This window comes from Agelaius phoeniceus, chromosome 22 (assembly GCF_051311805.1).
Source record: "Agelaius phoeniceus isolate bAgePho1 chromosome 22, bAgePho1.hap1, whole genome shotgun sequence".
In the NCBI taxonomy this organism is placed as follows: domain Eukaryota; kingdom Metazoa; phylum Chordata; class Aves; order Passeriformes; family Icteridae; genus Agelaius; species Agelaius phoeniceus.
Window position 1 is genome coordinate 1234542 of NC_135286.1, and position 103687 is coordinate 1338228.

Here is a 103687-nt window from a genome sequence, read left to right on the forward strand (position 1 = left end):
AACCAAACCAAACCAAACACACGCTGTGGTTTTCCAGCAGGAAATTCACAGAATGCTGCAGGTCTGCAAGGATCAGAGGCTGTGCCTGCAAACTGGAGCATGGAACGTGCAAGACACTTCAGGTTTATTTCTAAACCAAGGCAGAGATCCTCCATTACTCATTTCAAACCTGTTACTAAAGGATTGTTGGAGATACCACACACTAAAAGCACAATGACCTTATTTAGAACTTCAACTCAGGCCAAGTAATTCTAATGGCTAAAATTCTAAAAAAATAAAAGAACACTTCACCTGGCTTTCTTCACAACTGCAATGACTTCATTTTTCCAGCAATGGTGCCAATCTTTCCCATCCTTCTGGCAATGTCCTTCTGCCACAGGGCACCCCAGACTTGGGTGGAATATTCAGTGCAGGTCCTTATGTGAAGCAGTCAAAACCTGAAGGATTTTGATCAGACTGAGATCTGTGTCCCATGGCCCAAAGGAATGAACATTCCTCAATGGCAGAACAGCCTGGGATGGCAGCTCTGGATTCACTATTCCACAAAAACAATTTTTCTGTGCATTTTTCTGTGAAGGACTCCACTGGAGTATTTATAATTGAACTTGGATCTTGTTCAAAGTTTTGATTCCCAATCTGACAAGCTCTGACAAGGTAATCCTGGCAGCATGGATTCCTATCCATCAAAGTCCACTCTCTGGTAAATTAATTGTTTTCAGAATGTCTGTAAATTTTTTTTTTCTTTTTTGCTCTGTGCCAAGCACTCCCACCACAACTCCAGTCTCTGATGTGCGCTCTTGGCTTGATTTTTAGGTTCTTTTAATGATTTGTGTGAGCAGATCTGTGTTTATATTGCACAAGGTAACAACTCGACCTGCTGCTTGCATACAGAAAATGCTAACTGTAAATATTTAATGCAAAAAACGTGGTCAGAGATCCTCATCCCTTCTCTGTTGAGTCCTGCACACAGACCATGAACATACAAGCACATAAATTCCTTGTTTTGGAGGTGTATATGTCTGCACATCTCCTGTGTTAGTGACTGAACTTCACCTGCCATTCAAACTTGAATCATCTGTCATTCAAAACCTGTAAAAATCAGGCACTTCTTAATGTGAGATTGCCAAGATATGAACAGCAATGTCCACCCACCAGTTTTCATTCATGAATATTAAAAATAAAGATGAAAATACACTGGTGGCAGACACCAGGGCTGCATCAGCTCCAAGTCTTTCTGTCCCTGCAGGAGTTTGCTGAAAATCCCTCACATGAAAATGAAAATACTTTTCACTGAACTCTTCACCAAACCCTGTGACTGTGGGGTCAGATGTGCCTTTTATCCACCTTTATGTAAGTCACACATGAGCGTGGTGAGAAACAATCTCTCCACCCAGCAACTGGATTGTTTTCATCACACAAACAACTTAAATGGAAAGGGCTGGTCCTGTGCAAACAGCCTGGTGAAAACTCCTGGGGCTCAGCAGGGCAGTGGGTAACGGTGTTCTCCACAAAAATTGCATTAATTACTCCGTGTGCAACAATAGTTACACACTCCAGAGAGACACTGGTCATTTATTTCAGTGTTGCACAGTTGGGGACCTGTGGGATTCCACAAATCGAGCTCACCGATGATCAAAATTTATTACTATTTACACATTTCAGCAAACAAAGGAACTAGTGTGCCTTGGCTACAGGTCACATAGTTCTGAAATAGTATTCTATCTTCTGTTGGTTAATTATTCTGTGGCTTCTCATGCTAATTAGTCCCGTTCTCTCCTTTTGGGCCAGTGGTCTGTGGGTTGATGGTCATGACCTGCCCCTGCAGATGTAAAATTACATTTTACCCAGCTGGAGATCATTTCAGCACGGTTGCTGAGTTGGGTTTATTAGTTTCTTCCTTATCTTCAGAGTTCTTGCCAGATGGCCCATAAATTCTGTATTCTTTGTGTCCTCTATCAGCGGGCATCCTTTTTTCTCCAGCTTTGTTAACCTCCCCCTAGGTCTGAGATCATCGAAGCATGTCCAGCCCTCAACTTTAACAAGGCAGTTCTACCAATCTGTTATTCTAACACAGGCACATCGCTTAGAGCTCGTTGCCTGCCGTTTCACGGGTTACATCTGCCTTCTTGTTGATTAGGCTAGAAGGCATGAAAACCTCAAACATCAAAGAACACCTTTTCTTAACAGAACTTATACATACTCCACATTTTGCAACAGCAATGCCACAGGACAGCGATCCCTTGAGCCTCAGAAAGGGCGTTAGAGCCCGAGGCGGTGTCAGCTGGCTGCACAGGAGGGAGCCACGGCGCCGTGAGGCGGCCGCACAAGGCCGGGCCGCGCTCTCCCCTCACGACGGGGGCGCCGCCGCCATCTTGCCCCGCGCGCGCTCCCCCTTCCCGCTCTTTCGGCGGGAAAAGCGAGAGGGGAGGGAGGGGGGGAGCAGCGCGCATGCGCGGCGCGCGCCGGCGGACCCGCGAGCTCCCGCGCGGGGCCGGAGCGCATGCGCGCTGCCGGAGCGGGGCAGGATTTTGGCGCCGCGTTTCGCTCTCGCCGGAAGCCCCCCCGGGAAGTCTCGCGAGAGGCGGCGCGCGGGCGGGCGGTGCAGCTCCCCCAGGGTCGCCTCAGCCGCTCCCGCCGCGCCCGGGCCGCGCTCGCTCCTTCCCTCCCTCCTTCCTTCCTTCCCTCCTCTCCTTCCTGCCGTCCGCCCCGGCGCTGCCGACATGTCCCGCTACCTGCGGCCCCCCAACACCTCGCTCTTCGTGCGAAACGTGGCCGACGACACCCGGTGAGTGGGGGCGGAGCGGGGGCTCGCGCAGGCTTTGGCGGGCTCGCTAGGCCGCGGGCGCGGGGGTCCCCCCGCAGCCGGGGGAGGGGAAGGAAGGGGGCGAGCCCGGCCCGCTCCTTTCCTCCGCTTTGCCTTCTCCCTTCTCCCTGCCCTGCCTTCCATTTTCCTCGCGATGCTGCTGCTCGCTCCCCGCCTCTCCACGCGGGTTCGTTTCCAAACAGCGTCCAGACAGAACAAAGCTGGGCCGCAACAAAGTGAAACTCCCCGCAGCCCTTGGAGTGTGTCCAGCGGGATGTGGCACTGGGGCCATGCCGGACAGCGATGCACTTTGGGATGCTCCTCTGGAATTACAGTATCGCTGCTAGATGGGAGGAAATAGAGCGTTTGTGCCCAAAATTCTGGCGTGGCCGGTCCCGTTAGTGCGGGGCTGCTGCCGGTGCTGTTCTGCCGTGCTTGTTGTGTACCGGGGCCTCTCGGGACCCTCAGTCCGGACTCGAGGGAAGCGATGCTTGGTCTCCGTTATAATCGTGTGGTTCCGAGAGCCCGTAAGGACTAAACGTGTGCAGTGAAAGAACTTCTCGTAGGGAGTTGAAACAACAAAAACAGAGCGTTGCACAGGTTCTTATTTATTCCTTATATGCTTTTAGTGAGCTGCTGGTTTTCTTCATTTCACTTGGACAGTTCAGTGACCAAAACCACCTTTGGTGTTTGTTATTGTTTGTGGAACATTCACACATCGTCCTGTGGGCACGATGGAATGGAGTGAAAGTAAAATTTTTACTTTTTTTTTCCCCTTGAATTTGTTCATTTTTCCAGTAGTTTATTTTACTTTAAGAACAGCTGAGGATGATCACTTCCAAATTCTCTACAATATTGTGGATCCTGTTGAGGATTCACCTTAAGCACTGAGTTCTTGGAGGTGTTTTCATTGTGAGATCTCCATGCTGGTGGCAGTTCCCTTCTGCCAGCACTGACTGTGGGGATTTGTTTCCCAACTGGTGCAAGAGAAAGGAAAAAATACTAAAACCAGTAGTAACTCTCACATACCACCTAAATATGGTATTGCATCAATCTTCTCGTGCAGGTTTTTGTCCTCAAATTAAATGTGAGGAGCTGATGTGAATAAGAAGCCTCTGTTGAGGAGAGGCTGTTGCAGGGCTGGCTCAGCTGAGCAGTTTTGTCTCAGCTCTCTAAAGCCAACTCTTTGGAAAAGCTATCCCGAGGGCATGAGTGGCTGCTCACTGAGATCTGTTCTGTTTGATGTGGTTGTGAGTATTGATTATTCTATGGAAATGAGTTTGGGTGACTGGTTTGGTCTCACAGTGTTTATTTGGATCTCGTAATTGATGTTTGTGTGTTGCAAAATCACTGTTGAGGTGCTTGAATAATAATAACGATAATTTAACAATCCTTTCTTCCACTTTCTGCCAACCTTGCATTGAATGAAGTGGTGTGCATCGCTTCTCAGTTGACATTTTTGTTTTAGGTTGTGCTGAAGGCTGGTTTCAAACTGCCAGGGTGTACTTGAGCATCCCGAGCGTTTCAGAAAAGCTCCGTGTGCTCCCAGCACTGCCCAAACGCTTCTTCCCCCAAAAACGCCACTTTCATCCTCCACCAAATGCTTCCAAAAACCAAGGATGCTGATATCAACTGTCCATTTGATTTTTTGCCGTTCAGTCTGATTCTGGTGGGTGTTTTGTGGCACTCGGGCAGTGCCAAAGCCATATCAGGTGTTTGTGGTGTTGCAGGTCCGAAGACTTGCGCCGGGAGTTTGGGCGTTATGGGCCTATAGTTGATGTTTACGTTCCCCTTGACTTCTACACTCGTCGTCCCCGAGGATTTGCCTATGTTCAATATCCTTTCTTCAGATGGCTCATTAGTGAGGGGTGTTGAAGTTTGAAATTCAAGTTTGTGTAAGAGGTAACCAATCTCCATGAAAAAGCAGTTTACTTTTGTGTTGTATCTAATAAGTGTCTTACTTATGTCGTGATGTTTCGTTATTTTTGAAGATTTAACTTCTCTCAATTGTTCTTTGCCTTTTTTGCAAAACTTAAATCCAGTAATATAAAAGCTTGCTTATGCCACTGAAATTAATACTATATGATTTAAATGAAAATTTATCACTGACTCAAAATTGTCTAGCACGTTTTTATTATCACTGGTGTGTAAGTAAAGTTGTGCTTAGCAAAATGTGGCTGCTATTCATTGTTAATTTAACAAATGGAAACTGGAATCACTTGATCAAAATCAGATTGTATAAAAAATGAGGTGAACTTCTTTCTTTAATATTGTCCCCTAATTTGCTGTCCTCTGTTGTTGCCTCAGAATGTAAAGCTGTACAGTAATGGCGACCCCAAAGAGAAAGCATGAAAGAACCTTTAGAGTAGAGTTCAACAATTAAGGCAAGTAGACAAGCCAAAGACCTCTTAAGGATCAGGCTTGAAGAGAAGGGAGAGTTTGGGAAAAGAAAAAATAAAGAAAAGCTGGAAGAAGGACAAGCCATAATGGGAGACAAAGCTGCGCTTTATCTACAAAAGGGGGAAAAGGTTGTTTTTCAAAGTTAAAGATAAAGCCATCTGTCATTTTTGGCCAAGCATCTCATGACAAGTCCTTCTGACAAGCACTTAAAGAGTTAAAGGTCAAGATGAAGTTGAATGGTGGCCAAGATTAAAGGAGTCATACCTGATGTATCCTACAGAATAACAGTTTTTCTTCTGTCTGTCATGTAAGCAGTAATTTGATGAATTATTCTGGTTTAGTCCATTGACAAAACCTGTAATATTTCTCTTGTGAGTGCTACTGTAACTGTGGTCTGAATGAAATGGAAGTTTCTCTCCTGCAGAGATGATGCTGCTGAGACATGAGTGGCCTGGAGGGGAAAGGCAGCTCATTGTTTTGGGTCCCACCAGCTGGAATTAGGGGTGTAAATTGCAGCATTAAAACAAATGTGTGTCACTGTACCTTGGCCCTGAGAGGCAGTGCAGGGCTCTCCTCTCACACTGGGGAGGCTGTCTCTGCACACAGGGCTGTGACATAGCATCAGTTAAACCTAAAATCAGTTGTTTAAAACAAAAAGAAAAGCTTTATTCCAATTCCAAAGTCAATAGTTAATATTTACTGCTGGTATGTCCAACACAATTTAAGAACTAGGGCTTAATTTTAATAAACTAAATACAGTGGAGAGAACTAAATGACCATTAAAAGTGTGTTTTGAAAGGATACCTTTGTTTTCTTTGCATAAGTACAAGTGGGAGAAGAAAAAAAATTAAGAGTACCACATAGCAAGTGCTTGCTGATGGATAAATTCATGGTCATATTACAAGATTTTAATTTTATAACAGGAGTTCTCAGCTAGCTGGTGTTAATTAAAGAAAACATTAGTGTGTAGAGTAGCATGACTAAAAAACTTAAACCATGGCTGTAAAATGAGAAAATAACTTGCAAATTTTTATTTTAAATACCAAATGTGTTAAACTGCTCAAATTGCCAAGTACCTTAACACTGGCCACATTTGAAGATGTCCGTGATGCAGAAGATGCTCTCCATAACCTGGATCGGAAGTGGATTTGTGGTCGGCAAATAGAAATCCAGTTTGCACAGGGGGACCGCAAGAGTGAGTGCCTGCATTTCCTCATCTCCTGCATTTCCTCATGTCCCTGCATTTCCTCATGTCCCTGCATTTCCTCATGTCCCTGCATTTCCTCATGTCCCTGCATCTCCTCATGTCCCTGCATCTCCTCATGTCCCTGCATCTCCTCATGTCCCTGCATCTCCTCATGTCCCTGCATTTCCTCATGTCCCTGCATTTCCTCATGTCCCTGCATCTCCTCATGTCCCTGCATCTCCTCATGTCCCTGCATCTCCTCATGTCCCTGCATCTCCTCATGTCCCTGCATCTCCTCATGTCCCTGCATCTCCTCATGTCCCTGCATCTCCTCATGTCCCTGCATCTCCTCATGTCCCTGCATCTCCTCATGTCCCTGCATCTCCTCATGTCCCTGCATCTCCTCATGTCCCTGCATCTCCTCATGTCCCTGCATCTCCTCATGTCCCTGCATCTCCTCATGTCCCTGCATCTCCTCATGTCCCTGCATCTCCTCATGTCCCTGCATCTCCTCATGTCCCTGCATCTCCTCATGTCCCTGCATCTCCTCATGTCCCTGCATCTCCTCATGTCCCTGCATCTCCTCATGTCCCTGCATCTCCTCATGTCCCTGCATCTCCTCATGTCCCTGCATCTCCTCATGTCCCTGCATCTCCTCATGTCCCTGCATCTCCTCATGTCCCTGCATCTCCTCATGTCCCTGCATCTCCTCATGTCCCTGCATCTCCTCATGTCCCTGCATCTCCTCATGTCCCTGCATCTCCTCATGTCCCTGCATCTCCTCATGTCCCTGCATCTCCTCATGTCCCTGCATCTCCTCATGTCCCTGCATCTCCTCATGTCCCTGCATCTCCTCATGTCCCTGCATCTCCTCATGTCCCTGCATCTCCTCATGTCCCTGCATCTCCTCATGTCCCTGCATCTCCTCATGTCCCTGCATCTCCTCATGTCCCTGCATCTCCTCATGTCCCTGCATCTCCTCATGTCCCTGCATCTCCTCATGTCCCTGCATCTCCTCATGTCCCTGCATCTCCTCATGTCCCTGCATCTCCTCATGTCCCTGCATCTCCTCATGTCCCTGCATCTCCTCATGTCCCTGCATCTCCTCATGTCCCTGCATCTCCTCATGTCCCTGCATCTCCTCATGTCCCTGCATCTCCTCATGTCCCTGCATCTCCTCATGTCCCTGCATCTCCTCATGTCCCTGCATCTCCTCATGTCCCTGCATCTCCTCATGTCCCTGCATCTCCTCATGTCCCTGCATCTCCTCATGTCCCTGCATCTCCTCATGTCCCTGCATCTCCTCATGTCCCTGCATCTCCTCATGTCCCTGCATCTCCTCATGTCCCTGCATCTCCTCATGTCCCTGCATCTCCTCATGTCCCTGCATCTCCTCATGTCCCTGCATCTCCTCATGTCCCTGCATCTCCTCATGTCCCTGCATCTCCTCATGTCCCTGCATCTCCTCATGTCCCTGCATCTCCTCATGTCCCTGCATCTCCTCATGTCCCTGCATCTCCTCATGTCCCTGCATCTCCTCATGTCCCTGCATCTCCTCATGTCCCTGCATCTCCTCATGTCCCTGCATCTCCTCATGTCCCTGCATCTCCTCATGTCCCTGCATCTCCTCATGTCCCTGCATCTCCTCATGTCCCTGCATCTCCTCATGTCCCTGCATCTCCTCATGTCCCTGCATCTCCTCATGTCCCTGCATCTCCTCATGTCCCTGCATCTCCTCATGTCCCTGCATCTCCTCATGTCCCTGCATCTCCTCATGTCCCTGCATCTCCTCATGTCCCTGCATCTCCTCATGTCCCTGCATCTCCTCATGTCCCTGCATCTCCTCATGTCCCTGCATCTCCTCATGTCCCTGCATCTCCTCATGTCCCTGCATCTCCTCATGTCCCTGCATCTCCTCATGTCCCTGCATCTCCTCATGTCCCTGCATCTCCTCATGTCCCTGCATCTCCTCATGTCCCTGCATCTCCTCATGTCCCTGCATCTCCTCATGTCCCTGCATCTCCTCATGTCCCTGCATCTCCTCATCTCCCTGCATCTCCTCATCTCCCTGCATCTCCTCATCTCCCTGCATCTCCTCATCTCCCTGCATTTCATCTCCCTGATTTCAGCACCCAACCCTGCACGTGCTGCTCATTGTTGTGATGTGTTCTTGTTGTATATAAATAGCACATGGATGTTCTGCCTTTCATCCAGTGACTGTTAATGACTCGTTTAATTATGAATGGCTAACTAAGTACAGCAGTCACCACAGTCATTCTTCAGAGCTTTCTGTGCAGCTCTGTGTGATTTCCAGGATTGAGGTAATGTCTTCATTTTCATTTGGCTTCAGGATAAAAGTCAGTTTCAAGTTATCTCAATTCAAGGTGGAGCAGAACTTGTATTTTCTGAACAGATAAATGCAAAGAGAATTTGGGTCTTTTAAATCTGTTGTTTGTGTGCATAGTCTTAATTTGCAGGGAGATACAGATTTGTAAAACCTGGCTCAGCCCTGTTGGAATAAAGCAGGACTGTAATACTCATGTGATGCCTGGAAATAAAGAGACCTTAAAGAGCTTTAGTTACAGCTCTCAGAGGAACAACCTGACTGTCCAGTTCTCCCTCAGGTCCTCACAATTAACTTTAATGGAGTCAGTAGAAATTCTACACTCCAAAGGACAACTTTCTGCCCTGTGTATAAACATGGGGATTTCTAACAAGTTTCTGAGCAAAATTAACTAAATCCACCTTAGTGTGTTGCAAGCAGCACTAAAAACTTAAAATTTGAAGCTGTTTAGTACAGAGGATGTTTGTTCCAGCATGTTTAAATACTTAGAGCATGAATTTCATACAAAGGAAGGATAGCTGTGCTGCTGAGAGGAAATACAGTGGAAGACTAATAGGTTCATTCATTCTTAATTACTTTAATAACTAAGCTGCAGAGTGAAAGTGAATTGTTTTATTGGGGGCTCCTTTTGGAATCAGACTTCCCTTTGTGTGGCATCCACCAAAGCCTTTGTATAAGCTGGGCCTTTAATCATCACAGACAGCTGTGGATCAGGTGTGATGATGGTGCTGTGCAGCCAGGAGAAAGTGTTTAATTGGCTTTCACTCACTGGGTAAATTCAGGAATGTCAGAATGTGTCAGTCATGGCTCTGACCTGCTGTACCAGTTTCCAGCTGGCCTGAGATCACCTTGGCCAGCTCTGTGTTCTGGTTTTATGGAGCATTAGTCCTTTCTGACTGGTTTTGAGGGTTTTTTTGTTTGTTTTGCTTTCTAGATTTACAGTGCCCCCAAGGCTGCATTAATTTGTGTCCAGTGGCTCAAGTGGCACAGAGCAGCCTCTCACCTGTCCCTTCATAAGCATCAAATCACAAATGAACCTTTCTGCTCAACACCAAATACATGGCTTAAACCTTGAGGGGGGAAAAAGTAGGGCATCATCTTCACCTGCAAATATTGCTATTTTTACAGCACCAAACCAAATGAAAGCCAAGGAAGGGAGAAACCTGTACAGCTCCTCTCGTTACGATGACTATGACAGATACAGGCGGTCTCGGAGTCGCAGCTACGAGCGCAGACGGTCGAGGAGTCGCTCCTTTGATTACAGCTACAGAAGATCCTATAGTCCCAGAAAGTAAGTGTAGTGTGTGGGGCTGGCCTCAGCTCACAGCACAGACACAGCACGCTCACTATTTCATTGTCACACTTTGCAAGAATGTTTTTTTTCTTTCGTGGGAGTTGCGTACCTTGCATGCTGCATCTGATCAGGAATAATGAATGAAACCTTTCTGTGCTGCATTGGAGAGTAGCTAAAAGCAAATGCACAGCTTGAAACTAGAATGTGTAAAGTATTTGTACGTTTACCTAGGTATTTGTCACCGTTTACTTTTTCTGATGTGCCTTTTTAGCAGTAGACCTACTGGAAGACCTCGTCGTAGCAGAAGCCATTCGGACAATGATAGGTAAAAACCACTTTTTACACCCTTTAAATTGCAAGCTAGATCACTGTATTCCTTTAACTATAGGTTTAAAAAAAAAAGTTTCTCCTGCAAAAACGGTAAACAATTTTTAATGTACTAGATGTCTAAGAATAGTGTTTTTACATTCAAATCTCCTCTCTCCCCTTTATTCTGCTAGGTTCAAACACCGCAATCGATCTTTTTCAAGATCTAAGTCCAATTCAAGATCACGATCCAAGTCACAGCCCAAGAAAGAAATGAAGGCTAAATCACGGTCTAGGTCTGCATCTCACACCAAATCTAGAGGCACCTCTAAAACAGATTCTAAAACACACTATAAGTCCAGCTCAAGATATGAGAAGGAGTCGAGAAAAAAAGAACCAGCTAGATCCAAATCACAGTCAAGATCACATTCTAGATCTAGGTCAAAATCCAGATCGAGGTCTTGGACTAGTCCCAAGTCCAGTGGCCACTAACAGTGTATCCATGTTGGTTTAGGCATGTAAGATTCATTTACACACAGTTCAGTTTACTTAAATTATCAGGAATATGATGTTGCAACAGTGCTAAAAAATATTTTCTTTGTCAGTTTTCCCTGTAGCCGACAATGGTTGAAATTAAAACAGTGTTGAGAAGCCACAGAGAGAGAGAGAGAGAGGGAGAGGGAGAGAGATTGTCCACTTGGTTAAATGTCACGGGCAGCTACTGATTTGGTTGTGGTGTCTCTATGTATATTTTTGTAAAGATTTGCATTTTTAATGCTTAGATATTTGGTGATGACTTGATTGATCGTAACTTGCAACATTGTCCTTTTACAAATGTCACACCCATAGAGAAATTGGTACCAGTTTGTGCTGGGCAGTTAAACCAGCTGTTGAACTGGTTCTTCAACTCTCTAAACTTTGTGAGGAAAAGGAAAACTGGACAGCTGTAGTGCAACACTGGCTGCTGGGAAATCAGCCTGGCAGAGTTTGTTTCCATGGCTCCAGGGCAGGTTTCCGTGTTCTCCGTGCCCACCAGCCCCAGCAGGTTGGCACATGGAGCTCTGTGGAGGGAGATTTGGGAGATTTCTCTTTAGCCTGCTGTCTGGAGAGATGGTACTAACCTTGCATGTTCCACATGGGCAGAGAGAGCTGCTCTTGGAGCTCGCTCAGAGCCCCGGGATAGAGGAGAGGCTTCACTGCCTCTGCCCTGGCTGCTGGTGCTGAAAAGTGAGGGAAAAACCCACCTTGAAATGGAAAATCTAAATTCAGATTTCAGCAAACGGCAGAGCAACTAAATATTAGGTTGTGTGTACATTTTATGCAGTTTTTTGTATCTATTCTCAGTTTTAGTGAGCAGTTAACCATAAAGTTGCTTAGTTTTCCTGCTGTTAGATACAAGTAGATCGTTTCGAGTTGTGTGTGTACAGTATATAAGAACTAAACTTTTATGCCAATGACTCCTGTGGTTAGTTGGTGTATTCATAGGTATCAAACTGTAGCCATCTCCCTGGGTTACCAGACTTGCTTGCTTTTTACACAGCAAAAAAAGCAGTTGGTCAAGCAAGCCTGAATCACTCCTTCCTCAGAATGGATAGTGGTTTGGTTAAAAGATTTCATTTTCCTTCAGAACAAATGTTTGAAGTTGGATATGAACAAGAGCTGCATCTCTAGTTATGTAGTTTATCACTAATACAGTATATTTAGAAAATTGAACGTGAAAAATAACAAACCCAGTGTGTAATCTTACCAGTATTTCTCTAGGAGGCAAGATCCTTTGTTATGGAAATGGCTTTTGGCATTGTTTTATTTTTTTCTCTTTACCTTCAAAAGCCACCATCAAACACTTAATGTTCCTCGCTGTCTGATGTCTGTAGCATATAAAGACATTGATTTCCAAAAGTTCTTTTTTAGAGAAATGTTTTAGGGTTTGGGTTTAGTGTTTCAGCAGGGCCTTTCAAGAAGCGCAGATGGCTTTGGGGTCTCGTCAGCGGAACGTGCTTAGGGGTTGATCCTAGAACCTTTGTACATTTAATAGTATTTCTAACTTTTTCTTTACTGTTTGCAGTTTAATGTTCATGTTCTGCTATGCAATCATTTATATGCACGTTCCTTTAATTTTGTAGACTTTCCTGGATGTATAGTTTAAAAACAGCAAAAAGTCTATTTAAAACTGTAGCAGTTAGCGTGCAGCTCTAGCAGAGGAAAGTTGTGGGATTAAACTTTGTATTTCCTTTCTTATAGAGGCTTCTAAAAAGGTATTTTTATATGTTCTTTTTAACAAATATTGTGTACTACCTTTAAAACATCGATGTTTTGATCAAAATAACTAAAGACCCAGCTTATTTTCTGCTTGCTGTAAATTTAGCAAACATGCTGTAATAAAAAAATGAAGGAAATACTGATCCACTGGAATTATTGTAGCATTAGAATTTGACTCCAGAGCATGGTTAGGAGTAGAGCTATGCATCCCTTATGGAGTAAAATCCTTACTATGGTATTTCAGTAAGGGCAGGAATTTTTCATTTAGTGTCTGAATAAATAATGTCACTTCACATTTTTGAAGGGGTACAAGACAAACTGAGAACACTAAGCATAAGTTGTACTCTAATATATTGAATTTTCTTTGCCATTAACTTTCATTATTGCTGGATGGACTTGCCCCATAGGTTATAATTCAGATATTATTAGCCAGGTTATGAAACTACTTAAAAGCAATGACTAAAGGTTCATACAGAATCAAAATGATGGTATCACCATAACAATTTATAATTGCCATATCCAAACTGATGCCAGCAGTGGTTCTGTGGGAGGTGGCAGCAGGGCTGGAGCTGCCTCCTGGCACTGGTGTGTGCCCAGCTGAAGGTTCTGCCCTGCAAGACAAAAATCCTCTGTAAAGCACTGAATTGCTTTCATAAAGCCACTGTCACCCTTTCTAAGTTGAGCTGTGATTATTTCTGCTTCTAGCAGCAGAAACCCCCACTCTTTTCAGCTTTATAGAGTTATATATATAAATATAATATAGTCTTCATGGCCAGCTGCTGCTTGAGAGGGGTCCTGGTGCCTGCGTGGTGGGGAGAGCGTGGCTGTGTCTGCCAGGCCCTGCAGGGATTGCTGTGCTTGGTGCTGCTGCTGCTCCAGCTGCACTTGGAGCTGCAAGGGTGGGAGGAGGGAGGAGAAATCTCCATGTCCAGGCAGAGTAACAGTAACTATTCCTTAACTGTTGTGTCAGCATGTCCTTATATTGTGTGCCTCAGCATTTATGTATAGCACAGTTTAATTTTTGTTTTGAAAAGCCAGATCATTGCAAGTATAATGTAGTGTCTGCCAGTTCTGATGGTTCTTTCTTTCTCTCCCAGAGGTAGGACTAAACTTTGACTTGACTTGTGTATATGAACAAGCCAGAAAAGCCGAACACAAACCCACGATGTTTCAAGAGTGCATGAATAAAGATGTTGTCCTAGTTCTTGCTCCCATGGAAAAATTGTGAAGAAGCTGTTCTGTGGGCCTTTCAGTTGGGGACGAGTTAGCAGGATGTGGCCAAAAGGGCAGGGAATGTTTATGCATTCATGCAAATCAAGCCACAGCCCATCTAGATAACATCTCCCTTCCTTGATGCAGGTATCCCAGTCCTGCCCTAAAAAAAGCAGGAGCCTGTCTTGTGCAAGCTTCCTGCAGGTTATGCACAGCTGGAATGCAAGAACTTTGCAGGCTACAAAAGATCATGTCTAGATATCTTTCTTTTGGAGTCTCAAGAACGGTGGGAATTACGTTTTTCTGTGGTAAATCTAGATTTTGTCATTCCTGCAAAATTTGTAGAATTGAAGTAGTGTGTAAAAAAAACCTCTGCTGAAATTAATGGCTGTGCTCAAAATATCTGCAGCGAATCGATTGGTGTCAGCAGTCATAGAAGGCTCTATTGGAACTTCTTTTTCACCTAAAGTCCATGCACCCAACTGGTAATTAAAAATCTTCAATTTAGTGGTTAAGTAGCTGGGTGTTTAATTAGGGACTCTGATAGACTGGTCTCTGAAAGCTCAATGTTATCCTTTCTATGTCTTCTCAAGATGTTTAATGTACAGTATCATGGTTTTACTCAAAGTGGAATCTTTTGGTTTCAATGTTGTTTGGAGCTCTCTGCTTGGACAGAGCTTTTTTTCCTGCCTGTTGGGTCTGGTGCCAGCTGGGGTGTGCTCAGAGCAGGGCAGTGCAGCCTCACCCAGCACTGCTGCTCGGGCCTTGCCAGGCAAGTACTAAGGGATACAATTGACACATTTTTAGGACATAATCACCCATTAAGAATTGCTGGTTTTCTCCATTTATCTTGTAACTTGCTTAAAAAAGTCTGTAGTCCATTGCTATAATTAATATTTGTCTAAAGATGCTCTTGCTGCTGAGACTATTGTAGGAAGGGAAGACTCTGTACCCTGTAGTGTGTTTGATCGGAGATGCTGATGTTTTATTCACCCACATCCTTTCTTCTTGAGTTTTGTGTTCCATCTGTGCAAATAACCCTGTGAATTGGGAATAAAATGTACAAGTTTTGACTATAACTTGAGAGCACCTTCTGACTTAATTAATCCAGCTGTAGTGTGTGGGAGAGGGAGCCCCAAGCTTTTGGTTTTGTCAGGAACGTTAATTAGTGTTAATTCTCCAGCCCTGTGTTCCCTAACCACTGCAAAGGCATCAAGAGAAGGCTGCAGTTAAGGAAACCTCCCTTGAGAAGGGAACTGCCAAAATGAGGTCATCCCACTTTTCCATTTCCATCTGAAAACAAAGGAATGCTTTTAGGGGGTAAAAAAAAAAGTTTATTTATGTTTTGTTTCCAATTTGTACAAACATCATCAGTAATTGACAATTTGAAGTAGAGAATAGATAATTAACTGGGATACAGCTCAGACTCTGGTGAAGGTCCAGGTCACAACACAAGTTTAGAGACTGCCAATTCTGTGTGATTTGGAGCAAGAATTTTCAATAATTTTGTAAACATTCAGCTCAGCTGCCACTGCATTTGGAATGTACAGAAAGACACCTCCAAACATTTCACAATCTGCAAAAGGCCCGTTCAAATTAAAGCACTTTGGTTTTTTTAGTAAATCCTTGTTTTTTGAAAGAAGCCTGGTTGCTCCTGAGCTGTCACCCTCAGCTGATCCTGCTGGAGGTGACAGCTCAGGAGCCACCTGCCCTGCCCCTCTGCCGAGGGACTGCAGCAGATTGGGACAAAAGGTTGTTTTACAGAGCATTGATGCATTTCAGAAACACAGAATGATTCCAATCCTTCAGTTTTATCCAGCACCTGAACCCAGGCATTTGCATTTCTTGTGAAACACTTGATTTGAACACTTCAGTGGTTTTTTCATCACTGAACACACTCCTCTCCTACACATTCACAACAGGAGGATCTGGGATCTGAAACTCCAGCAGCTTTTTTTTTTTTAAGTTTTTTTTTTTCTTTAATTAAAAAAAAAATCTAAATAAGCATTTTTTGCACTGATTTTACTTAAAAAAAAAAAGAGATCAGAACCAAATACAATGTGCATATTCATTGCATGTGAAGTGCAAGGGCACAGCCACAAATGTCTTTTTTTTTTTGTTAATTTTTTTTTTTAAACAAAATATCATTTTTTTAAACCAGGCCACGTACTCAACATGGTCATCTTACATTCAGCAGTTTTGTACTAAAAATACTTCTGTGCAGGAAAGCCCAGCAGAAATTTACATATGCTACAATGTTTTACATGTATTTACATGGCTCTGTCTTCCCTGTGAGAACATCTAACACCTGCCCCAAACTATTCATTGTTACAGGGGAACCAATTTAACACCAAACTATGGAACTACTCCACCTTTTTTATAAAAACTAATAGAAAAATGTGGTTTGGAACTCCTCAGTGCAGTGGGCACACAAAGGATCTGGGGGAGCTTTCTTGGCAGTCACCTGGGGCAATGCAAGGTCTTGAGTTGGCACTCGTGGAGATTCCTGGGAAGCACAGCTGGGTCTGCCCGGGGAGTTCTTCCACACCCTTCCAGAACATTCCAGATGGGAGTCGGGGCTGGAAACGCTCACCCACCACTGCAGGAGTGCCACTAAAGCTCCCAGGGCAGGGCAGGGATCAGCTGTGCCTCCCCGGGTGCCCAGGTGGAGGTTTCTGCTCTGCAGAGTGTTTAGCAAATCTCACACCAGCCTGAAAAGGAGCAAATCACCTGACTAAAGTTTTCAGTGCGTTTTTATTTTCAGTTCATGCTGCATTAAGTTAGGTAAAAGGTGGTTTTCTAACAATTCAAAGCCACAATTCCAATTTTGGCACACAGTCCCATTTATTCTTAAATACATTAAATGGTGACTGCTCAGGATTTGATTGATTTACAAGAAAATATCTATTTCACAGTGAGGTGAACACAGCACTGAACTTTTGAGGTAAAAGATGAGGGGAATGTAAACTTTCACCCCTCTCCAAGTGACTAACTACATGCAGCAAGAACACCTGGTCCTGGCACACCTGGAGTTTGGAATAACAATGCTCAAATCTGAAACCCTGACAGTTGAAATCACTTCTGAAAATCACACAAGTTACACCTCAGGCCTGGACTTTCAGTAAGGTTTTGAGCTGAAATGTCATTATTTCCTTATCAGAAGGTTTAAAAGAAACAGGTACCCAGTGGCTTGGTGGCTTAGGCAGAACACTTGGGGAGGGTGGCTCGCTGAACTTGGCTCCAGCATAGTTCTGGTTGCTCTGAGGGGTGAACAACAGGTTGTGATTGGACAGAGCAGCATTCCAGTTGGGATTCTTGGGGAAGTGAACGTTGTTCTTCCCCCCTTTCTGCATGGCCTGCCATGCACCAGGAGAGGAGCTGCAGCCGTGGCCTCTTTCCTTCTTCGCGTAGGTTTTCATCTGAGAATTGGGGTCTTTGCTCTTCTGCCTGTTTTTAAGTTGCTGATGGTTCTTGGTGGTGTTTCTGGACTGGGGAACGGGAATGTTGTATCTTTCTCCACCGCCCATCTTCAACTTAAATGTCACCTGGAAAAACAAGAGGAGTCAGGATAAGTCTTTATTACTCTTTCATTTAAAACAAAGTATAACAGAGAATGTTCAGATTTCAAGCAAAGGGATAAAAAACAACCTAACCAAAACTGGCTCTAAACACACCACGCCTCTCCTCAGAAAAGGTCTAACTGGAGGAATGGGACTGGCAAAACCTTGGTCAGAAAAGGCAGAGCCAGATTTTATCAGTCAATATTGAGTGCTGGAGACATTTAAATTCAGCCTGTTAGCACCTTAAGACTGGGCAAAGTTTGCACTGATAAGGCCACTGCCCAAACTCCTGGTAAGTGTAAATTGCTCTGATAAACTCAAAATGAACCGAAAAGCACCTCAAGTGGAGCAGATTTCATGCAATTCCCAAAGCCCATGTCCAGCCTTCAGCACTTCCCTGCTGGCTCTCCTGCAACGTTTATTTCCCCTCTCCCACCTCCATTTACCTCTCAGTGGTCTTCTCCGATTCCACACTCTCCAACTCTTGTCCCCTTTCTTGCTTCCAAGCCTGAAAGAAGAGGTGCTGCCTTGTGCTGGACTCCTTCCTTTGGCTGGGAATAGAAGTTCTCATGGGCTGATCTGCTGTCTTCAGCCAGGGAGCCGAGCCCAACATCGGATTCTCGGCACAGAAGCTCCAAGGGAGAAGTCCTGCTGCAGAAACGAGAAAAAAATTTCAATCCAGATTATGGAAACAGTTGTTTCAGTTCGGGGTGGAAAGAAGGGCAAGCGGAAATAATTCAGACTCTGCTGTTCTGTTTATATGTTAAAGACGACAACATCCTACAAACAAAACCCCAAAACCCCACCCAAAAAAGACACAGCTTTGTCTTTCTCTACTTACATAAAGTTCACGACCATATTTAGCATATCCCAAGTAACATTTTGCTCGTGCTCTGTCTTACAAAGCATTTTAACAGACAAACAAGAACTTTACTTTTTCCCTACTAAAACGAAAGGGATAAAGTACAATTTAAAATACTTTGGGAACTGGGACAATACAGGAACTGCCCACACAGTGCCCAAACCTTCCCCAGCCATTACAGAGCTCCATTTGTCTCTGTCAGCTGTTTCTTTAATCTTCGTTAGCCAAGTAATTCCTTAATAACTCTTACACTAATTTCCTGTTTTACTCATGGCTGGTCTTTCCTGGGATCTCTGAGATTTTAATCTTGACGCACTGTAGTCTGTTCAGCTCCTGTCGCTCCCCAAACTCAGCAGCCCCCTGCCCATCCCTCCCAGAGCTCCAGAGGAGCCGCCCATCTCCATTTCCAGCTTCCGCCTTGTTTGGACTGAAACCAAGAGCCGAGATAACGTCACCGGCCCCGGCCCAGCTGCCCTCTGCTCCCGCTGACCGGAGCTTCTTCGCCTCCGAACTTTCTCCCTTTTCTCACCGACACCTGGGGGGAGCCGGGACCCCTCGTTCCCCCTTCCCCAACAACGGAGCACAACATGGCGGCGGCCGCGCCCGGCCCTTCCCGCACTGCTCCGCCCTTACCGACTTCTGTCCGCTCCGCTCTCCCACAAGCACGGACACACACACGGCCCTCCGGGAACCGACCCCGCGCTGCTCCGCCGTCACCGTCCGACCCCCGCCCCCAGAGCTCGCTCGGCTCCGCTCCGCGCCTCCCCTCACTCTCCCTCACAAAATGGCGGCCGCGTCCTGCGCCGTTTAACACCCTCTCCCTCCTCCCTCCTCCGCGGGGCCGCGGGGCCGCAGCCAATGGGAGCTCGCCCCTTGCGCGCTCCGCCAATGGGAGCCAAGCCCCGCCTGTTGCCAGGCGGGCCCGGGGCAGAGGGGCCGTGGCGCGCGGGCGGGCGGGGCCGCCATTTGAATCCCCTCACGGAGGGCAGCGCGGGAGCGGCCGCCGCTCTTTGTCCCGCCCGGGCCGGCCCCGCCGCCCGGCACCGCCCGCGGGCCCCTCCGACCCCTCGCCACAGCCCCCGGCCCCGCTGCCAGCCCCGCCCTGCCCGCGAATTAGCACAACAAACATCGCGGGGAACGCCCGCGCCAGCTGCCGCTGGGGGCTTCAAAGAGGTGAAATAATTAACAACAACAAAAAAGAGAAACGCACAAAAAACACCCGGCTGTGCGAGCGAGGGGCGTCGAGAGAAGGGATTCAGCGAACAAAGAGTAAAATCCGGCCCCCTGGAGATGGCCGCAGCGCTCTGGTGTTAAATGGACGGTGTCGGGTGTGTTGTACCCGTTCCCCAGCCTGCATTTTGTTAAACTATTTAATGTTTAAATTTAAAGTATTGAAAATGATGTAGAGCGATATTTCAGGTCAAAAGACAGGGAAAAGATTTCCCAGGTTTAAAACAGAGCTGTGGGTATGCGGAGCCCCTGCCAGTGGCTGCAGTTTGTGTTTATATCCACATTCTCTTACTGTGCCTCAAAGGATCGTTTCAAAGAAAAAACCTACACTTTGCCATGTGTAGAATGATTAAAAATTAGGTATACATAAGAAATTCACACATGTGAGACTGTTCCCTGCCCACCACTGTGAGGCCAGTCTAGCACTGTGCACCACATTAAAGGCTGAAAAAAAGAAGTTTCAAAGAAAGTGGAAAAGAACGAGTTCAGTTCCAACCCCACCAAGTCAGGGCAGTACTTAAAACCAACAGATGAACATTCAGAGTTTTTATTTTGAAGTAAACACCCTGGTTTAATTGAGTAACCCTGCATTCTTAACTACAGAAGGAAAAAAATCCTGTTTTATCCCTAAAACAAAACTGTTTCCTTACTGACCTGGTGTTACAGGGCTCTGACCCAACCCAGGACAAGGGAAAGACTCTAACAGAAGTTTGTATTCATCCTGAAGTTCTTTAAAAAGCCAGCATATTTTTTAATACACAAGATGTGTTGACATACCTAAGCCCAGACCTTTGTTCCTGTTCTTTATTGTACGTTAGAACAAAGCCAGCTGAAATTAATTTGTTTTTCTCCCTTTGCTTTGGATTTCTTGGCACAATGTAATAGCTGAGGTCCTTATAGCAGCTTTTTTTGCCTTTACATGGAAGACAACAATATCTGCTGTAAGCCTGGAAATTCCACTCATTAATTAACAGCTCTCCTCCAATGCACATCGGCAGATTTTTGCTTTGTTTCTATCTCTGGTGTGTTTATTTCTGCTAAAGCACGATCTCACCCCAGCGTGTGGAGGTTCTCAAGCCAGGACGTGTCAGTGGGATTGAGAAACAGCATTTTGCAGGCTGCAAATGTTCTGCTCTTGTCTGGGCAGCACAACAGCGTGTACTTTTCAGTTCAGAACAAGGATGACACAAGGTCTGGCTGTTTGTCCTCACTATCTCTGAGATAATTAAAGAAACATCTTGTCTTTCAGAGCTGGTTTCGGGGTCAGGCTGACACATTCAGCCTGGGGGAGCAGGAAATGTCAGTGATAAGCCGTTCCTGTATTTGTGCAGGAACTGTTCCACTGAAACAAATGGAGTCATTTGGAGGCCGAGCAGGAACACGAGGGTATTTTTTAAATCAAAGGGACAAATACCCCAAACACCACAAAGTCCAGCTTCCAAAGTTCTGATTCACCCTTCAGCTGTTAGAGCCCTGGGCTGATTTCCTCCCCTGCAGTGGAAGGAAAGGAGATGTTCCTGGGGCTGTGGAAATCACAACACAGAGAGAAGCACTCGAGTTCTGCTGCATCCTAAAGACTCAGCACAGACTGAACCCTGAGGTTCTGTCTCAATCCTTTATCATCACCACCCGAGATTCCTTCAACAGGAGCGACTTCACTCCTTCAAATGCTGATTTTTAAACCCCCTTCCTTTTCAAAGGTCTCGATGTAACATCTGTGACTCCTAGGCATGTGACACTACATCGACCTCAGGTACTCATGGGCAGGCTGGGATGCTGTAGCTGCCTCCAGGATCGTGCTGTGCTCACCCTGATGTCCTGCAGCCCTGCAGGTGCTGCAGACCCAGTTCCAGAGGCAGAACCCTCAAACGCTGCTGGAACAGGACAGTGCTTCCAAACCCACCCTGCTGTGACACGTGGTGCCACAGACTCAGTGACCTCCACTGCATCCTCTGGTAACCTGCACACAGCACAGGCAGGAGTTTTCTATTGTGCAAGTGTCTGCCCTGTCTGGATGATTCCACTCCCTCCAGGCAGTCCAAAGATGGCTGCAATAAATCCCAGCTTCCCTCGTGTTCCCAGGGAGATTTGTTACCCAAATCCTCCTCAGCTCCCCACCACGCTCCTGCTGCCACAGTGACAGCACCTCAAGGAATTCCCCAGCCACTTTTATTTTTCACTCAGCACCTCCACTCCCTCTCAGAGCAAACATTAATCCAGCTCAGGGATGCAGCTCCATCTGTGCTGGCACTACCCCAACCAGCAAGTCCCAGTGAAGACAAAGCCTCCAGAGCTTCATTAGCCCCAAATTAAGATGCTCCCAGCTGTGGCTGAGCTGGATCTCAGCACACACACACACTCTGGCCGAGTGTTTCAGTGGAGCTGCTGAGCGTGGATGCTGCAGGAAGTCTGCAGCATGGATGACTCATTTGTTAAATCAATAGTGAAGCATTGCCCCAGTTTTATTTCACAGTGACGAGTTTCCGGCAGTGGGTGACTTTCAGTAAACCCAAGATGTTTACATTTTGTGGCTCCAAGAGCCCCATGACACACTTGAAACTCGTTAGACGTTTCCACCTGAGCCAAACATTAACCAGATTGTTAATCTAAGTTTCCTTATGAGGGAAACGTGTGAGCTTGTGTTTTCTTTAAAATCTGCATGGAAGCACTGGGTGTACAGTAATGTTTAGAATATCCTTTATTCTGCCTGGCAGAGGACCTGTGTTCATTAAATGAAGCTCAGGATATTCACAGCAGTGAGCTACAGGAACTGAGCACACATTTGAACCTCTGCAGGGTAAATAGAGAAGAGGCTCAAGAACCCAAACAGTGTGATAAAACTACACATTTTTATTGTTTAAATCTCATTATAAGTATATTGATATACGCTTTAGACGTGAATTAAGGTGGTGTCCACCAGCACCTGAGTTAGATCAGCTCCAGAACACGAGTTCCATCCTCTGCCCTGCTGGATCTCGTGAGTGTGAGATCACATCCAGCCCTGCACTGTGCGTTGGTGTGTGGGGTGTGCACAGCACCAGCAAACAGCAGCAGGAGTGAAACCCCCCTGGACACCGACAGAGCTCTCAGCCAAAGCCCGAGCCCGGGGGGTGTAAAGGGCTTGTGCTGAAGCAGCTTTGTCACAGCTGACAGCTTTTCCCACTCTGGAAAACAAACACATCCAGGCACGACTGCCCAGTCACGCCCTGTTTTCTGCCTCAACAGCTCCTCGTTCAGAACCCACACCGGCTCTGAGTCACAGAGCCCTGCAGGAACCTTCAGCCCATGTAAATCAATTTGCCTGGTTCACGTCCTGTCAGCAGGGAAAACAGTTCTACCTGAACCCTCCTCCCTCCACGAGAGCAGCAGAGGTGTTTGTGCACAGGAGAATCCCCCAGCCAAGCCCCAAACTCCTGTTTGCTCTCAGGAGCTGTGCTAGACACGGCAGTAAAGATGGGTTGGGTTTTTTCTGAGCATTTTCCCTATGAGTGCAGTAGAGTCACTCACCATGGCTCTCTGAGTCACACCTTATCAAGGTGAGCAGTGCCCGACCCTCAGCCCTATCTGCACCACCCAGTTTTTAAATTCAGCCCAGCAAACACAACAGTCAGAGGAAGAGGAGCAATCCCTGTCCTCCCACAGAGCACGGACACCCTTCCAGCAGGGGCTGGTGTCTGAGTGTCCCAGCACAGCCCCAGGGCTCTTCACTCTGCTCTGGGGACAGAAACTCCTGCACTCCTGAACGATACCAGGCTCACAGTCCCTTTCCTTGAAGCATTGCTTCAACCCCGAGCATGGGGCTGTTCCCACAGCAGGGTTATTCCAGCAAAAACCCTTTACATTACAACAATCAGCTCTGACGGTTTTCCTTTAGTCTGGCAGGACAATTTTTGCTATAAATCAGAGTCAATTCAAAAGCTTCTAACTATGCTGCCATAATAATATATCTTTCCTGTGACACAACAGTTCTCCCTGCAGACAGAGGAAACTTGGGTGCATGTTTCACAGGATGCTGCTGGATGTGAAGCTGTGTTAGAGCAGGGAATAATTTGGAGCTAGGTGCTGCTGTTGGAACTCAGGACCAGCATAAATAATCTTTCTGTTTCTCACCTGCTCTTTACAATCTTGCACCGGCTCCTGCAAAATTTCTCAGTTCCTGGAAACAAGAATGGAAGAATTATTTTTTAGGACAGAGCTGACAAGCCATCATCTCCTGTGCTTCCATCCCAGCCCGTGATGCCTCTCATGGTTATTGTGGTTTCCAGACCCCCTCCCAGCCCGGAAGGCTCGGGCAGTTCCTGCAGAGCCGGGGAAAAGGGAACCCCCTTTTCCCGGCCGGGGGCCAGGAGGAAGCGCCGAGTTCCCGGTTCTGCCTCCTCCTCAAGCTTTCCCCGGGCGCTGTCCGGGTTTCCCTGGAGAGGGCAGCCGAGCACCGCTGAGCTCCGGCGGCCGCTGCCGAACCCCGGAGCCGCACGCGGTGCTCGAGGGCGAGGAGGCAAAGCGGGGTTTGGAGAGGACGGGGTGTAACCGCTGGTGATGCCACCGAGTGAGGGAACTGCGATCCCAGCAGGAGGGAAAGTCGAGTTCCCAGCTGGGGAACCGCGCTGCTGGGGCTGGGATGGGGCTGTGGGGTGGCTCTGAGGGTGGCAGAGCCAGGTAAGGAGCAGCCAAGGGTTAAGGATCACGTCCTTGCTTCGCCTGTCCCCCCTGACCGGTGATACTGTCCCAGGTGTCACCCAGCAGGGAAAGCTGTCCCTGCTTTCCAGCGGCACCAGCACAGCCCAGCCCAGCCGAGGGGGAAGTGGTCACTGGAGGAAGGATGGATGGATGGATGGATGGATGGATGGATGGATGGATGGATGGATGGATGGATGGATGGATGGATGGATGGATGGATGGATGGATGGATGAGAGCAGGTACAGCAGCACCACAGCCTCTGCAGCCCCAGGTCCTTCCTGACCATACAGATTGTGGAGCTGAAGACCTTGATTTTCCTGCCACTTGAAGAGAGAAAATCACCTCGTTCTTCTGGCATGAGTGGACTGTGTACAGAGAAATTCAGGGGCACAGGTGAGGTTTGTGCTGCTCGTGGAGCTGCAGGCACAGACAGCAGATTTCTGATCCTGCCCTTAGACCTGCACACAGCCAGGTACATCCAGATTCTTCCACATCTGCCTCCTTGCTTTTTTTCCCCCCCGTACTTTTCCATGTTCCCAGAGAAATCAGAAGGAGGACCTGAATGTCTCTTGCCTCAAAGTCTACAGTTACAAGGAGAAATGAGAGGGACTGGGAGGACAATTTCAGCAAGCCAGAGGGTTTGGGTGGTTGTAGATGTGGCACGAGCAGGCAGCAGAACACAACACCCAGAGGAGAAGGGAGGAAGGAAAGAAAACCCGACACACATTCTCCAAAAGAATGTGACAGAGAGCAAGGAAGCAGAGGAAGGATTCACACTGATGGATTTCCAACCCAGGGGAATAAACCAGAATGGTTCAAGAAACACAGAGGAAACCAGAAGTGCCGTGAGAGGAGAGGGAAGCAGGCGCTGTCCGCAGCTGCAGCAGCTGCCCTGAGAGCCCGAGGCATGGGAAGCCCCAGAGCATCGGTGGGGAGGTGAGTGGTTTGTGTTTGCTGACCCACAGCATCCTGCAGCCCTGGGCCCTTTTTCATATCGCCCCTGAGAGCCCTCGGTGCTGCCGTGCACAAGGCAGGCTGGGGAGACTCGGCTGCACGGGAGATTCCTGGGATTCTCTATCAGCTCTTTGGGATAGACTGCAAGGCAATGTGTAACAGAGGCTGGGAAACTGGTTTGTAGGATGGATCCTTTCTTAAGGAGATGAAAGGTAAGGGCTTCATAGCAGGCTGTGGGTTAGCTCTTTGCAGCTGATTTTGGGAATTGTTAATGTTGGAACTGGAGTGACAGGACAAGGGGGAATGGGTTCCAAGAAATTCTTCCCTGTGAGGGTGGGGAGGCCCTGGCACAGGGTGCCCAGAGCGGCTGTGGCTGCCCCTGGATCCCTGGAAGTGTCCAGGGCCAGGCTGGATGGGGTTTGAAGCAACATGGGATGGTGGAAGGATGGCACTAGACAGGCTTTAAGGTCCCTTCCAGCCCACAGCATTCCCTGATTCTCTGGCAGAGGTATTTCCAAATGTCTCACAGGGATGTGACGCTGAGTTCAGTGTTTGTGATGGTTTTGGTGCAGTGAGAGCAGCCCTGGTTTGCCCTGCTTTGTACCCAAAGTGGCACTTGCAGCTGCTCTGCACCCACCCATCCTGGGTTTCACTGTCCCTCAGGCAGTCACAATGGGCAGAGCTGATAAAGAATCAAATAATCTTCAGTGTGGCATTTGAGGCAGACAGGTCTTACATCAGGGAGGGAATTCCACTCGGTGTCATTTAATGTGGTCAGGACAAACCAGGGGGAACAGCTGATTCCAAAATAATGGAAAAACTTCTGCAACTAAACCAGGAAATCACATATAAACTAAAATGTTTGTAAAGCAAAAGATACTTTGTTTCTTCAGCAAGTGAAATTTGCAAGCATTAGTGACAATTTTTTGCATAAATCGCTGCACATGTTCGTAGTAGGTGATCATTTAGGACATTTTATTTTATTGTAAAGCTCAAAACTCTCAGATATTCTGAACATGAAATATTCAAGAGCACTTTCAGAGTGCTGCAGGCACAATGCACTGGCTGATTGCACCAGGAAAATTTAATTTTACATTATCTAAGCAACTGGTACATAACTTTTTAATCAGCAGGATGCTGTGGTGGCTCTGAGAGGGCAGAGCCATCCCAAGTGGAGCAGGATTGGTGCTGCTGTGTGCAGGGCACTGCCAGCCCCACAGCTGGAATCAGTCACAGCGAGGCACTGAGAGGGAAAAGGACTCCTTCATTTGGAAATTGAATTTCCCCCAAAGCCATTTGGAGCTGTTAGGCTGGAGTGAGTGGGCTTGCAGCAGATCTGATGGGAGGGGAGGTTTCACTCTGCAGTCATTGGGGTGCATCAGGAATATGTTGCATTCCCAAGTATCTGATCTGGGCTCTGTTCCTGATAACTCACTCCTTGTTCATTCCCTGCTGTTTGCTGGGGCTCTGATCTTGTTGCCAAGGGGGCTCCCTATTGCAAGGCCACGTTGTTTTGGCAATTATTCCCTACCCTGGGCCTTCCTGCTGGCAGGAGATGCTGTGCTGTGATCAGAGAGTTCATCCTGTGCAGAAGCCCAGGGAATCTCAGCTCCTCTGTGCCACAGCCCCTGGAGCTAAGGGCCAGACTTGGCTCTTTCTTGTGGAGCTGAGCTCTCAGCCCATGGGGCTGGGACTCCCTGGGCTTGCCAGGCTGGATGATGCACAGCCATGCCTGGGGCTGGAATTGCTGAGGAAGTGGGGATCTGCTCTTGGAAAGGGGTTTCCACCCTGGAAGTGGGACTTGGCCCATGGAGGATGCTGCAGGTCAGCTCTCCCCTAGGAACCAGATATGGGCTGGCACTTTCCCCAGGAGCTAAGGCAGGCAGGGGGCAGAGGCCACGGTCAAACAAACCCAGGGGCCCATCTGACAAGAGGAAAATGTCCCCTGGGCAGGGAAAAGCAGCTTTGTGGCCAAAAAAGCAAAAAAAAGGAGGGACAGGCAGTGCAAGGAGAGGAGCTCTTGGCACTGCCTGTGTTTTCATGCTTGTGCAGAGGAGACCTTTTGCTGGAACAAGCTCTGTGCTTCCCTCATGGACACAGGAGCTGCAAGGAGGGTCTGGGGAGCAGAGATCTGTCCTTGTCATTCAGCCTGAGACAGAACAGATGTGGAAGAGGAAGATCAGGGCTGGCTGATTGCTGTGAGCCCAGCACACGACTTTGAACTGAGCCTTATCTGAGTTTTTTCAGCGTAGTGGAGAGAGCTGGGCCAGGACAGGCAGCACAGAAGTTATTTTAACATTATAATCAGGTTCTCTCCCCTAGCAGCATACATCAGGGATGGCATTTTGCTGCCTTCACTCCCTTGCCTGGTGTTCAGTGGTTTCCAGGCTCCTAAGGATGTTAGTTGGATATTGCACAACAGCAGGTTTGAGGATTTATGGTGGTCCTGGGAATGCTGGCTGCAGGTAATGGATGCCAAGGTGATGCTGGAGGCTGCTTAATGAAGAAATGTCTTGGTTTGGATGCTGGGGTTTGGTTGGGGAGGTTTGGAAACTCGAGGCAGTTGGTCCCTGGTGAGCCCTGCTGTATGAGAAGTCCATCTGTCTGCTAAATCCATCTCCCTCCAGAGGGAGGGGTTTTGTCAGGTTTAATAACAGCAGTTGGTAATTCCTGCTGCCTGGGAGCTGTTCCTGAGAAGGGCTGCAGGAAACAGCAGCACTGAGATCCGAGGGCAACATCCGCTCCTGTGTTGTTACCCCATGCAGGAGCCTGATGTAAGAGGAGGGCAGCTTGCTGCAACACTCAGCCCAAAGTCCAGCACTCCTCCAGCCTGGAACACCAAGAAATCCCAACCAGGAAATCAGGATTGCCCTGCTGTGCCTGAAACCTGCACTGAACTCCCTGCAGCCACCACTGTCCCAGCCCTGACAGGCAGCAGGAGTCAAATGTGGGGCTGGGGCTCTTCTCTGTCACCTCCTGGGCAGCCTCTCGAGTCATTGGGGTATTTTGCAACTCCTGAAACACAGGATGAGAGATGAGTGTTGGGGGAATCAGTGGGGAAGGAAGTCCCCAGGCTAGTTAAAACACCCATGTTTTATAAACCCATCTCTGCTGAGATGTCACGGACTGAGGTTTGCTGGGCAGTGCTGGCTGCTGTCACCTCCAGCAGCAGCTGAATTTCACAGAGCAGGCAGGAGAGGGGCACAGGAGGCTGGAACCCACAGCCCTCCCTTGCTCTGTGGCTGTCACACATCCTGGCCGTGCCTCGGGTGTTTGGGACATTTCCTCTTTCACAAGAGAGCCCAGGGCAGCGAGGGACAGTGAATTGTTTGTTCTGGGGGAAAGGGAACGCTGTCAGCTCAGTGCTCTCCTCCAGCAGAGGGAACTCACGATCCCATTGCCTGCATGAGGGATCCTGGAAGCTTTTGGGAAGGGGGGTCCTGTTCCATGGGCTTGGGCACAGCATTTTGCTGTAATCCAGGCAGGTTTGGGGTACCCCACAGCTGCCTCTTCGCCTGCTTGTTGTAGTGTGTTTTTACACAAGTGTGTTTTTACACAAGTCTACGATGACCTTGTTCCCTGAAATCCAAGGCTGCACAACTTGCTTTAAACACCTTTCTGTGCAATCCACAGAAAGAATGGGAGAAAATAACACCTCAAGGAGAGGTTATGAAGATGAAGGGGGTTAAATTGAGCTGCAGAACTGTAGAGAAAAACCCAGCTCTTGCTGCAGAGTGCACAGAGTAGCTCAGCATCTTCCCTGTGTAAAATCAGGCACTTCCTTCCATCACACCTCTGCTGAAGCTAAAAGTATTGATGAAATTACCCTAATTCTGGGTGTGGACAGGGGTTTTTAGGCTCAGGTGGTCTCAGTCCTGCATGTCCCCATTTCTATGTCCAACCTGTACTCCAATATCGATCTCTAATTAACCTCTAATAATATCTATTAATCACTCTGACCACCCTAACCCTAACCCTAGGCAGGAAGAGCAGCCTGGCCTGGGGCTGCTAGCAATGAAAAAGCCGTGTTGTGGCAGTTTTGCACTCCCCTTGGGAAGCCTTTCACAGCTCTGGTGTCCCCTGAGCCATCCCTTCCAGCGCTGCTGGCCCTGAGCAGTGAGTCCTGGAGGAGTGGGAGGATCTGGCTCAGGATTTGTACAATTCTCAGGGGTGCTGCTTCCCTCTTGTGGTGTCCCACCGAGGTGGTACAGCCAGGGTTCCCTGGGCTGTAGGAAATGGGTCTCAGCCAAACAAACAGCTGGGAAAAGCATGGAAGTTGGCTCCAGTGGTTGGGCAGCGGACCTGAAAGCAGCTCTCTGTGGGCTGATTTCATTTTCCTTACTTGCCTCTACAGGGAAGAAAGTATCTTGGGTAAATGTATTGCTTGTTAAGTCCTCTTCACCTCCACCTTTTCCAGAGCACCTGAAGAAGTGCAGAGGGAAGCAGCAGGCGCTCTGTGAGCTCCCAGCTGCAGGTAACCACCATGGATTCTTGCAGGATACCTGCAAACGCCTCCAAGTGCAGCGGGAACACCATGGAGTGCTTCATGGTGCTCAGCACGCAGGCACAGAAAATAAGCATTGGTATCCTGTGTGGCCTCTTTGGGACAATGTGTGTTTTTGAGAACTCCCTGGTGCTCTACCTGATCTTCTCATCCCCTGGGATCAGGAAGAAGCCTTCCTACCTCTTCATTGGCAGCCTGGCCCTGGCTGACATCCTGGCCAGCGTCATCTTTGTCTGCAGCTTCGTGAACTTCCACGTGTTCAACGAGGCCGGTTTCTCCAAGGAGGTGTTCCTGCTGCAGCTGGGAGGGGTGAACACGTCCTTCTCTGCCTCCCTCAGCAGCCTGCTGCTCACAGCCCTGGACCGCTACCTCTCCATCAGCCGGCCCTCGGAGTACAAGCTCCTGATGACCAGGAAAAGGGCCTGGACAGCCCTGGCCGTGCTCTGGCTGACCTGTGCCATCATTGCTGGCCTGCCCCTGCTGGGCTGGAACTGCTGCACGTTGGATTCTGCCTGCTCTGAGCTGTTCCCCTTTGTGGATGACAATTACCTGTCGGGCTGGATCTGCTTCGTCGTGGTGCTGCTGGGCTGCATCGTCTGCGCCTACGCCCACGTGCTCTGGAGGGCTCGCCAGCACGTGGCCTACATGGAGAAGCACCAGGCACAGGCAGAGAGGCAAACCAGCAGGATGAGGATGGACGTGATGCTGGCCAAGACCCTGGCCATGGTGCTGGCTGTCCTCATGCTCTGCTGGTCCCCCGTGCTCGTGCTGATGATCTACAGCATCTTCGGCAGGCTGAGCGACCGCCTGCGCAAGGTGTTCGCCTTCTGCAGCACCCTCTGCCTGCTCAACTCCATGGTCAACCCCATCATCTACGCCCTGAGGAGCAAGGAGCTCTTCTCCTCCCTGAGGAGGGTGTTGTCCCACTTCAGGAGGCAGCTGAAGGCCCCTGAGGAGAGCCCAGAAGCAGAGAGCACCCACAAGTCCTCGGTGATAGAGACCGTCTGCGAGGACACTCATGCCATGTAGGGAGGCACCGGGGGAGATCCACTCACTCAGCCTGGAAGGAACAGTCTGGATCACTTTTCTTTTTATTTTCTCTTCTGATGGGAGTTGAGGGAAGCTGTGATGGGGAGACAGCTCCTGCTGATGTCACCCTTCAACACTGGGGCATGAAGTGCACAGACTTTACTCTCAGGCACAGGTTGGGATTGTTGGGGTGTCCTGTGCAGGGCCAGAACTGGATGGTCCTTGGGGTGTCCCTTCCAGCTCAGGATATTCCATGATCCCATGATAATCTCTCCCCAGGGGAGGTTCAGGTTGGACATCAGCAGGAATTTCTTCATGGAAAAGCTTTGGAAGGAGGTGCCCAGGGAGGTTTGGAGTCCCCATCCCTGCAGGTGTCACCTGGACATGGCACTCAGTGCTCTGGGCTTAAGGACTTGGCCAGAGCTGGGGCAGACAGGACCTTGCAGGCAGCACATTTCTTCCAGCAGATTTCAGGAGAACTGACTGAAGCACACAGGTGTTTGTGGGATGTTATGTGATTAAACATACAAGCCATTTTCCAGGGTTTTCTTCCTTTTCTTTCCTGGTGTACAAAGTTCTCCAGGTGACAAGTTTAAGCCCAAACTGGGGCAGATACTTTGAGCATGAGGAACTCGTTTGGGGTTGTTTTTCTGCAAATTACGCAAAAGCAGCACTTTTAGCTGACGGACAATGAAGTGGGACAGGGCCCTTCAGCGGTGACCTGGAGCAGCTGGGCTTCTGCCAGCTCCAAAATGCCTCCAACAGGGATGAGCCTGGCTGGGGCACGGCCTCGAGGCCCTTGCACTCTGCCCTGTGTCCCAGGGGATGCACTGCCCAGGCTCCCCAGGGAACGGGCACAGGCCCGAGGCTGCCAGAGCCCCAGGAGTGTTTGGGCATCGCTCCAGGGATGCACAGGGTGGATTGTTGGGGTTATCCCTGATGTTCCTCCATCCCTTCCCAGGATATTCCTCAATTATTGGGGTTATCCCTCCATCCCTTCCCAGGATATTCCCCAATTGTTGGGGTTATCCTCGAGGTCTCTAGAGACCTCGAGGTCTCTACATCCCTCCCTGGAATATTCCCCGATGGTTGGGGTTGTCCATGATGTCTCTCCATCCCTCTCAATTGGGTATTGTCTCTCCCTCTCAATTGGGTATTCCCCAATTATTGGGTTATCCCCGGTGTCCCTCCATCCCTTCCCGAGATATTCCCCGACTTTTGGGTTATCCCTCCATCCCTCCCCGGGACATTGCCCGATTTTTGGGCCATCCCTGGTGTCCCTCCATCCCTCCCCGGGACATTGCCCGATTTTTGGGCCATCCCCGCTGTCCCTCCATCCCTCCCCGGGACATTGCCCGATTTTTGGGCCATCCCCGGTGTCCCTCCATCCCTCCCCGGGACATTCCCCGCCGTGCCCGCGGTCGGGCCGCAGCCTCGAACCCGCGGCCCCGGGGAGCCGCGGCGCTGGTGACGTCACGGGGCCATGGCGGCGCTGGCCCTGCTCGGTGTGGCGGCCGCGCTGGGCCCGGGCCTGGCCGCGCCCCGCTACCGCCCGGACTGGGCCAGCCTGGACGCGCGGCCGCTGCCGGCCTGGTTCGACCGGGCCAAGGTGGGGGTGTTCGTGCACTGGGGGGTGTTCTCCGTGCCGGCCTGGGGCTCCGAGTGGTTCTGGTGGCACTGGCAGGGCCAGCACGATGCCGCCTACGAGAGCTTCGTGCGCCGCCGCTTCCCGCCCGGCACCACCTACGCGGAGTTCGCGCCTCATTTCACCGCCCACGACTTCCAGCCCCGACAGTGGGCACAGCTCTTCCAGCGGGCCGGGGCCAGGTCAGCGCCGGGATGGCCGGAGCTGGGGTCCCTGAGGGGATAGGGGTCCCTGAGGGGCTGAGTGCCATGGCCGGGGGTCCCTGAGGGGATGGGGGATCCCTGAGGGGATGGGTGCCATAGATGGGGGTCCCTGAGGGGATGGATGATGGGTCTGGGGGTCCCTGAGGGGATGGAAAAGCTTGGGAAGCATATGGGGCTGTTCCCAAGAGGATGCAGGGGTCTCTGAGGGGATGGAAGGGGCAAATCTGGGGATTCCTGAGGGATTGGGGGTCCCTGAACAGTGCTGGGCGTCCCTGAGTGGTCGTGCCCGGGGTGCTGAGGAGATGACAGGTCTTGGTCCTTGCTAAGTACTTACTGTTCATTCTTTCCCAGCATTAAAATCCACTAAAAGCCTCTCTTATTCTTGTATTTGCTTCTAAATCCAGGGGATAGTGTCAGAGGGCTCCTCGCAGCGTGGTTATCCAGTGCCTTGCTGTTTTAGTGACTGGCTTTGCAGTGGGGCTGGGAAATGCCTCATTTGCTCCTTTGCCATCCCAACCAAGTCCTTTTCTCCTCTCAGATACGTGGTCCTGACCACCAAGCACCACGAGGGCTTCACCAACTGGGGGTCACCAGTGTCCTGGAACTGGAATTCTGTGGATACAGGGCCCCACCGGGACCTGGTGGGAGAGCTGGGAGAGGCCCTCAGGGAGAGGTAAGGCCCTGCCAGGGAGCTCTGCTCTGAGAGCAGTGAAGCCTCCTGGCTCTGCCTGACAAACAGCAGGAAACCCTGTGAAAAATGGAGTGCTTGCAAATGATGAAAAATAATAATGCCAGTAATTTAATTTCCACTGCTTCTCAATCCCCACTGAAGCCTCACTCTTCCCTCTGTGTTTTGTCCTTCAGCAACCTCCGTTATGGGCTGTATCACTCCCTGATGGAGTGGTTTAATCCTCTCTACCTCGCTGACAAACAAAATGACTTCAAGACCCAGAGCTTCGTTTCAAAGAAGACGATGCCAGAACTTTATGACCTTGTCTTAAAGTAAGAGCCACATCCAGTTCAGAATCACCAGGATTTCCTGGTTTCAGTTCTCTAGAGAAAGGTGCAAAGTGGGTGCAAAGAAGAGAAATGTTGATTTTTGATGAGGCAAATTCTCTTTGCTAAGCAGTAATGATTTGTGGTAATTAGAAAAGGGGTTCACTTTTAACCTGTGGAAGGTCTAATCTGTAGAATAAGGCAGGGACAAATTTTTCCTGCAAAAGCAATTCCTTTTGATCCTGCCTTTGTGCAGAGGGGCTGGAAGTGGAACAAACTGTTCAGTATTTAGTAGACTAGAAAAGTGATTTCACTGGGAATTTACATCCTTGCCTTGCTTCCCCTTGCTGACAAAAATAAAAGGCTTGGGCTTGTGAGTCGTTGTCCCAGCTCAAGAATGTGCACTTTGAGGTGCCAGATTCTGGATTTTTTTGGGAGAACTGCACTCTGTTTTGAGCTGTGCATCAACACCTTGTTCTTTGCTGCTGCAAGAACCTCCCTTAGAGCTTTGTGTGAAGCAGAAAATGAAGCAAAAACCTCCTGGTGCATGCCAGGCAGTGGGAAGGGGAAGAAACAGAGTGTGGCAGGAGCAGATGAGCCTTTATGAAACAACATCTGTCTCCCTTAGATACAAACCAGACCTGATCTGGTCGGATGGGGACTGGGAAGCTCCAGATTCCTACTGGAATTCCACCTCTTTCCTTGCCTGGCTCTACAATGACAGCCCTGTCAAGGTACCAGTGCCTGCTGCCCCTCCTGGCGTTGGGTGGGTGTGGAAGGGCAGGAAGCTGTGGGGTGTGTGATCAAACCAGAAACCTCCCTGACTTTTGCCAAATGTGTTTTATTCTCTGACAAAAAGAGAACCTTGGCTGTGCTGCTGGGACAGCTCCACCGACCTTTGATGGATGCTCAGCTTTGCTGCCTCAGCTCCTGCCTGAGCAGAGGGAGGGATTCAGCCTTCTCAGGAGGGTTTCCATTACACAGGGCATTTTTAGGGGCTTCCTCAGGGGCGTGGCTGCCAGCTGGACAGCCCAAGAACAAAGGCATCTGTGCCCTGAGCTGTTTTCCTTCCCTCAGGACATCGTGGTCGTCAACGATCGCTGGGGTCGGGGCTGCTCCTGCCGCCACGGGGGTTTCTACAACTGTGCTGACAAGTACAGGCCAGGCACCCTGCCAGAGCACAAGTGGGAGATGTGCTCCTCCCTGGACAGGCTCTCCTGGGGCTACCGCAGCAACATGAGCCTGCCTGAGGTGATGGATGAGATGAGCGTGATTGAGGTGAGAAACCTGACATCAAAACAGCCTGGGGGAGGATTGCTGGGAGTGAGGGGCTTCTGGAGCAGCTGATGAGGGTAAAACTGCTCAGTTTCTGTGTTGTCTGAGGTGAAGGTAATGTTATCTTGCTTCATCTGCCACAGGAGCTGGTGCAGACTGTGAGTCTGGGTGGCAACTACCTCCTCAATGTGGGACCTACAAAAGAAGGGGTGATTGTCCCCATCTTCCAAGAGAGACTCCTGGCCCTTGGGAGGTGGCTGGACACCAATGGGGAGGCGATTTATGAATCCCAGCCTTGGAGGGTGCAGGTGGAGAACACCACAGACACAGTCTGGTAAGGGCTCTGCTGCTCAGACAGCTGAGCTGATGTTTATTTCTCCTCTTTTCCTAAATTTGGAGCTGGGGGCAGTGGGTGACCCCTGTGTGGTGACAGAGGGCACAGTTGTGTTCTTGTGCTGCCTGGAAAGGTGAGGTTTGTGTCTGGTGCCCTTCACCTGCTGAACTCCTGCTCTCCCAGGTACACCTCCAAGGGACCAGTGGTCTTTGCCATCTTCCTGCTCTGGCCTCGGGACAATGTCCTGCACCTGTCCTCACCCATTCCATCCCCAGGCACACAGGTAAGGGACTGAACACACACTGAGAGCACATCTGGGGGTGTTTGTGGGTGGGAAGGGCCAGCCTGGATTTGTTCAGGAGCTGGGGGAGTGGGGAGGTGTGGTGGTGTTCACAGGGGCCTTAAGATGAGGGAGGAGAATCTTGACTCCATGTTTCAGAAGGTTTGATTTATTATTTTATGATCTATATTATATTAAAACTATACTAAAAGAAGAGAAGACAGGATTTCATCAGAAGGCTGGCTAAGAAGAGAAAAGGAAAGAATGATAACAAAGGTTTGTGACTGACTGAGACAGTCTGGACAGCTGGGCTGTGATTGGCCATTAATGAGAAACAACCACATGAGCCCAATCCCAGATGCCCCTGTTGCATTCCACAGCAGCAGATAATCATTGGTTACATTTTGTTCCTGAGGCCTCTCAGCTTCTCAGGAGGAACAATCCTAAGGAAAGGATTTTCCAGAAAAGATCAATGGCTGCAGGGAGGTTGTGTGCTCTGGGCTCCTTGCAGCACCCCAGGCTTTGGCTCACGTGGCCCAGGAGCTGCCAGCAGAGATTCCTGCCCTGGGGAGTGTTGATCCTGTTGGTGCAGGGGAGGGAAGCAGATGCCCCCCGAGCAGGAGGGGCCGTGCTGCAGTGCCCTGCTGCTGGCACATGGCACCGTGACGCAAATGTTGCAGTGGCCTTTGCTCTGAACAAACAGGGGCAAAGCATCAGCAACAAACAAACCCCAAACAACAAACCCCAAACCTCCAAACACCCTGTGTCACCCCTGTGCCACGTGAGCCATTCCTGGGACCTGCAGGGGCTGTGGGCTGTGCAGAGGGGGCCTGCTGAGCTCCAGCTGAGTGTCCCCTTCCTTCCTCTGCAGGTGACACTGCTGGGGTTTGCTGGCACTCTGGAGTGGCAGATCCAGCCAGGGACAGGGATGCTCATAACCCTGCCCTACATGCTCCCATCTCCTCTCCCTCCTCAGTCTGGCTGGGTGGTGAAGCTCGAGGGTGTGAAGTGATGCCTGTGGGGGGATTACAGCATCTCCCACTGCCTTTCTTTTTGACTGAACCCAAGAGGATTTTTATGTTTCACGTTGAATACACTGTTTTTCACTTGAGAGGATCTCTCCTCCAGTCTCTGTTGCCTTGTGTTACTTCAGTGTTGGTTGGAACAGTTGTGATCAGCTGCTTCCATGGTGAATAAATCTAATGGAAGCTTGCTGGAAGAGATCATCTGTGAAAAATATACAAACCCATCAACAAACTTTTATTGATATTCTGCTGGAGACAGCTACAACAAAAAGTTTTGTTCTTAGAGAATTGAAGAGACTCCACCGCTGTGAATTGCACTGGTGACTTCTGCTTGCACTCCTGAACTTGTGAACTTTGAGTTCCAGTGAGAGCAGGGCTCCTGCGTGGATGTTGAACTTCTCATGAAGGGTTGAACAATGTGGGTGTGAGCGATGGGACTGCTCCCAAGGGCACAGGGGCTTGTGAAGGCACCACAAGCATTGCAGGCACCACAGCATCGCAGGCACCACAAGCGTTGCAGATACCACAGCATTGCAGGCAGGCTGTGTTTTGCTCCTGTCCCAGGACACTCCGAGCTGGGCTGGAGCAGAGCCCCGGGGCAGGGCCGCATGCGGAGCCGGTGCCGTGGGCGCTGTTACCCAAGCAAGGGACAAACATCACCGGCCGCGAGTGCCAGGACCCGCTCACGGGAGCGCCGCCGGTGGCGCCGTTACAAACAAAAACACGGGACAAACAGGGACAACGGAGCGATGGCCTCTGCCTCACTGCCCCATCACCGGTGCCCGTGACCCCTGGCGCGTTGCGGGGCCCGCCCCAAACAAACAGCTCCGTGTTTACTCGGCGCACCGGGCACCGGCAAAGCGCCGCTATAAGTGCGCGGCGGGCGCGGCGGCGGGCAGAGGCGCAGGGGAAGATGCCGCGCTGTGACACGGGCTGCGCGCCGCGGGACGGCGCCGCGGGACAGGTACGGGCACGGAGGGGCCGCGGCGGCAGCGCCGGTGCCGGTGCCACGCGGGGAGCGCGGCGGGGGCTGCGCTCACGTGGCCGCAGCAGCCACGCCCCCGGTGCCACGCCCCCGGTAATGTCACGTGCCGGGGGTGTGTGCGGTCACGTGAGCGCGGCGGACATGGCGGCGGCGCGGAGGCTCCTGCCGCGCTGGGCGGGATCGCTGCGGCCCGTGAGGGACCGGGGACACCGGGACCGGGACAGAGGGACCGGGGGGATTGGGACCGGGGACAGAGGGACCGGGGGCACCAGAACCGCGGGCAGAGGGACCAGGAGGGGATCGGAACCGAGGGCACCGGGACCAGAGGGGATCGGAATCGGGGGCACCGGGACCGGGGGATCGGAACGCGTGGCAGAAGAAGAACCGGCGGCACCGGGACTGAGCCAAACGGGGCCAGTGTGGGAGTATCGGTACCGGGCCAGGGCCAAACGGGGCTGTGGCTGGGGCACAGCGGGGCCGGGGTTCCGGGGCTCGGCTGACTCTGCCCTCCGTGCCAGGTGAGCTCCGCTGCGGCGGCGAGCGGGGCGTACCCGAAGCGAGTGAAGGTGGTGGAGGTGGGACCCCGCGATGGGCTCCAGAACGAGAAGGTAGCGGTGGCTCCGGGCTCCCGGCACCTCCCGGGGGCGTTCTGCAGCCCAATCCCCCAAACGCCCCCCTGTGCCCGCCAATGGGGCAGTTTTTCTTTAAATGCTGCTTTTTTATGTTGAAAATTCGCTTCTTTTTTTTTTTTTTCCAGTGGTGGAAGAGTTTACTGTGTAAATAATAATAACTTTAAGTTATTTTTCTTTTCTTGTTCTTCTTAGAATCTTGTGCCCACCCCAGTGAAGATCAATTTAATCAACATGCTGTCAGAGACAGGGCTGCAGGTCATAGAGGCCACCAGCTTCGTGTCCCCCAAGTGGGTTCCTCAGGTCAGTGTTCAGACAGGATTTGCAGTGCTGTGCTCTAAAAGTGCAGCAATCCCGTGGTTCTACAGCTCCCAAGTCTCTGTTACTGGGCAAGAACCAGCAGAGGAGTTAAAATATCCCAGAGCTTCCCTTTGGACCCTGCACAGAGCAGAGGGACAGACAGGGCACACACAGACACTGTTTGTGTCTGGCTGGGTGACCCCTGACCCCTCCCAGGCTGCAGCTCTGTTTGCTTGGAGAGGCTCTGATCCCTACACATTTCTGTTCCCTTTACAACAAGGAGTTTTTGTGATGATTTTCTGGCAGGCAGAAGGGGCAGCTGTGACCCTCACAGATGTTTCTTTGCTTTGCAGATGGCTGATCACACCGAGGTCCTGCAGGGCATCAAGAAATCACCCGGGATCAGTTACCCTGTGCTCACCCCAAACCTCAGGGGCTTCCAGGCAGCGGTAAGGGCTGGCAGCACCCCAAGATCCACCCTGGGGCTCTGCACTCCCCCCTGCTCCTTTGCCCCTCTGCCTTCACCCTCTCCAAGGCAAGCTCAGGTGTGCCCTGGTGGTTTTGCTGCAGAATGAGCTGAGGGAAGGATTGGGTTGTTTGGGGCACAAATGCTCTAAAATGAGAGAGCTGTAGTCAGGGATTGCAGATCACAGAGACATCGAGGAGGAGAAGAGCTCCAAGAGCTTCAAGTCTAAATAAGCAAGGCAGATTTATTTGGGAACAGAAGAGCCTCTAAAGGGAGATGTTTATGGGCTGGTTTGAGACATCCCTTCCAAGAGATTCCTCTGAAACCTTTGAATTGACTCTTGGCCATGGAATCCTGAAGTTGTGGCTCTGTTTGGCATTTCCCTCACAAGAGAAATCCCCTGGCTTTGATTTAAGTGCTGGGGTAAGGCTTGGACCTGCTGATCTCACCGCTCTTTTCCAGCCTCAGTGGTGCTGTGGTTCCAGTTTGGGATTTTTTATTTGCAGGTGGCAGCAGGGGCCAAAGAGGTGTCGATCTTTGGGGCAGCATCTGAGCTCTTCACCCAGAAAAACATCAACTGCTCCATCGAGGAGAGCCTGGAGAGGTTTGAGGAGGTGATGAGGGCAGCGAAGGAAGCCAGCATTCCTGTCAGGGGGTAAGGGCTTCCTGCTGGAACTCACCCACATTCATCTGGGATCAGATTTTCTTGGCCAGCATCCCAGATGGAAGTGCACAGATCACACCCCCAGCAGCCCTCTGGGCTCATCTTGGCAAATTTTACACCCATGGAAGAAAAAATCGGTGAAATCCTGTAACCTTTGGCCACTGGAATATAAAATTGATTCTCCCAACTTACAGACATGGAAGATGCACAAGTCCTGACTGGTTTGCCCAGTAGAATCCCATTGCCCCTTTCCAGCTAAAAGTTTGTTTGTTTTTTTTAACCACAGGTACGTCTCCTGTGTCCTTGGATGTCCCTATGAAGGGAAGATTTCTGCAGCTAAAGTTGCAGAGGTGAGTCATAAATACAGCCAGGACTCCTGAGAGGGTTCTGATTGATTTTGAGGGATGTGGAGTGGGCACTGGGGATATCCAGGATATAAGGGGGGATATATAAGGGGATATCCAGGCTCTCAGAGGCCGAAATGGGGAGCTGAGGGGGGTTTGGGCACCTGCAGGTTTTTAATCTCAGAGAGGAGTGCCCAGGGCATGATGGTGCAGCAGGGATCAGCTCTGGGAGGGAAGGAGGGGTCTCCAGGGGATTGCTGTACAGCAGGGATCAGCTCTGGGAGGGAAGGAGTGTCCAGGGGATTGCTGTACAGCAGGGATCAGCTCTGGGAGGGAAGGAGGGGTCTCCAGGGGATTGCTGTACAGCAGGAATGGGCTCTGGGAAGGAAGGAGGGGTCTCCAGGGGATTGCTGTACAGCAGGGATCAGCTCTGGGAGGGAAGGAGGGGTCTCCAGGGGATTGCTGTACAGCAGGGATCAGCTCTGGGAGGGAAGGAGGGATCTCCAGGGGATTGCTGTACAGCAGGAATGAGCTCTGGGGAGGGAGGGTGCCCTCTCAGTGCCCTGCTGCCCTGGCCCAGGTCTCCAAGAAGATGTACTCCATGGGGTGCTACGAGATCTCCCTGGGGGACACCATCGGCGTGGGCACCCCGGGCAGCATGAGGGAGATGCTGGCAGTGGTGATGAAGGAGGTGCCCGTGGGGGCTCTGGCTGTTCACTGCCACGACACCTATGGCCAGGCCCTGGCCAACATCCTGGTGGCCCTGCAGGTAGGATCCCTGCTCTGCACCTCAGATCCTGCCAGGGTTGGGTTGGAAGGACCTTAAAGCCCATCTTGTGCCACCCCCTGCCCATCTCCCACTGTCCCAGTGTGACAGTGTCACAGGGGTTTTCAGGATGAAGGAAGAGAGTTAGATTTGACTCTATATTTCAGAAGGCTTGATATATTATTTTATGATATATATATTACATTATAACTATAGTAAAAAGAATAGAAGGAAAAGCTTCATCTCAGAAGGCTGGCTAAGCTAAAAATAGAATAGAAAAGAATGAAAACAAAGGTCTGTGGCTCTGTGAGAGCCAGCTCTGCTGTGAGTGGTCACTAATCATAAACATCCACACCAGACCAATCCCAGATGCACCTGTTGCATTCAGCAGATAACCATTGGTTACATTTTGTTCCTGAGGCCTCTCAGCTTCTCAGAAGGGAAAAAATCCTAAGAAAGGATTTTCATAAACACATGTCTGTGACATCCCAGGGTCCTCCAAGCCCCACCCAGCCTGGCCTGGGGCACTTCCAGGGATGGGGCAGCCACACAAATGGAGCAGCTTCCCTTGGGGGATTTTGGGCTTGCTGGGAATTGCAGATTTTGTGCTCCCAGAGCAGCCCCTGACTCGGGGTTTGTTTGCAGATGGGGGTGAGCGTGGTGGACGCCTCCGTGGCCGGCCTTGGGGGGTGTCCCTATGCCCAGGGAGCCTCTGGGAATGTGGCCACAGAGGACCTGGTGTACATGCTCAACGGGCTGGGCATCCACACGGTGAGTGCCACCCCGGGCTCTGCTCAGGCCTCAGCTCGGGGCAGGAGCCTGAGCGTGCTGGGGACAGGACAGGGGGAATGGCTTCCCCTTGACAGAGGGAGTGTGAGATGGGATGTCAGGGGAAAATATCCCTGGGAGGGTGGGCAGGCCTGGCACAGGGTGCCCAGAGCAGCTGTGGCTGCCCCTGGAGTGCCCCAGGCCAGGTTGGACGGGGTCTGGGGCACCCTGGGATGGGGGGAGATGTCCCTCAAGGCATGTCCTGGGCCTTTGCCATGCAGGGCGTGGATCTGCAGAAGCTGATGGACACAGGCACCTTCATCTGCAATGCCCTGAACAGAAAAACCAACTCCAAGGTGTCTCAGGCCTCCTGCAGACTGTGACACCGAGTGGGAATTCTCCTTGGATCAAGAAATCGAGGATCCAGCCCTGGCTGGGATTCCTGTCTGACCTCCTGAGCTCCTTCCCGGCTCAGCATTTGAGAGGAAGCTCAAAATCCACCAGAATTAGGAAGAAGTGAGAGAATATCCTGTTAGATTGTGTTCTATTGGACCTTGAGGCTGTCCCCATGTGCCTTGGAGAGGGGAGGACTTGGAGGGGCAGAGAAAAGGCCTGGGCAGAGCAGCAGCTCCTGCCTGCAGGGCCAAGGACAAGCACAGATTTTGCAGTTGGAGCACAGCTCCTGCTCAGTGTGTCCATCCTCCCTTCTCCCCTCCACAAACAGCCAAAGGCTGAGCCCAAACCTCCCCTGGTGCCACCTCAGCCTTCAGGGGTGTGCTGCTGCACTGTGTATCTGTTGTAAGATACTCATCACACCAGGACTAATAAACACATTATTTAATAGTCTGAACTGTGAAAAATTTGATTCAGCTGCACCAGCACAGGAGATTTGGCTGCTGGTTTGGTTCCAAGTGCTTCTTGTACATGGAAACTCTGCACCATCATGGGCTGGGGGTGAGGAATTCCTTACACCCTGAGAGCTGAGAGTGTGATACTCCTTGGGAACCGCCCCCAACTCTTCTTTTTAAAGTAATTTATTGAGCAGTTAATTTGTGAGAATGGAGAGCACAGGAGCTTTGTCCTTTCAGGGCGAGGACAGGTGTGAGGCTGCGTGTGCCTCCTCTCCACAGGACTTCAATAAACTGTAACAGTTACCAAACCTTCGCTAATGAACGCCGCAGAAATGAGGCGGAATGGGGCAATAATTCGGGGTTTTGGGGCAATAATTCGGGATTTGGGGGCAACGTCCTCCTCCGGCCCTAAGGGGGCGCTGCCCGAGCTCCCCGCGATGGTCCCGCCCCTTCCCGCGCGCACCAATGGCCGCCGTCCCCTGCGGAGTTTTGTCCCCGCCGCTGCCCCGTAGCCCTGACACGTTTCCATGGAGGGGCCGCGCGCGTGGCGCCGAGGGGCGGGGCCAATGCCCGGCCTTAAAGGGGCCGCGCCCCTCACGGGGCTGAGCGGGAGCGGCGGCAGCGGCGGGTGAGAGACCGGGGGGGGAACCGGGGGGGAACGGCAGGAACGGGCAGGGGGACGGGTGTGCTGCCCTGCCCTGCCGCTTTTGGTAGGGACAGCCCGAACCCCCGCTGCTTGGGGCACCCCTGGGCTCTAGAGCGATTCCAGTACCCGGGTACGTTCTGCCCCTCGGCCCCGGGACCCTCCGCTCCTCCCGGGCCCGTCCCCGCTCCCGGCTGAAATCCGCCACAGTTTTGCCTTTCACCGGGCCCGGTGCTGTTTCCCCAGCCCCGGGAGTTTGGGGGGCTCCGGTTGGGGCCGCAGCTCCGGAGGGAAATGTCCCGGTCCTGGTCCCGGTCCGGGTCCTCCCGGGGCTCCCGCCCCTCCCCGGGCCGGGGGTCCCGCAGGTACCGCCGGTACCGCCGGCAGTCCCCGAGCCCTTCCTGCGGGGCTGGGGAAACAGGGAGCGGCTGAAGGGCAGGGCTGGTACTCTGCGGAGACCACCCCAATTCATTCATTAATTAATGAATCAATGAGTTAATTAACAGCGAGAACTGCTGCCCTGAGGGGCACGGGTGAGCCCAGGGCTGGGTTTAACAGGAACAACCAGGGCTCATCTCCGGGAGGTGCCACCTCCGTGTCCGGGAGGTGTGACCGGCCCTGCCCCGCCCGTCCCTCGGGCGGCACCGACCTGGCCGGGCCGGGCCATACCGGGCCGTGCCGTACCTGGCCGTGCCGTGCCGTGCCCACCCCCGGCTCTGGGCTTTCCCCGCAGGAGCCATGGCCGAGACCATCCTGGTGACGGGCGGCGCCGGCTACATCGGCAGCCACTGCGTGCTGGAGCTGCTGCAGGCGGGCTACGAGCCCGTGGTCATCGACAACTTCCACAACGCCATCCGAGGTACGGCAGCCCCGTCCCGGCCCCGTGCCCGGGCTGGGCCCGGCTCCAGCCCCCCTCACTCCCCTCCATCCATCCCCAGGCTCCGAGGAGCTCCCCGAGAGCCTCCGGCGGGTGCAGGAGATCGCGCACCGGCCCGTGCTCTTCCAGGAGCTCGACATCACGGACCGGGCGGCGCTCCAGGAGCTCTTCAGGAAGGTGAGAGCAGGAGCTGCAGGGCCCGGGGTGGCTCCCGGGGTCCTGTCAGGGGAGGGAACGCAGTGCCCGCTCCTGTGGGAGCGCCCCGGGCTGGCCGGACGGGGATCCTGGGGGGATCCTGGGGGGATCCCGGCTGGTTCCTGCTGCTGTGCCTCTGATCCCAGCCCGTTCCCCCTGCAGCACCGCTTCTCGGCCGTGATGCACTTTGCGGGGCTCAAGGCCGTGGGGGAGTCGGTGCAGAAGCCTCTGGAATATTACAGAGTGAACCTCACCGGGACCATCGGGCTGCTGGAGGTGAGAGGGGCCGGTGGTGATCCCGGGCTGCTCCCTCTGCCCTGCCCAGGCCCTGCCAGCGCTCCTGCAGGGCTGGCACAGGGCACAGAGCTGCATCAGTGCTGCCCATTGCCCCTGGCAGACCATGAAGGCCCACGGCGTGAGGAACATCGTGTTCAGCAGCTCTGCCACCGTCTACGGGGACCCCAAGTACCTCCCCCTGGACGAGAAGCACCCGGTGGGAGGCTGCACCAACCCCTACGGCAAATCCAAGTTCTTCATTGAGGAGATGATCCGGGATCTCTGCAGAGCAGAGAGGGTGAGGAGCCGCCCCAAGGGGCTGTGTCCCCCACACGAGGGCTGTCCCACACCGGGGGTGTCCCCACGGGGGTGACCTGGCAGCCCTGTCCGTGTGTCCCCAGGACTGGAACGCTGTCCTGCTGCGCTACTTCAACCCCATCGGCGCCCACGAGTCGGGAATGATTGGGGAGGACCCTCAGGGCATCCCCAACAACCTCATGCCCTACGTGGCTCAGGTACAGCCCCCACAGCCCCTGGGGTCCCAGGGAGGGGACACAGGGAGCCGGGGCTCCATGGGGCTGTCCCTCTGTGCAGGTGGCAGTGGGACGCCGGGAATTCCTGAGCGTCTTTGGGAACGACTACAAGACAGACGATGGAACGGGTGCGTCACGGGACAGGGGGAGTTTGGGATGGGGGGAATTTGGGATTCCCAGACCCCTGGCCCTGCCCTCACCCTCTGTGTCCCCACAGGAGTCAGGGATTACATCCACGTCGTGGATCTGGCCAAGGGCCACATCGCTGCTCTGAAGAAGCTCAAGGAGAACTGCGGCTGCAAGGTGCCAACCTCGGGGTGCTGCCAGCCCTGGGGGCGTGTGGGGGTGCCAATGGGGGCTGAAGGGGCACCTGGCCCTTCTCCCCTTGATCCCTGTCCTTTATCTTCCTCCCAGATCTACAACCTGGGCACAGGCACCGGCTACTCCGTGCTGCAGATGGTCCGGGCCATGGAGAAAGCCTCGGGGAGGGAGGTAAGGGCAGAGCTGCAGGCTCACAGGCACAGGGGCAGCAGCTGCTCCCCACAGGGCCTTGCTCCCCCCAGCAGCCCTGGCACCGTTCCCTCAGCCCCCTGGGACCCCCCGAGCCCTCGGTGCTGCTCTCCCTGCAGATCAAGTACCGGATCACGGCCCGGCGTGAGGGGGACGTGGCCTCCTGCTACGCTGACCCCGCGCTGGCCGAGCGGGAGCTGGGCTGGAAAGCTGCCTTTGGCCTGGACAAGATGTGTAAGGGCATCCCCTCCCTGGCACAGCGGGCACTGCCAGCCCCCTGCCCTCCCTCACCTCCCTCCTCCTGTTCCAGGTGAGGACCTGTGGCGGTGGCAGCTGCAGAACCCCACGGGCTTCAGCAAGAACTGAGCTGTGACCGAGGGCTGGCTGAGCCCAGGGCTGCTCTGAGCCAGCCCTGCCTCCTTCCCCGAGGGTTGTCACCATCCTGGGAGGGCACTTCCAGCTCCCCCTCCTGCCTCTGGCACGGGGCAGGAAGGCTGGAGCATCCTCAGCCTCCTCCCTCCTCATCCTCATCCCCCAGGTCTTTGCATCTCACAGAGCAGAACCACATTGAACAGAGAACAGAGCCAGGTTTGGCACCACGGGCATGGAACCCCCATGGGAACCCTCAGGGGCTGCAGCCAGCTCGGGCGGGGAGCTCCTGGGCCCTCCCTGTGCCCTGTGCATCCAGCACTGGGACAGCAGAGTCCTGCTGAGCCCAAACTGTTCCCTCCTGCCCCACCTGGCAGAGAAGGCACCAGGAACCTCCCACAGGGACCACTCACATTCCAAGGCTTCCTCCACTCCCCCTCTTTATCCCAAGCATGGTTTTGGGGACCAAAATCTCATCTCCCCCCTCTCCTGCTGAGCTGGAGAAGCCCCTGCCCAGGGCTGGGCCAGCCTGGCCTGGCTGCCCACAGCCCCCTGGGTGCCTGCTCTAGGCTCCTGTGGCAGCCACTCCCCAGAGCCCTTTGCCAAAGGCTGCCAGGAGCCAGCTCTGCCCTCCTGTCCCACACTGCTCCTGTTTATTTCTGGCAGCTCCCAGGGCAGGGATGACGCAGCCGGCCCCGTGTGCTGGCGGCTGGATGAATAACTTATGAATTGAGCTTTTGATTTGTTTTTAAAATAAACTTTCCTACTTTCTAAGTGGCAGCTTTGTTCTGCTTCCCCTCAGCCGGAGCTGCTGCCCCTAAAAATGGCACCCTGGGGCCTCATGGAACCCAAATCCACCCCAAATCTCCCATCCTGCCTGGCCAGGGATGACGGCAGCTCAGCTCTGGGATAAGTTGAGGATTTATTTCACCTTGGTTCTCTGTGGAACGCACACACACACACAAAAAAAAAAACCCCAAACATGTACAAGGAAGACAAGAGAGAGAAGAAAAACAACCAAAAAAAAAAGAAAAAAAAAAAAAAAACAAACCCAAAAGAAAAAAAAAAAAAAACAGAAGAAAGAACCCAAAGCTGTATTGAGGAATGGAGAGAAGCCGTTCTCCCTCCCGGGGTCCCGGCACTGCTCGGGCAGGGAGTGAGCAGGAATGCTCTGCACAGGGATGGGCCCGGGCCCCGTCACACACGGTTCCAGTTCACAGTCACACAGGTCAGTCTGTCCATCTCCAGCCCTTGGTGTCCCCAGGGAGCTGCCATCCCACCCCTGCCAGCCTCAGCAGCATTAAAACACAGCATCCAAGAGCCCAGGGCAGGGCAGAGCTGGGCTGCCCCCAGTGCCAGCAGCAGCTCTGCTGCTTTCAGACTTCCTAAAAGGAGCAGAAATGAAAATCCCAAGGCCAGAGGCCAGGCAGGGTGGGCCCCACGATGCACTCTCCAGAGGGCAGTTATTGCTTTGCACAGCCCGGGCACGAGGGGCAGGGCTGGAGCAGAACTGCTGGGGCTGAGCCCCCCAGGGCAGCCCCCACCTCTCTGACCCTGGGGCAGGGCAGGGGAGCAGGGCCAGCCCTGGGGAATGTGGGGGTGTTCTAAAAGCCGTGATCAGCCCCGAGTGGGGGCTCAGCCCAGGGAAAGGGGGGTGAGGGCAGAGCTGCTCCACAGCCACTGCCCTGGGCCCTGTGGGAGGGGAGGGTCAGCCAGGAGCCCCCCCAGAGGAGACATTCGGGGCCCCAGCACGAAGCCAGCACTCGGGAGGGGACGAGCCACAGGTGATTGTACATGGGGGGGAGCAGGGACAGCCCCGGGGGCACAGAGGGAGGGGCACAGCAGCACCCAGGCTCAGATGCTGCTCAGATGATGGCTGGGAGCAAAGCTGCTCCTTCCAGCTGCACCAGGAGCCAAACCCGGGGTGCAGGGACCTCCCCCCTCCCCGAGCCAGCCCAAGTCCAAAGGGAAGGACGAGTAGCAGCAAGAGAAGACATTGAAGACGGGGCCGGTGGCTCCGTGAGTGTAAACGAAGCTTTGGGGCTCCCAGGGTGCAGAGCTGGGCTGGGAGGAGGGGGAGATGCCTCTAGGATGGAGATTGTAAAAGCAACAAGAGGAGGAGGAGCAGGAGGAAGGAGGTGATTATCTCAGGAGGGCAGAGCGGCCCCGATGGCTGAGGGGAGTGTGCGTGTGTGACAGGCGGGGCCGTGCGGGAGGTGCGGGAGCTGCGCTGACCCTCCCGCGGCCCCGGGCAGCCTTTGGCGGTGCCAGCCCAGGGCCGAGCCTGCCCCGGGGCCTGCAGGCGTCCGCAGGGGAGTCCCGGGTTCCTGAGCTCTGACTGAAAACCCCTGAGCGGAGGCCAGGGCAGAGCTCCGAGCCCCGGGGGTGCCCCAGCCCCGCCCCTCCCGCCGCAGCCGGGCACGTCCCGCCCCTAATACTGGTACAAAAACCCCAAACCCAAAACCTCACCCGCGCCGTGCCAGCCCCGCGGGGCGCCGAGGCCACGGTGACCTTCCCTCGGGAACCGCCCGCAGCCAGAGCAGGAGAGAAAAGGCCACGCCCAGGCTCGCCTTAGGCAGCTCCGGCGTGGGCTCCGGGAGCAGCGGGAGAGCCGGGCACCCCGGCCGGGGGGGACGCGGTGCGAGGGCGCGGGCACGGGGGGTGCGGCGGGAGGTGCGCTGGGGGGGCCATGGCTTCCGTTGGCAGCGGGCGGGTCACAGGGACACACGGGACCTCGGCACCCTCCCCTGCGACAGTCCCGAGGGGCTCGGCTCAGATCCGGGGCAGCAGCTTCTCGATGAACTCCTTCACCGCCATCATCTCCTGCGGGCGGCGCACGGCCGTCACACCGGGGCTGCCCAGGCCGGGCTGGGCCCCGGGAACGGGGCTCGGGGCTCTGCAGCCTCCCCACAGGCCAAGAAGGGGCACATGGGTTCTGCAGCCTCCCAGAGCAAGTCAGGAACAAATGTATCTCATGTGTTCTCCACCATGACTGACCTGCAGTGCTGGGGTTGGTCCCAAAGGAAAGGGACCCACAGGGATCATCCAGCCCAGCCCTGCCCAGACCCCCCAACAATCCCTGGCAGCACTGTCCAGAGGCTCCTGCAGCTCTGGCAGCCTTGGGGCCGTGCCCAGCACCCTCTGGGGGAAGAACCTTTCCCTGAAATCCATCCCAGCCCTCCCCTGGCACAGCTCCAGGCGATTCCCACGGGCCCATCACTGATCACCACCCCTCCCTCCATGGCCAGCACTGACCTGAGGACAGGAACTGTGCATCACTCCAGGGTAGGTTTTGAACTGCACCTTGGTGGGGGTGACCACAGACTTGAGCTTCTCGGCAGTGAGGGCCCCGAAGCGCACGGGGATCATGGGGTCCAGCTCCCCGTGGCACTGCAGGATGGCAATGTCCTTGTTCACGCCGTTGTTCGCCGCCTGCCACCGGGAGGGAGGGGACACTCAGGCGAGGGGTGCTTTGTGTCCCCAGCACGAGCCAGCAGAGCCCTCCTGATGAGGGAGGGAGCAGCATGCCCAGGGCAGGGGTACCTGAGGGAAGGCCTTGTGCAGCGGGAGCCAGCAGCTGAGCGCCACGATCCCGGCCAGCTGGTGCTGGCACGTGAGAGCCGTGTACAGCGACAAGGCACCGCCCTGCAGGGGGAACAGGCACTCACTGTGGATCCACGGGGGTGCAGGGACACCCTCAGGCCCAGCTCACACCCTGGGACAGGTGCAGCAGGAACTGGGGACCCTCACCTGTGAGAAGCCCCCCAGGATGATGCGGTTGGGGGGGATCCCGTTCTTCATCTCGTGCTCAATGATTGCTTTAACTGGAGGGAGATGGAGAAATGGGTCAGTGGAAAGGGAAAAGGGCTGAAAAGCATCATCCCGTGCTTCAGGGTGCACATCAGGGACAGGGGAAAGGTTTGCTGGGATCACAGGCCAGCAGAAACAAAGGAGAGAGAGGTGGAAGGAAGACACCTGCTGCAGTCACAGCAAGGGAGAGGCACACAGCAGCTCACCACCTCCCCTCACACAGCTCCTTACTGTTTTCTGCCGCTTTCTTGATCCCAGCTTCATCCTCAGGTGCATCTGGAGTCAATCCCATCAGGTCAAACCTGGGGGAAGCAGCAGGGTCAGCCAAAGCCTCTCCCAGCACCCGAGTGTGGGGAGGCAGGAACTGGGGGTGCTCTGCCCTTCCCTGGCCCCACAGAACAGTGGATTTTGTCCCCCCATCCCTCTCACTCCCCAAAAAGGTCCCACCCAGCCCTGTCCCCCAAAGCACTGACCAGGAAGGCATCACCATCTTCATGTTGAGGGTCACCGGGATCCGGGGCCTGTGGAGGAACATTTTGGGGGTTGAGTCAAGTCTGAGGGGAGCAGGAAGGCTGAGACCTCTCCCCTCCCTGCTGAGCCCCCTCCTGCCTGAGCAGGGATGCACAGGAAGCTCCAGAGCCTTTGTTTGTCTCTCCCTGCAGCCACCAGGGATAAACAAGACGGGAAGGGAAAGAAAAGAGCCTCTGGTGCTGCTCACACTGTGGGAGCAGCTCTGCCTGCAGCAGGAGCTGACCATGGCAGCAGAGCTGGGCAGCCCTGCAGGGCTCAGGCCTCCCCCAGCAGCCTTGGCAGCCTCAGGGCCCCCAAGAAGGCCCCCAAGAAGCCCCCCAGGGCAGCACTCACGCATGAGGGCAGATGTACTTCACGTAGGGGAGGCGGATGGAGGAGAGAGCATCGGCCCAGCTGTGCCTGGGGAGGGACAGGAGATCAGTCCAAGGCTTGTCCGAGCCATTTTCCCAAACCCTGCTGCCCCCCAACCCCTCCCCTGAGCTTCCATCAGCCTGAACCCCCCGTGAAACCCCCCAGCACTGACCCCATCTGGGGGGAGACCACAAAGCCCCAAAGCTGCAGGCAGGGAGGACAGGGAGGTGGGAATGTCCAGACAAGGGAGCAGGGAATGTCCAGACAGGGATGTGGGACTCTCCTGGACAGGGAGGAGCCCTTTGTCACCACCACGGAACCCCGAGGTGGCCTTGCAGAGCAGGGATGCCCTCGAGCAGGCCCAGCCCAGCTGCCAGCCCTGGAAAAGCTGCAGTGCTTATCAGCAGTGCTTATCAGCAATCCCCAAAGGCAGCACAAAATCCACCCGCAGGGGGTGGGGGGCTGCCAGGCTGCCGGGATCATAAATATTCAAGAGCAGACAGCTCTGCCAGCAGCAAATCCCTGCCATTCCCTGCCAGGCTGGTGCAGGAATGGCTGCAGACCCCAGCCCAAAGCCCCACACAGATCCTGGGATCTGCATCTGGCAATCCACACATGCCAGGCAGAGCCAGCTCCAGGGACACTCACCCCGTGTCTCCAAGGCCATGGAGGAAAATGACCTGTTAAACACAGAAGGAAGGGAATTAGCTGGTGTGACAGTCACAGGGGGCAGGGCTGGGCTGGGCTGGCAGGGAGGTGGCAAATGGACACTTAGTCACCAACGGGAAGAGGCTGAAATTAGCGTGGGGCAGCTGATGGGTGGGTCAGGGATGTGGTGTCATCCTGCCAACAGAGCTGCCACGGGCAGGTCCCAACTCCTCTGCACAGCACAGGGACAAGGAGTGACAGATCATCCCACCAGGACTGGCACCAGAGCACAGGCCCAGCCTGAACCCCAGAATGGCCTGGAAGGGATCTCAGAGCCTCTCCAGTGCCACCCCTGCCATGGCAGGGACACCTCCCACTGTCCCAGGCTGCTCCCAGCCCCATCCAGCCTGGCCTAGAACACTGCCAGGGGCAGCCACAGCTGCTCTGGGCACCTGTGCCAGGGCCTGCCCACCCTCCCGGGGAGGAATTCCTGGAATCACAAATCCACCTCCACAGGCTTTTCATCTCAGGCTCCAGCAACCCCTAAACCTCGGGGAGCAGAGGGGAGGCAGCCTGCAGGGAAGGACAGAGCAGGGGGGGGTTCCTTTGGGAGATTTGCTTTTAAAATCTTAAACAGCCCCACCAGCCCTAAGCCCCAGTGCCTTGACAAGCTGAGCTCCCAGCCTGGAGCAGACAGCACAGAGCTGGCCCTGCCATGCTGGAGCTCATGGAAGCAGCTCCGTTTTCCACGGGGGAAGGAGGGAGGGAAGGAGGGGCAGCCCTTACCGCGGCAGTCTCCCGCTCTGCCCCTGACACGGTGACAGCGTCGGCGAGGAGAGGGACAGACATGTTGTTACCACACATACACCGAGAGGGGTCGGCACTGGCACCTGCGGGACACAGCCTGAGTGAGGCAGGAGAACAAAAAACAAACACTCCACACGTGGGGTGCTGGAAGTGTTAAAATTAGCCTGGAAATTACACCTCAGAGCCAAAGTTGTTCCTGTGGCTGCACCAGCGTGGGCAGAGGGTGGTCAGGCAGCCTCAGCATCCCTTCATCCCTGCAGCCCTGCCCTGAGCTGTGCAGGAGCCTGACCCACATCTGCTCCGAGCGGGAAGCAGGAAACCCTCGGCATGCAGCAGCACAGGCTCTGCTGCCCCCACAGAGGTCCAGCCCTGCTTTATGGGGCTGGTTAGGATGAACCAGAGCACTGGGAGCTGCTCTGAGCCCCCCAGTGATGGAAGGCAGCCTTGTGGCTCCCCAGGGCAGCAGGCAGGGTCACCACTGCTGTCCTGTCATTGCCAGATGCCACAGAGCACCCAGCCCTCAGCCATGGCAGCCCACGGTGTTTGCTCCCACGGCATCACAAAGCACAGCTCCCCACGAGGCTGCCCTGACCCCGCTGACCCACCAGCACTAATTAGATCAGAGCTTGTTTAGGGCACTGCCTTTATCCCCCAGGAACAGGATCAGCCTCCAGAGCACCATCACAGAATATCCCGAGCTGGAAGGGATGAAGGATCATCCATCCAACCCCAAACCCTGCACAGACGCCCCAAAAACCCACCCTGAGCATTTCTGATGTCCAAACACTCCTGGAGCTCTGGAAGCCTCAGGGCTGTGCCAGCACCCTCTGAGGAAAAACCTTTCCCTGAAATCCAACCTAACCTGCCCTGGCACAGCTCCAGCCTCTCCAAGGTCCTGTCTCTGTCCTTTCCTCATCACACTCTGCCCCAGCTTCGCCTCCCACAGCAGCACCATCCCAGATCACCCCAAAGCTTCCCAAAAGTGCCAGCAGCCAGCCTTACCCAGGAGAAACAGCCTGCTCTGTCTCACAGCCCGGCCAGGACCTGCCCGACTCGTTCCACCCACTGCTCGTCAGCAGCTTCCCCACTCAAATAAAAATAAAGCACCGGGAACAGAGCAGCTCCCCGGATCTGACACAGCCACACGGCCCACGTGCAAAACAACCGGCCAGGAGAGAAACCACACCTGCCAAAAACCCCGCCAGGGAGACGCAGGGACAGCCAGGAATAACAGCACCGTCCCCTGGCAGGGGTGGGACACGGTCCCGGCTGGGGAGGCTCCAGGGAAACCTGGGATGCTCAGAGCTGCCCCAAACATCCCTGCTGGGAATCCTCAAATTCCTCCTGGGAACCCCAAAGATTCCTCATGGGAATCGCCACACATTCCTCCTGGGAACCCCAAACATTCTTCCTGGGAATTCCTGCCTGAGGATTCCTGCCCCGCTCCTGGAGGGAGCACAATGGGGATGAAACCCCTCAGCTGTGCCCGTGTGGGTGTAAAGGCACAAACACAGAACCAGGAGGTGAATTTGGGTGCGATCCCCGCCGTGTCGCACCCACCGGTGCCACCGGACATTAATTAGCGTTAATTACCGTGCCTCAGCCTCTCCTCCGGCCCCACAGCCCCGCAGCGAGCGGAATCCAGCGGGGGCTGCAGCGATGGAGGCGGGATCCCCGCAGCCGGGAGCGCCGGTTTTCCGCCAGAACCGGGGCTCCCTGCAGGCTGCGAGATCCCGGGGACGGAAAGACGGAGCCCCATTATCTCACTGAGGCCCGCCGAGCCAGAACCGCGTCCGTGCACCGCCGTTAATCCCCGTTAAAGGCCCCGCCGCCCCCCCCACATCCCCGCGGCCCTCACGGAATCCCCCCCCACCCTCCCGCAGCAGTGGTACGTCCCCCCCGCCGCGCCGCTGCCCGGTTGCACCCCAGCCGCCCCCCCCCGGCAGTGCCCGGTGGTACGTGCCGCCCCCCACTCCTCCCCGCACCTCTCCCGGGCCCGGCGCGCGCGCTCCTCGCGGCTCCCCCGACGCGCTCCCACAGGAACTTCCGGCTGCGCGGCGGAAGTGACGCAAACAGCGCCGGGAGAGACCGGGCGGCCATGATGGAAACGGGAACCGGATCGCGTTCGGAACTGCGGCCGGGCCCTCGGGGATTATCGGTGACACGGCCCGGTCCCGCCCTTCCCGCAGCGCCCTGAGGCAGCTGACCGGTTACGGGGACAGGCCCCCGCCGCTCTCCCCGCCTCAGCGCCGGTGCCACCCGGGAGGGCCGCGACTCAGGAACAGCGCACAGCTCTGCACCGCAGCGTGTTTATTGTCAGTCACAGCCAGTACCGGCCCCGCACACGGCTCGGTGGAGCCTCCAGAGCGGCCCCGCCGCCCCCGGGATGCCTCGCACCGACCGCGCCGCCGTGTCTGTCCCACAGCCGCGGAGCTGCTCCGGTGCTCCGGTCCTGCCCCGGGCGGGGTCCCGTTAGGAGATGAAGTGAGTCTGGGGGGTGATCTGTTCCAGCTTGTGGTCGGCCGGGTTCGCTGAGGCTTCGTAGTTGCAGATGGTGACTTCGTGGCGATGAGCCTGGGTGGAGACGGGACGTTTAAAATCCGGGAAAAGCAGAATCCCACTGGGAAAAACTGGATCCCAGAGGGAAAACAGGATCCCAGCCCCTCCCACACACTCTGCTCTCACTCACCTCCGTCCACTCCCCCTTCAGGCCTATATAAAAAATCTTGGTTGTCTCAGCTCCGAAGTTCTTTGGGAAGTGCATGGAGAGGTGGTAAACGTTGGAGAAACGGGCAATTCTGCAGGAAAACACACCCTGAGACCAGAGCTGCTGCTCCTGCAGCCCTCTCTGATCCCAGCAAGGGTTCCCTCACACCATGATGGGGGGACAGGACACCAGGATGATCCTGCACCCCAGGAATTCCTGCCCCAGGCTCTGGGATGGAAGTTTCAGAGGGCAGGACAGGGCTGGGGAGGATAAATCCTCCTGAGGGCAGCTGGGAGCTCTGCCCTGTGCTGCCCCTGCCCCAAATGTGGGCAGAGCTCCTGTGGCAGGCAGGAGCAGCCCCCAGGGCCCAGGGTTTGGCTCATACTTGGTGGGATATTCCAGCTCTCCCAGGGGATCCCGGCTCAGGCTGAAGGTCTGCTCTGGCTCCTTGGCTGTGTCATCAAAGGACATGTGAGGAATGTTCCTGAACCTGGCAGGACAGGGAGTAATTAACAGCAGGTTAATTGGATTGCATCCATTAAAGCTGCCCAGCTTCTTCTCCACAGAGAAATGGATTTATTTTGTGTCCCCTCTGAGGAGGGGAGCTGGTGTTACTCACAGCCTCATCTCAGCTGGGTGTGTCCCATCATCCTCGCCCATCACAATGACTCCTTTCAACTTCACACTGCCTGTGAACCTGCTCACACACACGGACAGGGTGCTCACCCCTCTGCTCTCCAGGCAGCCCCAGGGCAGGGGAAGGAGCCCTGGCAGCAGCCAGGATGGTGCCAAGGGATGGAACTCACGGGATGTTGAAGAGCAGCTCCTCATCATCATCGCTTTCCACGAACTGGGGACAGAGAAGAGCAGGTCAGGGCTGGCCTGGGGTGTGCAGGGGGTGGTGAGGACAGCTGGAGTTTAGGGGGCCCTGATTCTCTTGCTCAGAGAATCCCAGATGTTTAGGATTGGACGGGACTCTGGAGATGTCCCAGCCCAAGCCCTGCCCAGGCAGGGTCACCAGGTGGCACAGGGACACGTCCAGGTGGGTTTGGGATGTCCCCACAGAGGGAGACTCCAGCCCTCCCTGGGCAGCTGGTCCAGGGCTCTACCACCCTCATGGAAAGAAGTTCTTCCTCACGTTGAGGTAGAACTTGTGTTTTACTTTATGGTCCTTACTCATTGTCCTGTCCCTGAACAGAGCCTGGCACTGTCCTCTGACACCCCTTGGGGTATTTTATGGGTTGTCCTCTCAGCCTTCCCTCCTCCAGACTGACCAGGCCCAGCTCCCGCACTCTCCCCTCATCAGGGAGACGCTCCAGACCCCAAATCATCTTTGTGGCCTCCTCTGAACCCCCTCCAGCAGCTCCTCCCGTCCTGAGCGGCCCAGACCCGGACACCATGCTCAGCTGAGCCCCCCTGGGGCCGAGCCGAGGGCAGGATCCCCTCCGTGCCCCGCTGCCCACCCCGCTCCCCGGGCCCTGCGAGCGGTCCCACCTGCGAGCGGTCCCCGCGCTCCTCCCAGGGCCGGAACACGGTGGCTCCGGAGCCCTCGCGGCGCTCGTTGAGGCACTGCAGGCGCTGCCGGTCGATGCGCAGGTAGAGCCCCCAGGCCGCGCCGCGCTCCGCCGCCTCCTCCCCGCAGCAGCGGCACCGGCCGGGCCCGTGCCCGTGCGCCATGGCCGCGCCGGCACCGCCCAGCGCGCATGCGCGACGCCCAGACACGCCCACACGGCAGCGAGGAGACGCCCCTCTGTCACCGAAACCACGCCCACAGTGCGCATAGGGCACGCCCATCCCGCTGACGTCACATCATAGATTAATTGGACACGCCCTTGTACCCATAGCCGCGCCCATGTAAGCCGGTGATTGGTCCGATGTGTTATAGCCACGCCCATGTGGGCGTGATCTGGCTCTGCACGTGCTGAGCCCGTGAACCGCCCGCTGCTCCCGGGAGGGGTCCCGGTGGTGCCGGGGAGGGGTCCCGGTGCTCCCACCCCGCCCGGGGAATGGCGAAGCTGCTTTGCTAGAAAGGCTCCGGCCGTATTATCCGCGGGGATCGTTCCAAACAGAGCAGGAACGGAAGCAGCACCCCCGCCGGGCTACCGGGAACGGGATACCGGGAGCGGGATACCGGAGCATCACCCTCCGAGTAGCCACGGAGTTCCCCCATGGTTTGTTTAACAGTCGTTGTGAACGTGAGGAAAGAACGAGCAGGCACAGTCCAGTGGTGGGCTTTTATTGAGACATGATTCTCCTCTTTTTTCATATAACTTATCTAATTAAAATATTCATCTTAGTTACCACAAAAAAAGGAACATAGAAAATTGTATATATACACAGTTTGGGACCAAAATACAAATACGAGTCCGAGTCACTCCCCCTCCTCCTGCCCTTACTCATCCTGTATGGGGTGGGAGGGGGAAGAGGCAGCTCTGCTCCACCTTCAGCGTGTGGAGGAGCACAGAACAACCGCACAGTGTCACAGCCCGAGCCCGGGAAGGAGCACTTGGATCCCAGACTTTGCCTAGAGCGTCCCCCAGGGAAATATCCCTGCTCTGCTCCCCGCTGAGGGCCGCTGCCCGCCCCTCCTCAGGCTGGATTTAGTGCCCGGGCAAAAGGAAGGGAAGGAGGAGGGGCTGGCATGGCCCCTGTGAGAGCAGAGTGACACCAGTGTCACCTCCCTGCAGTGCCACAAACAGAACACGGACACAGCTGGCAAAGCCTGGAGCAAAGGGGGAGCTCTGAGAGGGAAGGAGCATCTCCCCAGAGCAGCAATGCTCACAGCTGAGTGTGGAGCTGTGAGATCAATTAATTGGCAGTTTAGCAGTGCCCAGAATTGTCCTTGGGCATCGTCCAGATCCTTTGCTCAAAGCTCCACCGTGTCTGAACAACACCAGGCTCTGCTTCCCTCCCCTCTGCCCCCACCCCGAGTACAGAGGAGAAATAAACAGTAGCACAACGGTCAGCAGAAGAGAATATATTGTTATCTAATTAAAAATACAGCAAAATTAAATACAGCAAAAACACAGGAGAGTAAGGAGCCATTATCTTACAGCACAACACGCACTGAAATGCTGCACGGGAACATTAAAGCATCTGGGACTGTAACAAACTTACAGCACATGAGAGTCTGAGAACATTTTTCCAAGAATTCCAAACTAAACAAAGAACACACCAAATAAACAGGAGACAGGTGTTCAGAATGGTTTGAAAGAAAGATATGTCTTTTAAAGGAGGGGGGGAAAAAAAAGGAAAGAAACAGACAACCCAACAGAAACCAGAAGCAAAACAGGGATTTTTCTAGAGCCCTCCAGGGAGGACCCTTCACAGCAAGGTTTCCCCCGGTCAGTGCACACAGACAACTCCACCGGTTTGGGATTTGGCAGCCACGGAAAGCCAACAGCAGAGCTTCTCAGGAGCTGCCAACAACAACAGCATCCACCACCAGCATCTTTTCCACCCAGGCAGCAAAGTCCTAGGGCAGCAAATATGGCTTGGAACAGGAGAATCCCTCCCCTCCCTGACCCTGTCAGACCCCAGAGCCCTCCCAGAGAGGCCTGGGGTCTCCCCAGCCCCATCCTGTGCTTGCAGCACCCCTGGGGCTCCCTTTGGGGCAGACAAAACATGAGCAGAAACCTTCCCCAGACACATCCCACAAGCAGAAACCTTCCCACAGCACAGCACAGCCCCTGGCTGTGTCCAGCCCTGGCGAGCCCAGCTGCCATCCCCACATCCCCAGCAGGGCTCTGACCTCTCCAGGGGCTCCAGGGCACCCCCTGACACCCCCATCCAGCCCCTTCGCCTTCCTGAGCTCCAGCTCCTCACACAGCAGGCACAAGGGAGCCTTTGGAACTCCTGCTCTGAAGGACACACACGTGTAACGACAGCCACATCCCCTTGCTCACTTCCCTCCAACCTCATTCAAGTGGTATCAGGTTCAAGGAACAAAATTCTTGGATTTTTCCAAAGAAGGGACAGAGCAAAACCTACAGGGAAAAGACTTTAGGATTTAGGCACCAGCTTCCCAACTGGAAACAAATCCTTTGCAATTCCACACAGAAAACAAGACAGAAGAATTCCTTCCTGCTTCCCACTAAAAGAGGCAAACGATGCCTTCACTGGTATTTAAAAACTGGCTTCCATTGCAAAGTCCCCTATCTCTCTCCAGATAAAAAGTTAAAATCTGACTTGATGCACAGTAAAAGTTCTCCCAGATCCCTGGCAGTTCCATTCCCAGTAGCCAGCAGAAGACAACAGCAGCAGAGGAAACGTCCCCAAAGGCTCTTGGCATCCCTGCAGGACCACAAAAGCACCTGTACAGGATCTACAGCAACAGCACAGAGAGGGTCAAGAGCTCAGATTTTATTGACACACACGAGCAGGGAGCAAAGCCTCAGGGCTGGATGCATTTGCCAAAGGACTGGCAAGTGGCTGGGCCACTGGTCCTGCCTGTCCCAGAGTCTCCAGGTGAGACTTTGGGCCCAGCAGGTCCCAGGTGACAGGAAAGGCTCCTGTGACACCCAGTGTCCACTCAGATGGATTCCAGCTCGAGTCACCAAGGCTGACCCCAGGGCTGGGTTGGGAGGGGAGGGACTACTGGGAGCAACATAAATAATGCAACAGGGTAGAGGGGCAAAATATTAATTAAAACCATTTTATAATTTATTAAGAGGTTAAATAATTGTAAATAAGTCTCTGGATCTTCCATTCTCAGCAGGTGCCAAGATTTCACATTTTCCTGTGTCAGGAGATTCTGTACACCCTTCTTTCGAGGGATGACAAAGCCAGAAACAGAATGCTGGGGACAGGGGGTAAAAGAGGGGGGGCTTGACACTGAGAAAGGGACCAGAATAAAAGATAAAATACTGTGCCGTCATCTTGTGCAGATCAAAGCTTCTCCCAGCAGCTGCAGCCTCCAAAGAGTTCAAAGATAAGGAAGGGCTGTTTGGGTGCCTTCTCCCCCTCCAGTGCCACTCCTCCCCAAGAGAGAAAGGCCCAGCTCAGCACTGCAAACTTATCTCCGAGAGAACCTGTTTTTGAAAGCTTTGATAGTCTTTGCCATCATTGGTGCAATTTCTGCAAAAGAAAAACAAACCACCTCTGAATCAAACAAAAAAGCCCCCACATGAAAGGAAAAGTGATAGAGGAAGAGCTGAGAGCAATTGGAAGCTGCAGCCTGGCAGACAGGAGTGTTTGAGCGGGGCCCATCAGAGTTTTTAGGTCACAGACCTAGGAGGAGGCACTGCTTTCTGCACTGCACCAACACTGATCCCTGCTTAAACCCTCCTGAGACAGCTGCACTCCAACTCCAAACAGCTGGACAGACACAGGGCAGCAGGAGGACAGACAGAGGTTCTGCCTCACTGGCACCATCAGGACAGGCTGATCCAGTCAGCTCTGAGTGGGTGAATCAAATATTTCCCTTTGCTGTTCCTCATGCAACAAGTTTGAACAGAGAGAGGAGAGACACCAACACCAACCCTCGGGCACAGCCTGGAATTCTCCCCCAGCAGAAGCAGCTGTTTGGGCAGGAGAAGCTCTCAGAGGCCACAGGGATGTGCTGCAGGCTGTACTTACTCTTCACAGGGGGTTTCCTGGGGTCGTAGGAGGAGAAGGTGCTACCTGAAGACGGGACCGAGTGGGCGCTGCTGGTGCTGGGCCCATCGTAGGACTGCTCATCACTGGCCCGAGCGTGGCTTTTGCTGGGTGTGTACAGGACTGGTTTTATTCTGGAACACACACAGGACAGGCATTGCCATGAAGGATTCACTTTGAGGTGATTCTACAGATAGAAGGCAGGTTTGTAACAGCAGCAGGGCTGATACAAGGTGGAACCAGCAGTGACCCCAATCTCTGCACTTCCCCAGGCGATTAGTTACAAGTTTCCCTGCAAAAGGAGCTCCCAGACACACAGTATCCTCTCCTGAGCTTCAAGGGGCCCTGAGCAGCAAGTGCTACAGAGAAACACTCACTTGGTCTTCTCTGGCAGAAGAGGGCCTCCAGTTCCAAACTTCTCCTGTCTCCTCCGAACGTCCCGAGGGGGCTTCGCTGCAGAGTTCACAAACGCCATCTTGGCCACTCTCCCTGCAAGAGGCCAGAGGGAAACATCACTTACATCCAGCTGGCTATAAAGGAGGCTCCTCACTGCTTGTCTTACTACTGATACTTCATCCACCTCTCCCCATTCCATCCATTCCAAAGAAATAGGGACAGTTTCCTTCCTAAGGTCTGGACCTCTTACAGTGAGAAATCAGACTGATCAGCTCAGCAGTTCTCATTATGTTCACCCAAAAACCAGAAATGTTTCCCCCACCCTGGTTCTTTTCCATGCCAGCATGGAGAAGCCACATGGAACAGGAGCCTGCTCATCCATTGCTGTAAAATATTGAGCTGCATCAACACCATCGTGGATGAAATCAAGACACCACTAAACCACAAAACAAGGGAGCACACAGAGCTAAGCCTGGTTAAACCTTCCAGAGAGAACTGGACTGGTTTTAACCCAGCTGGGCTCCCCCAGCCCCACCTTTGGGTTTGTTGGCGTGGGCAGAGCCGATGTTGCGTGCCAGCATGAGCAGGCGCTGCTCGCGCGCGTCGTGCAGCCGCAGGTACATCTCCCGCCACGACTCGAACTCCTCGGGCTTCTCGTTCTTGAAGTCTCGCAGGCAGTGGTTGTGCCACAGCTGATCCGTGTCCTCCACCAGCACCTGAAGCAAACCCACACAGAGCTGGGATCCCTCCTGATTGCTCATTTCCCTCAGCACCAGCTCAGTGCTGGTGGAATTCCAGCAGGGCCCATGTGCTGCAATGTAGGAATGTGTTTTCTCACAAAACTGTCTTTTGTCTCTTCAAAAAGGAAAAAGCTCAGAAGTTTCTCTCTTTGATTAGGTAAAAAGACACCTCATAGGACCTGGGGGACTTCACCTCAAACTTAAGGATGGCCAATTGGACAGGAGCCAGAAAGTCCCACCTGAGCAATTTAGGAGAAAAAGAATATAACAAATAAACTAATTGCTTTTGTGAGGTGTTTTACCAAGAACAAGAACCTTTTGCACCTGGCTCAGTTTTTCTCTGTAAAGAGTTTTGTTATTTTGCCTTTTATTAAAACTTTTCTGTTTCCAACACTACCACAGAAGCCATCCTGCTTATTTTATGCCTTCTAAGGCAGCTGAGCTATCTTGGGTGTGAAATAAATCTCCAAGAGCTTATGAGACCTAGCTCAAGGAAACCTAGATATCACTGCAATGCCAGGAACTCAGGACTAGCAAAAGCCAATGAAAAGAGCAATGAAAAGCTCTCATAGGTGAGGACAGCCCTGCACATCCCTTGTCCCAGGCCAAGGCACTCACATGGTTGCATTCCTCGATGCGATACAGCTGCTCCGGGGTGCACCTCTCCAACACCGGCTCCAGCACAGAGAAAGGGACACCACCCACTTCATAGATTGCTAGAGAGAAGCAAGAAGCACAGGGTATTAATTATCCTGCTCCTTCCTTGCCAAGGAAAGGGCTTGACACCTTGAAACACGGTGAAAAAACTGCAATGTTGCACAACACCATTCAGGATGAGGGGAGGAGAAAGGAACCTCAGGCACTAATATCTCCAAGTTGAGAAATATTTGTGCAAGCTCAATTTGCCATAATTCCCAGTGCTTTAGCATTGCTTGAAAGCATTCTAGGTGCTGATCCCTTCAGCACCTGGGCTTCCAGTGGGATTTATCCCATATTTGTACCAGGGGAACTGCTGGGGTCTGTATCAAGTTGCCAAAATGTCAGTGCACAGTGACTCAGAGACAAGGACAGGTACTCACAGTCGATGTTGTTACTGAGGACCCTGATACACTGCTGGTACAGGGACATCATCTTTGGGAGGTAGGCAGTTTTGGAGCCAGAGTACACCTGCATTTTGGAATTTAACCGGCGGCCTGTGAAACCAGCTTCGCTCTCCTCCACTGGCGAGGACACTGCTGTGGAGGGAAACCATTGCAGTGAGGAAGGGACAGAGAAAAGAAAGAGCCTGTCCTGATAAATGGCACAGGAGCCACAAATTGGAGTCACCCAGAAGTGGCCTAAAGGGCAAAGTCTTCTCCAAGTGCAGAGCAAGTTCAGGAAGGGCAAGCCCAAAGCCTGAGTCCCAAAGAAGCGTCAGTGAAGGATTTTTCTTATTTCTGATGGAGCACGTGGGAAGCAGCTGCTTTTTTATCTGAAACCTCTGCCCTTGGCAGACCCCAAAGAAAAGACTTGAACCCACCCCTGCTCTCTCCCCCAGTCTGGCTCATTGCAAACCCATTTTCCTGCCCAACATACCTTTCCTTTTTGTCTGGGAGCAGGTGATGGACTCGATGGAGGGAAGAGGACGATAATTGGCCTGGATGGGGGGCAGGGGGATGTCTGGTAACGTTGGGACCACATCTAAAATTATCTGGAAGGAGAGCATGGACATGGAATAAGACAGGAATGCAGCAGAATGTGACATTCCACAGGGTACAAACAGCACTGAACTGTGGGGGTTTTTTGCATATTTTGAATAAGCCACTCAATGCTGTTAAGTTTGCACCAGGGAACAACCTCAGGGGGTGGCTGCCAATAGGAAGAAGCCAACATCTGGGATCTGAATCATTCCAGAAAGAGCCATCCATGGTTTTAACCTATTCAGGACAAGCAGAAGCATTTCCTTGATCTCAAACACTCATTTACCAGTTCTGCCTCTTCTCCTCTTCTGTAAAAAACTTTGCACTGGCGGAGAAGAAGGGAACCTCAGAAACTGAGGGAAACTGAAAACTTTTATATGGAGTTTTATGAAGCACTTACTAGAATGAGTGGCAAAGCAGGATTTGTAAGTTAAACCTTATAAAAAACACTTTGTGAAGAGCCAAGTGTTTCAAAGTTGAGTAAAAAGATGAAACAGTAAAGATTTTACATATTAGTCCCTATTTATACACCAAACCCTGGCACCCATGTGACAAAGGATCTGCACAGAAATATTGCTCATTTTCCAGGCTTTCACAAAAGAAGGTTTGTCTTCTGGAATGAACTGCCTTGTACTACCAGTTCTCCCAGTTCTGACCACTAAAAAAGGTCCATTTTAGAGAAGCATAAATACTTGAGAGGGGAGACATGGGAACCTCTTTAGCAGGAGATGCACTGCAAACTGGGCTGGATTCTAAGCTCACAGTATCCACAGATACTCTTTCTTACCAAACCTTACCCTCTTTGGTTTAGGAGGCTCTGGGGTTTTCTTCTCTGCCTTTTTCTCACTTGTTCTCTTGTGGCTTGGACTTTTCTGACTGGAGCTCGAGCTGTTGGTAGTGGCTTTGGATCCATTCTGTTTGCTGTGCCCTCTGTCTTTGTCCCCAGCTGACCCAGCTGAGGGTTTCACCACTTTCTTTTTCTTTTTCTGGGGCTGGTCATAGCTGAGATATGACTCAAACGACATTGTAGGTTGTTCAAACTCATCCTCTGCTTCCCCCTCCCCAGAATTTGAGGAAAACCCCACTGATTTCTTGTCCACATCGGAGATTTTGCGCTTCCCCTCCGAAGACTTTAAGCTCCCAGAACCCCCCTTTTCCTTGACCCTATTGCCTGAGTCACTCTCAGCTTTCCGTTTCTCTGAGTTAGAGCTCTCCAGGCTCTGCTTGGACTTTTCCAATTTGCTCTTCTCAGAGTCCCGATGCTTTTGCTTCTTGACGTGGTTCTCCAAAGATTCCTCCGGGTGCGGCAACGAGGGCGGCTTCTCCTTCCTGGAGGCGCCGCTTTCCCGATTCTTCTCCTTTTTGCTGCCCTCTGACGTCCTCTGCTTCTCCTTGCTGCCTGCTGCCACGGGGGATTCTCGGAGCTGCTCCTTAAAGGAAGCCTTGTGCAACCTCTCAGGGCTGAAGGCAGAGCTCCTGTCATCCCCTCTGCCATCGAGCCGCTGCTTCTTGTGCGAGGATTTGTGCTCTTTGCTCCGGCTCGCGTTCCCTTTGTCGCAGAAATCGCCGCGCTCCCGGCCTGCCCCGAGCTTCTCCTGGAAGCTGTGCCCTTTATTTGCTTTCCTAGGGAATTGTGCTGGTTCTTCCTGCTCCTCAGAGGCATAAGGGTCTGTGTCCACATCCTGAGGGCTCTCACTGGGCTCAGGGGACACAGCTTGCCCACAGTCCGAGTACTCCTGGTCTGAAGAGAGCACCGGGGAGGATCTGCCCCAACCCTTCCCCTGGTGGCTGCCATAGCTGTAAGTCTCATAGGCTCTCTCAGGCCTAGGATGCCTTTTGGACTTCTTTTCCCTATGATCTGGGCTATAGGACTGGCTGCAAGAAGGCTGGAAGGGTTCTGAGTATTCCTGATCAGCCTCCTCATCCTCCCTGAGGGAGGATTCCTGATGCCTTTTGCTTGAGCTGCTCCTCTCGTAGTCCCGGTCTTCAGAGTCCAGGTTATTTCTGAAGGGAGAAGGAACCAAAAAGAGTGAGATTAATACTGCCCAACATGAATGAAAAGAGCCATTCCCTGGACTGGAACACCCCTCATGGAAGACCAAGGTTGTATTTGGTAGCTTTGTGTCAAAAATTCCACTAAATCTCTAAGGAACAGCAACAATCAGGGATTTAAAACCTGCACTTCTAGTGCAAGAATTGATGAAGCATTTTTATTAGAACTAGAGACAGAACCTAGTCTGTGCCATCACACACTCCTGGCTGTGTGATGCTGTGGGAAATGTCCCCCAGTTCAACACGTGGGAATACCAGTCCTTTAAATTCCCATTAATAACTGGGCTTTTATCACTCAAATCTGTTTGATCTCTGCTGGGTTCAACACAGCTTTGTTACTGCCACATGCCTGCTAGCAATAACTTCCAGTTTCCATAGGATTCTGGCTCATGAAAGCATTCTTTCAATTTACTTGGGCCTAGAACTTCCTGCCTTCAGAATCATAAAATGGGAAACAAGCAGATTGCATCTTTTGCTTTCTTAAAGGCACTTTTTTTGGCATCTCCTATTAATTTCTTCATCAAACTGCGAGTTCTTGAAAGTTGGCCCCAACTTCCACATGAAACTGCAGCTGTCATCATCCCAACACTCAGAGCCAGCAAAGGCAGGAAGTTTCTGCCAAAACAAGGCAAAACCCCCAGGCAAAGTTCACATATTGGTTTTACAAGTTTTTCCAGAGCCTTGGCCAGAGAGGTTTGAACTATCCACTGAGAAAACATTCCCCAAGCTCATCCATGGGGCTCACTCACCGCTCTGCCTCCTGCGCCACCGGCACCAGCTTCTTCCACCTGGCCACCAGGTCCTTGGCAAAGTCTCCCACCAGCTCATGTTTCCTCAGGCTGTTCACAGTCTTCCCAACTCCTGTCTCCTTCAGGAGAGAGCCAGGAATCCATCTTAGCAAAACAGGAATTCTCACCCCTGCTAAACTCCCTAAGGAGTCAATGAAATCAACACACTCCCCACTGCTGCGAGGGAGAAAGTTCCTAACAGCAAAGATATCACTTTTATTATGTCTTCAGCTGCTTTGTATCACTCACTCCTTGTAAATCAAATGTTAATTCTACCTTAGACAAACAGTAATTATTTGTATTAATAACCCAAGTCAGTATTTACCATGAGAGCTGGCAAGTTTGAAGACAGAAGCTATTAAAACCTGTAAGGATTAGCACTTCCTCATTTCCTGCTGATTTGTTATTGCTGGGATCTGCTCCAGCTCCCTTATCCCAGTCAGGTGTTAAGCTTTTGGGAGAAGTGAGCGTGACAAACTGTCCTCCATGGCTTCCCACCTGCCCTGGCATGCTCCTTCCCCGTGCCTGGCACTTGCAGAACCTTATCACAATCACACCTGTGTCACTGGCCTGGAGCAGGTGGCTGAGACAGCACACCCTGTTCCAGGGAAAGCAGCATTTCATGGGAAACAGCCCTCCGTGACTCCACAGACACGAGGAAAAGCCCCAGAGATTTCACAGCTCTTACCACGAGAATGTCAACTGTGATGGGTAACTCTGACAGCCTCTTCAGACTCTTCAGCAGCTGTGGAGACAAGAGGAGAAGGGTGCAGAGTTGTCACACAGAACCACAGGCAGGGATTGGGGAGGAAGAAAATGCTGCACTGCCTGAGAGCTTGTTAGGAAGATGCAAGTGGCTGACAGCTGCTGTCTCACTCCAAAAAAGCTCATGAGAAGCTGAACACAAGGGCCAACTGCAAAACAATCTCGTCTCTGCCCACAAGAACCCACCAGAAAGTCTTGTAACACACCCAAATATTAACATTTGCAGCTTCAGTCTGGCTTAAAGCACTGGGAACACAAAAACACAGCAAGAGGAAGAAAGGACTTGGAAGCCTCTCAGAAGGTGGTGGTGGAATCACAGCCCTTGGCAATAAAAAGGGGAAGGAAGATTTCTAGATGCTCTTAAAGACCTAAGAGGGGAACCTGTGCCTCCACAGCCAACAGGCTCTCTTCAATCAGATGCTAAAACAACACCTGATCCCTTCCAAATTCCCTCCCTCTTGATCCACTCTTTTCTCTTCACCAAACACCACAGAAGTGTTCTTTCCTCCACACACCCAAGCAAGGTTCTGCCAGCATCTTCAGCTGCTCCATGGGACAGGGTGGGGCAAGGAGCCCTCTCCAAGGAGGAGCTGGAGGAGTTTGACAAGAAAAAACAGCCTCAAGCTGAAGCAGGGGAGTTTCAGGTTGGACACCAGGAGAAAGCCCTTCAGGAAAGGGTGGCCAGGCATGGGAATGGACTGCCCAGGGAGGTGGTGGAGTCACCATGCCTGGAGGTGTTGAAGGATTGACCAGACACGGGGCTCTGGGCTGGCTGACAAGGTGGGGATCAGTCACAGCTTGGACCCAATGATCCTGGAGGTCCTTTCCAACCCTAATGATTGTGGGATTCTAAGTGAAGTTCCTGTACCTGTGCCAGCCAGGTGCTTTGGGACATGGCCTCACCACGATGTCTGTTGGCTCTGTAGCTACAGTACATGGTAGAACACATCTGACAGCACTGTTGCCCCTCACATCATTTCCCACAGCTCAGCTATAGCCACAGTCCAGCCTCATCAGCATTCCCATTATTATAGCCCCTATACAGCCCAGGCTGTGCTCAGCACTCCTATGCTATATGCCATACAAAGGGCTGCCCCTGATCCAGAAGATCTTCTCTTTAAAGCACTGTGCTCGTGCTCAAATCAGCACTGTCAGCCTGAGCTGACACCCAGGCACCCCCACAGCCACCCTGCAAGGACCAGACAGGTTTGCAGGTCTCCTTCCTCTGGAGGGAAATGAGTTCCTTGAACCTGTTTGAGGAGGGTTCTTGCTTTCAGAGAGGAAACACTCCTCGACACCCAGAGAAGGGTTCCACTGACATAAGCAAAACCACAACTTCTGCTCACTAGAAACCACTCCTTTATATTTAGGACCTAATAACTGTGACAGAAGGTTTCGGTTTTCTTGGTTTAGAAGAGTGAAACACTGATACCAAGAGTGGCTGCTGTTGCCTTGCCAGCACAGCTGCTCAACAAGTGCACTGGCAACTGAAGCCACCAAAGCAAAGGCAGCAGAGACAGAGCCCAACTCTGCTGCCTCTCCTCGGGCTGCCTGCCACGGTTCAGGGATCAGGATCCCTCTGGGAAGGCCAAAATCCTTCTGGGATTGGTAATAAAGGAGTTTGGATTTGTGTGCACAAAGGGGACAGGAAGGGAAATAAGGATGGATTTTTGTACTAGATAGAAAAAGAGTAACCCAGGACAATATTAAAGCAACAGCATCTCTGTGAGTAATTAAATTCATAGAAAAGTTTCTTCAGAGCTTACAAAATCCCACCGTGAGAGTAAGAACCCAAGGAGAACTCATTCTGATGTCCCTAAATATTTTCTAGCTACACCCCAGTGTAGCATCTCCCACAGTTCTGTTTGCTCTTTAGTTATTTGCTGCCTTCAGGGCTGAATTCCAGGAAGAGAAGTGCTGCTCTCAATGGGAATGCTGTTCTCAGTGTGGTTGCAGACCAGGAGAGGCACACACTTGATCCAGAACACGTCTCACCAGGAGCTGAGTTATTCCACAGCCACTGCAGTCAGCTCCTCCATGGAACACAGGTCCTTGTGCATGAGATGCACCAAGTGAGACAACTTGGATGCAGTGAGGCTTAAAAACTCGTACTAAACTTCATTTCCTTTGGAAACAAGCTGATGGAGTTCATCCCACTGAGGCTTACAGGGACATCAGGAGGAATTTTGGACAACAGGAGGAATTTCTTCGCAGAAAGGTGGTCAGGCATTGGAGGGAGGTGGTGGAGTCCCCATCCCTGGATGTGTTCAAGAAACAACTCAGTGTGGAACTCGGTTGATATGGAAGGGTTCCATCAAAGGTTGGACTTGATCCTGGAGGTCTTTTCCCACCTGTAACAATCCTGGGATTCTAAATCTGGCAGCTCATTTTGGGAATAACCAAGATCATACAAATCCCGCGAGGAAAAGGTGACCAGGTGGGAGACAGAAAACACCAGGCTCATGTCTTGTGAGACACACACAACAAAGCTCTTCTAAAACACCCCAGAACAGGGCAGGGCTTCAGTCAATCAAGACACAACCCATAAAACTGAGCTCCAGCTCCAATCAAGTCCTGTTGAACATGGGTGGATCGTTTTCTTTCCCTGAAAGAAGGCAGCCAGACCGTTACGACACTACAAACACACTCTAATATCAAATTGCTCCAGCACAGCCTGGCCTCCATGAAGATGCTCTTGTTCATGTTTTCCTTCTCCTCTTTCTTCCCATAGCCCTGGAGCAGAACTTGTACCTCCTCTGCTGGAAAAAAAGGACATTTTCCAAACCATGACAGCACTGTCCAAGATTCCACTCGCACTGTTCTGTGCCAGCAGCCAAATTTTTACCCAAAACCAGGAATAACAACACTTTACACCTTTCAGCAAGGCAGTGAGTTGTGCATGATACTGGGCAAATATTATTCTTTCCCATTCCTGATAAAATATTTTGAAACGATCAGGCAAGAAAAGTGAGGACTGGAAATGGTGTAAGGGTGGGCAGCACCCAGGGATGCTGTGGATTTGTCCTGCTGATGGGGTAAAATTTCTTCAACAGGAAGGTCCTGACAAGATCCATCAAGACAATGCAATGGCAACTAAATTCAGGCTTTAAACCACTAATGCTTCCGAGGATATGGTTGGAAAAGTATCAGAAATAAAGAATATAGGTCACAGGGCCTTTCTGCTGCAGAAGAAAAGAGCTTTTCAAGTCATTACCCTGCTTTACCTCCTCTGCCTGCCCTTGCAAAACCGCCCAGGATCAACAGAGCAAGAAACGACTTCACACCACGAGGTCACTGCAGAAAGAGTCGGGCTGTGCAAACACTGCCCGGGGCTTGCAGTGCTCCAGAAACACTCCAGCACTTCTTGCCCCGAGCTCACACAAGGGGCTGGGAACAGTAGAGCTAATTCTCTGAGCACAGAGCGCTGAAACAATATTACAAGTCTTGCCCATGATCTCAGGAAGCTCAGACCCCCTGGATCTGCCTCCTTGGCAGTCCCTCAGCTCCATTTGGGGCTCCACCAGTTAAACCCTGCTCCGGTCCTGGCTGAGAGGGTGAGAAGAGTAACCAGATCCCATTGCATCACCCCCAGCCATGCTGGAGCTCCTGCAGGGGCTCCCATTTCAAAGGGTCAGCACTCCAGCATCCTCTCCTCCTCCTGGGTGGTGGGAGATCTCGGGAAGCGAGTTCTGCAGGTGTTTGTTTCGGTGAAACAGAGTCAGCCCAGCACGGAGCAGCTGCACAGCCCTGCCTGCCTCCTCTTTCACCTGAATTACACAAAACGTGAACCCGACACGTGTGAATACTCCCAGCAGATGCTCCCCCTTTCAAACAGGAGAATGGAGTAACAGCACTCCCGAGTTCAACCAGAATTCCAAATCTCACTAGAAAAACCAGCTCTGGTGGCCGGCAGGACAGTCACTGTCACCAGCCGAATGTCACCGAGCACAGCGAGGCCGAGGCAGGTCGGGGCAGCACCGCAGCTGCTGCGGGCAGAGCATTTTGGCAGCGGGCACATTCCCTCGTGGAGAGGGGCGAGAGGAGCCAAGCGAGTCCCCCAAGGCCAGAGGGAACGGAGGCGACAGGAGGGGAAGCCCCGGCCCCCAGCCCCGCGGCGGTGCCTCCCTGCGTGGGCTCACAGGCGCCGCGGCTCCGCCACCCAACACGTCACCGGGACAAGGCTCTTCCGGAGAGTTCGCCCTCCGCTGCCCAGCCGGGCCCCGGCCCGGCCACCGGGCACCCCTAAAGGGACCCCGGCACGCTACTGCCAGGGGAGACCCCAAAAGGGACCCCTGCCTGCCACTGCCACGGGGCACCCCAAAAGGGAGACCCCAAAAGGGAAACCCCAAAAGGGACCCCTGCCTGCCACTGCCACGGGGCACCCCAAAAGGGAGACTCCAAAAGGGAAACCCCAAAAGGAAGACCCCAAAAAGGACCCCGGCCCGTCACTGCCAAGGGACACCCCAAAAAGGAGACCCCAAAAGGGACCCCGGCCCGTCACTGCCAGGGGAGACCCCAAAAGGGATCCACGCCTGCCACTGCCAAGGGAGACCCCAAAGGGACCCGTGCCCGCCACTGCCACGGGGGGACCCGCCACGAGACCCCTGCCACCACCCCAAGGCTGCCGCGGGGGGACCCTAAAAAGGGACGCCCGCCCACCGCTGCCACGGGGGCACCCCACAAACGACACCGGCCCGCCGCCACGGGACCCCCAGGGCCCGCGAGCCGGGGACGAGCCCCGGGCAGCCCGCACGTCTCAGTCCACGCAGCGCGGCCCCGGCCGGGCACGGAGCTGCCCGCAGGGAAAGCCCCGGCGGAGGGAGGCCCTGCCCCGCGCACTCCCGAACCCCGTCCCCACCGCTGGCACCCCGGCGGGCTGAGGCAGCCCCCATCACCTTCTTGGGCTCGGCGCTGCCCGCCAGCCGCGCCTGGAGCCGGCCCACAACTTCCAGCACCGACTCCGCCATTTTTACTGCTGGAGAGCCGCCGGCGGCGGAAGCGGCTTCAGCGGCCGCCGGGCCCACGGCGCTGCCCCGCCGCCGCCGCCATCTTGGCTGCGGGCAGGAAGCGGAAGCGGCGCCGCGCGGCCTCGGCCATGGAGGGTGAGGGCAGAGGGCGGCGGGCGCCATGTTGGGGGCTGGCAGCGGCGCCATCTTGAGTGCTGGCAGCGCCGCGCTGAGGGGAGCGCGGCCCCGCGGCAATGCCGGCTCTGCCCTCAGGAGGGGCTGCCACAATCCCGGAGGAGCTGCGGTTCTGGAGCCCAAGCCCTGTCCAGGCAGGGTCACCAGGTGGCACAGGGACACATCCAGGTGGGTTTGGGATGTCCCCCACAGAGGGAGACTCCAGCCCTCCCTGGGCAGCTGTCCCAGGGCTCGGCCACTCTCATGGAAAGAAGTTCTTCCTCATGTTGAGGTGGAACTCGTTGTGTTTTATTTTATGGCCATTGCTCCTCATCCTGTCCCTGAACAGGGCCTGGTACCATCCTCTGACAGACCTTAGGGATATTTTATGGGTTTATGGGGTCCCCTCTCAACATTCCCTTCTCCAGCCTGACCAGGCCCAGCTCCCATAGACTGTTCATCAAGGAGATTCTCCAGTCCTTTAATCATCTTTGTTCCCTCTTTTAGACCCACTCCAGCAGCTCCTCGTCTTTAATGACCTGAGGAGCGCAGAACTGGACATATTTTTTCCCAGACCCAATGTCACTTCACACCTATTCCTGTTGCCTCCCAATGGCTGCTTTTCTTTGGGATGTTTGGCAGCTGTCTCAGCTGAGTCTGGACCTGAGTCCAGCCCTTTCCAGGTCTCAGTGTGGATCTGAGTCCAGCCCCTTCTGTGCCCCTGGGACTCAGTGAGGGTGGCTGAGCTCACAGCACCCCAAAAGGCTGCTGGAAGTGTAGAAGTGATAAGAGCACTCAACTGGCTGGGAGGAGGATGTTGTATGAGGAAAGTTGAGGGTCTCTGTGCCTCAACCTGCAAATCCTGGTGTTAGGCACAGCTTCCCCCTGCACAAACCTGTCTGAGAGCAAGGTAAGAGCAGCCGCAGCCTGTGTGTGAGTCACAGAGAGCCAGGACACACCTGGCAGCACTAGCAGAGACCTTGTGTGGGGCTGGGAGCTGCTGAATAATGGAAAATGGGGGAAAAGCCTTTGTTGTTTTCTAAAACGGGGCTGAAGGAATTATTAGCAGCAATGGAGTGCCTGGAGCAGCAGTGCCCAGGTATTTTCCAGGCTGGCTGGGAGTTGGCTGTGACTGAACCCACCTGCAGGAACGACACCAAGCTCAGGGGTGTGGGACAGCTGGCTAAGGAGGCACACTGATGTTTGGGGGTCACTGCAAACTTTGGGAGCTGGGAAATTGTCCCCTGAGCTGCCTCCATCTCAAAGCTGAAGCAGGGAATGCAGACACAGAAGAAATACAGAAGAGTGTTTCTCCCCAGGCTGCAGCACTGGACTGCAGCAGGGATTGGAAAATACAAAAAGGGAAAAAAGAAGGACCCTCACTCCCACCAGCTTCCCCACAAAATTCACAACACAAGTTAGGGGTTAGAAAAATTTATTTACTTCTCTGGCAACAGGAACTGCTCATTTACCAGGAAGGATGATGCCATCATACTGTGAAAGGAAGAAATAAAAACAAAGAACCAAGTGAGAAATCACCATCAGGTAAAAGTACAGTGCTGCTGTGCAGAAAACCTGAATCACCAGAGTAATTCCAAGCCAACATGGACATGGCAGAGCAGTTTTCCTGCAGCCAGCTGCCTCTGTGCTGTGCTGCAATGTCCAAGGGGCTGTGCTCAGATCAAATCCCTGGAACAAGCAGCCACACCCTCCACGGGCTGGTCTGAGCAGCCCAAAATCTGGGCCCTGAGGGGAACTGTGCCACATTAACACAACCAGGCAGGATGGGGGAAAACAGGAATTCAGCAAGATCAGGCAGAGACCTCCCTGCACAGGGTGTGACCTGTGTGGGTCCAGGCAGACTCCACACTTTTTATTAAAAAAAAACAAGAAAACAACAAAAACAAGAAACTATCAGCAGTCCCCAGCTCTGAGATTTCCAACCCAGCTTTCAGCAGCTCCCATTCATTATATGGACAGGTAAGCCCAAAATTTTGTTTTATTTGTGGATGTGTCCATCCTCCAAGTGTGACAGCTGAGCCTGGAGCTGTGTCAGACCAACACATCCTAACCCTGCCTCCTCACTCATGATCCCCAAACTCCAAAAACTCTGGGAGCCATTTACAGAAGCGCTGGTCATTCCTCCCAGCTCTCCTGCCAAGAGCTGTTCTCTCAGTTCAGAACAACCAAAAAAAGCACAAATGTTTCTATTCAGTAGCAGCAGCTTCTACTGCTCTGGGACAGTAAAATCCACATTTCAGCACTCATCAAGATGTGACCAGTGATTTGCTCCAGACTTTCCAGGAGGCAATCTGCTGCTCCTTGGATACTCCAGGGATACTCCAGGGATACAAACTGGAGGTGGGACTGTACCTTCTGCTGGAACCAGCGCATGGCCTCCTCCTTCCCAATCCTGTGCTTGGCCCCGATGTTGCCAGTCCTGCGTTTCTTGTCAGCAATGCTGAAACCCGGCCTGCCCAGCACCTGCCGGACAAAGCCAACAGCACTGCTTCATCCTGGCACCTTCTGTTTCCCTAAACTAAATTCCAGTTTTCCAGGAGGGAAGCCTGGAGTTTCCTCATCAGTGATGCCTTGCTGCCATTTCTGTGTTATCCCAGGAGTTGCTGTCACAGCAACAGGATTTGCTTCTGAAGGAGCTTTGTGAGATTTGTCATAAATCAGGGATTTTATGGCAGCTCTGGGAATCTCAGATTAGAAAAATGTCAGCAAAACCCAAATTTATCTTCCAGCAAGTCCATGGGAGCCTGCTCATTCCAGGCTCCTTCTGGAACCTTCCCACAAGCCCAGCAAACAGGGAATACTCACCACGTAGAAATCCAGGCCATAGATCCCGATACTGGGATCGTATTTAATGCCCAGATCGATGTGTTCCTGGATCCCAAAGCCAAAGTTCCCCGTGTCTGAGAAGTTGTTTTTCCTCAACTCGTATTCTCGCACCTGAAATGTTGGTTCTTGGTTGTTATTTTGTTCCTGACTGGAAGCAGAATTAAAACTCCTGCCCACTGCTACCAGACCCCCAACTCGCTCACAAGCTATTGAGTCTTTATCCCAAAAATTTTACTTCCAAATCCCAGCAGCAAAGACAAAAACCAAAAGAAATCAGCTGCTGCACCAATTAGTTCTTAAATAAGGCTGAAACAGCACCCAGATAAACAGTGTGAACACTTCATGCCGTGTATCTGACCTGTGCCTGAAACAGGTACAACACTTCAGAGCACACACCCCTTCAGTCAGAAAGGGAAAGTTCTGTGATTTCACAAAGCAAAGATCCAGCCCAAAATCCTCACCTTCAACCCCTTCTCCAGAATCTCCTCTGCTTTGGCCCCGCGAACCGTGCAGTGAACAGCGATTTTCTCGTTTCTCCTGATCCCGAAGGACCTCACCGTGTACCGGGCTGTGGGCAGCAACAGTTACACTGAGGGGACAGCCAGAGAATTCCCACCCGCGGGATGCGGAGCTTCTCAACACCCAATAAATTCAAGGGAATCACAAAGAACCGACGCAGCCCCAAATTCCGTCTTAAGGGATGCTGGCAAAACAGCAGCCTGAGTTTGGAGACTGAACTAAAACGCACAAACGCGCACGAATCCCTGAATATTGAAGCCCCCCAGTTCTCCAGCAGCTCTCCCGACACAAGGAGCCCTTTCCTGGGAAAGGACAGGGGAAAGGACAAAAACACCCGAGGGAACAGCCAGGGCTCCTGGGCAGGCGCTCACCTTTGGAGAACACGGGGGTCTGCCCCGTGAGCTGCTCCAGCACCTTGGCGGCGCGGGTGAGCCGATCCCCGCTCTCCCCGACGCAGATGTTGAGGCAGAGTTTGCGGATCCGCAGCTCCCGCATCGGGTTCTCCTTCTCACCCTGGTCTTGCTGCGGAGAGACCACACCGGGGGTAACCGGGGCTGCCCGGGCCGCGGCCCGCCGCCCGCCCCGGCAGCCCCAGGACGCTCCGCCGGGGGTCCGCGGAAAGGTTTCCGCAGGCGGACACCGCGCCCCGCTCCCCGCCGGGCCCGAACTCCGGCACCGCGGCCCCTTCTGGAGCGCCGCCGCCACTGGGCGGGCCGCGGCCTGTCACGGCAGCCGCCCCAGCGGCTCCTCCGCGCCCATCCCGCCCCCGCGCCGCTCCCGTCGGCCTTCCCCGCTCCCGCCCGCACGGGCCGCGGCCGGGCGAGCCTCTCCGAGCGCGGATGGCGGCGGATGGAGACGGCCCGGCCCGGTCCCGGCCCGCGGCTCCGGCACTCACCGCCATGATGGAGGCGGGGAAGAGGCAGGCGGGGCGCGGCCGCGGGGAATTGTGGGAGCGCGCGGGGCGGTGGCGCCCCCTGGCGGGCGGAGGGCCGGGTTGCCATGGCAACTGCCGTTAATTAATGCTCATTATTGAAAACAAAGCCAAATACGGTAATTACGGTAAATATTGACAGTAATTACAATTAACCGAGAGAGGAAAAAACAACCCGAACATGCGATGGGCAATGCAGTTGTTCACCGCGCTCTGGTTGATGCCCAGAACTCTTCCTGAACCCCAATTTCTATGCTGGGAATGACTTTCCCTCTGTGGGATATTCCTTTGTGATCCGCTGTCCCAGCTACACTCCCTCTCAGGTTCTTTTGGGAACCCCCTCACTGGCACAGCATGAAACCAATAGAATAGAAAAGAAGAAATAAGAGTTATTGACTTAGGATAGACATGACTTAGCGAAAATCCAAACCAAAGTTCATTCTTCCTTGGAGCAAGGATCAGGGCAAGTCAGGCTCAGATCCCCAGAGCAGTTATAGTTTAATACCATTTAATTCATTGGCTGCTCTCACCCAAAATAAAATCCCCAGCAGCAGCTTTGGTGGGAGATGCTGTACCCAATATTGGAGCAGCTCTCAGTGAGTGTGCTTATCAGAGCCTCTCACATCCTCACAGCCCCAAATTCCTTGAACCAGACCGGGAACGCAGTCCAGTTTCACTTCAGTCTTTCACGAAAGTGCTGGTGGGTTTCAAGAGCTCAGTCTGGGATCTGGATCCTCTTTTTGTACCATTTTGGAGGCCAGCAGCCCATTCCCTGCTGCATTCAGCTTCACTCACACCACTTTGGAGTCCAAAGTTCTCTTCAGTGGCCACATCCTGAGCAGAAAATGCCTTCAATGAGGCTCACACTCAGTGAGGATGGCAGCAGCTCAGGGCTTTCCCTGTTTATCCCCTTTCCCTGCCTCCCCAAGGCCGTGCTCAGGGCTGCCAGCCCAAGCTCTGTAATGCCATCAATTATTTTTTGCCTCAGTTGCTTTTAAGCGGGGATGAAGGATAAATGAATAATCAGCTTGTCTCATTAAGGGGAGAAAAAAAAGCGTCAGGAGTCTCGGTGCAGAGGGTGTGAAAAGCCTCTGGTTAAAAAGTAACATTGCTGCTTCATTATGGGTTTCCTTCATCCAGGAACAGCTCTGCTGGAAATAGCTGCAGGCTGGGCTGGCTTCCAGCTCCCAGCAATCCATGGATCCAATGGATTCCAGCAATCCAGGACCAGTTCCTGTGGGATGTGGCTGTGCTGCAGGGCTGCTCCCCACGGGCACAGGGGGCTGGGGGTGCTGTGCCCCCTCCCCTCTCCACAGCAGGGCTCTCCTTTGCCCAGCAGGGATGGTCTGGCTGTGGCCAAGAGCAAAGAAGCTGAGTGTCACGATAGGACAGGAAAGAGCACAAGCACACACTGCTGCTCTCAAGGTGAAGAAAAGGGAAGTTTATTTCCTGACTCCAACATTTATGGTTTTCCAAAAGCGACAGTGGATTGGAGGGTGACAGTGCCAGCTCTCCAATGGACAAACCAACAGTCCTTCAGATTTCTCCTCCTCCATTAAAGAATGCAAAACAATCAGTTATTTACAGAAAGTGTGTGAGAAAGTTTGTTACAAAATGTCAACATCGGAAGGCTTAGAAAACCTTAAAAAATCAGGGCGACAGCTGAGGGCTGCAGTGAGGGAGGAGGAATTGTTCCAGCCACTCTGGGGATGCTGGGGGACAGCACAGAGCTCAGGGTGTCACCCTTCCCTTTGTCTCTGTGTGACCACCCGGTGGTGTGAGCTCATCCCATCCTCTGCTCCTGACTCCTGCCAGCAGCAAAGAGCTTTGCTGGACTCCAGACAGGGAGAATCAGAGAATTATGGGGTACTTCAGGTTGGAAGGGACCTGAAAGCCCCTCCAGTGCCACCCCTGCCACGGCAGGGACACTTTCCACTGTCCCAGGCTGCTCCAAGCTCCATCCAGCCTGGCCTTGGGCACTGCCAGGGATCCAGGGGCTGCTCTGGGCACCTCTGCCAGGGCTTTGCACCCTCACAGGGAAGAATTGCCACATCCTCTCTTGCTGCAGAGACATTTCCTGCCTTGGCATTTCTCTGCTAGATTCAGGAAGCTTTCTGTGCCTGGCACAGAGCTTCCCACTCACCACCCCCTCGACCCTCTCCCCATCTCCAGATCCATCCAGATGGGTCCCACAGGGAGCTCTTCCTGCTCTGAGTCATCTCTGTCCCCAGAATAGTCCCGAGCTCTGCTTTGCCAGGTGCCACCACACATTTTCTCTGCGAGAGGGGGTGGGCTCCGTGTCTTGATTCTCTGCAAAGAAAGGAATTTTCTTCTTTCATTGCTGAGAGCAGGTTTGGGTTTATCCAGGGTTGTGCTGCTGGTTTCTGGCCCCAAGTTTTCACCTGGCTGATGAGAAATCCAGCTGCAGGGCAGCACTGCTCCTGCCACTGTGCCAAAGGAGTTTGTGAGTCCCAGCAGGACAGAAAGAGAGAGCAGAGATTTCCTGAGCGAGACAGGGAGAAAACTGTCACAGGGAGGGAGAGGAGTGGGTGCTTCCTGTCCCTTCCCTCACTGCAGGAACGCTGCCTGGGGCGCTGAGCAATGTACCTGCCGGAATGGGGGGGGATTTTAAGGCTTTATTTCACCCCTTAACTTCCAATGCCAGCAGTAGAAAGGGGAGAGCAGGAATTGCAGAGGGACTGCAGGAATTGCTCGTGGGACAGGAAAATGGAAGGACACAGAGCCAGAGAGGGCAGAGATGTGCGATATCCACGTGTTTGGTGTTGATGCCTGCCCCTGGCACGCTGATTATTGCCAAGGCCACTTGAGAAGGACCAAAACAACCGCGGGACCGCAGCCAAGGCACCAGGGAGGGGCTGGGAGCAGCATCCCCCGGGAGGAAACGGGAAGTGCTTTACAGCAGTGTGCTGGAAGGGCTGGCTGGCCGATGAAGGCTTCTCCTCCCTGGGTGCTGAGAAAAACTTCCCGGCGGCTGCAGAGCCGAGTGCCGCCGCTGCGAGAGGAAACCAGCCAGGGTGTGCCCAGCCCATTCCCAACTCACGGCAGGGCACAGAGGATGCAGTGCCACGTGGGCAGCACGCAAGCAGCGGCCTCGTGGGTTTCCCGGCTGCGTGTCCCGGGGGCAGCGGGATGCGGCCGCAAATTTGGGCAAATTCAGGATTTCTGGGCGCGATCGGGACCGGCGGGACTCGAACCCTCGGCTCTGTGGAGCCTCGGGCCACGCCCCCACCGCCAGACCACGCCCCGTTTGCGATCCACGCCCCTGATTGGTCCCGCCCCCAGACCCCGCCCCTCCCTTTGCCGCCGGCGGGTCATGTGACGAGCCAAGATGGCGGCGCTCAGGGCGGCGGTGCCGGTGCTGGCGCTGCTCGGGCTGTGCCCGGGCCCCGCGGCCGCCGCCGCGCCCCTGGTGATCTGGCACGGCATGGGTGAGCCGGAACCCTCCGCCAGGGCCGCGGGGGTGGCGGGGCTGGGCTGAGAACCGGGCAGGACCGAGGGGCGCTCCCTCCGGTGTCCTCTTCCTCCGGACCGCCGGTCTCGGCGGGGACCGGGAGGTGCTGCCCCTCCCGCTGCCGTGGCAGCGGGGCTGGCGGTGTGTCTGTGGAGGTGAGGTGAGGCCCGCGGCCGTGGCGTGGTGACGCATCTCGGTGTTCTCTCTGGCAGGAGACAGCTGCTGCAATCCGGTGAGCATGGGCTACATCAAAAAACTGGTGGAGAAAAAAATCCCGGGGATTTACGTCCTGTCGCTCAAGATCGGGAGCAGCCTGATCCAGGTGAGCCGCGTGTCACCCGCGGGGTTGCGGGCGGGGTGGGGCTGAGCCGCTGCAGCTCGTGCTTCTAACAGGATTCCACCGGGATTCCTGCCCTGCTTCCCGGCCAATTTTCTGTTCTCGCTGAGGTAAACAGCTTTGACAGGTAGAACCCGATAAAGTCCAGCTAATGCCTGCAGAAAAGCACAGGGGGAAAACAAATCCCTGACCTAAATTGGATTAATATGCAAATCCAGTGATTAGCACACTCAACCAGTGCAGGTAGTGCGTGGGGTGGAGGCTGTGCTGAGGCAGGGATTTATCCCTGTCATGCTTCTCCATCTGCAAACATTTATTTATTTCAGTGTAATCAATCACCCACTGCTGCACCTTCATGGGTTTTGACAGGTTTTTGTAGTGCTGTGGAATTTCTTTAAATAGTTTCTCAGGGTAATGTGGGGTGTAGGTGGTTTTCTGGGTTCTGGAGAAGTTTGATTTTTAATTTTTATATTGATATGAACAAAACCTGAAGCGATTCAAGTTGAGAAGAAGTTTGGGGAAATGTCAATTCCCCATGTGAGACAGTTCTGCCAACCAGAGCAGGAAGGGGAAGGGAAGTGGAGGTAAAGAGAAGCCTCAGAACAGGAATTTCACTTCTGTCCCTGTCAAAGCTCAGGTCCTCTTGGTAAACCACAAATGTCAGTGATGTGTTTGCAGAGCTTAGAGCAGCCACAGCCAAGGTACAAATGCTGCACCCTGCTCTGATCCCCAGGACATGGAGAACAGCTTCTTCATGAATGTCAACGAGCAGGTGAGCGAGGTGTGCAGGCAGCTGGCCCAGGACCCCCAGCTCCAGCGAGGCTACAACGCCATGGGCTTCTCCCAGGGAGGCCAATTCCTGTAAGTCTGCACTCTGCTCCAGCTCAGGGGCTCTGGGGGGTTCAAATCCTCATTTGTGACCTTTCAGAAGTGCTCAACAGACACAAAATGTTAAATTCCTGAAGGCAGGAGTGCTCCAAGGGGGCAGGTTGTGTTTTCCTGCTCTTCCAAGCAGGGTTAAATCCCTTGGCAAGTGTTGCACCAGTGGCCAAGCCCACACAGAACCTGCACAGAATAACTGTCACAATCAGAGGACACAGGCTCAAGCTACACCAGGGGAAATACAGGTTGGATACCAGGAAAATTATTTTTACACAAATGGTGGTAAAGTTCTGGAATGTTCAGCCCAGGGAGGTGGTGGAGTCACCATCCCTGGGTGTGTTTAACAAAGCCTGGATGTGGCACTGGGTGCCAGGGTTTGGTTGAGGGGTTTGGGCTGGGTTGGACTCCATGATCTTTGAGGTCTTTTCCAACCCAGTGATTCTGTGATTTTGTGAATTCTCTGATTCTGGGCAGGCTCAGCTCAGCTCTTTGCTCTTTCCCCACAGGAGGGCTGTGGCCCAGAGGTGCCCTGCTCCTGCCATGCTCAGCCTCATCTCCATTGGAGGACAGCACCAAGGTAGTGTCTGCCCCCTGGCACAGCTCCTGGGCACCTTTTGGGGCTCTTCCCTAAACTCTGATCACTTTCTCACCCATTAAATTGTCCCTTTGTTCCTGGCTGGATCTGGTGATGTGTTTGGCCCAATTAGTGTTTGCTGATTTCATTATCTTGATCTTGCTTAATTGGCAATGGAAAGCTCTGCTCTGTTCTGTCAGCAGCTGGCTTCTCTGCCTGGGTAGGATTCTTACACACCTTGGGAGCTCTTGGGATGAGTTATTTTGTGGGAAATTGCTACAGAAATTGTGAAAATTCTCCAGTTGTGAAGCTGAACCTCCTGGGTCACGAGGGTATTTTACAATCACCATCCTGAAAGGCCAAAGCCCCAAGGAAAGGGAGCTGTGAAAAGGAACTAAAGGAGTGGGGAGTTAAGAGTGTCTGGCAATGAATTTCAGATACTCTGCCCTGAGAATCCCACAGCTCCTGGAGTTGTTTGTGTGTAGTGGAGAGGGAGGATCCCTCCATCCCCCCCATCCCTTATCTGTGCCACAGCTCCTGGGGCAGGAGGGGCTGTCTGAGAGCTTGCAGGGCTAAAATCTGCCTGATTACCTGGGTAACTCTGCTCCTGCTGTGCAAGAGGAGGTTCTGGTGCAGCAGGAGGGATGCAGGGCCCCAGGTTGGTGACTGGGCTCTGTCCTGCCCAGGTGTTTATGGATTCCCTCGCTGCCCTGGGGAGAGCTCCCACCTCTGCGACTGGATCCGCAAAACCCTGGACCTGGGGGCCTACAGCAAGGCAGTGCAGGAGCAGTGAGTACATCCCCAGTACTGCCAATCTTCCCCCTCTGGAGCTCCACAGGCTCCCAGTACATCCCCAGTATCACCAATCTTCCCCTCTGGAGCTCCACAGGCTCCCAGTACATCCCCAGTATTGCCAATCTTCCCCTCTGGAGCTCCACAGGCTCCCAGTACATCCCCAGTATTGCCAATCTTCCCCTCTGGAGCTCCACAGGCTCCCAGTACATCCCCAGTACTGCCAATCTTCCCCCTCTGGGGCTCCACAGGCTCCCAGTACATCCCCAGTATTGCCAATCTTCCCCTCTGGAGCTCCACAGGCTCCCAGTACATCCCCAGTATTGCCAATCTTCCCCTCTGGAGCTCCACAGGCTCCCAGTACATCCCCAGTACTGCCAATCTTCCCCCTCTGGGGCTCCACAGGCTCCCAGTACATCCCCAGTATTGCCAATCTTCCCCTCTGGAGCTCCACAGGCTCCCAGCTGCCAGTGGAGGTTCAGCACAGAAACAAAAGGCAGCAGCACGGGCCTGGGGGGGAACTGGGGGAACTTTATTTAACTTTATTTAATGGTAAAACTCCCCGAGTCCAGGATCCCAGGCCCCAAACTGAGGACAACACTTTTTTGTCTAGGGGTATTATTAATTGTGTTGTGACTAGGTTGATAAATCATAGCTGGAGGGTTGAGAGTCAGGGTTAGTTGTGATGGTGCTCACACAGATGGGGTCTGAGGATGGGGGAAGAGAGGAGGATCTGACTCCATGTTTCAGAAGGCTGATTTATTATTTTATAATATATATTATATTAAAACTATACTAAAAGAATAGAAGAAAGGATTTCATCAGAAGGCTGGCTAAGAATAGAATAGGAAAGAATGATAACAAAGGCTCTGTCTTGGACTCTGTCTGAGCCAGCTGGGCTGTGATTGGCCATTAATCAGAAACAACCACATGAGACCAGTCCCAGATGCCCCTGTTGCATTCCACAGCAGCAGATAACCATTGGGTACATTTTGTTCCTGAGGCCTCTCAGCTTCTCAGGAGGCAAAATCCACAGGAAAGGATTTTCCATAAAAGATGTCTGTGACTGTAATTAATCAGTTGTCTAGGGAGGGTAGTAAGAGAGCTGGGAATGTCATTGAGATGAGAATTTGTGGGATTCCTAGGAAGCATGGGCTTGAAAATCAGTTAAAGAAGCTTAAGTTCATGGTCAGGTTCAGGGGGCAGTGCTTGGAGCAAGGGGTGGTTTGCTGGAGGGGGGATTTATTGGTACCAATGACAGAGGTTTGGGTCAGATAATTAAAGAGAAAATGAGTCATGAAGGGAGCATGATAAAAAATCAGGGGCTGGGGTTTAGTTGAGGCATACCTAGTTGAGGCATCCATAGTTTGAGGGCAAACAACAGTTTATTAACAGGGGGAGGTCTCAGGGGAGGATAAAATCTCTAACTAGGGGTGGAACACAAGGCAGGGAATACAATGTGTAAACCAATGAAGGATTGGTTTGGCAAGGGAGGAGAACAGCTTAAGTAAACTAATGGGGTTTGGAAGGATACAACACTGAGGGAGAGTAAGAAAGCTTCTGGGGAAAGGGGCAGGAGGAGGGGGTTTGAAACTTGGCAGGGAGTAGGGAGGTAACAAACAAAGAAACTAAACTGAATAACTAAATAACTAAACTGAATAACCAGAGCAAGTCTGTGCCACTCTAAAGACAGGGGGAGGAAAATACAGAGGGATTACAAAAGTACAAATTAAACAGTGAACATGCCAAATAAAAACAAAAACACACTACAACACCCCAGGGCAGGCCAGGCTCAGGAGCAGCTCTGCCTTTCCAGGCTGAGCTTTGCTTTGTCCCCTCTGCAGCTTGGTGCAAGCAGAGTATTGGCATGACCCACTGAAGGAGGAGGAATACAGGAAAAACAGCATTTTCCTGGCTGACATCAACCAGGAGAGGGTAAGGACACTCTGCCCTGTGAGCAGCAGCCTGGGAAGGCTCCAGCTGAGGAGTTCCCCTCTCTCTGGGCTCTCCAGTGGCTTGGATGTGCTCTCCTGCTTCCATCCAGGGCGTCAACGAGACCTACAAGAAAAACCTGATGGCTCTGAAGAAGTTTGTGATGGTGAAATTCCTCAATGATACCATGGTGGACCCTCCAATCTCTGAGGTGAGGAAGGCAGGGCAGCTCTTGGGGCTTCCCTGGCTCTGGTTTGTCCTTTGGTGGCAGAGGGGCAGGCTGGGCACAAGCACAGGCCTGACACTGTCCTGGAAGCCTGCTTGGCTCCTGGGAACCCTTCAGCAGCTCTTCCTTCATTTTTTATCCATTTTAATGCAGTGGTTTGGGTTTTACAAAAGTGGCCAAGCCAAGGAGACCATCCCACTGCAGGAGACCTCACTGTACAAAGAGGTGAGTGAGTGCTGGGGGCTGGGGGCTTCTGCTGTGTCCCCTTTCCTGTCCCTGGGGTCCCTCAGCCCTGCTCCTGGCACTCCTGGGGCATTGCCTCCCCTGCCAGGAGCTGCTTGTTTGGGGGGACATTTCCCTGCAGCCATTCCTGGCACTGCTGGGACCCAGGGAATGACACTGGAGGTTCCTGCCTGGCCCAGGGTCCCCCTCAGTGCCTCATGAGCTCTGCTCCTGTTCCAAGCTTTGCTCCAAGAATCCCTGGAATCCCTTTTCTCCCTCCACGAGGAGGAGAGCAGAGGTGGAATCTCCCCCTTCTCCCCACAGGATCGCCTGGGGCTGCAGGAGATGGACAAAGCAGGGAAGTTGGTGTTCCTGGGGGTGCAGGGGGATCACCTGCACTTCTCAGAAGAGTGGTTTGACAGCACCATCCTCCCCTTCCTGCAGTGAAGCTCCCTGGGCAGGGCTTTCACTGTAACCAACACCAGCCACTGTGCACAGCACTCAGTGCATCCAGGCCTGCAGGGACTTGGGGAGGGGAACACGAGGGGCTTTGGCTCAGGGGGCTTTGGCTCAGGGGGCTTTGGCTCAGGGGGCTTTGGCTCAGGGGGCTTTGCCAGGCTGGAATTGCACTCCCAGCTGGGCTGAGCCTTGCCCTGACTCGGCCCCAGGCCTGGTGAATCCACCCCAGTGCTCAGAGCTGCTCTCCACCCCCAGTTCCTGCAGGGCACCCTGGCAGTATTAACCCAGCTCACTGGTGCAAGGCTCTCATGGCTGTAGGCAGGGCAATCATGTCACAGCCCCTGCTTCAGCAGGGGGGAAAAGGCCAAATTTAGGGGTTTCTGGGAAAAAAAAGAGGGTTTAGAATTCAGCAGTATTAACAGCTTGAACAGTTTTCAACTAATGGCTTGGTTTATGTTCTTTTGTACAACTGAAATCAATAAAGAAGTTGCCATCTAACCAACTAAATAAAAGCTTGGACAACTGCTGACTGTGTTTGGAGGGAGCTGAGGAAATTCTGGGAATATTCCAAGGAATCAAGGCAGGGTCAGGCAGAGAGGGGGAACTTGTCCTGCCTGAGCTCACTTGTGCCCCCAAAAATGAGACAAGAGCCACAGTAATGAGCAAGTTGGCATTAACTTTATTCTATCTTCTGTATAATCTTAAGTACATAAGAAAGGTTTTTTCACAAGCCTCAGGAGAAGACAAGTACAAGTCACAGGACAGTTTCAAAATAAAAAAAAAAATTGCATAATTCTTCCTTTTTTTTTTTTGTTTTTTGTAAGTTTTGTACTAGAGAAAAAGAACATTGACACTTTACAGAAGAAATGCATTTCAGATATGCTTATGCCACCCGAGGCGTTGGAAAAATGAAGGTCAAAGCACGTGCAGCTCCCTTTGTGGGTCAGTACAGTACTGTGTGATCCATCCCTCTGCTCCAGGGCCCTGGAACTGAGGCTACAAGCTTCCACCAAAATAAAGAGCCAAGCAAGAGGAGGGCATAAAAGGGGGAGGATTCAGAGGGTGCTGATTGCAGATGAGGAAGAGAGTGATGAACCGACTTGATCCAACTCTGGTATTTACAGCTCTGCACTGCTGACCTGGAATGGAGGAGCTCCTTCCTCTGGGGAAGGGCACAGCTTGAGAAAAACCATCCTGGCAGACTGAACCTGAGCTCAGCTGCTCCAGGAAGAAAGCCCTGGGGCAAAGGTTGCCTTGTGAAGGTGGAGAGCTCATGGAATGAGAGGTGCTCAGCTCCAAGCTACCAGCCAGGCTGCTGGGTGGCCATGGTGGCACCAACTGCAGCCTTCCTGTGGCACTGGGGCATGAAAGCCTCCTGTCATGGCACAATCAGGAATGCACTGAGCTAGTGGGAATGATGGAAGAGAAATCAGGCTGGAATTGGCCCAGGTCCTCAGCCTTTGGTCCGACAAAACCGTTCCCATGTCCTGTGGTGCCAGCAGCTGCTCCAGAGAGCTGGAGGGAGCAGCCTGCAGCAGCTTCCCAGGACAGCTGGGTGCTGTGGCCTCTGACAGACACTGTCACTTGTTAAAAAAGGGGACAACATTCCTCTCACATGGAACAGTTTTGCTTAAAGGCAATACAAAAACAATACTCTGGAAGCCAACTGCCAGGACTGGCTGTGAAGTTCACCGAGACTCTGATCGATTGGTGCAGTTAGATGGGACAAGGGCAGAGAAAAAGAACCTTCCTGCTGAGAGAGGTGACAACCACCACCTACCCCAAGCCCCAGGCAGAGGAACCTCAGTGATGGCAGGCAGCTGTGTCTCTCGGGTAGAAGAGAAGCAGTTTGAGAGCAGAAAGGTACAAGAAATCTAAGAGAATCATCTGAAAGCAGATTTGTCCCACAGCAGGGCCAGGGGAGGGTGTGAGCCTTGGAGCTTTTCGGCTTAGCCAGCAATTTCTGTCACAGTGGTAACCAACTTCTGACCGTTCCACACTGTCTTGAACTGTTCTGGGACAGGGAATTCAGTCTGGAGGGTAAAAACAAAGAACTGTTGTCAAAAATCAGTTTATGGCTGACATTAGTAACCACTCCCACTGCTTCAGGCATTTCTTTTCTCAGCTTTGTGCTGTTACCTCTGTACCACCACTGGTGCCTGTTCTGCCCCTAGGAGATCCTGAGGAAGAAGCAGCTCTCACAAACCAACAACAATCTTATTTACAGATGTTTTTTGCTACTTTTACAAATCAGATCATCATTCACAACCTCCAAACTCCACAAACTTCCCCCCGCTGTAACCAACACTCCCTGCAGGGCTTTGTCAAGACACAACTCCTGCATCCCCCAGCCCAGCAGGGCTGCAGGAGGATTCCAAAGCAGCATTTACAAAGTTTTCCACTTTCCCCAGGACTGCACTTACAAAGTCCCCCCCCTCGGTGGGGATGAGCACGTTCATCTCCGAGGACTTGGCACTGACGATCTCGCAGTCGAGGGAGCTCTTGCTCAGGTACACGTGGCACCCATCTGTCTTGTTGATGGAAATCGTTGGCACTTTACCCATGACCTGACAGGGCCAGAGAAGAATTAGCCTAAACTAGACAGCCACAGCATTTTTGGGGGTGTTTTCTTTCAAGGCGAGAGGTTTGAGTCCAAGCCCTCCCTGTGACGATCGCACAGGATTCAAATATTCCCACCTTTAGCAAAAATCCGAAGTTTTTGTTTGTAATTTTCCCCAATTTCTTGTTCTGATCTCTTTAGAACAAAACCTGAGCCAGCACTGGGCAAACTGACCATCTCAAATCAGATGCCCAAGCTGAACTGGAATAAAACCTGCTGCTGGCCTCCTGCTTTGGCAGCCAAATGTGCTCCCTACCTCACAGAGCCTCAGCTCTTACCCAACCCTGAAACAGCTCAAAGACACAAATTTCAGCCCTTTCCCAAGGGACAGATGGTGTTCCATGGGTATTCTCCACAGCTGCACACTCCTGGTCAGGAAATGCAACTGCTCCAGAGCCAGGAGAGAGCACAGGGCACTCACCTGAACTTTAACATCCCTGCTGTTGATGATCTCCACAATGCCCACCACGTCATCAAACACCAGACCCAGCTTCTTGCAGTTGTCTGCAAAGAAAAGCAGATCAGGGCACGGAGGTTTTGGAGGCTCCAGCTCCTGCATACGCAGCAGCAGGCAGGAGCAGCTCTCAGGGCTCTCCCCACTCACCCAGGGTGATGGAGTTGATCTTGCCTTTGATTTGGAGTGTACTGTTTGTGCACTTGAAAACATATGCTACCTGCTTCAGTTCTGTGTCACTGATGACCAGGTTGGTGGCATTCTCCTGGTTTTCCTGAAAAGGCAGGGGAAACACATTCATTTTCTGAATGCAGAGCAATTAAACAATGAAAATCCCTTTAAAAACAAACAGGTGCCTTCAGGCTGGTGTCTCTTAGGAGAAAGTTCTCCACAAGAGCCCCCTTTGCTTCTCCAAAGCTCCCATCCCTCCAACCCACTCCTGCCAGCACCAGGCACTCACCACTCTCCACTTTTTGCCTTCTAATTCTAGCAAAGGAGGTGCCTTGGGGGAGGGATTTGCATTACAGGCTGGTTTGGGAGCAGTGAAAGGTTTGGGGCCGCTTCTCACAGGGCCCCCCTGGTTCTTCAGGGCTGGATTCTTGTGGGTTTTCATGTCATCTGAGACGTGCCTTAAGCCTGCAAGAGAAGGCAAAGCTGAGAGCCAGCTCCCCTCCAGGAATGCAGCTCCCCCAACACCAGGCATCAGAGCTTACACCAGCCAAGAAAACTCTTGTTGAAACACAAATAAACTCCTGAGGCTGGGGCTAAGTTGAGCCCAAGTGTGAGTGACAGGAAGGGAAGGAGGAAGCAGGAAATGCTGCTGCAATATTGACAAGAACACAACATGAACCACAGAACCAGAGTGTGCCACACTCTTCCACTCTGCAGCTGGAAAAAGCCCCAAGCCCAGCACCTCCTGAACTGTTGTGCTCACCAGGGAACACAAAAAAGGGGAAAATTCTGTGCAAACAACAGCTGCCAAATTGCACTTTTTGTACCAGAAAGATGCAGGCAACCAAAGGGATCAGCCTCAGGTGTTTCCAGCTGGAAGTTCATGCCTTGCTCCACCTGCCAGATGAGGGTGACAATCCTCACCTCAATAACATTCCCAGCTCTCTTACTACCCTCCCTAGACAATTGAATTACTGACCCACTCTCAACCCTCCAGCTATGGCTTATGAACCTAGTCACAAAACAACTCATAATACCCCTAGACAAAAAAAGACACAAATGAGACCTAATTCTAACATCCCTCATAATCTTCCTCCTCCTCATTAACCTCCTAGGGCTGCTACCCTCCACATTTACCCTACACATTTGTCCCTGGGAAAGCGCCAGCCCCAGCCTGGGACCAGGTAGGATTTTGTGTACTTTTTAAGCAGCTGCATTGAGGGGCAGCAGGAAAACAAGGAGCAGCAGCAGCAGGAGCAGCAGCAGAGCAGTCCCTCCCTCCCTGAGCCCCCACATACCCGAGGTGATCCCTTCTCCCCGGTTGATCTGCGCGAAGAGCGCTGAGCGCGAGGCCGAGTCGTCTGTGCTGGAGCTCGCGGGGGCAGGAGGAGGGGGAGGCCCTGGAGGTGGGGGTGCAAGCCCAGCCGGGGGGGCAGGTGCTGCTTTAGCCCCTGCTGTGGCCACAGGACCCTGGAAGAGCAGGGAAGAGGAAAGGAGCTGGCACCGGCTCTGCTGCTGCCCCACTGAGCCCTCCCTGCTGCAGCAGCACTCACTGTTTTGCTCCAGGTCAGCCCCGTGGTGTGGAACTCTTTGATGTAGGCCTGCAGCTCTGTCCAGATGCTCAGGTAAGCTTTCACCCAGTCCACTTGTTTTTTATCTCTGAGAACACAAAGAGGAGGAATTAAAGGCTGAGGAAAGCAGCTGTGGGCAGATGCTGGAGCAGCCCTGTCACAGACACCTTTTCTGAAAAACCCTTTCCTTAGGATTTTTCCTCCTGAGAAGCTGAGAGGCCTCAGGAACAAAATGTAACCAATGGTTATCTGCTGCTGTGGAATGCAACAGGTGCATCTGGGATTGGTCTCATGTGGTTGCTCCTAATTAATGGCCAATCACAGCCCAGCTGGCTCAGACTCTGTCTGAGACACAAGCTTTTGTTATCATTCCATTCTTTTTCTATCCTTAGCCAGCCTTCTGATGAAATCCTTTCTTCTATTCTTTTAGTACAGCTTTAATATAATATATATGATAAAATAATAAATCAGCCTTCTGAAACATGGAGTCAGATCCTCCTCTCTTCCCTCATCCTCAGACCCCTGTGAACACTCACACAGCCCCAGCTGAAAAGGTGAACTTACACATCCTTGTACTCCTTGAGGATCCTGTTGGTGTAAAACATGGCAGCATCAGTCATCTCCTTCACGTAAGGACCGGGCTTTGGAGCCTAGAGCAGAGAGAACACGTTGGCCCTGAGCAGCCCACCAGAACCTCCCCAGCAGCCTGAGGAAAAGCCCTTCCCAAGGAGTCCTCACCATGGCCACCCAGCCCAGGGCTGGGATGCTCTCACTGACTGCTGACAAGTGGTTGAAGAGTTTGCTGCCACGGTTCTTCTCCCTGAAGTTCTGCACAGCCTGGATCTGCTCCGAGATGGGCTTGAGGAGCTCTGAGAATGCGTTCTGCAAACCACACACAGGGACAGCGACAATTAACGAGATTAATTAGCACGGCTCTGGAATGGCTGCGCAGCTGAGCTGATGGAGACTCAGAACAAGATTCCAACTGGCAGCAGTGACTGCTGCAGCTCCTGTCCAGGCCTGGCCCTGTCCAAGCCAGCCTTGGTCCCACAGCCCAGCTCCTCCAGGCTGAAGTCATTGCTCCCATCGGATCGGCGCCGTGGGAGAACGCCAAGAACTGTGACTCATGTTCAATCCAGGAGACACTGACAAAGCTTGTTAGTAACGAGGACAGAAATAGCATTTGCCTTTCCTGGGTTCCTTTGTTCCAACACAGTTTGTAGGGTTTTTCCTCTCCTCCACGAACCCTCAGAGAAAGGGGTGCTGGGCAGGTTTGGCACCCACAGCCTGACCCACAACCAGAGACCCAGCAAGTCCTAAGGTCACCCCCACCAAGCCAGATTTGAGGATTCCAGTTATTTCTCGAGTCAATCCTTCAGTATTTGGATGGTAAAAATTTGTTCCTGTGTGCTGTTCCCTTGGAATGCTGACTGGAAGTGCCAGAAGCGCTCTGGGGTCAGAGCACAGCAAAGAGCCAATTCCACATTTCCAGAGATGCCTCTGAGGAAACTTTCCCTTCCTTTAGCATCGGAGAGTCTCCTGCTGGTGGCAGCAGAGAGAGACAAATTTGGGCAAAACTTGCCTTCCAAAACCTCAGCTTCTGCTTTTGCTGCTTTTTTCATCTCTGTTTAGATGAAAACTGAGAGGTCCCAAGCACTGCTGGCCAGGCCACACTTTCAGAAGCTGCAGCCCAGCAGCACATTCCAGTCACAGGATGGGGAAATTCTTCAGCACAAGCACTGAGAGTTCCTACACATTTTGCATTTTAAACTGGCTGCTCCAGAATTAGACTCCTGCCAGACAACCTGCACAAAGAGCTACCCTAGATGAAGGCTGCTCTTTGTTCATAATCCTTTATTTAAATAACGTGTCCCTGGGATTTGTCAGCAGGTTCTCAGGCTAGAGGCTGCACAGAGCTGCATCCCAGCAAGCCTGGTGGAACATAACAACCCTCCAACGCTGATTTTGGGGGAAAAAAATGCAGATCTATTTTGCAGTGAACAGGAAAGGAGCACAGAAATCCAGCTCCCACAATGTAACAGTAGAAGCCACGACTGAGTGAGATAATAACTGCAAAGAAAAGCAAGGTGGGATCCTGTTGCTCAGGAAAATACAGTTCTCAGCAGGGAAAAGCCAATGCATTCAGGATCAGATTCTCAGCCACACATCCTGCTGAGAAGCAGCAGCCCAGGGTAAAGTGTTAAATTACCTGCTAAGGACAAATCAATCCTAAAAGCCCAGCCATTATTCAGAGGCCATTCAGCAGAGACAAGTGTCTGCTCTGCTCCTGGAGGAGTTTGATACCTGAAAGTCTCTGAGCAGCATCACATATTGAAAAGCAGGAGCTACACAAATCCCAGGGTGGCTCCTGGCTCAGACAAGCTCCTGTCTGCAGCTTCTCAGGGAGCACTGATTGAGCAGAGCTGGTGCCAGGTGAAACTGGAGACAGAGGCTGGGAGCTCAACAGCCCCAGGCTGCTCTGACAGCTCCACAGCTGCTGTAACAAATGGGAAATGCCAGTTCTGCAGCTCCCAGAACCAACACCCAGGGTTCTGCCCAATATTGGGGAGCACCCAGAGCAGTTCATGCCTTCAGAGTGTGGGAAATCCCTGATCAGAAATCCCTGATGAGAAACCTCTGCCCTCAGGGTCAGGGGCAGCTGTGAGTGTTGGGGGAACCTGGGCTGTCACAGCTGGGCTGTAGCCATGATATTTTCTGAAAAATCCTTTCCTTAGGATTTTTTCTCCTGAGAAGCTGAGAGGCCTCAGGAACAAAATGTAACCAATGGTTATCTGCTGCTGTGGAATGCAACAGGTGCATCTGGGAATGGGCTCATGTGGTTGTTTCTAATTAATGGCCAATCACAGCCCAGCTGGCTCACACTCTGTCTGAGACACAAGCTTTTGTTATCATTCCATTCTTTTTCTATCCTTAGCCAGCCTTCTGATGAAATCCTTTCTTCTATTCTTTTAGTATAGTTTTAATATAATATATATGATAAAATAATAAATCAGCCTTCTGAAACATGGAGTCAGATCCTCCTCTCTTCCCTCATCCTCAGACCCCTGTGAACTCTGTCACAGCTGGGCCAAAAGAGGAACTGGAGCAGGACTGGGGACACTCACCTCTGCTGGCTGCTGATGCTGAGATGCCACCACCAGAAGAGCCCTCTCGCTCATCAAGCCTGCATGGACCATCTCAGCCTGAGGACAGACACAAACAGGAGGGAGGTTCCCTTGTGGCACATGAACAAATGACCCCAGCTGGGAGGAACCAGCCACACCGAGCCCAAAGCACATTCCTGGAGGAACCCATCCCCAGAGCAACCTCAGCAGAGCTGCACAGCTCAGGGCTGGGGGGCTTTCAGGCCTCCTAAAGGAGGTCTGGACACAGCCAGGCACTTCAGGATTTCCAGGAGAAGTTTGATTCACCCCGAGTGTGTAGGTGGCAACCTGGAGGTTATCTGGGCATCTGCTTTGAATCCTCAGGGATTCTAAAGGTCCTGGGATACAGTGTTAGAGGAATGCAGACCTGACAGCAAATTTGGCCCTTCCAGCCCTAAGGAGAGGCAGCACCTCTGGAGCAGGGGGGGAACAGGAGTCCTTACGTGCTTCTGCACATCCCCACCAACTTCTCTGCTGATCCTGCTGTACTCAGCCACCGGCCCAGCCAGAAGGGCATCGAAAGCCTGCACGTACTGAGCCACTCCTGTGGAAAAAACCAGAGCACAGAGATCACCAGGAGCACCCCACAGGCTGCCACAGCCCCAGCCTGCAGGAGGCTGAGGAAATGCTGCAGGCACAGAGTTTTTATCCCCACGGGGCAGCCCCCTCCAGCCTGGCTCCCCCAGAGCGAGCCCTGTGCCAGCTCTGCACTGCCCTGGGAGGTGCCCTGGGCCTCACCTTTGGCAGAGGCATCTCCACACATGCCAGGGCCTTGGCACACGTTCTCCAGGCGCTCCACAGCCTTCTCCAGCCGCTCCACCAGCCTCTCCATGTCTGCTGCTGTCCACAACCTGCACGGACAGGACACAATTACTGCATCCCCAGGTGCCACTGAGGGTTTATGGCTGGCTGCTACAAGCTCTACCAGTTCCAGGAGAATCATTCCAGCCCAGCTCTGCACCCTGAGGAGGGCCAGCAGTGCACCCTGACATTAGCACAGACAGCTGGGTTACACAACAGCCTCTTGCTGTTGCCACACTCGCCCCTTGATAGTTTCTATTCCATTTTAAGGGCTCCTTCCATGTGTAAGGACATGAAACTCCCACCATCTAACCTCATAGTGACACCACTGAGTCACACAAAGGTCTGCCCAGGCTCTCACTGCAGTCAGCCCCTGGCCAAAGTCCCAGCTGTGAGCACACGGTCACTGCTCTGCTGGGAGCTCACACACTCCTGGTGAAAACCACCGGGTTTGAGTCTCCAAATGCATCTGCAAGGACCTCCTGGAGTCCTGAATTGCTCCCAGGAGCATCTGTAAGCTCAGGATCAGGGCCTGAGCCACCCTGGCACACGCCAAGGGAGCAGCTGCACGAGCTGAGGCAGCAGAGCTGTTTCTGCAACAACAGCCCCTGTTCTTCCTCTGCAGCTCTGCAGAGCCTCCTCTGCAGCCACCACACAGGAAAGAGGCCCAGGCACGCAAGCCATTTGCTGCATGTCATCTGGAAAAAGTCTTAAAAGTCTATAAACTTTCAATTAATTACTGCTTTGCACCGAGCAACAAGACAGGTCAGGCTCCCTGCACAGTAATGGCCAGGGAATGCAGGGAGGGAGCAGCAAAGTCACTGGGGCATTTTTATCTTATCAGCACTCATCAAAAAGATTTTACAGCATGAATCACTACGGTGGCCTGGACACAGCTCCCTTCTGAAGGGGTTGCTGCAGCCTGCAGGAGCTCAAAGCCCTGTCTGGAGGAGGGGATCCTTCCCAGAACATCCCCAGAGTGCTCCAGGAGGAAGGCAGGGTTTACTCAGCTGAGCTGACACTGGCTCCCCTCTGAGAGGAAACCTCGAGTTCTCACTCGGAGTTTTGCTTTTGTTCACAAGCCCTCTCAGCCCTGCTGCTTCAGAAGTGCAGGTTTTCACCTCATTTCCAGAGGATGTGGGGCAGATCCAGCATTAGTCACGAGCCCAGCACTGATGTCACAAGACAAACAAGGCCTTTTTCCACCCCTTTGCTGCCTGCTTGCAGCAGGAGAGGCAGCTCTGCTGCGGGGGGCAGGGGAGAGGAGGAAGAGGAGCAGCTTCCTCCTCTGTCCACGCTGAACCAGGGGACACACTGTGCACAAAACCCCACTGGATGGCTTCCAGATCCACGGCAAAAAAGAGTCCAGAGACGCTGAAACTCTGCAGCATCAGAGCAATGAACAGCTCTGAATCTTTAATTGTGAGCTCTGCATCTTTAACTGTGAGCTCTGCATCTTTCATTATATTTGGGAGCCCTGCAGCTTTCACTATTTGGGGGCCCTGCATTTAAGTGTTGCAGCAGATGGAACTGAAGCCCAGAGAACAGATTCTGGTTGTGCTTGCAGGATCCATGAGCAAAGTAGCACTGGAAATGTCACCACAGTGATCTCTCCAAACTGATTTGCTCATGGATCCTGCAAGCACAACCAGAATCTGTTCTCTGGGCTTCACTTCCATCTGCTGCAACACTTAAATCACACCATGGCCTTTTACATGGCCTGGTCATCCAGAGAGCTGCTCTGGAGGAGAAATCTGTTCAAGCTGTGCCCCGTGGTCTTGTTTGAGATCCCACTGTCACCTCTGCTTGGCACCTCTTGGCTTTGCCTTTGTGACAGCAAAACTGGGGGAATCTGACACTTAACAAAGCACCTGACTTCACAAATTATTATTGTTTATTACAGGTTTTTGGGGGCTGCACATAGCTGTGATCTCCTGAGCAAAACAATCTGAAAATGCTGTAAAGACCAGTCCCCTTCTGACCACACAGCAGGGCAGCCTGTGCTGAAATCAGCTCTCTTAAAAACCAGCCTGACTGAAACTCAGATCAAACTGACTCAAACAAAGCTCTGCAGCACTGATCCCCAGCAAGGCTCTAATCTGATCAGCCCCACTGCCCCAAGTGCAGCTCTGAGCAGGATTACTGGGCAGAAAATCCAGATGGAGAACTGGAAAACTGCTCCCTACCCCAGCAGTGGCAAACTGCAGCTCTGAGCAGGATTACCAGGCAGAACATCCAGATGGGAAACTGCTTCCTACCCCTGGCAGCAAAGGAAGCTGCTGGAGGAGCACACCCCTCAGCTCTGGGTGGGATTAGCACCCCAAAATCACCAAAATCAGCGTTCCTTGGCACTCCCATGCTCCCTCTCCCTGCATTTGACAAGTCCTGCCTTGTTTATCCATCAGCTCCCAGTGCCCCACAGCAGCTTGGCAAACCTGCTGCTGTCAGGCAGATGGTGAACTCATTTTAATTTCCTTTTAATGGGTGGCATTAGGGCAACTTAAAAGATAAGTCAGTTGGTAAATTGGCAGCAAAATGAGAGCTAAGTGCAGGCAACCCAAAGTCCTGGATGTCAGTCCCTCCTCCTGACTCACCCTCCCTGTGCTCTTTGCCCTGTGGATGAAGTTATTTCTGCTGCCTGGATACCCACACGGAGGGAAATAAAACGATTGAGCTGTAACTAAATCAGAGATTAACATTCAGCAAGGAAAATAAAAACAACCACACAGGGGACCTGCCCCGACTGCACCTAGACAGTGTTTTGTCTACTGGCCTGTAAATATAAAATAATTCCACAGAATGTGACAAATCAACTTCACAGGTCTCAGTGCAAATGATCAGACCTCGTTTCCCTTTTCTGAAGGGGAAGATGAGACACACAGACCATCCAAAATCCAAAAACAATTTTTTTTTTTGTTCTACAAATCATCCAGGAGTAATTTTTGCTGTGCACATCACCCAGTGCTCCAGAGGGATGAGGGAGACCTTCCCAGCTCCCTGTGCAGCGCTGGGATGAGCTCTCCCTTCCAGGACAACAACACAGGATTCAAATCTCGTTCCAATTCAATTGAACTCTGATTAGCAGTGGAGCAGAAGCAGCAAACACAGTTTCACCCAGGGCCAGAGGGGCCATTCCTTTTCACAGCACATTTGTTCATCCATCAACTTCCCTTTATTCCCATCTCAGCCTGGGACATGCTGTGCCATAAACAGGCTGAGCAGAGCAATAAAATAAAGGGATTTTATTGGTAAAAACATCATTTAGCCCAAACCCTGCACATCCCAGCAAGAGGAGCTCCCTGTTTGGGGAAGGAGCTGGCCTGGTCCCAGCCTCAGAGCGAGCAAATTCTCAAAAAAACCACCAAAAAAATGAAATGATTTCCTTGCCTGAGACAGCAAATGAACCTGAGCCCTTCCTTAGACGTTCTGGAAGACACAAATGTTGGTTTTATAGGCAAAGCAAGTCAAACCTACGCTTGTGCTCACACCGAGCCCGACACACTGCTGTCAGCACCACCACATTTGCATCAGCTACTTCCTGTTTCTACAGGCAAAAGAAATAAAGATGGGACAACTAAATTAGGAACATACCACAGTTTATTTCTGAGCTGACACTGGAATATCTCAGGGGATCAGCTACCAGATGATTTCCAACGTTTATATCTGCCAAAAGCCAGAATAATTTATTTTTTTTTCTTTTTTAAACAGTTCAGCTCCTCGAGGCAGGGATGATTTGAAGCGAGGCAGGAGTCAAAAGCCTGAATTTAGCCAGTGGTCAGGAGCAGCCATGAACACAAGACAGCTATTGCTGGTCCCAGCAGCTGCCAGGACAGAGATCTCAGCTGTTTAGAGTCCAACAATACTTGCTGACACTGCGCCAGAACCCGTGCTGGCTGCTCCTGCTATTTCAGACCCACTTTATTTAGAAAACCAAGAGTGCTTTAAAAAAAAATAAAAAAAAAATCCATCTGGCCCCTGTTCCAGCTTTCCCATACAACAAACCCTCCTGAAGCCATCGAAAATGTTATTTGGTGTTTTACTCACAGGTTAAGAGGGGGTTAAAGCTCGGCACTGGAGCAAAGGCTCCTTTTACAGCACAATCATCTGAATTAGGAGGTTTGTGCCTGCCAGCCTCAGCTGCCACCCTCCTCTCACTTCCTCTCCCTGCCAGGGTGATGAATCCACCAGGGAGGTAACCAAGGATGTGGGCTCTGAGCAGGGCTGGGTGCAGCAGGGAGCTCCAGATCAGGAATTCCGAGCCTGGGAGCAGCTCAGCATCCTCCCGTGCCTGCCCCAGCACGGGCTGAGCTCTCTGCATGGATAACTGGGGGTATTGAGCCTGGGAGCAGCTCAGCATCCTCCTGTGCCTGCCCCAGCACGGGCTGAGCTCTCTGCATGGATAACTGGGGGTATTGAGCCTGGGAGCAGCTCAGCATCCCCCCCGTGCCTGCCCCAGCACGGGCTGCTTGGCTGAGCTCTCTGCATGAATAATTTGGGGTATTTTTGGCTTTCAGAGAGCTCAGCAATATCCCAGGGACACAGGGCTGGCCCTGGAACAGAACAGGCACACACAGCAGTGTCCTGATGCCACGGATCCCCGGGTTCTCAGGGCACCTGGGGGGATTCCAGAACCCCGGGATGTGCCAAACAACCCTGGAATTATTCTCATTTTCCCTTTGGCCAGCACGGAATGCTTTGGAATCACAGATTGATCCCATCCCAGGCACCCGCACAATGCAGAGGAGGAACCGACAACCACCCAGGGATGGAGAGGAAGCCTGGGCGGTGGGAGAACAAAAATCCCCGCCGCAGGGTACGGGGAAAAACCGGATCAGCCACGCCTGCCCGTCTCGGTGAGCCCCGGTAACCGAGAGAGCTCCGCGGGGGTGTTCGCACCGTTCTGTGCCAAATCAACCCCAAACCGCCGCCTTTGGGGGATCCACCCCCATCAACCGGGCCGGGGCTTCTCCCGCCGCCCGGCCCAGCATCGCCCACCGGCCCCGGGAGCGGCCGCGGTCCTGCGGTCCCCGGTCCCAGCTCGCCGGTCCTGCTCCCGGGGCTGGGCCGGGTCCTGCGCCCGGTGCCCGGTCCTGATCCCGGTGCCCGCCCACTCTCGCCGGTACCGCCCCCAGATCTGGCCGTGTCCCGGTCCCGATTCGCGCTCAGACCTGGCCATGCCCGGTGCCCGGTGCGGTACCGCTCACTCCCACCCACGGACCCTCGGATCTTCAGCGCGGGCCGTGCCCGGTGCCGGTACCGTTCACGCCCACCCTCAGATCCCCAGCCAGGCCGTGCCCGGTGCTCACCCCCGGCCGCTCCCGCTCCGCCGCTCCCGGCGCCGCCCAGCCCCGCCGCGCCCGCCGCTTCCGGCCCCCGCCCCGCGCGCCGGATGTGCGCACGGCGCGGCGCGGCGGGGGGCGGGGCTTCAGGAGAGCCGCCACGCGATTGGCGGGCGGGGGCGGAGGCGTGGTCAGAACGGTTGAGGGGTGTGGCAAAGGGGGTGGAGCCTCGGGGCGGATTCTGCCCTGCGATTGGTGAATTGAATGGAAGGCGCGGTCCATTCATATGTGGACGGAGTCATGGGCGTGGTCTCGTGTGTGGGCGGGACCAATGGGCCGGATGGGGGCCGGGACCCCCGGGGGATTCGGGACCCCCGGAGGGGCTGGGGGCGCTCCGGGACCCCGCAGGGTCACACCGAGGGGCTGGGGGGGTCTGAGAGCCCCAGCAGGGCCAGCTGGGACCCCCCCGGGTGGGCTGTTCACCCCCTAGAAGGGGCTGCTGGGGTAGGGGGTACTCAGGAGGTTTGGGACTCCCGAAAGGGGTTGGGGTGCTTTGGGAGCCTCCGGGAGAGGGGCAAGGCTGGAGATTGGGGGAGGAACTGGACGGCGTTCCGGTAAGGATCGGACACTGTCCGGTAATGGCTGGGACACGTTGCCAGGCTGGCGAGGAGGAGGAGGAGGAGAAGCCGCGGCCGCCGCTTCCTGCCCGTCTGCGCTACCAAAGATGGTCACGGCTCGGGCATGGGGCTCGGAGCCGGCGGCGGAGCTCTGCTGACACCCAGTGGGACTCTGAGACACCGGTGAGGCTCTGCTGTCACAGACATCTTCCATGAAAAATCCTTTCCTCAGGATTTTTCCTCCTGAGAAGCTGAGAGGCCTTGGGAACAAAATATAAACAATGATTATCTGCTGTTGTGGAATGCAACAGGTGCATCTGGGATTGGTCCATGTTGGTTGTTTCTAATTAATGGCCAATCACACCCAGCTGGCTCAGACAGAGAGTCCAAGACAGAGCCTTTGTTATCATTCTTTCCTATTCTATTCTTAGCCAGCCTTCTGATGAAATCCTTTCTTCTATTCTTTTAGTATAGTTTTACTATAATATATATCATAAAATAATAAATCAGCCTTGTGAAACATGGAGTCAGCTCCTCATCTCTTCCCTCATCCTCAGACCCCTGTGAACACCGTCACCCTCTGCAGCTCCCGGCTCTGGAACACGGAACCCTCTGAGGCTTCGATCTCCCTGTGCTGCCAGGGAGATGTGGGTACGGGATGGGGGGCACCCAGCTCATGGTCACCCCCTTTCCTCGGAGCATCCTTCCAGCTCCCCACCCTGCCCTGGCAGAGCTCTCAGAGCCCTGCAGATCCCCCTGCCCACAGCTCCCGCACTCACTGAGGCTTTTTGCCCTTTCCCTGCAGGTAACGAGGGGGTTTATTCCTTTATTCCTCACTCTCTGCAAGGAGAGACTCTTCACACTTCCATTTTCCCCTGCAGGGTAAACAGACTCAGCTGTCACCTCTGGAATTGTCCCTGCAGTCCCTCCTCCTGCCCCCTTTGCTTTCTGGTTTTCTTGGCTCGTTCTCCACCTTGCCCACACCTGCTGTGCCCCCTGCCCCGTCTCCACCACCACGAGACGTGATGCAAAATAGAAAATAAGAAATAATAAGAAAATAACTTGTGTTTTTCAGCATCCTAAAAATCGCTGTGGGGAAGAAGCAGCCAGGTGCAGGGGGAAATCCAGGTGGGCAGCACTCGTGGGGAGAGAAAGGAGAAATCCCAGAGAATGGGGAGAGGAACAAAAAAATAACCCAAGAATGGGGAAGAGGAGAGCAGGGCTGCCCTGCCCAGGTCATCCTCCGTGGTTCCTGGAGGAATTAAAATCAAGTTCCTGGAACAGCTGGGGCACGGAGGAGTGGTGTGTGTCAGTGACCTGCTCCATCCCTGCCCCGTGCCTGGTGCTCGTCCCCCTTTTCTCCAAGCACCCTAGGAATATTTACTTCATGTTTCACCCCTGGTTTTTCTAAAATGTCTCTGCCTCCCTCAGACTGCAGCCTTTGGGTTTTTGCAGCCACAGGAGAGGAAAAACCCAAAGGTTTTTGTGTCCCTCGTGGTGGGGTGATGGAGCACTGTAGCCCAGCTTCATTCCTGGGAAAATGAATTTATTTATTTTTAATTTTTTTTTTGGCAGGAAATCACATCACTGCCCCATCGTTTCTGCCCACGTGCAGCAGCCCTGGGGCTGCTAACAAGCTTGGGAACAGAGGCTTTTGCAAAATATTAACCAAAGCCCACCAAAACACGTCAGCCCGTGTTTGCAGATGACAAGAGTGACCTCAGCCTGGTGGCACAGACAGGGTGACCCCTGGGGACAGCTGTGACACCCATCCTGCACAGCAGGGCTGGATTAACTCTGCTGTCCCCAAGTGGGCACAGAGCCCAGCAGAGCTGAGCTCCAGCATTCCCACTGCTCCTTCCCTGAGCTGATTTCCAGCTGGATCTGTCCCCTGATCCAGCCTCCCTGGGGACTCTGGGGTGACATCCCTTCCTGTGGGAACCTGTGCTTGGCTCAGCTTGAGGTGTTTGGAACCAGCCCTGGGCAATTCCTGCTGCTCCAGGATCCTTCCAAGCCCAGGGAAATCCATCCTCACCCCTGGGGGGTTTCACAAACCCTGCTGCCAGATAAACCCCAGGATTTTTTCCCCTTTCCTGGAGATAAGGAGGGGGCTTATTCCTCACCTTCTGCAAGGAGAAAATCTTCACACTCCCACTTTTCCCCTGCAGGGTAAATAAACTGTCACTTCTGGAATTGTCCCTGCAGTCACTCCTCCTGCCTGAGCCACTGAGGTCCTGCCCCTTGGAGTTCTGCAGGTCCATGTGCTGCTTTTTTGTTTGATTTTGTCCCCTTTGCACTCATCTGGTCCCTAGAGCAGACCAGAACCTTCTGCTCCCCTCCTGCACAGTCCCCCCACATTCAGGGCTGGCCCGGGAGCCTGTGGGACCCTCAGCTGGGATTCAGGGCTGATTTCCAGCCCAGCCCTGAGAGGCAGCTGGAAATGCACCCTGCTTTTTCCACCTCCTGCCTCTGATTCCCTGCCCCTCACCCCGAGGATGTGGCAGCCCTGGCACCCCAGTTCTGCAGGGAGATGCTTCCCAGCACCTGGATGCATTTTCTCCTTGCCCAAGGTGTGTGTGGATTAAGCCAGAGCACAGCTGTAGGTACTGGCAACACCTCCCTGTGTGGCTTTTTCCACCCATTCCTTCTCCCTGCTTGGAGTGAAGCCCTCTGTGTCCAAACTGGAGCACAATCCCAGCTCCCAGGCTGGAGCTCTGCCCAGGGCTTGAGTGTTATCAACTCTCATGGTCACTCTCCCCCCACACATCTCATTTTCTTCAAAGCCTCAAACAGAGGAGGCATGCTTAGTGAGGAATATCCCACAGTTCAAGCTCCTCTGGATGGTTTTAGTCTCTTGGGCTGGCTGAAAAAACCCAGAGACTCCTCCTTGTGAATTCCACAGAGCCAAAAAAACAAGCAGGCAAAGAATAAAGTGTCCCTTATTTCTGTCTTTGAGAAAAAACAAAGGCTCTCAGCAATCTTTGCAAGCCTTGGAGCAGCAGCACTGCCCACACCCCTCAGAGGCAGCCAGGTCATGGCCATGGCTGGGATAACTCCTGGCCAGGAGCAGTGCAGGGTCAGAACATTCCCAACAGCCCTGAGCTCTCTTGGCTGGGGCCTTCCTCCTCCTCCTCCTCCTCCTCCTCCTCTTGCAGAGGATGCTCCTGACACCCACCTGCCCCACCACAGGGGCTGCAGAGGGAGCTGGCTTTGTCCCCCTGCTGTCCTGCCCTAGAAACTCCCCACCCCCAGCCATGGGGCCCTGCTGAGCACAAAACCAGCTCCCATCCCTCTTCCCCATCCCACCCCTCTGCCTTTTTTCTGGGAGCATTCCCAGCTGATCCCTCTGGCTATTTTTATACCCCATCCTCATTCCTGTCCTTTGTTCCACATTTGGGTACAAAGGATGAGCCACATCCTTCCCCCCAAACCCCCCACTCCCATCTTAGCCCCGGCCCCAGCAGCTTCTCAGTGTGACCAATGTGCTCAACAAAGGGCAGCAGCCCTGGCCCCTTGGGGACAATTCACCCCATCCATGGAGGTGGCTGCTTCCAGCACCTTTTCTCCAGCCCCACTTGCTGCCAGAGGCACTGCTGTGGGAGCAGGGAATGTGAGAGGGGGGGGTATAAATATCCAGGGAGATTAGTGCTCCCCAGCACTCTGCCAGTCCCTTAAATTATAATTTAAAAAGTAAAAATGAAATTAAAAATAAATGAGAAACAAAATAAAAACTGTAAAGTGCTGTAAAAGTTCCATAAAAGGAAGTGCTGTAAAGCACAACTGTTGTAAAACTGCCATAAAGCACACCAAAATAAAAAAAAAAAAGCTTTAGAAAGAGAAAAATTAAAAATAAAAATGAAATTTAAAAAACCTTATAATTTAAAAATAAAATTAATTAAAAATAAATGAAAAACAAAATAAAAACTGTAAAGTGCTGTAAAGGTTCCATAAAAGGAAGTGCTGTAAAGCACAACTGTCGTAAAACTGCGCAAAGCAAACCAAAATAAAAAAAAATAAAAAGCTTTAGAAATAAAAAAATTAAAAATAAAAATGAAATTAAAAAAACCTTATAATTTAAAAAATAAAATTAATTAAAAATAAATGAAAAACAAAATAAAAACTGTAAAGTGCTGTAAAGGTTCCATAAAAGGAAGTGCTGTAAAGCACAACTGTCGTAAAACTGCCAAAAAGCACACCAAAATAAAAAAAAATAAAAAGCTTTAGAAATAGAAAAATTAAAAATAAAAATGAAGCAAAAAATAACTTATAATTT

General features: G+C 53.0%; 12 protein-coding genes across 21 annotated transcripts; 6 read left to right on the forward strand and 6 right to left on the reverse strand.

Annotated features, from left to right (window-relative positions):
* Positions 1-2542: 2542 nt before the first annotated feature.
* On the forward strand, positions 2543-14883 carry SRSF10 (serine and arginine rich splicing factor 10). Of its 5 annotated transcripts, XM_054648275.2 has the most exons (7): positions 2546-2785; positions 4534-4638; positions 6295-6398; positions 9862-10024; positions 10299-10352; positions 10528-10629; positions 13690-14883. In XM_054648275.2, the coding sequence occupies exons 1-7, from the start codon at positions 2721-2723 to the stop codon at positions 13706-13708; spliced, it is 612 nt and encodes a 203-aa protein (XP_054504250.1). In that variant the 5' UTR covers positions 2546-2720; the 3' UTR covers positions 13709-14883. The 5 variants fall into 5 exon arrangements, with proteins under 5 accessions (XP_054504249.1, XP_054504248.1, XP_054504250.1 ...); XM_054648274.2 differs by lacking the exon at positions 13690-14883 and having other exon boundaries at positions 2543-2785; positions 10302-10352; positions 10528-12735; XM_054648273.2 differs by lacking the exon at positions 13690-14883 and having other exon boundaries at positions 2544-2785; positions 10528-12735.
* A 232-nt stretch (positions 14884-15115) lies between these two features.
* Positions 15116-19021, reverse strand: PNRC2 (proline rich nuclear receptor coactivator 2). 2 transcript variants are annotated; one of them, XM_077189781.1, is made up of 3 exons: positions 18860-19021; positions 17811-18012; positions 15116-17349 (listed from the first exon to the last, which is right to left on the reverse strand). In XM_077189781.1, the coding sequence occupies exon 3, from the start codon at positions 17329-17331 to the stop codon at positions 16909-16911; it is 423 nt and encodes a 140-aa protein (XP_077045896.1). In that variant the 5' UTR covers positions 17332-17349; positions 17811-18012; positions 18860-19021; the 3' UTR covers positions 15116-16908. The 2 variants fall into 2 exon arrangements, with proteins under 2 accessions (XP_077045896.1, XP_077045895.1); XM_077189780.1 differs by having other exon boundaries at positions 17811-18015; positions 18860-19020.
* Positions 19022-24346: 5325 nt separating this feature from the next.
* On the forward strand, positions 24347-31342 carry CNR2 (cannabinoid receptor 2). The gene is made up of 2 exons (XM_077189528.1): positions 24347-25070; positions 29506-31342. The coding sequence occupies exon 2, from the start codon at positions 29572-29574 to the stop codon at positions 30619-30621; it is 1050 nt and encodes a 349-aa protein (XP_077045643.1). The 5' UTR covers positions 24347-25070; positions 29506-29571; the 3' UTR covers positions 30622-31342.
* A 743-nt stretch (positions 31343-32085) lies between these two features.
* FUCA1 (alpha-L-fucosidase 1) lies at positions 32086-36465 on the forward strand. Its single transcript, XM_054648141.2, has 8 exons — positions 32086-32448; positions 33008-33142; positions 33334-33471; positions 34094-34199; positions 34543-34743; positions 34884-35074; positions 35258-35357; positions 36226-36465. The coding sequence occupies exons 1-8, from the start codon at positions 32105-32107 to the stop codon at positions 36364-36366; spliced, it is 1356 nt and encodes a 451-aa protein (XP_054504116.2). The 5' UTR covers positions 32086-32104; the 3' UTR covers positions 36367-36465.
* A 144-nt stretch (positions 36466-36609) lies between these two features.
* Positions 36610-42147, forward strand: HMGCL (3-hydroxy-3-methylglutaryl-CoA lyase). 3 transcript variants are annotated; one of them, XM_054648147.2, is made up of 9 exons: positions 36610-37343; positions 37883-37972; positions 38189-38296; positions 38647-38742; positions 39266-39414; positions 39710-39773; positions 40348-40536; positions 41179-41304; positions 41583-42147. In XM_054648147.2, exons 1-9 carry the CDS (start codon positions 37293-37295, stop codon positions 41682-41684), a joined length of 975 nt encoding a protein of 324 aa, XP_054504122.1. In that variant the 5' UTR covers positions 36610-37292; the 3' UTR covers positions 41685-42147. The 3 variants fall into 3 exon arrangements, with proteins under 3 accessions (XP_054504122.1, XP_054504123.2, XP_054504126.1); XM_054648148.2 differs by lacking the exon at positions 36610-37343 and adding an exon at positions 37435-37556; XM_054648151.2 differs by lacking the exon at positions 36610-37343 and adding an exon at positions 37631-37795.
* Positions 42148-42641: 494 nt separating this feature from the next.
* On the forward strand, positions 42642-46329 carry GALE (UDP-galactose-4-epimerase). The gene is made up of 11 exons (XM_077189592.1): positions 42642-42780; positions 43529-43654; positions 43734-43849; positions 44030-44143; positions 44265-44441; positions 44545-44658; positions 44738-44804; positions 44894-44979; positions 45091-45168; positions 45306-45420; positions 45497-46329. Exons 2-11 carry the CDS (start codon positions 43534-43536, stop codon positions 45550-45552), a joined length of 1044 nt encoding a protein of 347 aa, XP_077045707.1. The 5' UTR covers positions 42642-42780; positions 43529-43533; the 3' UTR covers positions 45553-46329.
* Positions 46330-46634: 305 nt separating this feature from the next.
* On the reverse strand, positions 46635-53943 carry LYPLA2 (lysophospholipase 2). Of its 2 annotated transcripts, none has more exons than XM_054648152.2 (10): positions 53688-53943; positions 51682-51785; positions 50896-50927; positions 50230-50295; positions 49839-49886; positions 49597-49667; positions 49306-49379; positions 49099-49200; positions 48811-48987; positions 46635-48378 (listed from the first exon to the last, which is right to left on the reverse strand). In XM_054648152.2, the coding sequence occupies exons 1-10, from the start codon at positions 53800-53802 to the stop codon at positions 48328-48330; spliced, it is 840 nt and encodes a 279-aa protein (XP_054504127.1). In that variant the 5' UTR covers positions 53803-53943; the 3' UTR covers positions 46635-48327. The 2 variants fall into 2 exon arrangements, with proteins under 2 accessions (XP_054504127.1, XP_054504128.2); XM_054648153.2 differs by lacking the exon at positions 53688-53943 and adding an exon at positions 53296-53503.
* A 52-nt stretch (positions 53944-53995) lies between these two features.
* PITHD1 (PITH domain containing 1) lies at positions 53996-56136 on the reverse strand. Its single transcript, XM_054648154.2, has 6 exons — positions 55904-56136; positions 55216-55259; positions 55029-55106; positions 54795-54899; positions 54392-54500; positions 53996-54276 (listed from the first exon to the last, which is right to left on the reverse strand). The coding sequence occupies exons 1-6, from the start codon at positions 56084-56086 to the stop codon at positions 54175-54177; spliced, it is 621 nt and encodes a 206-aa protein (XP_054504129.2). The 5' UTR covers positions 56087-56136; the 3' UTR covers positions 53996-54174.
* A 1234-nt stretch (positions 56137-57370) lies between these two features.
* ELOA (elongin A) lies at positions 57371-71491 on the reverse strand. 2 transcript variants are annotated; one of them, XM_054648140.2, is made up of 11 exons: positions 71320-71491; positions 66348-66404; positions 65621-65739; positions 63617-64823; positions 62716-62830; positions 62220-62372; positions 61759-61856; positions 60936-61116; positions 60382-60493; positions 59987-60138; positions 57371-59485 (listed from the first exon to the last, which is right to left on the reverse strand). In XM_054648140.2, exons 1-11 carry the CDS (start codon positions 71389-71391, stop codon positions 59424-59426), a joined length of 2328 nt encoding a protein of 775 aa, XP_054504115.1. In that variant the 5' UTR covers positions 71392-71491; the 3' UTR covers positions 57371-59423. The 2 variants fall into 2 exon arrangements, with proteins under 2 accessions (XP_054504115.1, XP_054504114.1); XM_054648139.2 differs by having other exon boundaries at positions 62220-62375.
* A 1471-nt stretch (positions 71492-72962) lies between these two features.
* On the reverse strand, positions 72963-75883 carry RPL11 (ribosomal protein L11). The gene is made up of 6 exons (XM_054648370.2): positions 75806-75883; positions 75282-75432; positions 74853-74959; positions 74371-74502; positions 73918-74028; positions 72963-73038 (listed from the first exon to the last, which is right to left on the reverse strand). The coding sequence occupies exons 1-6, from the start codon at positions 75809-75811 to the stop codon at positions 73009-73011; spliced, it is 537 nt and encodes a 178-aa protein (XP_054504345.1). The 5' UTR covers positions 75812-75883; the 3' UTR covers positions 72963-73008.
* A 3250-nt stretch (positions 75884-79133) lies between these two features.
* On the forward strand, positions 79134-85263 carry PPT1 (palmitoyl-protein thioesterase 1). Its single transcript, XM_054648240.2, has 9 exons — positions 79134-79290; positions 79526-79635; positions 80384-80511; positions 81039-81109; positions 81793-81895; positions 83743-83833; positions 83943-84041; positions 84210-84281; positions 84603-85263. Exons 1-9 carry the CDS (start codon positions 79191-79193, stop codon positions 84723-84725), a joined length of 897 nt encoding a protein of 298 aa, XP_054504215.2. The 5' UTR covers positions 79134-79190; the 3' UTR covers positions 84726-85263.
* Positions 85264-85393: 130 nt separating this feature from the next.
* Positions 85394-98955, reverse strand: CAP1 (cyclase associated actin cytoskeleton regulatory protein 1). Its single transcript, XM_054648238.2, has 13 exons — positions 98825-98955; positions 93456-93568; positions 93161-93261; positions 92679-92756; positions 90292-90435; positions 90118-90203; positions 89536-89641; positions 89281-89452; positions 88272-88447; positions 87962-88085; positions 87779-87861; positions 87161-87304; positions 85394-86770 (listed from the first exon to the last, which is right to left on the reverse strand). Exons 2-13 carry the CDS (start codon positions 93547-93549, stop codon positions 86687-86689), a joined length of 1392 nt encoding a protein of 463 aa, XP_054504213.1. The 5' UTR covers positions 93550-93568; positions 98825-98955; the 3' UTR covers positions 85394-86686.
* Positions 98956-103687: the final 4732 nt, after the last annotated feature.

What these genes read in the sequence shown, in the direction of transcription:
- FUCA1 (XM_054648141.2), top strand. Translation starts at nt 32,105, where the DNA reads ATGGCGGCGCTGGCCCTGCTCGGTGTGGCGGCCGCGCTGGGCCCGGGC. An exon ending in GGAGAGGCCCTCAGGGAGAG is followed by an intron (nt 33,143 to 33,333) that starts GTAAGGCCCTGC and finishes TTTGTCCTTCAG; the next exon opens with CAACCTCCGTTATGGGCTGT. An exon ending in AACACCACAGACACAGTCTG is followed by an intron (nt 35,075 to 35,257) that starts GTAAGGGCTCTG and finishes CTGCTCTCCCAG; the next exon opens with GTACACCTCCAAGGGACCAG.
- PITHD1 (XM_054648154.2), bottom strand. Translation starts at nt 56,086, where the DNA reads ATGGCGCACGGGCACGGGCCCGGCCGGTGCCGCTGCTGCGGGGAGGAG. An exon ending in GAGCTGGAATATCCCACCAA is followed by an intron (nt 54,501 to 54,794) that starts GTATGAGCCAAA and finishes GTTTTCCTGCAG; the next exon opens with AATTGCCCGTTTCTCCAACG. An exon ending in TGAAGGGGGAGTGGACGGAG is followed by an intron (nt 54,277 to 54,391) that starts GTGAGTGAGAGC and finishes GTCTCCACCCAG; the next exon opens with GCTCATCGCCACGAAGTCAC.
- SRSF10 (XM_054648273.2), top strand. Translation starts at nt 2,721, where the DNA reads ATGTCCCGCTACCTGCGGCCCCCCAACACCTCGCTCTTCGTGCGAAAC. An exon ending in CGAGGATTTGCCTATGTTCA is followed by an intron (nt 4,639 to 6,294) that starts ATATCCTTTCTT and finishes AACACTGGCCAC; the next exon opens with ATTTGAAGATGTCCGTGATG. An exon ending in TGCACAGGGGGACCGCAAGA is followed by an intron (nt 6,399 to 9,861) that starts GTGAGTGCCTGC and finishes CTATTTTTACAG; the next exon opens with CACCAAACCAAATGAAAGCC.
- CAP1 (XM_054648238.2), bottom strand. Translation starts at nt 93,549, where the DNA reads ATGGAGAGGCTGGTGGAGCGGCTGGAGAAGGCTGTGGAGCGCCTGGAG. An exon ending in GTGGGGATGTGCAGAAGCAC is followed by an intron (nt 92,757 to 93,160) that starts GTAAGGACTCCT and finishes GTCTGTCCTCAG; the next exon opens with GCTGAGATGGTCCATGCAGG. An exon ending in CCCTGGGCTGGGTGGCCATG is followed by an intron (nt 90,204 to 90,291) that starts GTGAGGACTCCT and finishes TCTCTGCTCTAG; the next exon opens with GCTCCAAAGCCCGGTCCTTA.
- CNR2 (XM_077189528.1), top strand. Translation starts at nt 29,572, where the DNA reads ATGGATTCTTGCAGGATACCTGCAAACGCCTCCAAGTGCAGCGGGAAC.
- GALE (XM_077189592.1), top strand. Translation starts at nt 43,534, where the DNA reads ATGGCCGAGACCATCCTGGTGACGGGCGGCGCCGGCTACATCGGCAGC. An exon ending in ATCTCTGCAGAGCAGAGAGG is followed by an intron (nt 44,442 to 44,544) that starts GTGAGGAGCCGC and finishes GTGTGTCCCCAG; the next exon opens with GACTGGAACGCTGTCCTGCT. An exon ending in TCATGCCCTACGTGGCTCAG is followed by an intron (nt 44,659 to 44,737) that starts GTACAGCCCCCA and finishes CCCTCTGTGCAG; the next exon opens with GTGGCAGTGGGACGCCGGGA.
- RPL11 (XM_054648370.2), bottom strand. An exon ending in GACCCCCGTGTTCTCCAAAG is followed by an intron (nt 74,960 to 75,281) that starts GTGAGCGCCTGC and finishes TGCTGCCCACAG; the next exon opens with CCCGGTACACGGTGAGGTCC. An exon ending in TTCTGGAGAAGGGGTTGAAG is followed by an intron (nt 74,503 to 74,852) that starts GTGAGGATTTTG and finishes CCAACATTTCAG; the next exon opens with GTGCGAGAATACGAGTTGAG.
- HMGCL (XM_054648148.2), top strand. Translation starts at nt 37,461, where the DNA reads ATGTCACGTGCCGGGGGTGTGTGCGGTCACGTGAGCGCGGCGGACATG. An exon ending in TCAGGGGCTTCCAGGCAGCG is followed by an intron (nt 38,743 to 39,265) that starts GTAAGGGCTGGC and finishes TTTTATTTGCAG; the next exon opens with GTGGCAGCAGGGGCCAAAGA. An exon ending in ACGGGCTGGGCATCCACACG is followed by an intron (nt 41,305 to 41,582) that starts GTGAGTGCCACC and finishes TTTGCCATGCAG; the next exon opens with GGCGTGGATCTGCAGAAGCT.
- ELOA (XM_054648139.2), bottom strand. Translation starts at nt 71,391, where the DNA reads ATGGCGGAGTCGGTGCTGGAAGTTGTGGGCCGGCTCCAGGCGCGGCTG. An exon ending in CTTCTGCCAGAGAAGACCAA is followed by an intron (nt 60,139 to 60,381) that starts GTGAGTGTTTCT and finishes TGTGTGTTCCAG; the next exon opens with AATAAAACCAGTCCTGTACA. An exon ending in CAGGAAACCCCCTGTGAAGA is followed by an intron (nt 59,486 to 59,986) that starts GTAAGTACAGCC and finishes TTTCTTTTGCAG; the next exon opens with AAATTGCACCAATGATGGCA.
- PPT1 (XM_054648240.2), top strand. Translation starts at nt 79,191, where the DNA reads ATGGCGGCGCTCAGGGCGGCGGTGCCGGTGCTGGCGCTGCTCGGGCTG. An exon ending in GGTGATCTGGCACGGCATGG is followed by an intron (nt 79,291 to 79,525) that starts GTGAGCCGGAAC and finishes TCTCTCTGGCAG; the next exon opens with GAGACAGCTGCTGCAATCCG. An exon ending in TCGGGAGCAGCCTGATCCAG is followed by an intron (nt 79,636 to 80,383) that starts GTGAGCCGCGTG and finishes TCTGATCCCCAG; the next exon opens with GACATGGAGAACAGCTTCTT.
- LYPLA2 (XM_054648153.2), bottom strand. Translation starts at nt 53,461, where the DNA reads ATGGGGCTCCGTCTTTCCGTCCCCGGGATCTCGCAGCCTGCAGGGAGC. An exon ending in CATGGCCTTGGAGACACGGG is followed by an intron (nt 50,296 to 50,895) that starts GTGAGTGTCCCT and finishes GTCCCTCCCCAG; the next exon opens with GCACAGCTGGGCCGATGCTC. An exon ending in TGCACAGTTCCTGTCCTCAG is followed by an intron (nt 48,379 to 48,810) that starts GTCAGTGCTGGC and finishes CGCCGCCCGCAG; the next exon opens with GAGATGATGGCGGTGAAGGA.
- PNRC2 (XM_077189781.1), bottom strand. Translation starts at nt 17,331, where the DNA reads ATGGGCGGTGGAGAAAGATACAACATTCCCGTTCCCCAGTCCAGAAAC.